Source organism: Triticum aestivum, chromosome 6B (assembly GCF_018294505.1).
Source record: "Triticum aestivum cultivar Chinese Spring chromosome 6B, IWGSC CS RefSeq v2.1, whole genome shotgun sequence".
Classification (NCBI taxonomy): domain Eukaryota; kingdom Viridiplantae; phylum Streptophyta; class Magnoliopsida; order Poales; family Poaceae; genus Triticum; species Triticum aestivum.
The window spans coordinates 513,183,925-513,328,103 of record NC_057810.1 but is presented as its reverse complement, the minus strand read 5'-3'; positions in this window follow the sequence as shown (position 1 = coordinate 513,328,103).

Below are 144,179 nucleotides of genomic sequence, written 5' to 3'. Positions count from 1 at the left end.
CCCAAACGCCGGCCCAAACTAGGTATCCACATATCACTCCCTTGTGCATTGTTCCGACGATGTTTGGATATCCTTCCATTGCTCTCTTAGCTTACACGCCTATACAACTCTAACTTTAACTCTTATTTCTTTTGGAGATAATCTGAAACAAGCAAAACCATTTTTTAGCGAAGCATGACGGCGCTACGGGATCTGGTACACATCCTGCACACCCGTATAACCTTGTAAGTATCTGTCCTCCGATACAACAACAAGGTCGATTCCTCTTATTTGATCAACAATTCGCCGTGTCAAAAATGCAGAGGGGGACTCAAGGAACACAAGGCTTGCACATCCAAGCAAGTCGTAACATGGACTTGTACATGGAACATCCCAAGCGCAAGCAGAGCTGCAGTGAGCCTGTACGAGCTAGTGTAAGTCCCTGCATTTCATTTAATTCGTACTAGACTGCGTATATGATTTGTGTGTAGTGGCGGATCCACGAATTCAAGTTGCCAGGGGCGAACGTTATTTTAAATAATATAAAGGCACTTGCACTCCTGAAATCAACATAACTTGAGAAATGTGAAGCTACATGGACTTTGAAAACCAGCTAATGATCCAAAGTAGTTTAGATTATAAAACACTAAATGATGTAAGCACCAAAAACACAAAATGCAACATGGTGTACAAGGACTACCAACATGGTTTGTACCTACTTGAATTATTCATTCTCTGGCTAAAAACATCGAAGTGTAATTACACCTATAACTAGTGCGCAAACTGCATATCAATATATCTATCCTGCAAAAGTATGCCAATAGTTCCAAACAATAGATTAGAAAAGTATTTATGCTACGTTGTCATGATACGGGGACTTTCTGGTAGATGGCCTCGACGTTTCCTCAAGCCATGAAAATGTACTATAATTAATTTGCTTGTCATCAATGCCGACAAATCTCTATGTCTCTCTCAACATGGCAGATCATCATTAGACACTAAATCCTTCAATGGGAGCTTGCAAAATGCTTGCATTAGATGCCTCATTAGACACTATATGTTCATCACCAGGAGCATGTAAAATGTTTGCATCAAATCCTTCATTAGCAGTCTATTCATTAGACACTTCAGGTTCAAGAACAACATGATCTTGTATGTTTGCACCGAAAACTTGATTAGATACATCAGATTCAGTCAGTTCAGTATTGATTGGGGGAGTTATAAAATAAGCAGAAATTGGCTTCATTTTCTCATAGATTCCCTACATACAAGCAGTTTTACAACACCGTCAAGTTTGACTATTGGCCAGAAATTGAACAATTGAATTAGATATAATCAGGGATGTGATGTACATGCTCGTTGCGCATACTGCTCTTGCAAGCTGCGACTGTCCGTTTGCGCAAGCTCGATGCCATACCCATGATGCCGCTGCTACTTCCCACACAGGCTACACCTAGGGTTGGATATTCATCTTCTTGTCCTTCCATTCGCTTGAAGCCCGGTGACCGCCATACAACGAGGGCGCGAGGAAGTGCTGTGTCGGTCTATCTAGCGGCGGCTAGGTTAGGAGCAAACCAGACTGGAGGCTGAACGAATTGGGATTTTTCCTGCTGTCGATCGATATGGGAGGCGCTCGTTTGGGCCGCGAGCCTGCTATAGGGCCTGCCTTGCACTTACTTATTGGCCCATCCAAATTGAAATGTTTTTCTTCATTTTTTACATTGCCTTCTTGTGCGTTATGACGAAGAAAACTAGCGTGAGCCAATCTGGACGACTCAAACTAGGTGCACACTTTCCAGCCACCCGAGGCGGCCGCCCATACCAGCACCTATGTTGGCGTCGCCCCTTTTTTGCGTGTATGATTGGGGCAGTGAAAAATATTCCAGTGGCGCTTTTGGTTTAGCCACAGAACGGTTGAATTGCTTGTTTCTATCAACTGAGTTCGCCAATAATGTGAAGGATACCAGTCTTTTCATCCTATTGTAGATTGCTTAGATCTCGATATGCCAAATGTAATTGCATGGAATATACAGTAAAAGCCAGTGTGATGTGTGTGGCTACAACTAGTCCGACAACCCATCCTCATATAACATATCAAGGACGCACCATCTTATCAGATTAACCATTCGACTTACCAAGGTAGTGTGGGAAGAAAGAAGTATTAGGACTGCGTATCCAAGCAATTGATGCCATGGACACCTTCGTAGAACCTTGTAAGCGAAAAAGAAGTTGTAGTGTGCCTGTACAAAGAGCTAGGGTAAGTACAGTTACTTGCTTCTCGGAATTTTAGTTAGCCACTTATTGCAAAATTGTTCAATTATGTTGCTTGGCTTAATTTAGTTTTCTACTGATTACATAATGCCATAGCATGTTAATTATATTATAGACTGCGCCTATCTATGTGTTTGATACTTTCTATTAAGAATTACCTGTTTGCCCGAACTTAAATAGCTACTTAAGCACGTAGATAGCTGTTCATATGTACTTCTAGGGTGCAGCAGAATTCACGTGTAATTTACGTTCTGATACCCTGTTTGTTTAAATGGTTTGTTGTTATCACTTGTAGCACTAGTAATGTTTGCATGTTCATAGATAGACAACTATCAGGTTTATATGAGGGACACCGTCTTTTTAACTTATATATGTGTTGGAATAATTTTGCTTACATCAAAGAAATTTACAGATGTCTGTGTTGTTGGTAAACGGTACCGACTTGTTACTTTAATATGTTGCCAAGAACTTGTTAGTTTTACTAGTTCATGTGTAATTAAATACGTTGACAAAACTAGTTAGTTTTACTAGTTTGATGTTAGTTTCTTATGGCTCTTGCAACACTTAATTTATGATTGCTAACATTCAAGTTTGCAAGATCCAATTGAAACTCCGTTGGCACAACATGTATGTTTTCAGAAACTTCCTTGTTTACCTGGTTTGCTGCTATAACTTGTTGTAATCATCTTAACAACTTCAAGTTTTCAGGATCCAATTGGAAGTCCAATTGCACAGCAGGTACATTTTCAAATATATATTTGTGTAACAGGTTTGCTGCTGTAACTTGTTGCTCTAATCAAGTTACTGACTACTCAACTTTTCAAGATCCAAGAGAAACTCCAATGCCACAACAGGTTCCTCTTGCAAAACATGTTTTTTAACTACTTTGCTGTTGCAACTGGTTGCTCTAATCACATTACTGGCTACTCAAGTTTTCAGGATCCAAGAGAAACTCCAATGCCACAATAGGTACCTTTTGCAAAACTTGTTTGTTTAATTGCTTTGCTGATGCAACCAGTGACAATGATGTTAATAAACACTTTTCAGCATCCAATTGGAACTCTTTAATCCTTGTTTGTTTAACTAGTTTGCTATTATAACTCATGATTGAGATGTTTTGCTAACTTCAACTTTTTGGCATCCAATCGGAACTTTAATGGCAAAACAGGTTAGCCCAAGATCAAAGAGCGAGGTCCCCATGGACGTTGTATCATCCCACAACAGTGGCACCAGCCCAATCGTGCATCATGAATTGCCAACTGTTGATGCTCTAGAGGCTAAACTATTGGTAGAAACTGATTCTGCTTCTGCACTTAGAGATGAAGTTGACATGTTGAGGAAGCAAACGACACAATCACAAGCAGTACTCAAGACAACCATTAAATATTTGGTGGATATGGAAACGAAGCAAGCTGAGACTGACCGCATTGTTAAGGTCCTAAAGGAAAAAAGGAAATTAAATTCCCACTTGGTAATTCATAGGTGAAATGTTCTTTCCATCGTTGAATAACCTTTGTGTTGTTTGTTCATGTAATCGATCAAACCATTTGTTTTAGAGATCATGTAAAAATTGTTTTTTGTTTTTGGTTTGTAATTTTTTTAGCAAAAGTCTGTATTAATTGATAAGACTCTGAGACATTTCATTTTGATTGTTGTGCCAGACCTACAAATATGCCAATCGGGCTGAATGTGCATTCGACAATAATAGTAGTATAGATGGACCTTAAGTGGCACGCATCGGAAAGGGATGCTGTACTAGCTTCGCTAAAAAAAGGATGCTCTTCTAGCAAAAAAAAGTACAGCGGCCTGGCTTATGTATGTTAGTTGATATTATTGATCCATATACCCTATAAGTGTTTATATGTCTGTTAGTTTTGTACATTATTGGTTGATTGACTCGGTATTTGAATCTTGATACATCGCTTGTGTACATATCTAAATGGGAGTACACATTATGCTGTGTGTGACACTTGAGTTGGACATAAAGTGGTTTCAAATATTCGAATTCACCTTAAATTGGATTCTAGCTTCTGAATTCGAGTATTGGCATTTGTAAATCATATTCATATATGACGGAGGAATACATCTTTGTCGTGCTTTTGAAGATATATAAAAACAAATAGAATGATTTATAAAGATTCGTTTAGGAATACAAAATGGACTCGAATTTAGTTGCCAGGGTAAATGTGGATGCTTATTGTCCCAAAATTCAAAAGAAGCGGCAAAATTTCCACTCCCACATCGGCTGCCCGAAGCCAAATGTTTGGAGATGGAAATTACTGTCTACCCCTTACACGGACAATCCATTGGCCCGATTTCCACTGCTCACAATAGGGGTAGGTTAGTAACTTCAATTAGACAAGACACAACCGCCTCTGAGGCCATTCCGACATGGTGGGTGAGGGAGTCCTGGATTAGGGGGTATCCGGACAGCCGGACTATATACTTTGGCCGGACTATTAGACCACGAAGATACAAGACTCAAGACTTCGTGCCGTGTCCGGATAATAGGCTAGCTCCTAGGGTTTAGCGATCCGGATAATAGATTTTCTTCTTTGTAACAGACTATGTGTAAACCCTAGCCCCCTCCGGTGTCTATATAAACCGGAGGGTTTAGTCCTTAGAGACACGATCATAATCATCATAGGCTAGCTCCTAGGGTTTAGCCTCTACGATCTCGTGGTAGATCAACTCTTGTAATACTCATATCATCAATATCAATCAAGCAGGAAGTAGGGTTTTACCTCCATCGAGAGGGCCCGAACCTGGGTAAAACATCATGTCCCTTACCTCCTGTTACCATTAGCCTTAGACGCACAGATCGGGACCCCCTACCCGAGATCCGCCGGTTTTGACACCGACATTGGTGCTTTCATTGAGAGTTCCTCTGTGTCGTTGCTGCAAGGCTTGATGGCTCCTTAAATCATCAACAACACGGTCCAGGGTGAGACCTTTCTTCCCGGACAGATTTTCGTGTTCGGCGGCTTCGCACTGCGGGCCAATTCGCTCGGCCATCTAGAGCAGATCGACAGCTACGCCCCTGGCCACCAGGTCAGGTTCGGAAACTTGAACTACACGGCCGATATCCGCGGAGACTTGATCTTCAACGGATTCGGGCCTACGCCAGGAGTGCCGAACAGTCACGACGAGCAGGGCTTAGACCTACTGTCGGACAACACTCGGGATATCGCACCTGCACGAGCCCCGGACCTAAATCCAGGGCATATTGCGTCATCCGAGGATGGGTGGATGGACCCCGCCCCGGAGGCCGCACACTCATCGGTGGTGGAGCCGAACACAGACTTCACCCCCAAGGAAGCCTATGACACCGGACCCCCGGACTTGTGTCCGGCGGTAGGTCCTAGTCCGCGCACCCCTGAGCCCACCGAATCTGGTTGGGCTCCGGTAATGGAGTTCACCACTGCAGATATCTTCCAGCACTCGCCCTTTGGCGACATGCTAAACTCGTTGAAGTCTCTCTCTTTGTCAGGAGACTCTTGGCCGAACTATGTCCGTCTCGAGTGGGAAGCAGGCGACGAGGGAATTCGTTGCCCACCCACCACCCACTTCAAAGCCACGGTCGATGATTTGACCGATGTGCTTGATTTCAACTCTGAAGACATCGACGGTGTGGATGACGATGTAGGGGAAGATCAGGAACCACCGCCCACGAGGCGCTGGACAGCCACCTCCTCATATGATATATATATGGTGGACACTCCGAAAGAAACCAATGGCTATGAGGCAATGGAGGATAACCCCTCAAGGAAGAAAGCAAAGCATGGGCGTCATCAGCGCCACTCCAAGCCCCGCCACAGCAATACCGACACAGGAAATGAAAACAATCTGGATGATTCCGAAGACGAATACAACCCCGATCAGCCTGCCTTCGAGAAGGCCGAATAGGAGGACGGGCAGGTCAGCCCATACGAACAGGCGACGGACAGATACCCGGAGGAGGAAAACTACATTCCCCCCTCCGAAGACGAGATTAGCCTCGGCGACGACGAGTTTGGCGTGCCTGAGGACCCCGTAGAGCAGGAGCGCTTCAAGCGCCGGCTTATGGCCACTGCGAGGAGCCTAAAAAAGAAGCAGCAACAACTCCAAGCTGATCAAGACCTGCTCACAGACAGATGGACTGAAGTCCTGGCAGCTGAGGAATATGGACTCAAGCGCCACACAGCTGACCGGCCACCTCGTGGCTGGGATAAAACGGTGTATCAGCCCGAATACCAGCCTGCACCCCTACGCCAATACACTACGGCCCAGGGCAATAGGCAGGACCTGCAAGATATACTGGAAAACAAGGCAGGACAACCAAGATCGATCTACAGATCGCGGGGGCGTGCCCCAACACGTGACGATGATCGTCATGCTGAATACCCTATCAACAAGTCCGGTCGGCCGAACACAGCACCCCAGACTCATTCAAACTGCGTAGACACATAGCCCGGCATAGAGGCGCCGCACACCCCCTCTACTTCACTGACGAAGTGATGGATCATGAATTCCCAGAAGGGTTTAAACCCATAAACATTGAATCATACGATGGCACAATAGACCCTGCAGTATGGATCGAAGATTTCCTTCTCCACATTCACATGGCCCACGGTGACGATCTACATTCCATCAAGTACCTTCCCCTTAAGCTCAAAGGACCGGCCCGACACTGGCTAAATAGCCTACTGGCAAACTCCATCGGCAATTGGGAAAACCTGTAGGACGCGTTCCTCAACAACTTCCAGGGCATGTACGTGCGACCACCGGACACTGATGACTTGAGTCACATTACCCAACAGCCCAGAGAGTCAGCCAGGAAATTCTGGACTCGGTTCCTAACTAAAAAGAACCAAATTGTCAGCTGTCCGGACGCCGAAGCTATGGCAGCCTTGAAGCATAATATCCGCGATGAGTGGCTTGCCCGACACCTCGGCCAGGAAAAACCAAAGTCCATGACGGCCCTCACGACACTCATGACCCGCTTTTGCATGGGCGAGGACAGTTGGTTGGCTCGCAGTAGCACCACGCCAATAAATTCCGGCACCTCAGATGTCCGTGACAATACCGGCAAGCCACGGCGCAACCGACATAAGAGACGGAACAACGGCGACAGCACTGAAGACACGGCAATCAACGCTGGATTCAGTGGCTCAAAATCCGGTCAGCGGAAAAAGCCGTTCAAAAGAAACAATCAGGGACCATCCAGCCTGGAACGCATACTTGATCGTTCGTGCCAAATTCACGGCACCCCGGATAAGCCAGCAAACCACACTAACAGAAACTGCTGGGTGTTCAAACAGGCTGGTAAAATAAACGCCAAGAACAAGGACAAGGGGCTGCCCATCGACGATGACGAGGAGCCCCGGCGTCCGAACACGTGGGGGACAGAAGAAATTTCCTCCCCGGGTGAAAAAGGTCAATATGATCTACGCCACCCACATCCCCAAATGGGAACGGAAGCAAGCACTACGGGGCGTCTATGCAATGGAGCCAGTCGCCCCAAAATTCAACCCATGGTCAGCCTGTCTGATCACCTTTGATCATAGGGATCACCCTACCAGCATCTGTCACGGCGGTTCAGTGATATGTCTCCAACGTATCTATAATTTTTGATTGCTCCATGCTACTTTATCTACTATTTTAGGCAATATTGGGCTTTATTATCCACTTTTATATTATTTTTGGGACTAACCTATTAACCGGAGGCCCAACCCAGATTTGCTATTTTATGCCTATTTTAGTGTTTCGAGGAAAAGGAATATCAAACGGAGTCAAAACGGAACGAAATCAACTGGAGAAGTTAATTTTGGAAGGAAACCAACCTGATGGGCTTGGAGTGCATGTCAGGGGAGTCCCGGGCTGCCCACGAGGGTGGGGGGCGCGCCCCCTGGGTGCGCCCCCTACCTCGTGAGCAACCCGGAGGTCCACCGATGTACCCCCTGCACCTATATATACCTACGTACCCTAAAAATTCCAAAACATAAGATAGATCGGGAGTTCCGCCGCAGCAAGCCTCTGTAGCCACCAAAAACCAATCGGGACCCTATTCAAGCACCTTGCCGGAGGGGGATCCCATCACCAGAGGCCATCTTCATCATCCCGGCGCTATCCATGACGAGGAGGGAGTAGTTCACCCTCGGGGCTGAGGGTATGTACCAGTAGCTATGTGTTTGATCTCTCTCTCTCTCTCTCTCTCGTGTTCTCTCTCGTGTTCCTCTATGGCACGATCTTGATGTATCCTGAGCTTTGCTATTGTAGTTGGATCTTATGATGTTTCTCCCCCTCTACTCTCTTGTGATCAATTGAGTTTCCCCTTTGAAGTTATTTTATCGGATTGAGTCTTTATGAGAACACTTGATGTATGTCTTGCTGTGATTATCTGTGGTGACAATGGGATATCATGTGCCACTTGATGTATGTTTTGGTGACCATCTTGCGGGTTCCGCCCATGAACCTATGCATAGGGGTTGGCACACGTTCTTGACTCCCCGGTAGTAGCTTTGGGGCACTCTTTGAAGTACTTTTATGTTGGTTGGATGAATCTGAGATTGTGTGATGCATATCGTATAATCATGCCCATGGGTACTTGAGGTGACAATGGAGTATCTAGGTGACATTAGGGTTTTGGTTGCTTTGTGTCTTAAGGTGTTATTCTAGTATGAACTCTATGATGGATTGAGTGGAAAGAATAGCTTTATGTTATTTTACTACGAACTCTTGAATAGATAGAACAGAAAGGATAACTTTGAGGTGGTTTGGTACCCTACCATAATCTCTATGTTTGTTCTTTGCTATTAGTGGCTTTGGAGTGACTCTTTGTTGCATGTTGAGGGCTTGTCATATGTTCTATCTATGTTATTATTGTTGAGAGAACTTACACTAGTGAAAGTATGAACCCTAGACCTTGTTTCCTATCATTGCAATACTGTTTACGCTCACTTTTATCATTAGTTACCTTGCTGTTTTTATTATTTCAGATTACAAAAACCTATATCTACCATCCATTTTGCACTTGTATCTTCATCTCTTCGCCGAACTAGTGCACTTATACAATTTACCATTGTATTGGGTTTGTTGGGGACACAAGAGACTCTTTGTTATTTGGTTGCAGGGTTGTTTGAGAGAGACCATCTTCATCCTACGCCTCCTACGGATTGATAAACCTTAGGTCATCCACTTGAGGGAAATTTGCTACTGTCCTAGAAACCTGTGCACTTGCAGGCCCAACAACGTCTACAAGAAGAAGGTTGTGTAGTAGACATCAAGCTCTTTTCTGGCGCCATTGCCGGGGAGGTGAGTGCTTGTAGGTATATCTTTAGATCTTGCAATCGAATCTTTTTGTTTCTTGTTTTAGCACTAGTTAGTTTATAAAAGAAAACTACAAAAAAATGGAGTTGAGTTTGTCTCATACGCTTCACCTTTTTAATATCTTTCATGAGTATGATGGAAAGGATAATTGTGCTCAAGTGCTAGAAGAAGAAATCTCTAAATTGTTTGGCACTAAATCTTTGAATGATGAGGATGATTGCAATGTTGTTAGTACGAATTCTTTGAATATCCATGATGCTAATGATGATTGCACTAGTTATGATAAAAATATCTCTTATGAGCATGTCAACTTTTGTGGAGTGCATGTTTGTATGAACACACCAAATAGAGAAGATATTTATTGCAAGATGCATAAGTACTTAGAAACCAAATTGTTGCAAGAAGAGCTAGATGAATGTGGCTAAAGATTCAATATTGTTCGTGCTCCTTGTGAACTTTGCAATGAACATGGTCATTTAAAGCTCCAATGCTATTTGTTTCATGATCGTGTCATGTCCAAATATTGTGATAATTCGATTACCCTTGAGCATCATAAAGAGCTTAGCCTTCTTTTGGGTTATGAAGAAATGAAACGTATAACCGAGGGTATTCCAAAATTTAACCTTGATAGAATTCTTCATTTTGATCTAGAGAATATTTATATGTATTGTGCGGTGAATTGTATTGAAAATCCTTATATTTCCAATTACATAAAGAAAAGAAAGCAAATAGAAGATGATGAGAATACTAATGAAAGGGAAGAGACTTCCCAATATCCTACTATTATTTCTTATGATGAATCAGGTAACGAGGAGGAGCTTTCTATTCAACCAATCTCGTCAATAAGGAGCTCAAAGAGGAAGGTTGAACCTACACATAATGTGAAGAAGAAAAAGAAAAGAAGGAGAAACAAAGGTAAAAAGGTATCCCTCCCAAAAGATGTTGCTCCTACTACTACTTGTGATGATGATAATTGCTATACTATTGGTGCTATCCATATTTTTAATGATGACAGTGATTATGCTTATGATATGAAAGGGCCCAAGCTTGGGGAAGCTATGTTTTATGAGGATGAAATATTTGAGAATATATTTGCTGGAATTAATGTTTGTCCCAAGCTTGGGGATGCTACGTTTAGTGAAGATGATATTTTTAGCATATCAAGTTTTGATATGCAAAGTTGTTGTAATTATAGCGTGCCTCCTACGTATGATGATTATATTGATGAAAGTGGATTTGGAAGAGTGTCAACTTTATTTAGTGATTCCACTATCTTGGGAGAGGTTTCAATCGATTATGATGAGAACGAAGTTGCTACTTATGATGATTATTGTGATAAAACTTATGCTATAAAAAGTAGTGATGATTATATTAGAAATCTTGTCATGATTATGATTACCCTTTTTATGAACATTACTCTTTTAATGTGGAAACAATTTTTAGTGTTCAAGTCTCTTTGATACTCCTACTATTCCGAATGAGAAGAATTTTGCTTATGTGGAGAGTATTAAAAATTCTATGCTTGTAGATCATGAAAAGAATGCTTTAGGTGCTGGTTATATTGTTTAATTCATTCATGATGCTACTGAAAATTATTATGAGGGAGGAACATATGCTTGTAGAAATTGCAATGATGTCAAGTTTCCTCTCTATGTGCTTAAAATCTTGAAGTTATGCTTGTTTTACCTTCCTATACAAGTTGATTCTTGTTCCCATAAGTTGTTTGGTCACAAAATCCCTATGCATAGGAAGTGGGTTAGACTTAAATGTGCTAGTCATATGCTTCATGATGCTCCCGTTATGTTTCAATTCTTATCTTTTATGTGAGCATCATTGCCATCATCATGCCTAGCTAAAAGGCATTAAAGAAAAGCGCTTGTTGGGAGACAACCCAATACTTATCCTTACTGTTTTTGTGTGTACACATGATTATTATACTGTAGTAATCATGTTTTATAGCTTTTGTTTCAATAAAGTGCCAAGTAGAACCTTTGGGAAGACTTGGGTGAAGTTTATATGATCTTGCTGTGAAAAACAGAAACTTTTGCACTCACGAGATTAGCTGCCACTTTTTACTGGAGAGTGATTTTAGGTTTATTCTTTTTGCATATGATTAATAGGAACATTTATCAGGTCCAGCAACTTATTTCATAATTTTTGGGGTTCCAGAAGTATACGTTTTATACAGATTACTACAGACTGTTCTGTTTTTGACAGATTCTGTTTTCTATGTGTTGTTTGCTTATTTTGATGCATCTATGGCTAGTATTAAGTAGTATGAACCATAGAGAAGTTAGAATACAGTAGATATTACACCAATACGAATTTATAATGAGTTGATTACAGTACCTAAGTGGTGGTTTTATTTTCTTATACTAACGGAGCTTACGAGTTTTGTTTTGAGTTTTGTGTGGTTGAAGTTTTCAAGTTTTGCGTAAAGATTCGATGGACTATGGAATAAGGAGTGGAAAGAGCCTAAGATTGGGATGCCAAAGGCACCCCAAGGTAATATTCAAGGACAACCAAGCAACTAAGCTTGGGGATGCCCCGGAAGGCATCCCCTCTTTCGTCTTCGTTCATCGGTAACTTTACTTGGAGCTATATTTTTATTCGCCACATGATATGTGTTTTGCTTGGAGCGTCAATTTATTTTGTTAGTTTTTGCTTGCTGTTAGTTAGAATAATGTTTTGCATCTTTAGTTTCAATAAAAAAGTCAAGGATAGCCTTTGCCATGCTTATTTTGCTAGTTTGCATGTTGCTGTTTGAAAACAGAAAGTTTACCGCGGTTGCAAAAATTCCCTAGAAAAGTCAGAGCATGGTCTAACGTTGAATCTTTTTTCATATTGAGCTCTGATAAATTTATTACAGTGGGAATTTTAGTTCATAATTTTTGGGGTCAGGGAAGTTTTGATACTCTTGCATCCTTTACAAACTGTACTGTTTTGTAAGATTGCTGTTATGGTTGCATTGTTTGCATATGTTTGCTTGTTTAATTATTCTATTTGATGATAGGAGTATTAGATATGAAGAGGCATTTAGTATGCAATGTTGAATAATTATTTTAGTGATTTGTTACATTAGAATATGATAAGGATTTGCATTGATTTATACTAACCTATCTCACGAGTTCTTGTTGAGTTTGTTGTGAATGAACCTTTTGATAAAAAGAGAAACCATGATATGAGAGGAATTAAGGAGACACAAAAGTTAAAGCTTGGGGATGCCCAAGGCACCCCAAGATAATATTTCAAGAAGTCTCAAGCATCTAAGCTTGGGGATGCCCCGGTAGGCATCCCACCTTTCTTCTTCAACAACTATCGGTTAGTATCGGTTGAGCCTAAGTTTTTGCTTCTGCACATGAGTTGTGCTATCCTTGCATTGTAGTTTTTTTAGCTTTGATTGATGTTTGAATGAAGTATCAAGATCTGAAATCCTTTAATGAGAGAGAGCCATACGCAAATTAGAATTTGCTAGAATACTCTATGTGCTTCACTTATATCTTTTAGAGCATGGTGGTAGTTTTATTTTGAAGAAATAGATGAACTCTCATGCTTCACTTATATTATTTTGAGAGTCTTAAATAGCATGGTAATTTGCTTAATGTTAATATACTTGGTGTTCAAGATATGTGAACCTTTCTTTTGAGTGAATTGAATACTAAGATAAGTTTGATTCTTGATAATTGTTTTGAGATATGGAGGTGATAATATCAAAGTCGTGCTAGTTGAGTAATTGTGAATTTGAGAAATGCTTGTGTTGAAGTTTGCAAGTCCCGTAGCATGCACGTATGGTTAAAGTTGTGTAACAAATTTGAAACATGAAGTGTACCTGGCTTGTGCATCCTTATGAGTGGCGGTCGGGGACGAGCGATGGTCTTTTCCTACCAATCTATCCCCCTAGGAGCATGCGCGTAGTACTTGATTTTTGATGACTTCTAAATTTTTGGAATAAGTATATGAGTTCTTTTGACTAATGTTGAGTCCATGGATTATATGCACTCTCACCTTTTCGCCTTTGCTAGCCTCTTCAGTACCGTGCATTGCCCTTTCTCACCTTGAGAGTTGGTGCAAACTTCGCCGGTGCATCCAAACCCCGTGATATGATACGCTCTATCACACATAAACCTCCTTATATCTTCCTCAAAACAGCCACCATACCTACCTATTATGGCATTCCATAGCCATTTCGAGATATATTGCCATGCAACTTCCACCATCATCATCATGACATACATTACTTTTGTCATATTGCCATTGCATGATCATGTAGTTGACATCGTATTTGTGGCAAAGCCACCATGCATTATTTTTCATACATGTCACTCTTGATTCATTGCACCATGCCGGTACACTGCCGGAGGCATTCATATAGAGTCATATCTTGTTCTAGTTTCGAGTTGTAATCCTTATGGTTGTAATCAATGGAAGTGTGATGATCATCATTATTAGAGCATTGCCCAATCAAAAAAATAAAAAAAGAGAAAGGCCAAAAAAAAGAAAAAAAAGAAAGGCCCAAAAAAAAGGGCAATGCTACTATCTCTTTTCCACACTTGTGCTTCAAAGTAGCACCTTGTTCTTCATGTAGAGAGTCTCATATATTGTGCTTCAAAGTAGCACCTTGTTCTTCATGTAGTGAGTCTCATAAGTTGTCTTTTTATACTAGTGGGAATTTTTCATTATAGAACTTGGCTTGTATATTCCTACGATGGGCTTCCTCAAATGCCCTAGCCACTACTAGAAAAACCCCTACTAATGGCGCACCTAGTATGGCCATTAATGGCGCATCTGTGGTGCGCCATTAACAGCACGCCATTAGTAATTTTTACTAATGGCGCACCACCTGGTGCGCCATTAGTATCTGGTATACTAATGGCGCACCGCGGGTGCGCCATTAGTATAGGCCAGGGTGCGCCATTAGTATGCCTCCCAGGGGCCATGTATATCCAGGTGCTTTGGCATACTAATGGCGCACCACCACTGGATGCGCCATTAGTAACCATGGCATATTAATGGCGCACTTACCAGTGATGCGCCATTAGTATGCTTTGTCATACTAATGGCGCACTGTCATGTGATGCGCCATTAGTATGAATATTAGGTTTTTTTATTTTTTTATTTTCTGTTTTTTGCACAGGTTACAAAATGTATAATTTGACAAAATATAGACAGCACACATCAACAACAGATTCATCGAATACAATAGAAGAATACAATTCATCATATTAGTCTCCGAATACAATTCATCATATTAGTCTCCGAATTGAAAAGACCGAACAAAGATAGAACATTATATTACAAGTCTCGAGACCGCGAGTAGCGAGTTTGTCTTCACATTACAAGTCGATATCGATCATCTAAACTACCATCACATAGAAGAGAGCTGCGGTCATCACGATGAGCATCACGATGAAACTCGTCTTCATCCGGTTCCTCCAACGCTCCCTCCCCTCTCCCGCTAGATAGCGGGCGTATCTAGATTCGGCCTCGGCCCTAGTGGTGTACCCTTTGTAACTGTTACCGCTGAATCGGTGAACCTGTCTCCGACACTCCTCCCAGTCATCGTAGACTCCGGGAACCTTACCCTTGTACACGACATACGTCGGCATCGCTATGCACTAGCCAAACGAAACGTTAGTACCAATTCACAGACAATACATAAGCAATATATAATTATGCAACAGAACGATCGGAAGAGAAAAGCAAGACATTAATAGCATCGATTACATCTAAGTTGAACGACTCTCGAAACCAAAGAGACATACTACAAGTTCATTAAAGTTTAATTACAACATGAGCCAATCGATGTTTCAGAACTAGACACAGCATCACTGCTTTCGACTCGACTCAAGGGACCGGAGCGTGGATGAAGCCGCCGTCTATCGTGGGAGTCATGAAATAACGGTCGTTGTCAGCCTGCATTTGTAGCATTGTGTCGATGTCACTGTTGGACGGTTGATTTCTGAGGTAGAACTGCCCCGAGGTACGAAGGACATCTTGATGGATGATTTCCGCAAACTCCGACTGGATGCGAAAGAATTCTTGTCGGAGGTCCGCGTCCTGGATTGCCGACACGCTCGCGGCCCAATCTTTGAGTTTACTCGGTAGCAGAAGTTGATGATGGTCCCGTACGATCGCCCGCATGTGATGGATGGCGTAGTAGGCACCCTTCTGACCGCCAGGCGGCTGCTTGACGCAGCAGAACATCGTATTGTGGGAGAACACGTGCTTGCCGTACTTACGAATAGGCCTGGTGAAGGTGCCTCCAGATTTGGCGTAGCCGGGGAGAACATCATCAAGAACCTTCTTGACATTTGTGTAGTCTACGTTCGACTGACGGTCCGGGTCGAAATACGTGGCCATGGAATATTTGGGGCTTAGGAGGATGAGCGTGCAACGTGTGTCACTGCAGAAAACACGGAATGTTAAAAGAAAAACGATCGAAATGTAAGAATTCATATGTTACGGGCCGGTTGAGGGGAGGACTTACTCGGGAAAGTAAGGCACGAGGAAGTTATCCTTATCTTGGTTTGCCAGAATGACGCCTTCGAGGTAAGAACTCGCGACTTGCCGGTCCCCAGCGCTGCCCAAGATCTTGGCACGCATGTAGAAGGGGTCGACTATCACGATGTCCGGGGTCTTGTCGCGAATGATCCGCATCTCCATACTCAGCGAAAATAGCCGAACGAAGGTGTAGTGCAGCGGATGAAGGTTCAACATAGCGTGGATGTCATCAAAACGCAGGACGATCGTACGCCCGATGGAGTTATCCACAAAGCCCTTGCCCTCTGGCACCTTGGCCGCGAAAACTGGGTATGCCACATCCTTCTCCCTGAGACGCCGCTTCTCCAAAGAAAGAACACTGTCATGCAGACTCCGCATAGCACCGGTTGCAGCATTGAGCATATTTGTCGGTAGCATCGCCCTACCCGCCACATGCACCCTCCTCGAGATATCCTGCGGTGAAGGTGGCCCGTCCTGAGCACGGATCGTACTCGGTGCCGGCTGGCTCGCACCCTTCTTAGTCTTTCTTTTGCGTGCCTTCTTCTTCTCCTGTAATGGGACCGAGTTCTGCTCACAGACCGCCTTCTTGAGTGTGTTGGGGCTGATAATATTTCGCACCTCGCCTATCTGAGGCTCGGTGAAGTCGGCAGCTGGAGGCGTCTCCTGAGAGCTGAACGTCAGACGGCGCCTGTTGCAACTTGGCTTCTCCGCGGTACCAGCTAGATCGCACACGTCTTTTGTTGGGTTTGGTTCTTGAGAAGGAGGCCCCATGAAGTCGCCATCGTACCCATGATCGGCAAAGTACTGATCGACGTTGCCAAATGTATCATCGTCGTCGTCGTCGTCGTTCTGATCCTGTGCCATATGCATGTTTGGATCCAGTGGCATAGGGATGTCCGGCACCGTTACGGCGGTCTTGCCATGGGGCCGACTTGGCGCCGGCACGACTGGCGGTGTTGTCTTTGGGGTGGTGTCCCCCGCCCCCAAACGAATCTGGCTCTTCGGCCAAAGCAGGGGCCAGCTCAGGCAGGCGCTGAGGGTCATCACGTCTTCATCGTCGGCCCCGACGGGTCGAATCGGAGGTAACAAGTCGTCGCAGCCTGGCAGCACCCGAACCAGTTGAACCCTAAACAAGTTGGGTGGCATCTGGGTACCGTGGAACAAGGGGTTGCCCGGTTGAACGATTTTGCCCTTGGCGACATCGACCAACTCGTTGTTCACGAAGTGGAGGAGAGTGCACGGAACGTCGGCGGCGCCCTGCGAAAACATGTAGGGCGTCAGGGATGCCCAGTCAAAGGCAAGGAGATGAAGTCCTCGGCCGAGAGAGGCTTAATTAGTTACCGTGATGATGGCGTCGAGCTCGGCTAATGTCGACGCACCGCCAACGGCGGGCGTGCAGTTGACGGAGGTGCCGCTTGCTGCAGAGGTGCCGGCCGGCGTACACCCGGGTGCATTAAGCTCCCGTGCCGGCGTCGGAGACACCAATGTCGCCTCCGCCGGAGGCACCAATGGCCCCGCCATCGCATTATGCGAGTTGCTGGCCGTGAAGCTAGGAATCGGGGGCGGCCCCTGTTGGCCGCCCGCAATCCACGCACTCAACCCCGAGATCAAGGTAGGCACAAGGGCGGTGATCGTCGCTCCGAGTCGTTGTTCCACTTGCTCTTGGACAATCTCCGGAATCCGCGCCACCTGTGCCTTGAGTTCTTGAACCTCTCGCGCCTGGCTTTCCGAGCTGGTCTTTTTCTCCTTCCGCACACCAGCGGTATAGTATGACCCCCATTTTGTCGACAAGCCTTTGCCGGCCACACGACCAGCTGACGTCGGCTTACTGAGCTTATCCTTGTTCTTCATTACATTCAACCCCCTATTTAGAGTGGTGTCCCAAGGGTTGCTCTTAGTCGACCCCGCGCTACTGCTTTCAGTCGCCTGCGGAAGGAATGTGAACCATTTAGAAATTTGGCTTCATTAATTAGAATGCAACCATATGGAGCTAATTACGCGGGGGTGTATTCCTTACCAGAACAAGCTCAAGCTGCCTGGTCTTCGGATCCGTGGTAAGCTCCTTTGTTTTCGGGTCCTTCTTGTACCGGGCCCTGACAAAGTTCCTGGTCTGCTTGTCACCGTATTTATCGAAGAGGGGCGGTAGGCCTTGCTCGGCACGGTCCGCCTCCTCCTTGTCCCATATAGGCTCCGCCACTCTGTAACCGCCGGGACCGAGTGTGTGTTCCCCTATGTTCAGCTCCCGCATTTGTTTCCCCCACTCACTTGATTGGGAGCTTGCGGTGCTCGAGCAATTGATCTTGAAGTCGTTGTAGTCATCTTCGGTGATCGAAGGATTTTTCTCCTTGATCTTCTGATAACTCTCACCTTTCTCGATCATTCTCTTCACATTGCTTTTCCAAGTAGACAGGGCCTTGCTCATCTTCGTGAGGGCAGCATTGTTCACTTTATTCCCTTTGAGGCTTGTGTTTTCAAATTCAGCGGGGAACTTGTATCGTTCGTGCAGCTTCGTGAAGAGGAGGTTGCGCAAATTCCCTCGGTCAGGATGCCTCAGGTTCTCGGTGTTGATCGAGACGGTGCTCCGGACAATGCACCCGAGCTGAAGCGAGTACCCCTTGACTATTCGTTCGGGCGCCGTTGGATTCCCGTTGGAGTCCACTTCAGTAACTTCCTCCTTGAGGGTGCGGAGCACGATCGGGCGCCGGTCCTTCCGTTGCCTCTTCGGTTGGCTGCCATCTGTGCGTGCGCCGCCATCATCAGTGGTGGCATCCTCGGCGGCACCATCAGTGGTGGCATCAGTGTGGTCATCCTCGGCGGCACCATCCGTGGTCTCAGGATCGGTGGGGAAGGCGGCGGCCTCATACAAGTGAGGTTGTTCCTCCATCTCCTGGGACAGCTCCCAGAATGCCTTGCCGCCCGAACCCCCGGCCTCATCGTTGTGGGCCATGTTTCTCTCTAAATAGAAACAAAGTTTGGTCAAAAAGTTGGTTATTGTCAAGGAACAAGATCATGGTCTCATCATTTAGGGTTTGTCGACACCGAGGCATCCTAAAATCTAAGCTTTTATCATTGAGGGTTTTTCGACGCCGAGGCACCCTAAAAGCCTAACCTTTCATCATTTCGGTTTTTATCGACACCGAGGCACCCTAAAAGCCATGCATTAGTCACAAGTACGCCGGGGCACTTGATCCTACTTAATTAACTACTAAGATACCCCGGCCCATGCATTAGTCACAAGTACCCCATATGTCCTATTTTTAGCAAAGTCATGCTAAAATTCACGGAAAATTTCAGCATGACCTTTGCTGAAAATAGGACATATGGAGTACCCGAATTTGCCGGAACGGAAGTTAATCGACATTCCGGCAAACTCAAGGGCCTCTCGGGGTACCTGCAAAATCATTATCCCAGGTGGACATGGATGCAATGTCACATGTCACATGGATCCCACACCCACAGGAGCTGGTGAAGCTTCATGTGTATTTCACGAAAACCAGCCTGACTAAAGAGCTTTATGTAGAAAACAAATCACTCCACCAGCTCACACAGGATCATCCCTCTAAGCAATTACTCAAAATGGGCACTAGCAGCAAAATGAACATTTTACAATCTGAACTTTTTTTGTCATCTATGTGCTCATTTAACTTTGATCCAAATAGTATCAAAGTTCTTAGAAACAAGCAGCTCTGCTAACAAAGAACAGTAAAAATGGGGCTTGCCTTAAGATGGGAAGTAAAGTTGCAAAAACTATCACAAAGAACAGTAAAAATGGAACATAGCTCAGCATTTGTATTGATAGGAACAAACATAAAATCAAACCATGGGCATCTACTAGGTAGACCAACATAAAATTTTGACTGGAGTTACATAAGGGGAAATTGATGTGATGAATGGCAGTTTGGGAGCTGAGCTGATCATGTCCATGTATTCTAATTCTACAGTAAGATGGCATTGCTGTTGGTACCAATTTATTTGTTCACAAAGATACATTTTTGGTAATGCATAGACAACATCACCTTTTATTTATCATGGTTGGTTCTGTTCCATAATTATATCAGCCCAGAGTGTCTTATTAGATATCAGACTGAATTGTAATGCACCCATTCTAAAACTTTAAGTGAAAATAACCCTTGGTGTTTGATATGCATAACAATGAAAGATGTTGGTTCACATCTTTTACTGATAGTTTGGTGGTTTTATTTTTCTAGCCCACCGTCAATCACTTGGTAGCCATGACAGAGAAACCGCGGGGCAAATAGTGTGAGTAGCTAATAAGGGCTCAAAAAAAGACTTTAATATGTCTGATGATCCAATGGATTGGTATCTATCATCTGCTACCAACATGTATTTTTTTTGAGAGAGATGGACTACCAACGTGTATTATGCTATTTAATTAAAGCTCATGCCATGCTTATCTTACATCAGATTTATTTATTCTAAGCTATAATTATTTGCCAGTTGCTTGGCAGTACGTACTAGACATTGTGGCATCATGCATGCTGCGTGAGGTGAGGTGAGAGCTCAACTACCATGGGCATCAAACATAAAATTTTGACTGGAGTAACAGAGGCATAAAAGTAGAAATTACAGGTTTCTGAATCTGAACTTTTTTAGTTAACAGACTAACCCAAGCACCTTTTCTGGCATTATATTCAACATATATGAGATGAAACAAATCGTACGACGCATAACTAGTCTGATGGGATGCTAAAAAACATACATCTGATTCCTAGCAGTCAGATCGATTATTTTGCTTCTAAGGTCAGAGGATCATGCTGATTAAGGTTCTGTTTTTTAAACCAAGTTACACAAAGAAAATGCACCTAAGCACCAAGAGGAACTGTTACAACTCCATAAGGTATATCCAAGTCACTGCTACTCATATTCAAAAAACCTAACTCCAATATAACCAGAAAGATTGTAAAACATTATATCTCCCTGCTGACACGAACTGAAAGCGTAACAAAAATACCATCTTCTTTTGTTGATGCGTTGGTGTTTTAGAGTAGAGGTAAGAAAACCGGAGACCATATATGTAGTTTCTAACATATGCAAGATTACTTAAAAATTGGAGATGCAAGATAGTAGTATATAGAAGAAGAAACAAGAGAGAGATGCAAGATAGTAGTATATATAGGTGAGTCAACCTATTATTCTAGGCAGCTGCCTTGCTAGTGATTCGGTGTCGTCGCAACTGGATCCCTCCCACTCGACCTGCGATCTTCTACAAGGAAAAAGTAGCAGCTCAGTCAACCACCATATAATTATACAAGGAAAAAATGCTACTTGGCACAAGTGTAAACGAGAAGCTTGAGGTAGCAGCAGATTGAAGTGATAAAGTGCAAAGGAGAAGCTTGAGCTAGTAAACAATTTCTGAATGTTATAAAGTGGGGAAAGTAAAATAAAATTCATGACTAGTCATGGCACTAGAAAAGAGATGAGATTTCACAAAACCAGAGCCAAGCATAGTCCAGAATGTCAAATTTTCAGTTAGTTAATTATTACAGTCCTTTGCTAAAAGAGATGATCCGTCCAAGAAATTTAATACTAGATGCATGCAGTCTGTTGAGGATCTTTTAGTGAATGACTAACAACAAGTAGCCGAGCTTGCCCAAGAAAGATTAGATTCAGAAGTGCTGGCTGCTGCTAGTGAATGGAGCTGACAGTTATACAGTGTCAATTGATAGTAAGTAGAGTGAGATGATCAAACGTTTGTGCTGAATAGTAGTGGCAGTGTAATGTTAACTAAATACAGTTGGCAGTGTATATAGTGCATTTTTCTTCTTCTTTCGTTGAGTAGCATAAATTAGACCTATCATTGTGTAAGATGCAGGAGTACTTCTTATACTCTGTGGCATTGCCATACTTAGCCAAGAGTCCCCATTTCTTATATTCTGTGAGATGCAGTCATCTTTTACTCCAGTTCTTATAGTATTTTGGAGTACATTGCCTGTTATGCTGCTTGCAAGGTTAGCATAGGTTCAGAAATGGGGACTAAAAAACAGTGATTTAATTCTCCAATTCAATTTTCATTTTCAAGTTTAAATTTGAATATCAACAGTAGTGATTTTACACCCAGTTCAACAGTGATTTTACCTCGATTTCAACGGTAATTTCAGCAGCAGAGTCGGGGGCGGGGACTAAAAAATCTTAACCCTAACAGCATAGCATGTCTCTCAAAAAGAGAAGCAATGGTTCCGATCCTCTTAATTCTTCAATAATTACATTCTATCAATCATAATGACATAGTTGAACAAATTATATGCAAAATTATGTGTATGAGTTCATCAGTTCATCTACTTGTGCACTACATCTAGTGAGAGAAGGAAGCCCGGTAATGTGTACTGCAAAATTATGAACTCATACGCATCTAGCCGAAATCATAATGTACTGCAAAATTATGCATATGAGTCAAATTCAGATGGATGGAGATGTACTGGAAAATCACATTGATATACTGCAAAATTATGTGTATGTGTAGTGTAAAGTACAGAAGGGGATGAGGTACCTCACTATCTCTCTCTGAAGAAGGCTTGATCAGGGGATGAGGGGTATCAACTGCGGTCGGCCGGCGTCAGGGAGATCCGGCGGTGGGCCGGCGATCGCCTCCAGCCACGGAGATCGCCTCCAGCCACGTCTCCTCCACGAGCAGCTCCGGACTTGGCAAGGCGGAGGTTGCGGCGCGCGCGGGCGAGGGCGAGGTTGGTGTCGGCCCTGCGGCGCTGCTCCGGCGAGAGTGGGGTGGGGTCGGAGGGGAGGAAGGGGAGGATGGGGAGAGGGAGGCGTCGGTGGTGTGGTGTGGACGGGGCGGCGCTGCTCCGGCGAGAGTGGGGTGGGGTCGGAGGGGAGGAAGGGGAGGATGGGGAGAGGGAGGCGTCGGTGGTGTGGTGTGGACGGGGCGGCGCTGCTCCGGCGAGAGTGGGGTGGGGTCGGAGGGGAGGAAGGGGAGGATGGGGAGAGGGAGGCGTCGGTGGTGTGGTGTGGACGGGGCGGCGCTGGTGTCGGGGCGGCGTCGAGGGCGGCGGGGCGGCGGCGTCGGGAGAGGAGAGGGGAAGGGGATCGCGGGCGAGGGCGAGGGAGAGAGGGGATCGATACGAAGTAGGGGCACAATACTAATGGCGCACCACCCCTCGGTGCGCCATAAGTACATACATGCTAATGGCGCACCTCACCCAGGTGCGCCATTAGTATTTTTTTTACTTCTGCCCGAGCCAACAGGTTATCTACCACCAGACCTGATACACATCAAGTCTTCTCTACTAGTTCGACTGGTCAGCAGCTAGTTCTCACACCAGGAGGTCCTGGGTTCGATTCCCAGGCTCCACAAATTTTTTTTATGCATTAAAAATGTTGTTTGATACTTACTTGTGTTTAAATATGTTCAAACTTGTTTAAATCATAACAGTAATATTTTTTATAAGACAGTAATATTTTTTAAAAAATATCATCAAACAGTAATGCCGGTGGAGCGGGGGAGGGTGCGGGGGGTGCGGGGGGTCGGCGGCGGCGGTTGAGTAGGGGAGGGGTGCGGGGGTCGGCGGCGGCGGTTGAGTAGGGGAGGGGGCGGGGTCGGCGGCGGTTGAGTAGGGGAGGGTGCGGGGGTCGGCGGCGGCGGTTGAGTAGGGGAATCGAGAGGGTGCGGGCGGTCGGCGGCGGCGGCCGGTGGACCGGATCTGGCGAGGTGGGATAGCGATCGAGATGGAGGAGGATCGAGATCGAGTGTCCATGAAATTAAAAAATATTCATGATAGTTCAAAAAGTGCCCATGAAATATAATCGAGAAATGAAGTCTACGATTTAAATACAATCGATCTTAGCTAGCTATCTGTTCACAATCTTCTTGCCCTTCTTTTTCGCAAATGGAGTTCTTCTATGGAACGGACGTCCTTTAGGTAGGGTGGTCCTGCTTCTTCTTGTGGTGTATGCTGCTACTTCATCATCGTCGTCATGTTCGATCCTCGGGTCGCCGTACTTGTCGAAGTCTTGCTCATTGGCTACTCCATCCATTCCGATGATCTTCCTTTTGCCTCTCCTCACGACAACACGACTGGGCTTTGGCGGGTCGGTAATGAAGAAGCATTGGTCCACTTGGGAAGCCAGTACCCATGGCTCATTTTTCGCGGTGACGTTTGCGCCCGCGGTCTTGGATTTGGCTTCGGGTATAACCATGGTGGTGAAATACCGGTCTTCTTTTATGACGTTCTTGGCCCATCTGACACGGAACATCGGGACCTTCTCTCCAGCGTAGCTCAGCTCCCAGATCTCCTCGATCCTTCCGTAGTATCTGTCCTTGTCGTTACCGGTGTAGGATTCCATCGTTACCCCGGAGTTCTGATAACCATCGCTCTTCATGTCCTTGGCCTCGGTGTAGAATGTGTAGCCGTTGATATCGTACGCCTCATAGGTCATCAGGTTGTGCTCGGCGCCCTGTGACAAGGCGAATATGAGTTGTTCTTCCGCGGAAGAATCCTCATGTAAAGGGTACGACAGAAGCTTCTGCTTGAACCAACGCGTGAAACATGAGTTGTGCTCTTTGAGTATATCTCCGTCCGTCCTCTGTTGGCCTCGGTCATTGTACGTCTTCTTAATAAAGGTTTTGTGCTCTACCACCCAAGGATCGACCACGTCTATGTGTTGTAGCGCGACTAGGTTTGCTCTTTCAAAGTCGGCGAGTCGACCCTCGAAGTCGACATGCATTTCGCGGCGACCCTCACGGTGACCCCATCCAGCGAGCCTGCCGAGGTGCCTGTTGACGGGCAGACCAACGGGGTTCTCGATGCCTAGATAATTCGTGCAGTAGGAGATGCACTCTTCGGTCAGAAAGCCCCTGGCTATGCTTCCCTCTGGACGTGACATGTTGCGAACGTATCCTTTGATGACACCATTCATCCTTTCGAACGGCATCATGCTGTGCAGGAACGTCGGCCCGAGTTGGATGATATCCTCCACTATATGGACCAGCAGATGCACCATAACGTCGAAGAATGCGGGCGGGAAGTACATCTCAAGCTCGCATAGTATCACCACGATCTCTTCCTGTAGCCTTCTGAGTTGCCTCACGCCAATCGACTTCCGAGAGATGACGTCGAAGAAGTTGCATAGGCCAAATAGCGTTTCACGGACGTGCGCGTCCATGATCCCACGGATTGCAACTGGAAGTATCTGCGTCATCAGCACGTGACAGTCGTGAGACTTCATCCCGCTGAACTTCTGCTTCGCTGGGTCTAGGTATCTGCTTATCTTCCCCGCGTAACCGTAAGGAAGTTTTACTCCTAGGAGGCAGGTGAAAAACTGCTCGATCTCCTCCTGACTTAGAGTGAAGCACGCGGGAGGGTAGTCATTTCCGGTCTTCTTGGCCTTTTTGCCTTTGCGACGACTTTCTGTGTCCTGCTTCGCCTCATCATCATCATCATCATCATCATCATCATCATCATCATCATCATATATAGCGTGAAGCTCCTGCCTGATGCCCATTGATTTCAAGTCTGCCCTTGCTTTCGGCCCATCTTTGGTCCTCTCTGGCATGTTGAGCAGGGTACCAAGCAGACTCTCGCACACGTTCTTCGTGATATGCATGACATCAAGGCTGTGAGGCACACGGTGGATCTTCCAGTACGGCAAGTCCCAGAAAACAGACCTCGTTTTCCATACCTTCAGCAGCGGCTCTGGCGCCTTTTGCTTCTTTCCCGGCAGTGGGCAGTCTTTCCAATTTTTCAACAGCTTGTCTATTTCCTCGCCGCTCCTCGTACACGGGCGTTTTCGGGGTTCGGTTTCACCATCGAACAGATCCTTGCGTTTCCTCCACGGGTCATCGTCGCGAAGCCACCTTCGATGTCCCATGAACACGGTTTTCGAAGACCCGGGATCTCTATCTAGCTGGCGATACGTTGTGTCATCCATGCACCTTACGCATCCAGAAAATCCGTGGACTACCTGCCCCGCAAGATATCCGTAACCGAGATAGTCGTGCACCGTCGTGAGCAGTGCGGCTCTCATAGGGAAATATTCTTTCTCTGCGGCGTCCCACGTATTGGCTGGCGTTTTCCACAGCGTGTCAATCTCCTCTTTCAGCAGCCCCAGATACAGATTGATGTCGTTCCCTGGTTGTTTCGGCCCTTCAATTAGCATACTCATGTGAATGTACTTCCTCTTCATGCACAACCAGGGGGGAAGGTTGTACATCCACACGAACACAGGCCAGGTGCTATGTGTGCTTCTCTGGCTGCCAAACGGATTGACTCCATCGGTGCTCGCGCCCAGCATGATGTTCCTTGGATCGTTCCCAAATTCTGGGTATTCGAAGTTCAACGCTTGCCACTGGCTCGCATCCTTAGGGTGACTCAGCATCTTGTCTTTTTTATCTATCTCCGGATCATTTGCGTCATCTTCTCGCTTCTTCTCCTCCCTATCCGCGTGCCAACGCAGGAGCTTTGCTACCTTAGGGTCCGCGAAATACCGCTGCAGACGAGGAGTGATCGGAAAGTACCACACCACTTTTCGAGGAGCTTTCTTCCTCTTCTTGTATCGAGTGACACCGCACACCGGACATATGGTAGACTCCGCGTGCTCGTCCCGATAAATGATGCAATTGTTCATGCACACATGGTATTTCACGTGCGGTAAATCCAGAGGACACACGATTTTCTTCGCCTCCTCCAAACTGGTCGGGCACTTGTTCCCCTTGGGAAGACGTTCGTGCCAGAATGACATGTTCTCGTCGAAGCATGCGTCGGTCATTTTGTGTTTTACCTTCATCTCCAGAGCCATGAGCGTTACTTTCAGGCGGGTATCCTCGGGCCTGCATCCTTCATACAATGGAGTAACCGCGTCTAACTCAAGTTGATCCATCTTGGCTTTCTCTCGGGCGGCAGCTCTTGCGTTATCCGTCTGCTTGAGAAGCAGCTCTTGAATATGAGGGTCCTGCACCCAGCCCATCGATGGTCCAGCATCGTCTGCTCCGCCGGCATCATCATCATGTCCTGCATCTTCTACATGATGACTGTGTACAGCATCACCGTCGTGATCATCTCCTGGGGATTCTTCGTCTTCTCGCCCCCCCGAGCCGCGGTGGTTGTCTTGCTGCCCTTCCTCATTTCTTGCCCGGCCCCCATGGACGACTTCGTAGTCATCTTCATCACCTTGCCACCGATAGCCATCCATGAAACCACGCAAGAGCAGGTGGTCCCGCACCTGCCCGGAATCCGGGTCCGCAATAAGGCTATTCAGCTTGCATCTTCGACACGGACATCTTATCTCCGTCTCGTTCTTTTGAAGCATCTCGGCCTTCGCGGACCTCAAAAACCTATTCACGATGCCTTCGGTCATCGTGCGGACCATGGTCGCCTGCGGGGTAGAGCAAAACGATATTTTAGAACCAAGAAAAAATTTGGCATGACTTTCCCTAAAAATAGGACCAAAAAGAATGCTTAATGCCAAAATTCTCGCCGAAACGGAAATGAATCAACATTCCGGCAAATATTGGCAACTATCGCATTTCAAATACCGGTACACCTCCAAACACAAACACATATGCAACACCACAAACATATGCAACACCACGAACATACATAGATCTAGCTAGGCCATAAAAAGTGCATGTGCACATTGTTGTAGGGAGAACAACATAAATATAGCTTCCCCCCTTACTTACCTAGCAAAACAAGGTAACTTAACCACTTAATTTGAATGAATCTATGGTGGAAATGAGGTGAAAAAGAGGAGGCACCCGAGACAAGGAGGAGGCGGTGGAGAGAATGAAGTGGGGAGAAAGTGAGTGTGGGAGGAGAGGCTGTCCAAAATATCTTGTTGCTGCCCACTTACTAATGGCGCACCAGCAACAAATGCGCCATTAGTAATCCAGGTTACTAATGGCGCACCCCCTGGTGGTGCGCCATTAGTACTTTTGCAAAAAAAGGAATAAAAACAATAATAAAAAAAATAACATTAGTGGCGCACCTTCTGGCTGGTGCGCCATTACTAGTTACAACTAGTAATGGCGCACCACCAGTGGATGCGCCATTAGTATGTTTGGACAGGCGCACTAGTTCAAAAAAAAATAAATTTGGTACTAATGGCGCACCGTGGGCAGGGTGCGCCATTAGTAGTTTCAACACTAATGGCGCATCAGAAGATGGTGCGCCATTAGTATATACTAATGGCACACCACATGTCTGGTGCGCCATTAGTGTCATTTCCATCTATAGCCCTTTTCCTCGTAGTGAGCTCTTCATGAGCAAGCAAGTTGGATGCACACCCACTAGTTTTCTTTTGTTGAGCATTCATAGCTCTAGTCCATCCGTTGCATGGCAATCCCTACTCCTCATGTTGACATTAATTGATGGGCATCTCCATAGCCCGTTGATTATCCTTGTCAATGTGAGACTTTCTCCTTTTTTGTCTTCTCCACACAATCCCCATCATCATATTCTATTCCACCCATAGTGCTATATCCATGGCTCACGCTCATGTATTGTGTGAAGGTTGAAAAAGTTTGAGATTATTTAAGTATGAAACAATTGCTTGGCTTGTCATCGAGGGTATAGAAGTTGGGAACATCTTTGTGTGACAAAAATGAAGCATAGCCTAACTATATGAATTTGTAGGGATGAACTTTCTTTTGCCATGTTATTTTGAGAAGACATGATTGCTTTGATTAGTATGCTTGAAGTATTATTATTTTTGTGTCAATATGAACTTTTGTCTTGAATCTTTCAGATCTGAATATTCATATCACAATTAAGAAGATTTACATTGAAATTATGCCAAAGTATCACTCCGCATAGAAAATTCTTTTTTATCATTTACCTACTCGAGGACGAGCAAGAATTAAGCTTGGGGATGCTTGATACGTCTCCAACGTATCTATAATTTTTTATTGCTCCATGCTACTTTATCTACTGTTTTAGGCAATATTGGGCTTTATTATCCACTTTTATATTATTTTTGGGACTAACCTATTAACCGGAGGCCCATCCCAGATTTGCTGTTTTATGCCTATTTCAGTGTTTCGAGGAAAAGGAATATCAAATGGACTCAAAACGGAACGAAATCAACTGGATAAGTTAATTTTGGAAGGAAACCAACCTGATGGGCTTGGAGTGCACGTCAGGGGAGTCCCGGGCTACCCACGAGGGTGGGGGAGCCCCCCTGGGTGCGCCCCCTACCTCATGAGCAACCCGGAGGTCCACCGACGTACCCCCTGCACCTATATATACCTACGTACCCTAAAACTTCCAGAACAGAAGATAGATTGGAAGTTCCACTGCCGCAAGCCTCTGTAGCCACCAAAAACCAATCGGGACCCTGTTCCGGCACCCTGCCGGAGGGGGATCCCATCATCGGAGGCCATCTTCATCTTCCCGGCGCTATCCATGACGAGGAGGGAGTATTTCACCCTCGGGGCTGAGGGTATGTACCAGTAGCTATGTGTTTGATCTCTCTCTCTCTCGTGTTCTCTCTCGTGTTCCTCTATGGCACGATCTTGATGTATCCCGAGCTTTGCTATTGTAGTTGGATCTTATGATGTTTCTCCCCCTCTACTCTCTTGTGATGGATTGAGTTTCCCCTTTGAAGTTATTTTATCGGATTGAGTCTTTTTGAGAACACTTGATGTATGTCTTGCCATGATTATCTGTGGTGACAATGGGATATCATGTGCCACTTGATGTATGTTTTGGTGACCAACTTGCGGGTTCCGCCCATGAACCTATGCATAGGGGTTGGCACACGTTCTTGACTCTCCGGTAGTAGCTTTGGGGCACTCTTTGAAGTACTTTTATGTTGGTTGGATGGATCTGAGATTGTGTGATGCCTATCGTATAATCATGCCCACGGATACTTGAGGTGACAATGGAGTATCTAGGTGACATTAGGGTTTTGGTTGATTTGTGTCTTAAGGTGTTATTCTAGTATGAACTCTATGATGGATTAAGCGGAAAGAATAGCGTTATGTTATTTTACTACGAACTCTTGAATAGATAGAACAAAAAGGATAACTTTGAGGTGGTTTCGTACCCTACCATAATCTCTACGTTTGTTCTCCGCTATTAATGGCTTTGGAGTGACTCTTCGTTGCATGTTGAGGGCTTGTCATATGTTCTATCTATGTTATTATTGTTGAGAGAACTTACACTAGTGAAAGTATGAACCCTAGGCCTTGTTTCCTATCATTGCAATACCGTTTACGCTCACTTTTATCAATAGTTACCTTGCTGTTTTTATTATTTCAGATTACAAAAACCTATATCTACTATCCATTTTGCACTTGTATCTTCATCTTTTCGCCGAACTAGTGCACCTATACAATTTACCATTGTATTGGGTGTGTTGGGGACACAAGAGACTCTTTGTTATTTGGTTGCAGGGTTGTTTGAGAGAGACCATCTTCATCCTACGCCTCCTATGGATTGATAAACCTTAGGTCATCCACCTGAGGGATATTTGCTACTGTCCTACAAACCTGTGCACTTGCAGGCCCAACAACGTCTACAAGAAGAAGGTTGTGTAGTAGACATCATTCAGCCGCATTGGTCCTAGACCCAATCATCGACGGATTCCACCTTACGCGAGTCCTTATGGATGGCGGCAGCAGCCTGAACCTGCTTTATTAGGACACAGTGCGCAAAATGGGCATCGACCCTTCGAAGATCAAGCCCACCAAAACCACCTTCAAAGGTGTAATTCCGGGAGTAGAGGCCCATTGCACGGGCTCCATAACACTGGAAGTGGTCTTCGGATCTCCGGATAACTTCCGAAGCGAGGAGTTAATCTTCGATATCGTCCCTTTCCGTAGTGGTTATCATGCACTGCTTGGACGAACTGCATTCGCTCGATTCAACGCGGTACCACACTATGCATACCTGAAGCTCAAGATGCCAGGACGTCGTGGGGTCATAACAGTCAGCGGAAACATGGACCGCTCTCTCCGTACAGAAGAGCATACTGCAGCCCTCGCGGCAGAAGTACAAACCAGCCTTCTCTGGCAAACCACCAATCTGGTGACAACAACGCCGAACACCGTCAAGTGAGTCCGGAGTACCCTGCAACAGGATCGCCAGGCATGCCAAGAGCGCAACTAGCAGTCCGGCCTCCGCTCCAGCCCCATTAAGGCAACATTTGTGCCGCGCGTACACAATTACGCACTCAAAATACCATGGGCATAGGCGAGGCGCAATAGTGACGCAGTCAATAGTGCATTTCAGCCGCAACATACTTTAATAACCCCCCTTTTTTATCTTTCAGGACCCAGCTTTAGGGCAGCCTCTTTAGAAGAACCGAATTACCGGACTTTCACAGGAGAGAAAACCAAGGAGGAAAAAGGCTTCGCCCACAAAGGGAATACCCAGGTGGAATGTGTTCACGATCGTTATACCTGTTTTGTATACCTACATGCGGCCCGCCCTTGGATAGGACATGTCAAATAGTCCTATTTTATTTTGCTTTATGCATTCATTGTAAACATACGCTTAGATGTATTATTCATCAATGGGAGATAATATATAGCATCAGCTTATTATTCCTATCTGCACATTTTCATATAAATGCTTATTTAATATTGCATCCGTACACCTTGGTACGTTCAGTTTACCAGGGGCTTCTTATGGCGCCCCATAATACGGCAAGATAAGTCCGAACACTTTTTGACAGTGCGGCACCCCAAACTTATAGCATTATATGCATAAGCTCCGAATCATGTCTTGGGTCAATAGTTGGGTTTGCCTGGCTCCCTTGTTTTGGTACCTTACGTTCCGTTATATCGGCTAAGGTAGCGCAGGGAGAACTACTGCGATTGTGTCCTGGTTCTTCCGGACGAGCACCTCAGTAGAGAAAGCCGAAAACTGACCAACATGATGCGGTGAGAGCTGGTCGCTGTTCGAGAGGTCTTAAAATCCTTAAAGATTTTTTCCGCTTTAAGCGAGGAATCGGCCTCGTCCGATTTAGGCGTATATAGCGCCCCAATTCAGCTTTCCGAATTCTAGGGGCTTCACCGAAATTTAAAATTGTAGACTTCTATGGCTAAGTGAAAGTTATAAAGCCGCATAGTCCGATTGCCTTGTTCGCTGTGCCAAACACCTCCTTCAGGGACCAAAAATTTGGATAAAGAGTGTCTGGGTTTTTTCCACGAACACCCCAGTACTAGTTATGTGGGGGCGGAAGCCGACGACTGGCCTACTTTCAGAATTTTATAAACAGCCGCACAGAAGGTAATATTTTAAATAAAAAATAGCGCTATATAGCACAAATAACTTCGTCTTTATATTACAAAAACGACAGAAGTACATTCATTCAAAGATCATGTCGTTGGTACATTCATCGGCCACGAGACGAGCGCCTTTCATAACGCCATCATAATATTTTTCGGGACATCGATGCGCCTTGCCCTCTGGTGGTCCATCCTTCACCAGCTTCTCCCCATCCAGCTTGCCCGAATGCACCTTCGCACAGGCAAAGGCTCGGCGGGCACCCTCAATGCAAACGGATCGCTTGATCACTTCAAGCTGCGGACAGGACTTTACCATCCGCTTTATCAGGCCGAAGTAGCTAGCGGGCAGGGGCTCACCAGGCCATATCCGGACTATGAAATCTTTCATAGCCACTTCGGACGCCCTGTGGAGTTCAACCAATTGCTTTAGTTGGTCACTTAGAGGCATCGGGTGTTCGGCTCCAGCATACTGGGACCAGAACAACTTCTCTGTTGAGCTCCCCTCCTCGGCACGGTAGAACTCCGCAGCATCTGATACGCTGCGTGGCAGATCTGCGAATGCCCCTGAAGAGCTCCGAATTCGGGTAAGTAAAAGAAACGTGTCCTCCACATGCTTGCTTTGCATAAAGAATGTCTTACCCGCCGCTATCTTCTTGGCCGCCTGGATTTCCTACTGGGCCTTTTCGGCTTCAGCCTTGGCGTCTTTTATGCCCAACAGGGCCTTTGCAAGTTCAGACTCCTTCGTCTTTAAGTCAGGCTCCAAGGACTCGAACTTCTTGCTGAGCTCCTGGAGCTCTTGCTGTACCTCGCCCACCCTAGCATTTTGCTTTTCATGCTCAACGTGCTCCATGGCTGCCTTGTCTTCGGCCTCGGATAGCGCTTTCTTTAGGGACGCCACTTTGGTCGTGGCCCCTATTACGCAATCATGATGATTTTTCATTAGCATCACCAATTTTGTCTATTCTTTATGAAATAAGAACGGGGTATCGCTCACCTTTGTTCTCTTCGAGCTGCCTCTTTGTAAGGCCGAGCTCCTCCTCGGCCAGCTTAAAGTCATGTTTGAGTCCGGCGACCTCGGCCGTGCGGGCAGCAGAGGCAAGCAGCACTGCCTGCTTATTCACACGAACACCTACTATTAGACTCCTGCGGATTATAATTGACCCTCCGTTTGGCTTTTCTTTCCGAACACCAAACAAAGTATTAGGGGCTACTACCTATCGGGTGATAATTTCACACCTTTTGATTACTTACCTCAAAGCCTGCCAGGAGGCTGGTGTAGGCTTCGATTAATCCTCTCTTGGCGGACCAAACCTTCTGAATCACCGCACTCATAAGAGTACGGTGCTATTCATCCATGGAAGCACCGTGAAGCGCTTCCAGCAGACTATCCGACGCCTCTGGCTTAACGGAAGTCATCGGCACAGACGGCTCACCCTCCTTAGCGAGGGGCCGCCTACCCGAATCCGGAACCTTTGGAGGTTCTGGTACAGTATCCGGCTGGGAGCCCGGCTTGCTGCGGCTCTCGTCGGCACAATCCGCAGGGATCTTACGCCCTGTGTGCCCTGCGTCTGGAATTTCGCCTTGGGGCGTCTCCAGAGTCACCTCCCCCTCCTCCGGGAGCCTTTGGGACAACACCTCCATGTCATCCGCAGGCCGAGGGGAAGGGGCCGTTGGGAGTGATTTCATCGCTGAATCGCTCAAAGACCCATCCGAAGAGGATACCTCGGGATGGACCCTGGCCGGACTGCATATGCGTGTTCGGCGTTATTACAGACTATGAAGCGAAGTCGCACTACAATACAACAGAGTGAGGATACTTACGATCTTACCAGGGGCTTTCCCCTAGGCAGCCACTCCTCCTCGCTGTAGGCGGCCGTGGTGGAGTAATCCAGAAGGGACGCTTTTCCCTTCTTGGGCATCCTAGCCTCCCTCTCCGGGGTGGCTTTCCTCTTCTTATCCTCCCCAGTGCGGGTAGGCGGAGTCTCCTCGTGTTTCCCCCTGCCTCCTCGGGAGGAATCCGCCTCGTCGTCTTCGGACGACAAGTTTATGACAGCCTTGCACCGGGGACCCTTCTTGGTCCCCTAGGTCGCCCTCTTAGGCCCTTCGGCCTCCTCTTAGGCTCTGAGTGTGCCTCGTCGTCTTCGGATGAGGCGTCCGTTCGACCTTACGCTGGAGACCCTTCCTGGTCCCCGGGGCCTTCTTTTCGGCCTTCTTTTCTGGCGCGTTGTAGGGCACCGGGACTAGCATCTCCGTCAGGAGAGCGTCTGCTGGACCTTCTGGCAGTGGAGCCGGACAGTCGATCCGCTCCGCCGTCTCCACATACTCCTGATTAAGTACACACGATGACTTAAGATCCTCCCATGAGTACGCTGGGAAAAGCTACATCTGGTGATGGTCAGGAAACTAACCGGACTAGGGAGCCGCGTGGCGTGAAGTCCGCGGTCCTCGGATGTGGGAGGAGGTATTACGGAGGCCTTGAACAAAACCTTCCACGCGTCCTTGTGTGTCGTGCCATAGAGCTCTCAAAGTGTCTGGTGTTCGGCCGGGACGAACTCCCACAGATTAAATGCCCGTCTTTGGCATGGAAGAATTCGGCGGACGAGCATGACCTAGACCACGTTGACAAGCTTGATTTTCTTGTCCATCATATTATTGATGCAGTTCTGAAGTCCGATCAGCTCCGCAGACTCACCCCAGGCCAGGCCCTTCTTTTCCCAGGAGGAGAGCCGCATAGGAATTCCGGATCGGAATTTGGGGACCGCCGTCCAGTTGGCGTCGCGCGGCTCGGTGATGTAGAACCACCCCGGTTGCCACCCTTTCACGGTCTCCGCGAAGGAGCCGTCAAGCCAGGTGACGTTGGGCATCCTGCCCACCATGGCACCTCCGCACTCCGCTTGCTGGCCGCTCACGATCTTCGGCTTCACGCAGAAGATTCGTAGCCACAAGCCAAAGTGAGGCTTAATGCGGAGGAAGGCCTTGCACACGACGATGAACACCGATATGAGGACGAAGTTTGGGGCTAGATCATGGAAGTCCAGCCCATAGTAAAACATAAGCCCGCAGACAAAGGGACGAAGCGGAAATCCAAGTCCACGGATGAAGTGGGCGAGGAACACGACCCTCTCGTGGGGTCATGGAGTCAGAATGATCTGCCCTGTGTCCGACAGCCGGTGCGCGATATCTGCGGCCAAGTATCCGGCCGCCCGGAGCTTCGTGATATGCTCCTCCTTCACGGTGGAGGCCACCCACTTGCCTCCTACTCCAGACATGTTTGTCTGTGCGGAGAAGGTGAGAACTAGGGCGCTGGAGCTCGAGGGTGCGAGAATGGATAAGCAGAGGAGGAAGAAGGCGTGGGTAAAAATGGGGAATCCTTATCCCTTTATAGAGGCGACGAAAACGGTGCGCCTCCCCACTTGCCCATTGAAAATCGCCTATTTCCTAAGCGCCACGATTGATGGCGCGGTTGGATTACCCATACCCGTATTGATGGGAATCTCGTGATAAGGGGACATGATCTCTGGTTCAACAAGACATGCCGAGGAAACTACCTTGCAATATGCACTGTGGCTGGTTGTGGGAAAACGGTTCGAATAATGACTCGACCGTAGTGTCATGTCGCGTTGTCTAAAGTTGTTAGCAGATTACATTTGTGGAATATCGTTCTGTCCACGGTGGTATGTGTAGATCATCTTGCAGATCCGGACACGATTTAAGTGTTCGGTAATTACTTTGGAGTATTTGGAGATGGAACCCGCCTTGCAATGCCGAAGACGAACTACGCGCCGGACTCATCGTCATTGAAGCCTGGTTCAGGGGCTACTGAGGGAGTCCTGGATTAGGGGGTATCCGGACAGCCGGACTATATACTTTGGCCGGACTATTGGACCACGAAGATACAAGACTCAAGACTTCATCCCATGTCCGGATGGGACTCTCCTTTGCGTGGAAGACAAGCTTGGCGATTCGGATAATGGATTTCCTTCTTTGTAACAGACTATGTGTAAACCCTAGCCCCCTCCGGTGTCTATATAAACCGGAGGGTTTAGTCCTTAGAGACACGATCATAATCATCATAGGCTAGCTCCTAGGGTTTAGCCTCTACGATCTCGTGGTAGATCAACTCTTGTAATACTCATATCATCAATATCAATCAAGAAAGAAGTAGGGTTTTACCTCCATCGAGAGGGCCCGAACCTGGGTAAAACATCGTGTCCCTTGCCTCCTGTTACCATTAGCCTTAGATGCACAGATCAGGACCCCCTACCCGAGATCCGCCGGTTATGACACCGACAGTGGGCGCCAAACATGGGCGGCAAAACACATTTGATTGAAGCTTGTCCGAAAGACCTCTGTCTCTCCCTCCATTTCCCCATTCATACATGATGGACGGCAAAACAAACTCGACTCAGCCAAAATCGATGTAGGCAAATATTTTCAATAGGGGCAGGTTTGTAACTTCACTTAGACGTGAACAACTGCCCTACCTGTCAGCCCCATTCATACACCATGGGCGCCAACCATGGGCGCCAAAACACCCTCTCCTCGCCCGAAATCGCTCTAAGAAAATATGGGCGAGATGCTATATTACCGTCCTATCCCCAACCGACGAGACGTCCAAATTTTAAACGGGGGCTAAGCTCGTAGCTTTCCCATATTTCAGACAGGCGCGTCCCAAAAACATGGTTCCCCGTACCTCTCCCTCCATTTTACCATTCATACACCGTCCGCGCTAGAACACCATCCCCACACCAGCCTCCTCCGCCCGCCACCCCATCCATCACCGCCCTCCTCCACCCCATCCATTGCCACCGTCCTCCACCATGCCGGAGCGCCTACCAAGACCGCGTCATCCACTGCTAGAGATGGACGTTTCTCATCCACGACGACAGACCAAGAGCCTTGCATCGCGTCCTCTCACTTCATCGGCGCTGTCGTCCTCTCTGTCGGGGCCGCTCACACGACCTTCTTGTCCACCGCAACGGGACTTATCCCATGATGCACCCGTCTACTGTCACAGATCTGCTTTAACACCACCGATAGCCATCACACCCCCAATGCCTACATGGCGGCACAAGAGAGGTGGTACTTCATATCTCCTCAACTTTTTGATCTCAACCCGAAAATAGATCATAACTTGGTTGCTATACTTTCTTTTCAGCTCTTAGAATTTACTCCCTTCGTCCGGAAATACTTGTCCGTGGAATGGATGAATCTAGATGTATTTTAGTTCTAGATACATCCATTTGTATCCATTTTTCCGATAAGTATTTATGGACAGAGGGAATAGTTCTTAGTTCGAAGCAAACAATGGATGCTAAATATCATTTCTCTGGTTTGCAGCTTTAAATCTGCCATGGCACAGTCATAATAGGGTTTAATTGATCATGCTTAGGGTTTAATTGATCATGTTGGTTCCATGGTGGTTTGCTTAATAGAAATCGGAGGGGAAACCCTCTTTTGCTAAAAAAATTCTTAGGGTTTCCCCTTTTTATGATCACTATACGATCAACATACGTGCTTCGTGTCATGATAGCACTGCTCCACCCATCAAGCTATACAAGCTTAGTTGTTCAAATATGAATCTGATATTATTAAAATAAAGTCATTTAACTGGTCAGCTAAATGTTCCTAATCTAGTTTCAAAAATTCATGTTTGTCGCTCGGGTGTGTATCTCTACAGGTGCCCACGATGGGCCGCGGCCCACCCTGGGATTTTGGGTCGGCCCAGGCCCCAATTCCCCTCTGTTCTACTGTGCTTCCGATCTCTACTCGCCCCCAGCCACCTGCCTCGCCAACGACTTGCCGTCCCTGGATGGCATGACTCTAGGAGGAGATGCCGGACTAACACGAGGTTAAGAGCTGCCGGACTAACACGAGGTTAGGAGCCGCTCGCCCAGCAGCGTCACCACTGCCCGGGCGCGTAGTCGTGCCTACCTTCCCAGTCCGTTCAGGGCTCAGGCGTGTAGCAGCCACTTAGCCAACCTGATTTATCCTGAGATACGTCCTCAACACTTAGCAGCCACTCTTCATCAGCCATTTTCTAATTGATTCATTACTCATTAGGCAGGACTGTCATTAGGGTTATTTGTGTACTGAGTGCTACCTACACTTAGTGGTTCAGATGTATTTCAGTAAACGTTAGCACCTATAAAGTTCACATGGTTACAAAATTCCGGCCCTAGGAACAGACACTAGTCATTTTGGATTGTTGGTCATAGTGATATTGACCCAGATTACTACTGTAGGCCAGCTTTGTTGACAATTTTACTTGTCTTTCTTACTCATTCGATATGATATCCAATTATTCACGTCGATTAGTTGCAAATAATAAGTGCTAGACCAACTTCTTGATTAAGATTTTGGACGGTCACTTACTGCAGCTAAAATTCTGCATACTTGTCCTAGTAAGCTCACAAGTAAATGATTGATTCACTACATCTATGCTTGCCTTGTCATATTTGTTGTCCATATTCTTTTATTATGGACCACCGTGTTTCAAAATACTGGAACCACAGGCATGAGTGAATAGTATTTCTCTGTGTTATCTCTTCCATCATGTGTGGGCGCCAAACACTACATTGTATAGAAAGAAAGTGTCATTTCCACCTTTTACATAGACTACGATCTTTTACATGGAATACAATCTGCCTACTTTCTTTGTGTCGCACTACCAGCACTCCACCCTTGAAGCTAAACATTATGCCACTCATAATTCCTTAGTTTATTTGTTCAAATACGAATTTGATATGATTCTAATGTTCCTACTACAGTTTTGAAATGTGTGTCTGCCTGTTATAGAGACATAAGAGGTTTGTATTTTTGTGTGTGGTCTAGTCAGCATGGTTGGGGGGTGAACTTTTCATATGCGGGGGTTTATAGGGAGGAACCCTTCGAGTTGAATCCGCAATGCATTCCATAGATAATCTGAATACTTTTTATGTTTTCATGAATCTCAGACACTGAACATCATCATAATGATTATGAGCTTGCACTCATGAAAAGAATAAAGCAGAACAATGCCATGGCTGTCAAACTTGGCATTAAGGGAGTGAAATCAAGTCTGGATGCAATGCAATGCAAATGCTCTCCACCTACAGATTCATACTCAGAATATGATCCTAACAGTGATTCTAAGCTAGAGGGAGCCCTAAGAATGTAGCTCCCTAGTGGAGGAGTCAGAGGCAGATGCCCTATCTTATTCACCCATCAAGGTACTTGCTCTAACTTTCCAAGGTTATATTGGTCGCACATATCGTGCAACTAATGCTTTGCATTGCTTATACATTGTTGCATTGCCACTAGCTTAGTTTACACATCGTGTATGTGAATATGCCCTGCCTATCCATTTTTAGTACATATTCCATCTGTCATCATACCATATTTATCCATTCAAATGTTGTTCTTGTGTATCAGACGTTCAAAAGGAAGAGGGTGATTGCTGATCACGGAGGAGCATGAGCAAAGTGTGATAGCCTGACATATTAGGGATGATAGACTACTCATATCAATAAGGAATTCCTTCTTTCTGGGAGCCCATTCAGAAAGAACTCCAAAATTAAGCGTGCTTAGCTTGGAGTAGTTTCAGGATGGGTGACCGACCGGGAAGTTGCTCCCGGGTGCGCACGAGTGAGGACAAAGTGTGCAGAAAAGACTAGTATTGATCTATGGGGCCAGTCTAGATCCCACCAGGAGTAACGACCAACATTGGGTTTGTCGGGGGCGTTACACAAAGTATTTGGAAAAGGTAGTGACAGCTAATAAATCAAATAGCCCATTAGGTGTACTTGCAATATCACCTGACCCACAAAACACGACCCAACTCTAGCAGACTTTAGCCCTACTACACTGGTCATCTCTGATGCCCGAACTCAGCAGACCCCAATTGCATCAAACAATATGATGATGCTAGTTGACATAGCACCAGCTCTACGATGCAAAACCCCCCATTCCATCAAAGAGTACACCAAATCCAGTTGCCAAATCCCTTTTCGAACCAGAGAGAGCCCCAATTGTAGCAAATAGGACCCCTGTTCCATTTCTTCCTAGTTTAGAAGACGAAGCTTATATTGTTGTCAGGAACTTTGTGCACTTCTTTCCTTCATGGAAAGATTATACCGCAAACGCAGAACTATTGCCAGTCTTCCTCCGCAGCTTACGCGTAAGTAATGTACTAATGTTATTCATTGTAATTACTGCATATGTTTCTGCTGATAGAAGACACAAGATTTCATTCTTTTAAATAGGCGAGGACCAAACTGGATTGTCAAGACGAGCAAGGGTTGGTTGCGTTTTTGAATCACTCATTGATGAAGTATCGTTCATACCTGAGGCAAGCGCACTTCGATGGAAAGCCTCTAAATGAAATTTCTGTAAAGTCTCCGGTGCTACATTTATCAGACAGTGACTAGAATAGTCTTGTTACACATTGGTCTTGTCTGCAGCGTAAGGTACTGTTTATGGTATCACATCACAATTTGAACTACATTTCTGCATTTGCCTTAACGTCTTACTTGTATGAAAACTGTTAGCAGAAGAACATTCATTCTCAAGGGACCACAGAATCTCGCAAGTATACTGCACACTGCATTGCCCTTGTGAGTACCTCTTACCCTGTATGACCATACTTACTTTCATAGCTGGTTGATTATGTAGCATCACTGCACATGTTAGCCTCATTATCGTCCATTTGATGGACATTATAAGATCCATATGGACTCTTACATAAATTTAGAATCAACCCAATGCTTTTGAAGAGGTTTAGCTCTACAGTCCTCTTGTAAGGACTGAACGTCGTCTATCACTGTACTTACATTAACAGCTAGTTCCTCCGCCCCATAATTTAAGAATGTTTTGTACAATACACAAGTGTTCAAAACACACTTATATTATGGGAAGAGGGATTGGTTCATTGTGTAGCATTATGCATCTTATCTCCCTCGCCCACCATTTACTAAAAAATATCATATCTATATTTAATCTTACCAAAAAGTTGAATACACACACAATGACAGTGCAGAAGTGTAGCCCATTGCTCTTGTCAGTACATTTTTTCCTGTAACGCTTGTACTTCCAGGGATTGGCAGTAGATTATGTAGCATCAATCTGCATCTTATCTTCATTATCCTCTATCCCTTCCAATAATTACTCTCTACAAAATGTAGAGTACAAGCAATGCTTATGAAGAAGATTATGTGCTGAAATTCTTGAGTTATCCTTCCCTTGACATGGAGAATGTCATTATAAAGCCAGTGTTAACTGTTAATGTAAGTCAGTCCTTCTAAAGCCTTTATCCTCAACTGCTGTTTAATTTCCTCGTACTCCCTATCGTTAACTGCTATTTAGTTTGTTGTTCCTATCAAAATGCATGTTCGCAACAACCGCAAGTTCCAAGTTTTACTTGTAAAACCAAATTCCTTATTCATACCATGCACATTACTCAATACTCCCTGTATGTATGCTTATTTTTGTGGATCTATAATCCAGTGTGTGGTGAAGCAGCCCACGTTTGCACTTTGTCATCTCCTATTTTATCTTACTGATGTGGCTGATAATATGAACAACATGCCATGCACACTAACCAAAATAGATACAATGATTGTCTTTGCCCTTCATCTATGCTTGTTATGTTGACATGGTAATCCAGTAGTGTGGTGAAGCTCCCCGCATTATGAACAATATATGCCAAATTGTGCTATTGATATTTTGAACTTACTCTTTATTTTTTTAATTTGAAATTGGATGGAATTGACAGCACAGTTATCATCTTTGTTTATACACGTGCAAAACCTGTCATCTCTCTGCTTGTTTTAGGGTGATACGCCCGATGGCATGCACAAGTCTGCTGAAGGCTGTGAGACAAACCCAACATATATTGCAGCAAAGAAGGCAAAACATCTTGAAGATAGCGAGACAACCCCAAAGTCTTGTCTTGATGTAGTGTTCAAGTTACTTGAGACTAGCAGTTAGACAAGCTTATAGAATTTGCTGTCTGAATCAGTTCGACTTCTTCAGTCCCAAGTTCTAGCAGAAATGCATTTTGCAACTCAACTTCGACTTGAACTCCTATCTCTAAGAAAGATTGCGGAGAACACCAATGAGAACCTCATTGCTAAACAGCTACACCTGGAAGCTATGACCGACATGCTAGGCCGGTCTCACAACCTTACTCAGCAGCTTGCGCAACAGTTCCCGTGCAAGGCTAACCTTTCTTGTACTGTCTTGGAAGTGGTCTCGGTTCAGTATTATTTTGTTATGCTGCAATGGTGCCCGGTTTTTGTAATCTGCTTCTTCGTTGCGCTTTATGATCACTGGTGGCGAACTTCAATGCCTAGTGGATGTAATATACCATAAATCCTTTATTGTATAGTGTAGGTTTATTCTAAGTTACTATGTCGTAATTTCTTTATTCTATAGAGTAGGTTTGTTCTTAATTCCTACTAGTTACTGCCATCATTGGCTATCTAAAAAAAATCTGAAGTAGTCGACCAGGACGAAACATTCGCCTCTAATGGGCCTGCTTTTTAGCGGGCCACAATTGGGCCGGCCTGCAACTTTCATGGGCCCGAAAAGCCATTGGGGCCTTCACACTTTGCGCCAGGCCCACAACTTACTCCAGCCTATATTTGGCCCAAATTTTAGTTGGGCCTTTAGTGGACCCAACGCTTAGTTGGGCCCATGTAGCTTTGGGCCATTAACAGGCTGAATATTCTGCTAGCCTGCTATGGCTCAAAACAAACCATGGGCCTTTAGCAGGCCGAAATGCATGTTGGTCCTCAATTTTCACTAGTCGTCGATGGGCCTTCAGCAGGCTGAAATGTAGACCGGGCCTTTTTTCGCCCAGTTATATGACGGGCCATTACCAGGCCGAAACATATCTCGGGCCTTATTGGCCCACTGATATGATGGGCCTTTAAGAGGCCAAAAGCTTAGTAAAGGCATCAACGGGCCGAATTATACGGCATGCCTTTAATAGGCCCAAAGTCACGTTGGGCTAAACTGTTGCCACCTTTATCACGGGTCGTTAGTGGGCCAGATGTCGTGACGGACCATATATGGCCAGTGGGCAGCACGGGCCATTCCCAGGCCGAAAGACACCAGGCTGAAATGGGCACATGTCTATATTGGGCCTCTAACAAGCCGAAAGTCACTGGGCCGTAATTGGGCCCAAATATTCGGTGAACAATTAACGGGCCAGATCTGGCTTCGGGCTATAAATGGGCCATGTTTAAACAGGTCGTTATTGGGCTGGCCCACTAGTACCTGAGTAAGTACTACGAGCCTTTAGTGGGCCGGCCTTTTTAACCTATATGGGCCTCTGTTGGGCCCTGCCATGAGTCGACGTATCATAGGCATGTCTCCTCCATTGGACAGACGACATCTGGCCCACCGAGGAGCAGACACGTGTTTCCTCCAGCCAATGATGATTTTACACGTGGAAAATCCCCATTGGTCAGGGTTGTTAACGGGTTATCGGATCCAAACCGGAACCCAATAGCTTAACAGCGACCCGTTACGGTGGATGCCACGTGTTGGTTACCCTTGACGAAAGCATTTCCATGATGCACCATTTATCGTCATGGGAGTGGACACTTCCGTGATGATAATTTTGGTAATGTCGTGGCACACTTCTACGAAAGCACATGTATGACTATCTTGATTCTGTCATAAAATCGTCATGGATGTACATGCATGACAGAAAACGTGACCTACTGTGACAAACACGTATCATCACAGAAGTGTATTTTTTTTGTAGTGACTCACCGCGGCGGCTAGCCCGCTTTCGGCCCATGGATCTTCTTCAACCCATACACTGGCCAGCCGCTGCAGCCTCAGGGCGCTCCCGCGCCGCGCCCGACCAGTGGAGTCGGCTTGCTCGGACCGCGTCCCCCATTGCTCCCACCCGCCCAGGCGTTCACTTCCTGGGCTCCTCTCCATGGCCAGGCTTTCGGCTCCAACGCTCCTCCGGTTCCCGGCTGCAACCCCACACCTCAGTGGGACTGTGTCGCGCTAATGGTTGCCTTGAACAACGCTGCTTCCGCCTCCAATGTTGGTGAGTGGGCCATGGACTCCAGAGCCATGTCCCACATGGCCTCCGACCTCGGTATGCTTCGTCATCTCCTTCTTGCATCTTCTTCCCCCCTTGTAACCATTGGCAATGGCTCTACATTACATGTTTCTCATACTAGTGATGCTTCTATTCCTACTTCCGCTCGCACACTTTTTCTTCACAACGTTTTACTTGTCCCTCATATCGTTAAAATTCTTCTTTCTATTCGTCACTTCACTATTGATAATTTATGCTCAATATAATTTGACCCCTTTGGTTTCTCTGTGAAGGACCTTCGCACCAAGGCCGTGATCCTTCGTTGCAATGGCCATGGAGATCTCTATGTCTTTCCATCCTCGGTCATCAACCATCACGCCCATGGGATCATCGGCACCACCTCCACCGAGCTTTGGCATCGTCGTTTAGGACATCCGGGTCGTGACGCTATGTTGAATCTTCATCAGTCATCAATTCCATGTAATAAAGCGGCTTCACACGTTTGTCATGCTTGCCAACTCGGCAAACATGTGCGCTCGTCGTTGTCGGATTCGGGGCTTCATACGTCTCCAACGTATCAATAATTTATGAAGCATTCATGCTATTTTATTATCTGTTTTGAATGATTACGGGCTTTATTATACACTTTTATATTACTTTTGGGATTAACCTATTAGCCGGAGGCCCAGCCCATATTGCTGTTTTATTGCCTGTTTCAGTATTTCGAAGAAAAGGAATATCAAACGGAGTCCAAACGGAATGAAACCTTCGGGAGCGTGATTTTTGGAACGAACATGATCCGGGAGACTTGGAGTACAAGCCAGGGAAGTTTTGAGGAGGCCAGGAGATAGGAGGGTGCGCCCACCCCCCTGGGCGCGCCCCCTGTCTCGTGGGCCCCTTGAGGCTCCCCCGACCGACTTCTTTCGCCTATATATTCCCATATACCCTAAAAACATCAAATACGAAGATAGATCGGGAGTTCCGCCGCCGCAAGCCTCTGTAGCCACCAAAAACCTCTCGGGAGCCCGTTCCGGCGCCCTGCCGGAGGGGGAATCCATCACCGGTGGCCATCTTCATCATCCCAGTGCTCTCCATAACGAGGAGGGAGTAGTTCACCTTGGGGCTGAGGGTATGTACCAGTAGCTATGTGTTTGATCTCTCTCTCTCGTGTTCTCTCTATGGCACGATCTTGATGTATAGCGAGCTTTGCTATTATAGTTGGATCTTATGATGTTTCTCCCCCTCTACTCTCTGTGATGAATTGAGTTTTCCTCTTGAAGTTATCTTATCGGATTGAGTCTTTAATGATTTGAGAACACTTGATGTATGTCTTGTCGTGCTTATTTGTGGTGACAATGGGATATTCACGTGATCCACTTGATGTATGTTTTGGTGATCAACTTGCGGGTTCTGCCCATCAACCTATGCATAGGGATTGGCACACATTTTCATCTTGACTCTCCGGTAGAATCTTCGGGGCACTCTTTGAAGTACTTTGTGTTGGTTGAATACATGAATCTGAGATTGTGTGATGCATATAATAGATGAATCTGAGATTGTGTGATGCATATCGTATAATCATTCCCACGGATACTTGAGGTGACAATGGAATATCTAGGTGACATTAGGGTTTTGGTTGATTTGTGTCTTAAGGTGTTATTCTAGTATGAACTCTATGATAGATTGAACAGAAATGATAACTTTGAGGTGGTTTCGTACCCTAACATAATCTCTTCGTTTGTTCTCCGCTATTAGTGGCTTTGGAGTGACTCTTTGTTGCATGTTGAGGGATTGTTATATGATCTATCTATGTTATTATTGTTGAGAGAACTTGTACTAGTGAAAGTATGAACCCTATGCCTTGTTTCTATGATTGCAATACCGTTTGTGCTCACTTTTATTATTAGTTACCTTGTTGTTTTTATGTTGTCAAATTACAAAAACCTATATCTACTATCCATATTGCACTTGTATCACCATCTCTTCGCCGAACTAGTGAACCTATACAATTTACCGTTGTATTGGGTGTGTTGGGGACACAAGAGACTCTTTGTTCTTTGGTTGCAGGGCTGTTTGAGAGAGACCATCTTCATCCTAAGCCGCCCACGGATTGATAAACCTTAGGTCATCCACTTGAGGAAAATTTGCTACTGTCCTACAAACCTCTGCACTTGGAGGCCCAACAACGTCTACAAGAAGAAGGTTGTGTAGTAGACATCAAGCTCTTTTCTGGCGCCGTTTCCGGGGAGGCTAGGTAAGCGGCACTCACACCCCATCAACTAAGCTCTTTTCTGGCGCCATTGCCGGGGAGGTGAGTGCTTGAAGGTATATCTTTAGATCTTGCAGTTGAATCTTTTTGTTTCTTGTTTTATCACTAGTTTAGTTTATAAAAGAAAACTACAAAAAAATGGAGTTAAGTTTGTCTCATACGCTTCATCTTTTTAATATCTTTCATGAGAATGATGGAAAGGAAAATTGCGCTCAAGTGCTAGAAGAAGAAATCTATAAAATGCTTGATACTAAATCTGTGAATGATGAGCATGATTGCAATGTTGTTAGTATGAATTCCTTGTATATCCATTATGCTAATGATATGCAAAGGCACAAGCTTGGGGAAGCTATGTTTGACGAAGATGATATTTTTTGTCCCCCAAGTTTTGATGAGCAAATTTATTATGATGAAAGCATGCCTCCTATTTATGATGATTATATTGATGAAAGTGGGTTTGGAAGAGTGTAAACATTAGGAAGTAGTGATCCCACTATTTTGGAGGATGTTGAATCTTATTGTGATGAACATGAAAGTGGATTTGGAAGAGTATCAACTTTATTTAGTGATGATTCCACTATTTCGGAAGAGGTTCCAATTGATTATGAGAACAAAGTTGCTATCTATGATGATTATTGTGGTGACTTGTATGCTATTAAGAATAATGATAACCATGAAACTTGTCATCTTGATTTTAATTTTCAATTGGGTTATGCCTCACATGATAATTATTTTGTTGAGTTTGCTCCCTCTACTATTTATGAGAAGAAATTTGCTTATGTGGAGAGTAGTAAATTTTCTATGCTTGTAGATCATGAAAAGAATGCTTTAGGTGCTGGTTATATTGTTGAATTCATTCATGATGCTACTGAAAATTATTATGAGGGAGGAATATATGCTTGTATGAATTGCAATAATATCAAGTTTCCTCCCAATGTGTTGAAAATCTTGAAGCTATGCTTGTTTTACCTTCCTATGCTAGTTGATTATTGTTCCCATAAGTTGTTTGCTCACAAAATCCCTATGCATAGGAAGTGGGTTAGGCTTAAATGTGATAGTCATGTGCTTCATGATGCTCCCGTTACGTTTCAATTCTTATCTTTTATGTGAACATCATTGCCATCATCATGCCTAGCTAGAAAGGCATTAAAGAAAAGCGCTTGTTGGGAGACAAACCAATATTTATCCTTACTGTTTTTGTGTGTTCACATGATTATGCTACTGTATTAATCATGTTCTATATCTTTTGTTTCAATAAAGGGCCAAGTAAGACCTTTAGGATAGCTTACGGTGATAGTTGTGTTGATCCTGCTGAGAATCAGAAACTTTTGCACCAAGTAAATTAGTTTTGTTAATTCACAGAAACGTGATCTTGATCAGATTATTCTTTATCTGGATTGGTACACAAATTTCTTAGGACTCCCTAATTTTGTAGGATTTTTGGAGTTTCAGAAGTATATGTTTGATACATATTACTACAGACTGTTCTGTTTTTGACAGATTCTGTTTTCTATGTGTTGTTTGCTTATTTTGATGAATCTATGAATAGTATCAAAGGTATGAGCCATAGATAAGTTGGAGTACAGTATATATTGCACCAATATTAATTTAGAATGAGTTCATTACAGTACCTAAGTAGTGGTTTTATTTTCTTATACTAACAAAGCTTACGAGTTTTCTGTTAAGTTTTGTGTTGTGAAGTTTTCAGGTTTTGGGTAAAGATTTGATGGACTATGGAATAAGGAGTGGAAAAAGCCTAAGCTTGGGGATGCCCATGGCACCTCAAGATATTCAAGAATAGCCAAAAGCCTAAGCTTGGGGATGCCCCGGAAGGCATCCCCTCTTTCGTCCTCGTTCATCGGTAACTTTACTTGGAGCTATATTTTTATTCACCACATGATATGTGTTTTACTTGGAGCGTCATTTTATTTTGTTAGTTTTGCTTGCTGTTATTTATAATAATGTTTTTCATCTTTAGTTTCAATAAAAATGTCAAGGATAGCCTTTACCATGCTTATTTTGCTAGTATACATGTTGCTGTTTGAAAACAGAAAGTTTACCGCTGTTGCAAAAATTCCCTAGAAAATTCAGAGAATGGTATAATGTTGAAACTTTTTGCATATTGAGCTCTGATAAATCTTCTACAGCGTAGAATTTTTCTCATAATTTTTCGAGTTAGGGAAGTATGATGAATCTTGCATTCTTTACAGACTGTACTGTTTTGGCAGATTGCTGTTATGTTTGCATTGTTTGCATATGTTTGCTTGTTTAATGATTCTATTTGAGGATAGGAGTATTAAATATGAAGAGGCATTTAGTATGCAATGTTGAATAATAATTTTAGTGATTTGTTACAGTAGAAAATGATATGGTTTTGCATTGATTTATACTAACCTATCTCACGAGTTCTTGTTGAGTTTGGTGTGGATGAAGCTTTTGATAAAAAGAGAAACTATGATATGAGAGGAATTAAGGAGACACAAAAGCTCAAGCTTGGGGATGCCCAAGGAACCCCAAGATAATATTTCAAGAAGTCTCAAGCATATAAGCTTGGGGATGCCCCGTTAGGCATCCCACCTTTCTTCTTCAACAACTATCGGTTAGTATCGGTTGAATTTAAGTTTTTGCTTCTTCACATGAGTCATGCTATCCTTGCAATGTAATTTTATTTTGCTTTTCTTGCTGTTTGAATACAATACCAAGATCTGAAATTCTTAAATGAGAGAGAGTCTTCACATAGCTACATAATTATTTAGCTACTCATTGATCTTCAGTTATATCTTTTTGGAGTAGTTTGTCAATTACTCGTGTGCTTCACTTATATCCTATGAGTAAATGATTGAATGAGTTGAATGTCATAAATCTGAAATTATATATGTCTCATTTTCTTATCCCATGGGGAGTAATGACTTCACATCTAAGAAGTAGAGATTGTAAATTTATTGAAGGTTAGCAAGCATTGTATTGGTCATTTGAACAATTCATGAAAGAATATTGAAGGAAGAGAGATTTCACATATAAATATACTATCCTAGACATCTTTTATAATTGTGAGCACTCATTAAGTATGACATGCTAAAGAGTTGATGTTGGACAAGGAAGACAACGTAATGGGTTATGTTTTCTCACATCTCAGTTAAAGTATATTGTCATGGATCATTCAAACATGTTGAGCTTGCCTTTCCCCCTCATGCTAGCCAAATTCCTTGCAACAAGTAGAGATACTACTTGTGCTTCCGAATATCCTTAAACCCAGTTTTGCCATGAGAGTCCACTATACCTACCTATGCATTGAGTAAGATCCTTCAAGTAAGTTGTCATCGGTGCAAGCAATAAAAATTGCTCCCTAAATATGTATGATCTATTAGTGTGAAGAAAATAAGCTTTATACGATCTTGTTATGGAAGCAATAAAAGCGACGGACTACATAATAAAGGTCCATATACAAGTGGCAATATAAAGTGACATTCTTTTGCATTAAGATTTTGTGCATCCAACCATAAAAGCGCATGACAACCTCTGCTTCCCTCTGCGAAGGGCCTATCTTTTACTTTATGTCTTTTACTTTATGCAAGAGTCAAGGTGATCTTCACCTTTCCCTTTTTCATTTTATCCTTTGGCAAGCACCCCGTGTTGGAAAGATCCTGATATATATATCCAATTGGATGTAAGTAAGCATGAACTATTATTGTTGACATCACCCAAAGGTGAATACATTGGGAGGCAACACTATAAGCCCCTATCTTTCTCAGTGTCCGATTAAAACTCCATAACCATAAGTATTGCGTGAGTGTTAGCAATTGTAGAAGACTATATGATAGTTGAGTATGTGAAGTTTGCTAAATCAAAGCTCTGACATAGACCCTTCCTGAAAATAGGATGAATTGTAATTGTTTGATGACTGAGAACATAGTTTGCTACTTTTCAAGAAATTTTATGGTCTATGCTTTAACATGTGAATTGCTTGTTACTTGATCATGAGAAGTCTTATGAGATGAACTACTGTTATGACATATAATCATGCTAGAAAAGGTGATTGAAGTTATCATTGATCAAACTTGTGCACCTGCTAGCATTCACACTTCATAAATTCTTTCTTTTATCATTTACCTACTCGAGGACGAGCAGGAATTAAGCTTGGGGATGCTGATACATCTCCAACGTATCTATAATTTATGAAGCATTCATGCTATTTTATTATCTATTTTGAATGATTGCGGGCTTTATTATACACTTTTATATTACTTTTGGGACTAACCTATTAACCGGAGGCCCATCCCATATTGTTGTTTTATTGCATGTTTCAGTATTTCGAAGAAAAGGAATATCAAATGAAGTCCAAACAGAATGAAACCTTCGGGAGCATGATTTTTGGAACGAACATGACCCGGGAGACTTGGAGTACAAGCCAGGGCCAGGAGATAGGAGGGCGCACACCCTATCTCGTGGGCCCCTCGAGGCTCCCCCGACCGACTTCTTTCGCCTATATATTCCCATATACCCTAAAAACATCGAATACGAAGATAGATCGGGTGTTCCACCGCCGCAAGCCTCTGTAGCCACCAAAAACCTCTCGGGAGCCCGTTTCGGCGCCCTACCGGAGGGGGAATCCATCACCGGTGGCCATCTTCATCATCCCGACGCTCTCCATGATGAGGAGGGAGTAGTTCACCCTCGGGGCTGAGGGTATGTACCAGCAGCTATGTGTTTGATCTCTCTCTCTCTCTCTCGTGTTCTCTCTATGGCACGATCTTGATGTATCGCGAGCTTTGCTATTATAGTTGGATCTTATGATGTTTCTCCCCCTCTACTCTCTTGTGATGAATTGAGTTTTCCTCTTGAAGTTATCTTATCGGATTGAGTCTTTAATGATTTGAGAACACTTGATGTATGTCTTGCCGTGCTTATCTGTGGTGACAATGGGAAATTCACATGATCCACTTGATGTATGTTTTGGTGATCAACTTGCGGGTTCCACCCATGAACCTATGCATAGGGGTTGGCACACGTTTTCGTCCTGACTCTCCGGTAGAAACTTCGGGGCACTCTTTGAAGTAATTGGTGTTGGTTGAATAGATGAATCTGAGATTGTGTGATGCATATCGTATAATCATGCCCACGGATACTTGAGGTGACAATGGAGTATCTAGGTGACATTAGGGTTTTGGGTTATTTGTGTCTTAAGGTGTTATTCTAGTATGAACTCTATGATAGATTGAACAGAAAGGATAACTTTGAGGTGGTTTCGTACCCTACCATAATCTCTTCATTTGTTCTCTGCTATTAGTGGCTTTGGAGTGACTCTTTGTTGCATGTTGAGGGATTGTTATATGATCTATCTATGTTATTATTGTTGAGAGAACTTGCACTAGTTAAAGTATGAACCCTATGCCTTGTTTCCTATCATTGCAATATTGTTTGTGCTCACTTTTATCATTAGTTACCTTGCTGTTTTTATATTTTCAGATTACAAAAACCTATATCTACTATCCATATTGCACTTGTATCACCATCTCTTCGCCGAACTAGTGCACCTATACAATTTACCATTGTATTGGGTGTGTTGGGGACACAAGAGACTCTTTGTTATTTGGTTGCAGGGTTGTTTGAGAGAGACCATCTTCATCCTACGCCTCCCACGGATTGATAAACCTTAGGCCATCCACTTTAGGGAAATTTGCTACTGTCCTACAAACCTCTACACTTGGAGGCCCAACAATGTCTACAAGAAGAAGGTTGTGTAGTAAACGTCTACAAGAAGAAGGTTGTGAAGAAAGATTCAAACTCTGGGGTGTGTGCGAAGAACTCAATCTTCCCAGCCTACCAACTCGTCTCTCTCATGTCCTAGCTCGATGAACGGGAAAGGAAAGAGACACAACAGTTTACCCAGGTTCGGGCCACCTTGCGGTGTAAGACCCTACTCCTGCTTTGTGGTGGATTGGCCTTAAGGTGGGCTGAGGATGAACTAGTACAGAGGAAGAACTACCTCAGGAGGTCTGTTCTTGTGTTGGTGTGAGCTGGTGAGGGTGCGGATGGTCCGATCCCCTTCTATGGTGGTGGCTAAGCTATATTTATAGTCGCCTTGGTCCTCTTCCCCCAAAATGGAGGCGGGAAGGGATCCCACAATGGCCAAGTTTGAACGGAGACAAATAGTACATCTTATCCTGACGAAAGGTGGTCTTCGCCTGCAAATCTTCTGGTCATGACGCCATAGTGGGCTCGGCGACGACCTTCATCCTGCCGTCCTGGCAGTCTTGGTCTTCTAGCACGGAAATGGAAACCTTTGGCTGATTCCTCGGGACTCCGCGCTTGCGCTTGCCTCTTTAGCACCGAAGAGGAAACCTATTGTACTACGTCACTGGGGCCCACCTGTCCTTGGTTGTCATGGCTTGCATTAGCTTAACCTCACGAGGTGAGCGCCTGCATAGGAATCTCCGCTCCTTAGGAGCCGGCCTAGGGAGGCCGCTCCCTCTAGAGGTCTTGGCGTTGTCTGCCTCGCGAGGCTTGCCCCCCGCGAGGGTCTTGGTTTGTCAATGCTGAAGATGGGCCTACTAGGCCGTTGATGGAGCCACGCTGTGAGTTGCAGGCAGTCATGTCTGGGTACCCTAGTTCCCAGAACGCCGACAATAGCCCATGGGCCCAAGGCGCGCTTGGACTTGGCTTGAGGCGAAGCCAAAGGGCAAGGGCGAGGCGCCACAGGCCCCAATCTCCTGCGGACCGAGTCGGCGCGTGGCGCTTGATGGGGCGTGGGCGTCTCCACTTCCCCATGATGCCTCGGCAACCGCTCGACTTGACAACAACCTGCTGCATGCAAAAAAGATCATCATTACTAGGGATCATGGAGGCCGGTGATTGGCCTTCCTCTGGCTATAAGTGGTGGGGAGCCCCCTGCTCATCTCCGTCTTCTTGCTGCTTGCTCCTTCTTCCTCCTTCTTGTCTCACCTTCTCTTCAAAGCGTCCATGGCGCCAGTGAGGAGGTTTTCCGCGGCAGAGAAAGGGAAGGCCCCCAAGGAGGGGCCAGGCTCGCCGCCACCCAAGAGAGGCTGATACGTCCATTTTGCATCATGTTTACCTACTGTTATTTATGATGTTTTTATCCATAATAATGCTTTTTGGAGTAATTCTAATGCCTTTTCTCTCATAATATGCAAGGTACACACAAATAGGGAGAATTCCGTCAGCTAGAAATCTGGACCTGGAAAAGCTACGTCATGCCACCTATTTTGCACAACTCCAAATGATCTGAAACTTTATGGGGATTTTTTATGGAATATATGAGAAATATTGGAGCCAATAAGTACCAGAGGGGGCCCATCAGGTGGGCACAACCCAACTGGGCGCGCCAGGGAGCCCAGGCGCGCCCTGGTGGGTAGTGCTCCCCTCGGCCCACCTCTGGTGCCCATCTTTTGGTATATAAGTCATTTTTACCTAGAAAAAATAAGGAGAGGACTTTCAGGACGGAGCGCCGCCGTATCGAGACGGAACTTGGGCAGGAGCACTTTTACCCTCTGGCGGAGTGATTCCGCCGGGGGAACTTCCCTCCCAGAGGGGGAAATCATCATCATCATCATCATCATCACAACAACTCTCCCATCTTGGGGAGGGCAATCTCCATCAACATCTTCAGCAGCACCATCTCCTCTCAAACCCTAGTTCATCTCTTGTGTTCAATATTTGTACCAGAACTATAGATTGGTGCTTGTGGGTGACTAGTAGTGTTGATTACATCTTGTAGTTGATTACTATAAGGTTTATTTGGTAGAAGATTGTATGTTCAGATCCAATATGCTATTTAATACCCCTCTGATCTTGAGCGTGATTATCATTTGTGAGTAGTTACTTTTGTTCTTGAGGTCACGGGAGAAATCATGTTGCAAGTAATCATGTGAACTTGATATGTGTTTGATATTTGGATAGTATGTATGTTGTGATTCCCTTAGTGGTGTCATGTGAACGTCGAATACATGACACTTCACCATATTTGGGCCTAAGGGAATGCATTGTGGAGTAGTTATTAGATGATGGGTTGCGACAATGACAGAAGCTTAAACCCTAGTTTATTCACTATTCCGTAAGGGACCGATTGGATCCAAAAGTTTAATGCTATGGTTAGAATTTATTCTTAATACTTTTCTCGTAGTTGCGGATGCTTGCGAGAGGGTTAATCATAAGTAGGATGTTTGTTCAAGTAATAACAACACCTAAGCACCGGTCTACCCACATATCAAATTATGAAAGTAGCGAACACGAACTGAATCAACATGATGAAAGTGACTAGATGAAATTCCCGTGTTCCCTCAAGAACGCTTTGCTTATTATAAGAGACGTTTTGGCCTGTCATTTGCCTCAAAAGTATTGTGCTATCTTGCTGCACTTTTGTTACCGTTACCGTTACTTGCTCGTTTCAAATTATCTTGCTATCAAACTACTCCATTACTTACAATTTCAGCACTTGCAGACATTACCTTGCTGAAAACCACTTGTCATTTCTTTCTGCTCCTTGTTGGGTTCGACACTCTTACTTATATAAAATGCTACAATTGATCACATACACTTATGGGTCATCAAGGATATATTCTGGCGCCGTCGCTGGGGAGTGAAGCGCTCTTGGTAAGTGGAAATTGGTAAGGAAAACTTATTACTATGTGCTGAAATTTGTTGTCACTTGTTACTATGGAAAAACATCTTTGAGGGGTTTGTTTGGGGTATCTTCACCTCGACCAGAACCACAATTCGTTACCCCTCAACCTACTAGACCTACTAAAAATATTGAATATGAAATTCCTTCGGGTATGATAGAACAACTGCTAGCTAATCCTTATGTAGGAGATGGAACAGAACATCCTAATATGCACTTGATATGTGTGGAAGAAATTTGTGGAGTGTTTAAGCTTGCAGGTTTACTCAGAGATGAAGTTAAGAAGAAGGTTTTCCCTTTATATTTTAAGGGAAAAGCATTGGCATGGTATAGGCTATGCGATGATATTGGATCTTGGAATTGGAATCAATTGAAATTGGAGTTTCACCAAAAAAAATCTTATGCATCTAGTTCATCGTGATTAGAATTACATATATAATTTTTCGCCTCGTGAAGGAGAAAGTATCACTCTAGCTTGGGGGAGGCTTAAGTTAATGTTATATTCATGCCCCAATCACGAGCTCTCTAGAGAAATTATTATCCAGAATTTTTATCCTCGGCTTTCTCATAATGATCGATCCATGCTTGATACTTGTTGTGCCGGTTCTTTTATGAAGAAGACTATTGAATTCCGGTGGGATCTTTTGGAAAGAATTAAACGCAACTCTGAGGATTGGGAACTCGATGAACGTAAAGAGTTAGGTATTAAGCTTAAGTCTGGTTGTGTTAAATCTTTTATGAATACTGATGCTTTTCAAAAGTTTAGCACTAAATATGGACTTGACTCTGAGATAGTAGCTTCCTTTTGTGAATCATTTGCTACTCATGTTGATCTCCCTAAGGAGAAGTGGTTTAAATATCACCCACCTATTAAAGAAGAAATTAAAGAACTTGTACTAGCTAAAGAGGAAACCATAATTTATAATGTTGGCCCAGTTGTTCCTACTGCTTATATTGAGAAACCACCTTTCCCTGTTAGGATAAAGGAACATGCCAAAGTTTCAACTGGTTAACAAAAGTTATATTACAACACCTAAACCTGATGAACAAATCAAAGTAGAACCTAGTGTGGCTATGGTTAAGGATCTCCTGGAAGAAAATATAGATGGGCATGTTATTTACTTCTGTGATGAAGTTGCTAGAATTGCCAAACCCAATAAAACGGATAATCATAGACCTGTTGTTGGCATGCATGTTGTCTCAGTTAAAATAGGAGATCATTGTTATCATGGTTTATGTGACATAGGTGCTAGCGTGAGTGCTATTCCCTTTACCTTATATCAAGAAATTATGAATGATATAGCACCCGCAGAGATAGAAGACATAGATGTTACTATTAAACTTGCTAATAGTGATACGATACCACCAATTGGGATTGTTGGAGATGTTGAAGTCTTGTGTGGGAAAATAAAATACCCTACTGATTTTCTTGTTCTTGGTTCCCGACAAGATGACTTTTGTCCCATTATTTTTGGTAGACCTTTCTTGAACACCGTTAATGCTAAAATAGATTGTGAGAAACAAACTGTCGGTGTTAGCTTTGGTGATGAGTCTCATGAGTTTAATTTTTCCAAGTTTAGTAGAAAACCTCATAAAAAGAATTGCTTAGTAAGGATGAAATATTGGTCTTGCTTCTATTGATGTGCCTCCCACTGATCCTCTAGAACAATATCTGCTGGACCATGAAAATGATTTACATATGCATGAAAGAAATGAAATAGATAGAATCTTGTTCGAACAACAACCTCTGCTTAAACACAATTTGCATATTGAAACTCTAGCAGGTCCTCCTCCACCTAAAGGTGATCTTGTGTTTGAATTAAAACAATTGCCTGACACTTTGAAATACGCTTATTGAAAGGTCTAAGGAAGCACCGAGCTGCTATTGGATATACTCTTGATGATTTAAAGGGCATTAGTCTCAATCTATGTCAGCACAAGGTTAATATGGAACCTGATCCTAAACATGTTGTTGATCACCAATGTCGGTTAAATCCGAAGATGAAGGAAGTTGTAAGAATGGAAATATTAAAACTTCTGGAAGCAGGTGTAATCTATCCTATAGCTGATAGTAGATGGGTAAGTCTAGTTCATTGTGTCCCTAAGAAAGGAGGTATTACTGTTGTTCCTAATGATAAGAATGAACTTATTCCACAAAGAATAGTTACTGTTTATAGAATGGTAATTGATTCTAGAAAATTAAACAAAGCAACTAGAAAAGATCATTACCCTGTGCCTTTTATTGTTCAAATGCTAGAAAGATTATCTAAGCACACACATTTTTGCTTCCTTGATGGGTACTCTGGTTTTTCACAAATACATGTTTCTCAACCTGATCAAGAAAAGAGCACTTTCACTTATCCCTTTGGAACTTATGCTTAAAGACGTATGCCTTTCGGTTTATGCAATGCACCTACTACTTTTGAAAGATGTATGGCTGCTATATTCTCTGATTTTTGTGAAAAGATTGTTGAGGTTTTCATGGATGGCTTCTCTGTTTATGGGAAGTCTTTTGATGATTTTTTAAGCAATCTTGATCGAGTTTTGCATAGATGCGAGCAAACAAATCTTATCTTGAATTGGGAGAAGTGCCACTTTATGGTTAATGAAGGTATTGTTTTGGGCCATAAAATTTCTGAAAGAGGTATTGAAGTGGACAAAGCTAAGGATGATGCAATTGAGAAAATGCCATGTCCTAAAGATATCAAAGGTATTCGTAGTGTCTTAGGTCATGTTGGTTTCTATAGGAGATTTATCAATGACTTCCCTAAAATTTCTAGGCCCCTTACAAAACTTTTGCAAATGGATGTTCCTTTTGTTTTTGATGATGATTGTTTAGAAGCCTTTGAAACACTCAAGAAAGCCTTAATTTCTGCACCTATTGTTCAACCACCTAACTGGAACTTGCCTTTTGAAATTATGTGTGATGCTAGTGATTATGCTGTTGGTGTTGTTCTAGGACAAAGAGTTGATAAGAAACTAAATGTTATTCATTATGCAAGTAAAACTCTAGACAGTGCCCAACGAAATTATGCTACTACTGAAAAAGAATTTCTAGCACTAGTGTTTGCTTTTGATAAATTTAGATCTTGAGCGAAATGGTCCTTGAATTTAGTACAAGTGATTTCTTCGTCCGCAGGCCACATAGCTTTATCATTATCCCACCATATAGCGGCAGCTCCCTCAAGATAGTGTGTAGCAAACGGAACCTTGTCAGCTTCTTCAGTGCGAGCAATCTCAAGATTTTTCTCAATAGTCCACAACCAATCATCGGCTTCCAAAGGATCGATAACTTGACTGAAACTGGGAGGCTTAGTCCTCTGAATGTCTGATAGCTTGGAGTGATGACCATTCTGATTCCCATTCTACCCAACCACGGCTTGCACACTTTTCAATAACTCAATCAGACCGTTGTTTCTTCTTTCTTCGAACGTGCACATGATTTGTTCATTGGATGGTGGATGTGGCGGTAGAGGCGGTGGTGGAGAATACGGCCCAGGGGAATGCCCTGCCTGTCTTGCTGAGCGACGAACAGGGACATCCTCAGAAGCGTTACTGCTGCTCCCTCCCCGTGTCATCCTACTGTTCGTTTTTCCCAATATAAAGCAACCGCGATGAGCAACATCCAAAAATGGGAAGAGAAGAAAGCGACAAACCCGGAAGAAAGTAGCAAAAACCAAAGCGAATAATAAAAAGTTCCAACATAATTATACATAGACTCATACATGAAAGGTAAACATCATGATGGGTCCGACTACTCTTATACATGTAATGAAACATCATGACACGTACGACTACATTCGTACATCAACCTCATGACAATTGCGGATACTCGGACGATCTAGTGCTTTGCTAGTTCGGTTGGGTCCTCTCCTGAGCCGGACTCAGATCCTGAACTGATAGTGTTAACGGAAACCTTCGGGTTAAAGGTGACATGACGATGCTGCCTCGAGGACTCTCCCTCAGGGGCAGGTGCGGGGTGAGTCTGGAGTATAGGGGCTGCAGGGGTAGCGATAAGGGAGGCCCACGCAATAGGGGCCCCACGAGGAGTCACTGCCAAAGTGGTCGTGGTACTTTGAGTGGTCACCGGAGTAGCAGGGGAAACAGAGGCTGGAGGAACGAACGGGGTAAATCCGACAGTAGGTGGAGGGTTCCTATTCCGAGCAGCGGCAAGAGCTATACGGGCTCACGTTAACTCTTAGGCCAACTCATAGATCAAGAGATAACTGGCGGTGATATAGCGAGAAAGGTGGCTAGAAGGACGATCGCACGCCGGATCAATAAAAGGGAAGCGGATATGCTCGTTCTTGTGCAGAGACGGGTAGAAGTAGAAACTTGGATGAGTCTACATGCAAACCTCATTGTAGCACAGGTCTACAAGAGCCTTGAGTGCAGCAAACGGGATGGCCTGAGAGGGCGCGAAAGAGAAACCACCCTTAGAGGAAGGAGTGTAAGCGTCGGAAGGGGAACTGTGGTGTAAAGTGACCTCCGTGTAATACTCATACAATCAACCGACCAGATGCTCCCGGTACACCTGGTATACTGGATCAGCACCATCTGGGTAGAGTCGAGACCACACATTCTGAAGCAGATGAGCTAGGTGTAGGGTGCTGGCTCGGACTGGTACAGGTACGGAACCGGAGCCATTTACACTCACAATCATTAGATAGTTAGCAACAACAATAAATAGAATGCATGCAATGCAGCAACACATTGCTATTACTATCGGCACTCAAAACTAAATTAGCTACCGTTCAACTAATGAGGCGGTGGTCTAGCGTGTCCTACAATTAGCACAACCCTGATACCAAGCGTTGTGGCACCCCCGCTCAGAGCAACCAGTTTACCTTGCAGCCCAGAGATCAAGTCTTCTGGCAACACACAACAACTTGGTATAGAAAACAACTGCTTTATTGATGCTAGCGGAAACATAGGTTCGATATTACATCAAGTAGCAAGGCCAAGCGACACACACGGTCCGTCTAAACAATATGTACATTATTTAATGAAGATGAAGGGGGCCTCGATCACGAGAAGTACGCGGCAGCGGAGCGACGATGAAGCGGAACTCCATAGCACAAGGACACCAATGTGAACACGATGTAGACACGGGGGAAGCACTCTGATCCGTTAAGACTTTCCTGAAATCTGGCATGACACGCTTGGTCGATACATTGAACGTACTTGCAAGCTCACAACAAGCATAAGCATAATGGCAAACAATATCATGACAATTAATCAAGTTAAATGCAATGCTATAACATACTACTTATGCACTGAATCAACCTTGTGCAACGAGTCCCTCGAACTCTCTTACCAAACGGGTTACCTCGTAACCAACATCATCATATGGTGTCTGCTTCCGGATCCCAAACGAGCCAACACTTTGGATCCCACGAAAACGACCATCTTCATGGCCTCACAAATCTCATCACTTAACTAGTGCCAAGCATATAAATTTACTGTGCAAGATTACTTAATCATGTTGATCCATGGTGTGACCTACTCACGAGCTATGTCCGTAACCAAGGACGCGGCTATCGATAGATTTAGTAAACACTCCACAGAGGTTAGCACATTGTACCCACACCACGGAACCCATGGCCTCGCACTCCCATTCGGGTGGACCAACGACATTCTGACAGAACCCTCCCATTGCCATGACACTCTCTCGGCCACTCCGACCAACTCCCCTCTAGATAAGTCATGGGTGGACCCAATGTCTATCAAAGACATCCAACGGCCACCGTCGTGGCAAAACAAATCAACGGTCCCAAACGGGGACAAGGTACCATAACAACAATGGGCACTCAAGGTTATGTCTGCTTACTGGGCCAGGGTACCGCACACCCATAACCTTCCCTCATCGGAGGTACTGACCAGAGGCATGACAACAAGCTGAATAAAGGCCTTGCCATAAAGGCAAATGTGGTTGCACTAGGAAAAACTTGATTCACTGGCACCATGACCCGATCATCATTATGTTCAAGTTGAGTTAACATCAGGTTTAGCTTGAAATAGAAATAACTCGACTCACAATATGCCATGAACATGCAACTATCTGACATGCATCAAATTCACATGACAATTAAAGTAAATGGATCAACATCATAGAATCACTCTGATTGCACTACTCATCACTTTAACACACTGGTTTCAACTTCATTGGTTTTAAATCTCATCATTTTTAGTTAGGTCATTATCATATTAAAATGAATACCTCATATATGAAAAGGATGCCGATCATCACCATATCATAACCACACTTTCAAAACTAATCCTACTGCCTCATATTAGTCCATGCATTCAAACACTACTATAAACTAAGCATTTCAAACATGTCAAAGTAACTAACATAAGCAATATTAATTTAATTATTAAATGCATTAAATAAATCATATTCTAGTTGGAAAATCGTAAATATTGAAATGACACCATGCAAATGTTGGTGTGGCTTGCCTTAGTGCAGAGGAGGTTCACACTCCTCCCGGTTCTCCTCAAGACAAGCTTCTCCCTCTGAAAACAATTAAAAGAAGCAAAAGAAAATATCAAGAATCATTCTAAAATTCACTAGAAATTCTAGGCATCATAGGAAAATCTCCGAATTGGTGTGCTGCTAGAATATTCCAATACAAACATAATGCAAAAAGAATCAATTCATTTGAACTCATGCTTTAAAAGTTATGGCTGGCCAAAGTTGCTGGTCAAAATATTTGAATTAATTTCAAATAAAAGAAAACCAGGGGGTGACGTCGAATACGTATTCCCGCGGGGCGCCACCACTCATACCGCTTCGGCCATGGCTGAGTGCCTGACAGTGAGCCCCGTGGTCAAGTTTGGAGAGGAGGAGAGGGAAACAGAGACGGGAGGCGCTTCGCCGGAGCTCTCTCCGGTGAGGAGGGATCGACGGCCGATCTGAGAAGGTGGAATGTGTAGAGGAGGTCCCGGCGCACCTGCCTGTACCCGTGGCTTGGCGAGGGATGGTCGGAGCAGCTCGGAAACATCGTCTCCAGCGGCGGCTGCGGTCGGATCTCACCGGAGATGAAGAAGACGACGCGAGAGGGCAGTTCCAGGGGATCCAACAGGATCAGCGGGCACCAACGGGCCACCAGGGAGTCATCGGAGAAGAAGATGGAGCTCGAGGAGTAGTGTAGAGGTGGGAGGCAAGCAGAGGGGATCACCGGTGAGCTCGAGCTGAGGACGGCGGCCAGAGGCCTACCCGGCCGGGCTGCGGCTTCTCTACTGCTTGTGGGTGATGGTCGAGTGGATTGAGGAGCTCGAATAGGCCAGGGGGGCCACTATTTATAGGAGGAGGGGATGGCGGTTCTCGACTCCACCAGAGGGATCTAAAAGTCAGCACACAGCAACAAGGAGTGCAAGAGAGAGGTGGAGAGGGGTTCGGCGATCACGCGGCCACTGTGGAGGCTCGAGGACGAGCACAGGGCGCGGGTGCGGACAGAGACAATGGCACATGCGCACTGTGCCTTTGGCTGCGTCGAGCCCGTGCTCACTGTGCCGGCTCCGGCATCGGCGAGCAGCAGGGGGAGGTCAAGGGTGATGCGTCGAGGCTAGTGGCGCGGTGCGGCAGTCGGCGGCGAGCGCTGAGACGGGCACACGCTAAACAAGGGCTCGGGCGCAGCGCAGAGCGCGTCGAACGCGTACCAGCGCCTGTGTCCACACACGGTCACAACACGAACTCAGCCAAACTGATGCCCAGGCGATGCCAAACCTTGTCCAATGTGTTGTCCGTGAAGTGTTTGGTCTAGGAGATGAGATGGCACACTGCCAGGCCGACCGGATTGAACAAGAGCTAAGTAGCAATTTTCCGAACAAAAACTTGTGCACTGTTTTTGGAGGGGTTTGAGAAGGAGTTTAGGTCTAATCTCTTGGGGTTAGGGTTTTCTTAGGAGGGTGAAGCTCAAAAAATTTCAGCTCCATTTGGTTACAAAATAATATACTTCCTGTAGAAACTGCATTTTGTGGCCAGAACAGAAAAGATTTTCTATAGCAAAAATATTCCAAATAACTATGAAATATATTTGCATAGGGAGGTGTGTCAAGGTCCAAAGAATATTCAGGAATTTTCAAAGATTTTTGGGTGCAAGGAAAATGAGGGTTGCTTGGGAGCATATGTGACTCAAATGGTTTTCACAGAAGGAAATGAATATGTTTCATTTATGAAAAATATTTCTAGGGCCACTTTGGGATATATCAGAGAGGAAATGATGGTTTTGATCGAGAGATTGGTCACTTGGGTGAAAATCAAGGACATGCCCAAGTGATTAAGTCCAAGTGAGTTGATTCAAAAACTCCAAATTCAAATCAAATGGCAAGGAAATCCAGAAAAAGAAAGAGGGCAAAAACCAGGCTGTCACAATTACATCTTGTAGTTGATTACTATATGGTTTATTTGGTGGAAGATTACATGTTCAGATCCAATATGCTATGTAATACCCCTATGATCTTGAGCATGATTATCATTTGTGAGTAGTTACTTTTGTTTTTGAGGTCACGGGAGAAATCATGTTGCAAGTAATCATGTGAATTTGGTATGTGTTTGATATTTTGATAGTATGTATGTTGTGATTCCCTTATTGGTGTCATGTGAACATAGACTACATGACACTTCACCATATTTGGGCCTAAGATAATGCATTGTGGAGTAGTTATTAGATGATGGGTTGCGAGAGTGACAGAAGCTTAAACCGTAGTTTATGCGCTATTCCATAAGGGACAGATTGGATCCAAGAGTTTAATGCTATGGTTAGAATTTATTCTTAATACTTTTCTCGTAGTTGCGGATGCTCGCAAGAGGGTTAATCATAAGTAGGAGGTTTGTTCAAGTAATATCACCACCTAAGGACCGGTCCACCCACATATTAAATTATCAAAGTAGCGAACACGAATTGAATCAACATGATGAAAGTGGCAAGATGAAATTCCCGTATACCCTCAAGAACGCTTTGCTTATTATAAGAGACCGTTTTGTCTTGTGATTTTCCTCAAAAGGATTGGGCTATCTTGCTATACTTTCGTTACTGTTATCATTACTTGCTCGTTACAAATTATCTTGCTATCAAACTACTCGGTTACTTACAATTTCTGCACTTGCAGACAGTACCTTGCTGAAAACCACTTGTCATTTCCTTCTGCTCCTCGTTGGGTTTGACACTCTTACTTATTGAAAAGGCTACTATTGATCCCATATACTTGTGGGTCATCAGAGGCCCTGGGCGGCCGCAAAAGCACGTGGCGACTCTGGCGGCGGCGTCTCGGGGGCGCGGGCGTGCCCCTTCAACGGCTAGCATTGCCTCTGGCAGTCGCGGTGGTGCCTCTTCTCGCGGTAGGAGCTGCCGCGGATAGGGCGACCTCAACGATGAGGGGAGGCGTGCGGCGATCGCCCGGCCACCACAGTCGCGCTCCCACTCAGTCGATGCATCCCTGGAGTTTGTCTTGTGGCCAGGGAGGCCAGCTGGCATCTGGTTCAAGCTTCCGCGCTCCTTTGCTAGCGCGCTGCCCGCCGGAGGGCCTGGTGGCCTCTGGGTGCTGCAGCAAGGCCTCATGGGTGGATGTTGAAGTCACCACCGCTGGCAACGTGTTCCTGAACCGCGGGTGGTAGCCGTTAGCCCGTGTGCGCGACCTGCATGAGAGGTGCACCCTCCACTTCACGTATGACGGCGTTGTGACCCTCTATGTCAGGGTCTTTGGGGAAGTCGGCCGGTGCCTGGGGTGTTGTCCGGAGAGCAACATCAACCAAGATGGTGTTGTTGCCGGTGGTGATCTTGCCCTTGGCGACAGCCACACCGCCTCTAGCAGCGGGGGCTCCTCTTCTGGGCAGAGCACGAGTGACGGCGACTACAATGAGCCGCCACACCGCCGGGCTTGAACCGGGGAGGGAACGGGCCCAGGATGTCCAGACCCCAGACTCCGAACAGCCATGAGAGCGGGATGGTCTAGAGGCCCTGACCAGGCTGGTGGATCTGCTTATCATGGAACTGATAGGCCTCACATGATCTTACCAACTAGTGGCATCATTGAGCATCGTGGTCCAGTAGAATCCGTTGCGAAATGCCTTGCCATGAGGGTGCGCGACTAGGAGTGATGCCCGCAGTCCCCGCCTTGTATGTTGGCCAACAGCTTGCATCCCTGCTCCCTGGAGATGCATCATAGAGAAACATCCTTCGGGCGCTTTCGATAGAGCTCACTGTCCTAGATGCAGTACGCAGTGGCCTAGCGGGCCACACACTCCGCGTCCTCCTTCTTCTTTGGCAAGACGCCTCAGAGCAGGTATGCCTTGAACTCCTTGGACCAACACCCCTCCTGAGGCTCAAGCACAAGGAGCAAGCGAGCCCCCGAAGTTGGGCCGCAAGCTGGGGCGCCTGAGAGGGGCACTGGGGGGAGCTCCTCCTGAGGCGATGCAGGTCCCGCAGCGAGTGGAGCTGCCAACGGCTTGAAGAGCCGCTCCTCAAAGACGCCAGACTCCTGAGGTTGCCACCGGTACGCCCTCTTGGCAATGTCGTCTGCCTCCTTGTTTGTGTCGTGCGGCACATGCTACAACTCCAAGCCTAAGAATAGTTTCTCAATTTTGCGTACCTCCTCAAGGTATGCCTCCATGTGCTTGTCCTTTGGCTTGTATGCCTTGTTGGAGAAGTTAACGAGGAGCTGGATGTCGCCCCTGATGGTGAGGCACTTCACCCCCAGAGCCGCCGCAGACTTGAGGCTGGCGATTAGGCCCTCGTATTCTGCGATGTTGTTGGAGACCTTCTCGCCATGCTGGAAATAGAGCTGCATAGCATAGTAGAGCTTGTCCTAGGTGGGCGAGATGAGCACGGCTCCAGCCCCTGCACCTTGACGAGCGAATGCTCTGTCGAAGTACATGACCCAACCATCCGGTGCTTTGCTTCCGGGCGCGAGAGAACGGTCCTCGCCCACCTCGCAGTCAGGGGCATCAGTCCATTCTGCCACAAAGTCAGCGAGGGCCGCACTATTGATGGTCCTGGTGGCGCTGAACTTCAACTGGAACACCTGTAGTTCAATGTTCCATTCGGCAACCCTTCCCGCGGCATTAGGGCTCCGGAGTACCCTCTCTAAGGGGTAAGCTGAGACAACCTTGATGGGGTGGCCTTGGAAGTAAAGACGCAGTTTCCGGGAGGCAACAAGGAGTGCGAGCAAAAGCTTTTGTGGCATGGGGTAGCACGCCCGCGCATCACGTAGCACTGTGCTGAGGAAGTACACTGGGTGTTCGATGAGGCTGGATGCACTGGCGGGGTCCTGTACCTCCTGAGACTGGGGAACCTCAGGAGCTTTGTCATCTGTCGGGGCAGCCATGACCTCAAGAGCGCCATCCTCGAGAGTCCCGCTAACCGGAGGGGTGGCCGAGGCCTCAGGAGCGCTGTCCTGAGGGTGCGGCATCTTGACTGGGCACGAGGTGCTGCTCTGTGAGCCCTTGACTAGACGCTCCTCCCAGACCGGCACGAGTGTCATGCTAGCAGAGTGAGGTGTGGCCGCCAGGTAGAGTACCAAGGGTTCGAGGGGGCGTAGTGCTACCATCACCAGTGGGCTGGTGAGGTACATCTTGAGGTCTTGGAAGCCGCTTGAGCCTCTCGAGTCCACTCGAACGGGCGCTTCTTCTTCATCATCTTGAAGAAACAGAGGGCGCGCTCACCTAGCTTGGAGATGAAACGCCCGAGCGAGGTTACACAGCCTGCCAGCTTCTGCGTCTCCTTGAGGGTTTGCAGCGGACTCATACTTTCTATTGCCTTGACCTTCTCAGGGTTGGCCTTGATCCCTCTGTGCGACACCAGGCATCCCAGCAGCTTGCCGGACAGGACGACAAACACACATTTTTTCAGGTTGAGTAGCAGGTTCACTTTGTGCAGACTGGCGAATGTCTCCAGATTTTCGATAAGGTTCTTGCCTCCCGAGATTTCACCACTGTGTCATCGATGTATGCCTCGGCGTTCCTCCTGAGCTGCTGGCCCAGGGCGCTGTGCATCAGCCGCTAGAAGGTTGCTCCCGCATGGCCCAACCCAAACGGCATGCAGATGTAGCAGAACACCCCGGATGGGGTCAGGAAACCGTCTTCTCAACACCGCCATCTTGATTTGGTGATAGGCTGAGAAAGCGTCCAGGAAGAATAGTAAATCGCACTCGGTGGTGGAGTCGACAATCTGATCGATGTGTGGGAGAGGGAACGGATCTTGAGGACAAGCCTTATTGAGGTTGGTGAAATCGACGCACATGCGCTCCTTCCCGCCCTTCTTGGGGACGATAACTGGGTTCGCCAACCAATCTGGACGCCGTACTTCCCGAATGACACCGGCCTCCTGCAACTTGCGAGTCTCCTAGACGATGAACCAATGCTTCTCCGGGGCTTGCCACCGCGCCTTCAACTTTACTGGGCGTGCATTGGGCACACCATATCTCGTGGTGCTCGATTACCCCACGTGGAACCCCAGCCAGCTCCGCCGCTTCACATGCAAAACATGTCCTTGTTCGCGCGGAGAAAGCCGACCAGCGCCTCTTCCTGGTCTGGAGGGAGGCTGGAGCCTGTGGTGAAGGAAGAGCCCGATTCCCCGTCTTCATCGACCGACACTTGCTTTGTCTCGGCTCGTATTGAGAGAACAATTGCTTCTTCTTTGCTGGCGCAGCCCTCGGGCCCTCCGGGGCCCCCTCCCCGCTTGGCCGCCGTGGCCCTGAAGGCGAGCTTAAGGGCCGAGAGCGCATCCTTGTTATCCCCCACCACGATGAGGACACGCTGCTTCCCGGCATCTTCATGAGGTTGTAGCCAGGATGGGTTCCCACCATGAACTTAGCCAGGGCCGGGTACCCGAGAATGGCGTTGTATGGGAGGTTGATGCGGGCGATGTTGAAGTCAATGATCTCGGTGTGGTAGTTGTCGTGTGTGTCAAAGGTGACGGGGAGGCGGGTTTTCCCTAGAGAGCAGGTGGAGCCATCAACGATCCCAGAGAAAGGCTTGGTGGGGAGGAGCCGGCCATAGGGCACATGAGTAGGCCGAACGCCTCCATGGAAAGGACATTGAGGCCATCGCCGCCATTGATGAGGGTCCTGGTGACTACTACATTGCAGATGGTGGGGGTGCAGAGCATGGGAAGCGCCGGCGCTGACCGTGGTCTCTGGGTGGTCCCTTGAGTCGAAGGTGAGGTCGGCCGTAGGCGCCACCCAACTCGGGGGAGCTCCCCGCTGCATGTGGGCCGCGCCCACTCAATGGAAGAACTGCTTGACATGGCGGTCCGAGGCCGGTGCCTGCGACCCGCCAAGGATGGCCGTGATGGCGTGGGGTGCCGATTCCACGAAGCATGCAATGAAGAGGCCGCACAGCTCTTCCCATGAGGCCACTGAAGACTCCGGCAAGCCCAGGAGCCAGGCGCGCAGCTCACCCATAAGTGTAATGGGGGGCCAATTCGCCATGACCTTGTCACTGCCGCCGGCTGCACAGACAGCCTCTGCATATGCCCTGAGAAACCCTGCCGGATTTGCCATGCCATCGTATCGAGGCAGCAGCTCTGGCCTGAACTTTGGCGGCCATCGCACCTGCCACAAGGCGGGGGAGAAAGCCCGATGGCCGGGCTAGTGGAGTGACGCCCGGCATGGGAACCGAACAACGAGGTGAGGTACATCAGACGAGGAGGTGAACCTTCGACGCACCCCTACCTGGCGCGCCAAATGTCGGATTCGGGGCTCCGCAGACCCAAGAAAGATTCAAACTCTAGGGTGCATGCGAAGAACTCGGTCTCCCCTGCCTACCAACCGTCGGTCTCACGGCCTAGCTCGATGAACGGGAAAGGAAACAGACATGGCAGTTTACCAAGGTTCGGGCCACCTTCCGGTGTAAGACCCTACTCCTGCTTTGTGGTGGATTGGCCTCGCGGTGGGCTGAGGATGAACTAGTACATAGGAAGAACTACCTCAAGAGGTCTGTTCTTGTGTTGGTGTGAGCTGGTGAGGGTGCGCATGGTCTGATCCCCTTCTATGGTGGTGGCTAAGCTATATTTATAGTGGCCTTGGTCCTCTTCCCCCAAAATGGAGGCGGGAAGGGATCCCACAATGGCCAAGTTTGAAGGGAGACAAATAGTACATTTTATCCTGACGAAAGGTGGTCTTCGCCTGCAAAGCTTCTGGTCATGATGTCGTGGTGGGCTCGGCGATGACCTCCGTCCTGCCATCCTGGCGGTCTTGATCTTGTAACACGGAAATGGAAACCTTTGGCTGATTCCTCGGGACTCCACGCCTGTGCTTGCCTCTTTAGCACCAAAGAGGAAACCTGTTGTACTGCGCCTGCTAGCGCCCGCCTGGCCTTGGTCGTCATGGCTTGCGTCACCTTAACCTCACGAGGTGAGCGCCTGCATAGGAATCTCCGCTCCTCAAGAGCCAGCCTAGGGAGGCTGCTCCTTCTGGAGGTCTTGGCATCGTCCGCCTCGTGAGGCTTGGCTCCCGGCGAGGGTCTTGCTTTATCGATGCTGAAGATGGGTCATACCAGGCCATTGACGGAGCCACGCCGCAGGCCGCATGTAGGAAAGTCTGGCTACCCTGATTCCTAAAATGCCGACGGCCATTCACTAGGTCTACCTCGCATTGAGTTGAGCCGTTTCAATTAGTACATTGTGATCTTTGGACATCTCCTATTTTGAGCAACTCTGGCTTTAAGTATTATATTGTTACTGTGGACGACTTCTCGCATTATATATGGACGTTTCCTCTTAGAAAAAATCAGACACCGCCACCACACTTATCAATTTTGTCGCCTATGCCCGCACATAGTTTTCCCGTTCACTAGTAGCTATGCAGGCCGACAATGGCACCGAGTTTCTCAACTCCATGATCACCACCTTCTTTGCCTCCCATGGCATTCATATTCTTCTTTCCATCCCCTACACCTCCGCTCAAAACGGCAAGGCCGAACGTGCCATCCGCACCCTCAATGATGTTACACACACGCTTCTCTTTCAGTCTTTGATGCCACCACCCTATTGGGTGGAAGCTTTGGCCACCGCCACTCATCTCATCAACATATGCCCCTCTCAGTCCATCGTGTTCGCCATACCCTACATCCGCCTACACAATACACTTCCTGACTATAGCACGCTCCGAGTTTTTGGATGTTTATGCAAACCTAACCAATCCTCCATCGCCAAGCATAAGCCAGCGCCCCATTTCGTCGCATGCATATTCCTTGGTTATCCCGCCAACCATAAAGGATATAAGTGTCTTGATCCTCAAACACGTCGCGTCGTCATTTCTTGACAGGTCGTCTTTGACGAAACGATCTTTCCCTTCTCTTCCTCCCAGGATTGTCCGTCTAACCCTCTCGCGTCACTGGATTTCCTACTCCACCTCGCAGCCACAGACACCACACCCACCTTACCTACTGCGGTCCAACCCGCTATGCATGGAAACCCTTCGCCCTCCCTGCCCCCTCTATCCGCTCGCCCGCGAGCATGACCAGTCCCGCTAGACCGCCTAGCCCGCCGCCCAGCCCACCCAATTTCGCTGGTCCACCGAGTGTGCCTGCCTTGCCCGGGCCTTTGCTTGTTTCTGCCTTTGGCTCGAGCGAGCCTTCTCCTCCTGTCATTATGCACCGGCCACCCTCCCATAGCAATACACACACCATGCTTACTCGCGCCAAGCGCGGTCTCTCTCAACCCGTCGATCGTACGACTCTTATAGCTTCCGACTCCTCTATTTTTCCTCTCCCAAAAACATACCGGGGTGCACTCAACGACCAACACTGGCGTCATGCTATCCACGGTGAGTTCGAGGTGCTTGTCACTAACTGGACGTGGTCACTTGTCCCACGAACACCTCATGCTCATGTTGTTTCAGGGAAGTGGATTTTTAAGCATAAGTTTCATTCGGATGGACGCCTTGCTTGCTATAAAGCTTGGTAGGTGGTCCGCGGCTACTCTCAACAGCCGGGCGTCGACTTCGACAAGACTTTCAGCCCGGTTGTCAAACCGGCCACCATCCGCATTGTTCTCAGCATTGCGGTTTCCCGTGCATGGCTGATCCACCAGCTTCATGTTAAGAATGCCTTCCTCAACGACAATCTTGACAAGGAGGTTTATTGCCAGCAGCCGCCTAGATTGGTTGATGCCTACTGCCCCGACTATATGTGTCATCTTCACAAGTCGCTATATGGCCTCAAGCAGGCACCCCATGCATGATACCAACGGTTCGCTCTCTACACACATCGCCTCGGCTTTGTTGCATCAAAATCGGATGTCTCCATGTTCATCTACCAGCACGGACACGAGCTCGCGTACATCCTCTTGTACGTTGATGATATTGTGATCACCGCCTCTACGTCCATGCTTCTTCAGCACTTGACGTAGCAGCTACACTTCGAGTTTGCCATGAGAGACCTTGGAGACCTCTCGTTTTTCCTTGGCATCTCGGTTACCCAGAATGCCAATGGCATGGTTCTCTCCCAGCGACAGTACACCTTGGATCTTCTTCAGCGTGCAGGCATGGCTGACTGTCATCCCTCAGCCACTCCATTGACATCAAGGTCAAACTCTCGGCCACCGATGGTGCTCTGCATCGCTACATCAAGGGTACACTCACTACAAAAAAAGACACATTCGTGACATTTTGGGCCGAACGATTTTTTTTCTGTCATGCTTATGACACTTCCATGACAATAATTGTGAAAAAACCCCGGTATCATCATAGATGTGGTGGGCTCCTATTTCTATGACAAAAAATCATGACAGAAAATGGGCATTTCATCCTAGGCGGGCCGGAGATGCACCTGCATGACATTCTTTGGGCCGTCCATGACGGAAAAAACCATGGTAGAAGCAAGGGCGAGGAAAATATCGGGGTGTTCCCGGTTACGGTGGGTAGTTGGGGCCGAGTGATGCACAAAGGGTTTGCGCGTTCCTCTCGTACACGTACGCGCGTGGGTGCGAGGCGTTGGGCTCTAACTAAACCCGAGCGATTGCGCTGCAGGCTACGCGTTACTGAACCCGAGCGATCAATTGATGGCTGTTAACTGAACCCGATCGAGCGATTCCTTCGCTACTGCTACTAACTGAAGCCGATCGATGCTGCCTCTGGATGAATAGTGAGTGTTGTTGGGGGGTGAATAGTTCCCAGTGGGGGGTTGGATGAACAGGACCCCATGGTAGTAGAGGCCGTTTCCACTAGATGAACAGGACCCCGATCAAGCCGGTTGGGGGTGGACGAATAGGACCCTGTGGAGGGCTGGATAAACTGGATCCCATGGAGGGCTGGTTGAACAATAGCCAGTGGAGGGCTGGATGAATAGTAGCCCGTGGAGGGGTGGTTGAACAGGACCCCATGGAGAGGGCTGGTTGAACAGTAGCCGGTGGAGGACCGCGCAGTGGAAGCTGGATGAACATGAGCCCGTGGATGAACAGTCGCAGGTGGAGGCTGGAGGAGGTCGACAGTGGATGAACAGTAGCCCGTGGACGCTGGAGGAGGTCGACGGTGGAGATGAACAGTATCCCATGGAGTCCCGTTTTGCGGTACGCCACACCCCTTCCGATGAACAGGACCCCCGTTTCGACCGTAGCGCTCCAACAGAAGTCCGTTTCCTCCGTTTTGCGGTACGCGAGACCCCTCCCGATGAACAGGATCCCGTTTCGACCGTGGCCGGTCGAACACAAGGCCATTTCCTTCGTTCTATGGTACGCCAGGCCTTGTTTCCATCGGTTGTTCCATCCAAGGTGGTTGGCTCCCGATGAACACGACGACGCATTCCGTTCTGACCCAATCGGTTGGCTCCCGATGAACACGACGACCGATGCCGTTTCTCCGTTCCGACCCAGCCATGTACACGAGCCCTGGCTATACGTATGCACAAGTAGGCGTTCGAGACCCCGCCAGTAGGTACGTACGTGGCCGTATTTTCTTTCTTGCACACCGGCCGATGTACGTATGTGTACATGCTACGTGCGCGCCTCTACGATGACACGTGCGTGCCTCTACATCGACCAGTATGTATGTACACGTACGCGACCAGAATGACAATGCTACATACGCTTCGACCAGGTGGGTCCCGACTGTTAGGTACTTCCTTGCGTGCGAAGATGTAGCTGGTGGGTCCCAGCAGTTAGGGGGCGAATCAATTTTTTTGCCTGTAATATGGACGCACTTCCTTGCGTGCGAAGATGTAGCTGGTGGGTACCACCAGTCAGGGGGGAAACTTTTTTTCGCGAAATACGGTGGCCCGTCCGGTGGGTCCCTGCTGTCAGGTGGAGGAATCATTATTTTTCGCGTAATAAGGAGGCACTTCCTTGCTGCGGCCGTGGACCCAGCTGTCAGCCTATCCACATATAGTACTCTTCTGATGGAAGTCGTTCCTTGACCACATTGACCACGCCGCGGCGGTGGACGACGGTGAGTCTTGATAACCCACAAGTATAGGGGATTGCAACAGTTTTCGATAAGTAAGAGTGTCAAACCCAACGAGGAGCTAAAGGTAGAATAAATATTTCCTCAAGTTCTATCGACCACCGATACAACTCTACGCACGCTTGACGTTTGCTTTACCAAGAACAAGTATGAAACTAGAAGTACTTTGTAGGTGTTTTTGTGTAAGCTTGCAAGAAAGTAAAGAACACGTAAATATAACCTAGGGGATGTTAAGATAAAGATGCAATAAAGTAAATATAGCGAGTGTGGAAAAGTGGTGGTAGGAGTTGTGGAATTGTCCCTAAGCAATTGACTATGTTACTAGACCGGTAATCGCTATCGCAATTCTATTTGAGGGAGAGGCATAAGCTAACATACTTTCTCTACTTGGATCATATGCACTTATGATTGGATCTCTAGCAAGCATCCACAACTACTAAAGATTCATTAAGGTAAAACCCAACCATAGCATTAAAGCATCAAGTCCCCTTTTATCCCATACGCAAACAACCTACTTACTCGGGTTTGTGTTTCCGTCACTCACGCAACCCACCATAAGCAAATCATAAACATATTGCAAACCCTACAGCGGGAATCCCTCACGCTTGCGCGACACGGAGGGCACAATAGGACAGCACCAATAATAAAACATGCAACTCAAACCAATCATAGCAATTCATCAATCACCGATAGGACAATAGAAATCTACTCAGACATCATAGGATGGCAACACATCATTGGATAATAATATGAAGCATAAAGCACCATGTTCAAGTAGAGAGTACAGCGGGTTGCAGGAGAGTGGACCGCTGTAGATAGAAGGGGGAAGGGGATGGAGATGTTGGTGAAGATGGCGGAGGTGATGGTGAAGATCGCGGTGATGATGATGGCCCCCGGCGGCGTTTCGGCGCCACCGGAAGCAAGGGGGAGAGAGCCCACCTTCTTCTTCTTCTTCTTCCTTGACCTTCTCCCTAGATGGGAGAAGGGTTTGCCCTCTGGTCCTGGGCTCCCATGGCGTGGGAGGGGCGAGAGCCCCTTCGAGATTGGATCTATCTCTCTGTTTCTGCGTTCCCTGATTCTACCCCTTCACTGTTTCCTTTATATCTGGAGATCCGTAACTCCGATTGGGGTGAATCTTTCGCCCAGATCTTTCTCATAAAATTATCTTTCTTGCACCAGAAGAAGAGCATCAACCGCCTTACGGGTGGACCACGAGGGCCAGGGGCGTACCTGGGGGGGTAGGGCGCACCCCCTACCTTGTGACCACCTCGGATACCGTTTCGCGTTGATTTTACTTCCCAAAAATCATAAATATTCCAAAAAAAAATCTCCGTCCGTTTTTATCCCGTTTGGACTCTGTTTGATATTGGGTTTCTGCAAAACAAAAAACATGCAACAGACAGGAACTGGCACTGGGCACTGGATCAATATGTTAGTCCCAAAAATAATATAAAAAGTTGCCAAAAAGTATATGAAAGTGAATAATATTGGCATGGAACAATCAAGAATTATAGATACGACGGAGACGTATCAGCATCCCCAAGCTTAATTCCTACTCATCCTCGAGTAGGTAAATGATAAAAAAGAACAATTTTGATGTGGAATGCTACCTAGCATAATCTTGATCATATGTCTAATCATGGCATGAATATTAAGACACGAGTGATTCAAAGCAATAGTCTATCATTTGACACAAAAACAATAATACTTCGAGTGTACCAATAAAGCAATAATGTCTTTTCAAAACAACAAGGCCAAAGCAAGCTTATCCCTACAAAATCATATAGTTTGTCCATGCTTCATTTTCTTCACGCAAAATTCCCTCATCATGCACAACCCCGATGACAAGCCGAGCAATTGGTTCATACTTTTTAACGCGCTTCAGCTTTTTCAACCCTCACGCAATACATGAGTGCAAGCCATGGATATAGCACTATAGGTGCAATAGAATATAGTGATGGAGGTTATGTGGAGAAGACAAAAAGGAGAAAGTCTCACATCGACGCGGCTAATCAACGGGCTATGGAGATGCCCATCAATTGATGTCAATGCGAGGAGTAGGGATTGCCATGCAACGGATGCACTAAGAGCTATAAGTGTATGAAAGCTCAACAAAAGAAACTAAGTGGGTGTGCATCCAACTTGCTTGCTCATGAAGACCTAGGGCATTTGAGGAAGCCCACCGTTGGAATATACAAGCCAAGTTCTATAATGAAAATTCCCACTAGTATATGGAAGTGACAACATAGGAGACAATCTATATGAAGAACATGGTGCTACTTTGAAGCACAAGATATGAGACTCACTACATGAAGAACATGGTGCTACTTTGAAGCACAAGTGTGGAAAAAGAGATAGTAACATTGCCCCTTTTCTTTCTCTTTTTTTGGTGGGCTTCTTTGGCCCCCTTTTTTATTTAGGCTTCTTTGGCCTTTCCCCTTTTTTGTGGGGCAATGTTCTAATGATGATCATCACACTTTTATTTACTTACAACTCGATAATACAACTCGATACTGGAACAAAGATATGACTCTATATGAATGCTTCCGGCGGTGTACCGGGATGTGCAATGATCTAGCGTAGCAATGACATCAAAAAATGGACAAGCCATGAAAACATCATGCTAGCTATCTTACGGTCATGCAAAGCAATATGACAATGAATGCTCAAGTCATGAATATGATGATGATGGAAGTTGCATGGCAATATATCTCGGAATGGCTATGGAAATGCCATGATAGGTAGGTATGATGGCTGTTTTGAGGAAGATATAATGAGGCTTATGTGTGATAGAGCGTATCGTATCACGGGGTTTGGATGCACCAGCGAAGTTTGCACCAACTCTCGAGGTGAGAAAGGGCAATGCATAGTACCGAAGAGGCTAGCAATGATGGAAGGGTGAGAGTGCATAAAATCCATGGACTCAACATTAGTCATAAAGAACTCATATACTTATTGCAAAAGTTTATTAGCCCTCAAAGCAAAGTACTACTATGCATGCCCCTAGGGGGATAGATTGGTAGGAAAAGACCATCGCTCGTCCCCGACCGCCACTCATAAGGAAGACAATCAAAGAAACACCCCATGCTTCAAATTTGTCACACAACGGTTACCATACGTGCATGCTACGGGACTTGTAAACCTCAACACAAGTGTCTCTACAATCCACAACCACCCACTAGCATAACTCTAATATCACCATCTTTATATCGCAAAACTATTGCAAGGAATCAAACATATCATATTCAGCGATCTACAAGTTTATGTAGGATTTTATGACTAACCATCTGAATGACCAATTCCTGTCATCTCTCCAAATAGATATAAGTGAAGCAATAGAGTTTAATTATTTCTACAAAAGGTATTCCCACGCTCTAACAAATATAAGTGAAGCAAAAGAGCATTCTACAAATGGCGGTTTTATATGTGAAGAGAAACAGGCAATCCAAACTTCAAAAGATATAAGTGAAGCACATGAAGCATTCTATAAAGCCATACTCAAAAGGTTTAAGTGAAGTGCAATGAGAATTATATAAATCAACCAAGGACTATCTCATACCAGCATGGTGCATAAAATAAAAAGGAAAACTAAATGCAAAAGACGCTCCAAGACTTGCACATAATGCATGAGCGAAACGAATTCGAAAACATACCGATACTTGTTGAAGAAAGAGGGGATGCCTCCCCAGCATCCCCAAGCTTAGACACTTGAGTCTCCTTGAATATTTACTTGGGGTGCCTCGGGCATCTCCAAGCTTGAGCTCTTGCCTCTCTTCCTTCTTCCCACATCAAAACATCCTCGATTAGACACTACATCCACACAAAACTTCAACAGAAAACTCGGTAAGATCCGTTAGTATAATAAAGCAAATCACCACTCTAAGTACTGTTGCAAACCAATTCATATTTTGTTTTTGCATTATGTATACTATAATATAACTTTTCCATGGCTTAATCCACTGATATAAATTGATAGATTCATCAAAACAAGCAAACTATGCATCGAAAACAGAATATGTCAAAAACAGAACAGTCTGTAGTAATCTGAACATCCACCATACTTCTGGTACCCCAAAAATTCTACCAAAATTAGCGAAAATAAACAAGTTGTATAGAAAGACCTTGCAAAAGGAATCAGAAACAATTGACGTTCCAGTTAAAATGTAAAATCGCGTACTACGGCCAAAGTTTCTGTCCTGCACCGTACAAACCAACAAGCATTGTAAACATCCTAAAGGCAAACCTTGGCACATTATTATTATAATACAATGGAATTGTACAAGGGGATAATTATTTTTGATGAAAAGTTTCTGTAATTAAGACTCACAAAGTTTCGTGAGCATGAACAAAGTTCAAGGAGCTCTCCCACTTCAACAATGCTTATCTTTCTTACTTTCACTTTCCTTTTTGAAAGGTTTTTAGGTTCCCCTCTTTTTTTTTGTTTTTTTAAACTATATGAAAGCACTCAACAGAAATAAATGACTCTTTAAAACTTCCGGGTTGTCTCCCTGGCAGCGCTTTCTTTAAAGTCATTAAGCTAGGCATTTAGTGCTCAAGTAATGAATCCACCCGGATCCCAAGGTATATCAAAGCCAATTTTAATTAACAATGATTTTTAATTTAGTATCGAGCATAAAGTAACATATATCATGCAACAACGAAGTCTAACTCTCTTCCTATGCATCGGCATGTCATGAAAGAACAATTCATGCACACATAGTAAAGGCCAATGCATAGTATAAGCAGTTTCTTGCAATTTCATAGTATGGGAAACATAGAGAGGTGGAGAAATAGTTCCTCTCTCATAATAATTGCAAGTAGGAGCAGCAAGCACATGCATATTACATTCATCAAAATCATCATGTGCAATGGTAAAAGGCAACCCATCAATATAATCCTTAATAAGCATAAACTTCTCCGATATAGTGTAGTTGGGAGAATTCAAAAAGATAATAGGACTATCATGCGTGGGTGCAATAGCAACAATTTCATGTTTAACATAAGGAACTATAGCAAGTTCATCTCCATAAGCATAATTCATATTGGCATCTTGGCCACAAGCATAGCAAGCATCATCAAAAAGGGATATTTCAAGAGAATCAACGGGATCATAACAATCATCATAGCAATCATCATGGCAATCATCATAGCAACCATCCTTTGGTAAGCACGAAGGAGAATTAACTAATATATGAGTTGGAGGGTTACTCTCATTAGAAGGTGGGCATGGGTAGCTAATCCGCTCCTCCTCCTTTTGTTCTTCGCTCTCCTCATCATCTTTTTCATCCAATGAGCTCACAGTTTCATCAATTTCTTCTTCCATAGCTTCCTGCAAAATATTAGTCTCTTCTTGGACAGTGGAGACTTTCTCAATAAATGCATTAATATAGTAATTGTATTCATAGTTTGCATAGCAATATCTAAGTATAGCAAGATTTTTAGGCCTATAAACATCATCATCTAAAGCTTCATACTTTTCAAACAAAGATTCAATTTCATAAGCAGCCTTAAAAGCAACAAATTCTTCTATTTGTTCCACATCATAGTAATCATATATACCATTAGCATAAGAAGCTAAGGTTTCATTAACATTAAATTTGCATGAAAAGGGAAGGTGTGGAGTCTCCATCCTAGAGCAACAAGTAATATCATATCTGAAGCATAGAGCCCAGGCATACCAACGCAACATAATAAATTGATCCCATAATAGTTTCCCTTTTTGTGTCGAGCGATAATCCCTAAAGTATTCACGTTGATCCAACGTGTCTCCCATTATAAAGTTGAATGGGGTTTTCTCCGGATTATCAAAGTAGTACACAATATCTTTCGCATAATGAGAATCGAGGGTTTTAGGAGTTACCCCATCCTCATGAGTAGCAAGTACAACTAATTTTTTTTGTATTTTGCATTCCATATCCATAACTAAGGATAGAGAACAACTTAGAACAGCAAATAAAAATTACTTAGTGATAAAGCAAACAAGCACACAAGAGAATATTCACCCCACGCAATGACTCCCCGGCAACGGCGCCAGAAAAAGGTCTTGATAACCCACAAGTATAGGGGATCGCAACAATTTTTGATAAGTAAGAGTGTCGAACCCAACGAGGAGCTAAAGGTAGAATAAATATTCCCTCAAGTTCTATCGACCACCGATACAACTCTACGCACGATTGACGTTTGCTTTACCTAGAACAAGTATGAAACTAGAAGTACTTTGTAGGTGCTTTTGGGTAAGCTTGCAAGAAAGTAAAGAACACGTAAATATAAACTAGGGGCTGTTAAGATAAAGATGCAATAAAGTAAATATAGCGAGTGTGGAAAAGTGGTGGTAGGAGTTGTGGAATTGTCCCTAAGCAATTGACTATGTTACTAGACCGGTAATCACTATTGCAATTCTATTTGAGGGAGAGGCATAAGCTAACATACTTTCTCTACTTGGATCATATGCACATATGATTGGAACTCTAGCAAGCATCCGCAACTACTAAAGATTCATTAAGGTAAAACCCAACCATAGCATTAAAGCATCAAGTCCCCTTTTATCCCATATGCAAACAACCTACTTACTCGGGTTTGTGTTTTCGTCACTCACGCAACCCACCATAAGCAAATCATAAACATATTGCAAACCCTACAGCGGGAATCCCTCACGCTTGCACAACATGGAGGGCACAATAGGACAGCACCAATAATAAAACATGCAACTCAAACCAATCATAGCAATTCATCAATCACCGATAGGACAATAGAAATCTACTCAGACATCATAGGATGGCAACACATCATTGGATAATAATATGAAGCATAAAGCACCATGTTCGAGTAGAGAGTATAGCGGGTTGCGGGAGAGTGGACCGCTGTAGATAAAAGGGGGAAGGAGATGGAGATGTTGGTGAAGATGGCGGAGGTGTTGGTGAAGATCGCGGTGATGATGATGGCCCCCGGCGGTGTTCCGGCGCCACCGAAGCAAGGGGAGAGAGCCCCCCTTCTTCTTCTTCTTCCTTGACCTTCTCCCTAGATGGGAGAAGGGTTTCCCCTCTGGTCCTGGGCTCCCATGGCGTGGGAGGGGCGAGAGCCCCTTCGAGATTGGATCTATCTCTCTGTTTCTGCGTTCCCTGATTCTACCCCTTCACCGTTTCCTTTATATCTGGAGATCCGTAACTCCGATTGGGGTGAATCTTTCGCCCAGATCTTTCTAATAAAATTATCTTTCTTGCACCAGAAGAAGAGCATCAACCGCCTTACGGGTGGACCACGAGGGCCAGGGGCGTACCTGGGGGGGGTAGGGCGCACCCCCTACCTTGTGACCACCTCGGATACCGTTTCGCGTTGATTTCACTTCCCAAAAATCATAAATATTCCAAAAAAAATCTCCGTCCGTTTTTATCCCGTTTGGACTCTGTTTGATATTGGGTTTCTGCGAAACAAAAAACATGCAACAGACAGGAACTGGCACTGGGCACTGGATCAATATGTTAGTCCCAAAAATAATATAAAAAGTTGCCAAAAAGTATATGAAAGTGAATAATATTGGCATGGAACAATCAAAAATTATAGATACGACGGAGACGTATCAGTGAGGCTTAGGAAGGGGACAACACGGAGCCGGGGAAGACGCGGCAGTGGATGCCCACGTGGAGAGGAGTACGAGGGTTCGCTGGTTCGGCTGCGGTGTGAGGCTACCGTAGCCACAGAATAACAGGGGGTGTTGGTGAGTAGAGGGATGGCCTAGCAAGCGGTGGGAGTAGTAGGGGGCGGTGAGGCCTCCGCGGCATCATAGCCGGCCACGGGAGGCAGGAGCACGCAGCCCGACCAACGTTGGTTTGGGCGGCTGGAGCAAGAAGACCAGAGGTTGAAGAAGCACTACGGCAATTGGATGGACATCGTACGGTCACTGGAGCTAGAATCGTTCATATTGACTAAGTTGACAAAGCCCTCCATCCCTGTCAACTTAGTAGGCCCACAAGTCAGCCTCCCACTATGGTGAGTCCCAGCTAGCAGGTGGGTATTCATTTTTTTGTGCGTAATAAGGAGGCACTTCCTTGCATGCGAAGATATAGCTGGTGGGTCCGACCTGTGAGCGGGGGGGTGGACATTTTTTTGTGAAATAAGAGGACCTTCCGGTGGGCCCTAGCTGTCGGGTGGAGGAATCATTATTTTGCGCATAATAAGGAGGCATTTCCTTGCGTGTGGCCGTGGACCCAGTTGTCTACCTCTCCACATACACTCCACTTTCGATGGATGTTGTTCGTTGACCATGTTGACCACGCCGCACCGAGAGCACTAGGGCGGTGGACGACGGCGAGGCCTATGACGGGAACGACATGGAGCCAGGGAAGACTCGGCAGTTGTTTCCCACGCGGAGGGGAGCACGAGGGTTTATTGGTTCGTCTGCCGTCGCCGGAGAATAATAACAGGTGTGGGTGAGTAGAAGGATGGCTAGGCCAGCGATGGGAGTACGGTGAGGCGGTGAGGCCTGCGCGGCAACATAGCCGGCCACAGGAGGAGGGAGCAGGCAGTCCCGTCGGTGCATGTTTGAGTGGCTGGAGCAGGAAGAGCAGAGATTGAAGAAGCACGACCGCCGTTGGATGGACATGCAACAGTCACTGCTCTCGTGTGTTGTCTAAGTTGACATGGCGTTGCGTGTGCGTCAACCTTTATTTTAATAAAGCATACGTGTCAACCTATAGTAGGTGCACAAGTCAGCCTCAAATCTGTGGAAAATAGCATACAACCCATCTGCCATTATTTCTAATAATTTACAACCCATTTGCTAATTCTTAAGAATTTTTTTGGAGCCCATCTTCTTTTTGTTAGCATTACACCCCATATTGTGGCCACGGTTAAAAATTATACGAAATTTTGCAAATTTCGGTGTGGTCAACTATTTTTAATCCCGAAATATCGAATCACATTCAAACTATTTTGAAAAAATAATTTATATAAATATAAAATCCAAATAATTGTCCACGCATAAAAATCAATGGAATTTAAAATATTGTAATAAAAGATTGAAACTAATTCCCGGTTTGATTTGTTTTAAAAATGTATAGCACATTTCTGGGCAAACCGAATGAAACTCTCCTCGTCTTGAAAGATTTGCAACCCAGCAGGGCTGATAAAGCAAGTAGGCCTCGTTTGGGTATTTTCAGTGTTGCATTCATGTGTGCGTACGTGCGTGTGTTCGTGAGTGCATGTGTACGTGTCAGTGTTGCACACCTGCATGCGTGCGTGTGTTCGTCATGTGTACGTGTCAGTGTTGCATGCCTGCATGCATGCGTGTGTTCGTGCGAGTGTTTTGTGCGTGCATGTGTATGTGCGGGGTGAGGCTACACGTTAGTCGACTGACTTTTTCATCTCTGGTCAGTAGATTTTCCATCCGTTGGATACGAGATCAAGGGCCTGCAGTTTATCTTCAACCTCCACCCCCCTGAGCCGCCAGCCACCATCGGCAGAACGCCAGTCCCGCCGCCCGCGGTCGGCCCGCGCCGTCACACCTCCCCGCCCGCCCCGAAACTACTCCCCACCGCCGGTCCGCCGCCGCCCCGACCATCCCTCTAGCCCCCCCCCCTCGCGAGTCGAGTTTTTTCTTCGACGATCCCCAAGCCACATCACCGCGCCCCCCCCCACCGCCGGCGACTGCCAACCAGAGGTCTCACGACTTTGAATCCCCACCGACCACTAATTTATTACCATTTCTATCCTTCATATACGCGCTGACGGCTGGGCCCTATGGTAATGTGCGCTGCTGAATGTGGACCTTTTGACTGGTCAACTGATTGTGTAATCAACAAATTACGAAGCTGTATGGCGAGCCAGTGACCGTATGATCACCCTAAAATGTATTTATTAACATAGTACAGAGTCAAACTACCATTTGTTTCTTTCATATACGCGCTGACAGGTGGGCCCCATGGTTATGTGCCCCGATGGTGCAACACTAGTTGCGCTACATGGAACGTTTGACTGGTCAATTGATTGTGTCATCAACAAAATACGGAGTTGTAAGGGTCAGCCAGTGACCGTATAATCACGACATGTATTTTTTTAACACGGTACAGACGCAAGGGCTCATATATACGCGCAAGCACTCACCGCTATAAGTGCACACACGCAGACCCTACCCCTATGAGCACCTTCCAGAGAGTGAGGCAGCATATGATCTTGAGATTTTATGAAGTCACCATAGGTGCCTTGTAGTCGAGTGGAACGTCTCCTCCCACTGAATGCACATCGCTGGGAAATACTGAAATTAACCCAGGATAAATGCGAGCACTAGGACTTTAACCCTGGTGGGCTCGAGAAACCATTGTCCTCCTAACCATCTAAACATAGGTTGGTTAGCACCACAAAATGTATGTGGTGACCGTGATGAGCTTATTCTGAAGTCCAGTGACCATTTCATGCTTTCACTTCAAATACAATGACCGTAAGTGTCGTCAACAAAATACGGAGCACACATCAAATACAATGTCCATCAGTGTCATCAACAAAATACCACGAGAATGAATATGGTGACCATAATGAGCATATTCTGAAGTCCAGTGACTGTATAGTGCTTTCGCTTGAAATACAGTGACCATCATGCTTGAATGTGTCATAGGCATGCATCCTTTTAGAGGGCCAAGAGATAGTTTGTGTGTGTACGTGAAAGTGGTGTAGAAAGAGGGGGTGTCCGGTGGAGACAAGGAGAGATATGCCCTTTGTTTCTCTTTCCCGTGACTAATATTTTAGGAGAAAATATAAACATTCACAATGCAGAACAAATATTTTTGGATGCACCATGCAATTAACTTTAATGTATAACATTGTACTATTGTATATGCTTATTTTCTTAGTGGCCGATTGCGTGTATGGTGTGGTGGGCACATCATTTCAAGTTGGGGTGGGCACATCATTTCTAGTTGTGGTGGGTCAACATGAGGACTCATGGGTTGGTTCCATCCTGCGCCACATAGGTTGGACTGAGACACATTATACAAAGACCCATGTGGAGGACTCGGCGTACAACATGAAGCTACCAGAGTCATGGAGGACTCTATCCCCACTGGTGATAAGCCGACTATATATGATTTGTAACCATAGGCCCCGAGTATGTTATAGAAGCCTGGGGGCTAGTTCGTCGATAGTATACACACACGCACAATGCCTGGTATTCACGTGTACTTTGTACACACCCCTATCACTAATATACATTACCAAGAGTAGGCTTTTTCCTCAACTGCAACGGTCCGAACTAGGGTAAAACTTTGCCTCGTATTCCCATCCAGCGTAACAGTTAGGGATATCCTACCGAATGATCTGATGGAATCATATCTGCCAACTACTAAGAGAGAGGTGTGTCTATGGGGGGGGGGGGGTTGGGGTGGGGGCAATGTGTGCGAGAGAGGACTAAAGATAATGTGCGTGCGGGAGACACGTAGGTACATATATGTGCGTATAGAGGGCTAGTAGAGACCGTGCGTGTGTATATGCATGTGAGATAAATAGTGTTTTCCAACTGAGATTAGTGAAAAGAGTGGTACATAGTAGTCATAAAGAGAGAGAGAGAGAGAGAGAGAGAGCGTGTGCGTGAGATACCCCGACACCCCGGGAGAGATTGTGAGCATGTGTGACAGAGAAATGTCGATGCATATAAAGGGTGTGCACTTATGCGTTAGATAGAGAGATATATAGCGCGTTTGTGAGAACGGGTCGAGGCATAGTGCATCTATGCGTAAAAGGCGGTTCTACGCATTAAATTAAAATATAAATGGCATTATTATTTTTGGATGAGATCATGAATTTTGCAATTTGTGTATGAACGAAAACGGTCTATCAGACACCCATACTCTATTGAATTCTAGCATGTGCATGTGTTTATTTCATATTATCGATCCATAGAGTGAGAGCGGTTTGAAATACATGCAATGCATTGCTTTTACAATTCATATATAAACATTAATTAGTGCACTCCATGTTGTTAGTGTGAAGCACTTTATACATTTGTCACTTACATGGATACATTCCAAATTGCTAGCTATGAAATAGAATACATTTGAATTCAACATAAGGGGGATTTCAAAGATTCGAATACATAGGAAGTGCATTCATCTATTTGAACCCGAGATAATGGCATTTGTAAATCAGATCTAAAAGGGGGAATCAATCTTTGTTGTGCGTTTGAACATGCTATATATTCATACGCATGTCTAACTATTTTTTTTGCAACCAAGGAGATTATATCTGGAATCATGCATGAACTGAGGTAAGTTGCATATTCTTTTAATATATACTCGTGTACAATGTATATTCAAATGTACCCCCTCCATTCCAAAATAATCGTAGCTTTAGGATTTTCAAGAGTAAAGATTTGTTAAGTTTCACAAATCCTGAAAGTTCAATTCAAGAGAACCAAAAACGTTAATGCTTCTGCTCCCAAATATTGAATGAAGCGCCAAATAAGCCTCTGGTCACCCGATACCACGCGAGACTAATGTTTGGTGGTAGGAAATTACTGTCCTCACTCTGGCCCGTGTAGCATATCGGCCTGGTGTCCAAAGGTCTAAGCCGAGGTAGGTTTGTAACTTCACCAAGACGCCAGTCTCAACTGCCTCCGAGAAGCATTCATACACCATGGGCGCCTAAACACCCATGCGCTCGGCTGAAATCTATCCCGCCCACCATTTGGGACACCTGAGATTACTGTCCTACCCCCAACCCGCAATATGTCTGAAATTTTAGATGGCGGCAAAGTTTGTAACTTTCCCCAAATTTCAAACAAGTGTGTCCCAAACCGATACATGGTTCCCCCTTAGTTCCCCCCTCCCTTCGTTTCCACATTCATACTCCATGTGCACCAGAACGCCCTCTCCACCAGCCACGAAACCTCAACCTCCTCCGTCCTCCACCCCATAGTGCCCAATCCACAGCCGCCCTCCTCCATCACGCTGGAGCCGGTACCCCGACGTTGTCATCCAACACAACGGCAACTGCAACACCCTCAAGGACTTAGCAGTTGAAGCCGAGGCAGAGCTGCCTCCATGATGCCGACGCCGACATGCGCTGTACCAGAACCACTTCGACCACGCCGTCCTGCGCCGCACCGCTGCCGCTCTACTTTCGCAACCATCCACTGCACTGGAGCTATTCCTGCTATGCCATCGTTCGCCGCCTAGGATCTGGTTCCCCGCTGCTGACAGACGGCCACTGCACCACACTCAACAACTTGGCCATGGGTTCGTCCAAGGCTCCACCGTCCTCCACAACTTCTTGTTTCTAGCGAACAATAAGAAGATCATTGGAAAACCAGAAGGAGGACATAGCACTGCCAGTAGAAAGAGGTACTCCTCTTCCCTTATTCGTGCAAATCTTACGTCTCTACTCACAATGTATTCATCCCACGAAAGAAACTAGTTGAGCGATTCTTACTGCATCTTCTTCGTGATACTAAATGCACAAGGTTTCCTCCCATTTACTATTTCACCTTTTCTGGAGGTCAGTAGCCCTCCTGGATTTCAATTCAGGGTGAGTCGAATCGTAATTAAAAGAAGCAGCACCCGCTTAGGCGCGCGGAGCACCTAGTTCGCCTGTTTGCTGGGGAAGCGGCGCATCGGTGTCTATCATAGGGGTGTGGGGCGCAGGAGCTGCTTGCACCCGATCTGGAGGTTGGCGGGGCTTGAAGGGATGGCCAGGGGGCGGTGCCAAGCACGGCGGTGCGGTGAGGTCGAGGGGAGGGCGGAGGCAGGGGACTGGGCCGGTGGTCACTGGCGTTTCGAGGAAGATCATAACATTGACTGGCTGGAGGTAGATGAAGGCGATCTGCCCATTCTTATTACATCGAACGGAGCAAAAAAATGGACTGACCTATTTGTTTTCAGTCGACTATTATTTTCATAGAATCCTGTAGTAATTTCGTGTGCCATGCATGTTGCAGAGCTATCATATGTCTCCCACCATTTATTTCTCACCGACCTGCTATCTGCTACCTTTACACTGTACTAACTGTGCACACACTTCACCCATACTCACAATATTGTTTTTTATGCATGGGTATTTCAGACTCTGACGCGGTGTTGATGAATACAAAAAAGAAAAGATAGAAGTCGCTCCAGTGTAATTCAAAGTTAAGCACTAAGCGTTTCTATCGGCGTTCTGGGAATGGGGGTCCCCAGACTTGCCTGCCTGCGGCCTGCGGCGTGGCTCAAGCAGTGGCCCAGTACGGCCCGTCTTCATCAACCCAAGTTCAATACCCTCGCGAGGGGCCAAGCCTCGCGGGGCGGACGACGCAAGGCTTCCTCAGGGGCGGCCTCATCAGGCAGGCTCGCGAGGAGGCGGGGAGATCAACGCAAGGAGTACCTCGCGAGGTGCTCATGACGCAAGCCATGACGATCAAGACGAGGCAGGCGCCAGGCGGGCGCCAGCCTGCGCAGTGTCCTTGTTTCCTCTTTGGTGCAAAGGGGGCAAGCGCAGGCGCGGAGTACCGGGGGATCAGGCAAAGGTTTCCATATCAGTGCAACAAGACCAAGGCCAGTAGGATGGCAGGATGGAGATCACCGTGGAGCACAAGACGGCGTCATCGCCAGTGCCTTTGGCAGTCAAAGACCACATTTAGTCAGGATAGCTTGTACTAGCTGCTCCCCTTCAAAATGGCCGTTGTTGGCTCCCTTCCCGCTCAATATTTGGGAAGAGGACCAGGGCCTCTATATATAGAGATAGCCACCACAGTAGAAGGCATCTGGATCTGACCTAGAGCCAACAGAGACGGAGCAATTCCTCTCCAAGCACACCACCACAAGAACGCGAGGTTGTTCTTCCTCTATACTGTTCATCATCAGCCCCAGAGACAATCCACCACACCACACACTGGATTAGGGTATTACACCACAACGGTGGCCCGAACCAGTATAAACCTCGTGTCCCTTGTGTTGTTCATCGTGTAGCTTAGATTCACGGCGAAGCTTTGGGGCGTGGATCGGTAGGGAGTAGATCTTCGTGCGCACCCTAGAGTTTGAACCTTAAGGGTTTTGCCGGAACCTGATATCCGACATTTGGCGCGCCAGGTAGGGGTGCGCCGGAATCTTCTTTTCGCTGTTCTGCGTTCCATCATTTCGTCGCATCCATGGCAGACGCTCGCCGAGCTTGCGCCGAGCGTCGGGCTGCTCTCGCCGCCCGCATCACCCAGACGGCTCCCGTCGGTGGGCCTCCTCGTCATTCTCCATCGCCTGCCGCCAACGCCGCCACCAGCCTGATGGGGAATGAGCAGCAAGCATTGTCGCTGCATCCCTCGGTGCGGCGAGAAGGCCGCACCGCCACTCCGTCGCTAACTCCAGCCGGTTTGTCGTCTGACGCTCGTCGCGCTCCCACGGACGTGCAGGCCGTGTTGCTCCTGGCACGTGAGCTCCTGTACTACCGCCCCGTCGATGACCTCTACGAGGAGTGGCTCGCTTGCATCACTGAGCTCGTCAGCGCCGCAAGGGGCTCTCCTGCGCCATCCCTCTCGCTGCCTCGCCCTCCATCCTGCATGGGCGATGCAGCTCAGGAGGTGCCTCTGCCACCTCCTCCCCAAGAAGGCACCCAGGATCCAAGGCGCGCGGCCCCCGGACGACACCCACCGCGTCCAGCGCCCGCGTGACAAGAAAGGAGCTGCCAAGAAATCCCTCGGCCCCAAGAAGGCGCTTGCGTACTCCCGGCTCCAGCACGTCAAGACCGCATCCCTGCACCAGCATGCCAAGACCCCGTGCTGCCCCTGGCAGCGGTGCGCGGGAATCTCCAAGAGCAGGCCCCGCGTCTGCAAAAAGCTCTGGTGGCAATAGTAGGTTACCGTGCCTTCACCACCAACCTACGTAGCGTCGCCTGGCCAGGCAAGTTCAAGCCAGATCTGCCCCCTCGCTACGACGGCACGGCCGACCCCATGGAGTTCCTGCAGCTCTATGAGTTGGGCATCGAGGCGGCCAATGGAGACGAAAAGGTCATGGCGAACTGGTTTCCCATGGCGCTCAAGGATGGTGCCCGCACCTGGCTCCTGAACCTGCCTCCCAGCTCGATCTCCTCTTGGGACGAGATGCACAGCCGCTTCATCGCCAACTTCCAGGGCACTCGCAACCATCCTCCGGTCGTGGGTGACCTGCGCTGCATCAAGCAACAGTCGGGAGAGACCCTGCAGAAGTACATCCATCACTTCAACAACGCTTGCCTCAAGATTCCCAAGGTAACCGAGGAGGCCATCATCTCAGCGTTCTCTGACGGTGTCCGCGACGTCAAGATGAAGGAGGAGCTTGCCCTCCACGAGGATCTATGCACATGCACATCTCTAGAGCTGTTCAACCTGGCGACCAAGTGCGCAAGAGCTGAGGAGGGGCGCCTCTCCCTCCTCAAGCTTCCAGCTACTGACCCAGAAGAGAAGAAAGCCAAGGCCAAGGACGTGAAGCGCAAGGGAGCAGCTATGCCCGCAGCAGAACCAGACACGAAGCACGGCAGGGACTAGCCAGAGTCGTCCAAGAGTAGCCGATTCTGTGCCTACCACAACCTCTACACCCACAACACCAACGAATGCCAGGAGCTCAGAGCCATTCAAGAAGGACGCATCGGTCGACGCCCCGAGCGCAACGACCGGGGCTACGGCCGAGGCAGAGGAAGAGGTGGAGGACGATGGGACGACCGAGGCCCTCGCCAGGAGTGGCGTGATCACCCTCGCGAGGATCGCTGGCAGGACCAGCCTTGCGAGGGGGGCTTGGAGGGATTAGCCTCGCGAGGATCGCTCGCAGGAAAACGCATGCCTTCCTCCTCTGCCACCACCGCCAAGCAGGAATGATGACCACCACCAGGACTAGGGGGCTGGGGGCTTCCAGGAGCCGCGCGCTATTGCTTGCATCCTGGGCGGTGCCCAGGCCCCAGCCTCTCAGCGCATCTGCAAGCAGTTTGCTCGCGAGGTGAATGCAGCCCTCCCCAAGCTCGAGTCCACGCGCCCTCTCAGGTGGTCCATGTGCGCCATCACTTTCAGCTCCGCAGATCAGCTCAAGTGTGCGGCTACGGCTGGCATCCTCCCAATGCTTTGCTCCCCAGTCATCAGCAACATGCAAGTTACCAGGACCCTCATCAATGGCGGCGTGGGGCTCAACGTCCTGTCCGTCGAGACGTTCAACAACATTCAAGTGCCTTATGATCAACTTTAGCCAACCACGCCTTTCTCAGGGGTTACTGATGGATCCACTACTCCAATAGGGCAGGTTCGCCTTCCTGTCACCTTCGGACAGCGCAAGAACTACCGCACCGAGCTCATCGACTTCGACATTTCCCACATTCGCCGCCATACAACGCCATCCTTGGGTATCTAGCCCTGGCCAAGTTCATGGCGGTAACTCACCACGGTTACAATATCCTCAAGATGCCGGGAAGCGGCGGAATCATCACAGTCCCCTGCAAAGAGAAGGATGAGGTGTGCTCTCTCGAGCGTGCCTTCCAAGCTGCATCAATCAAGGACCCAGACAGCAGGAGCGAGAACCCTCCCAAGGCAGTTCCCAAGAAGAAGAAGACATCGCCTAGCTCAAGGCCTCAGGAGGTTGGCATCTCCGGAGGTGTCGCATCAGGATCTGCACCCGTGCAAGGGGCGCCTCCCTCCATTGCATAGGAAGGCTTGCCCGACACCCTCCTCGGGCAGGGCTCGGGGACTCTCTTCTGGAGGTCCTCTGACTTTGCCAAGATCACGAGGGAGGCGCTCGGGCACCACTTGGAGGCGTGCTTCGCGGCACGTTTTCCTCAGGAAGGCATGGGGCAAGGAGGCCCAACCCTCAGGAGTTCATCACCAAGGCCACTCAAGAGCTTCAAGAATCAAGACTCATACGCGGCGATCATCGCCTACCTGGCGTAGCTCCCCATCCAGGTGAGGATGGCAAGCTGCACGTCTGCATCGACTACCCAGGGCTCAGCTGAGTCGCGTCTTAGGAGTGCCTCTGGCCTTCGCGCCTGGGACGCTACGAGGGTCTGCCGCACAGCTATGTTCGCATGCCTTTCGGTCTGCCAAACGTGGCTGCCACTCACCAGCAGCATATGCAGAGCATCCTGACAGCTCAGGAAGCCAGGCACCACGCGGTCCTAGCGGAGATGGAGATGGTCCCGACGAACTGCCGAACCCCCAGAGCCTCCCAAGGCTCAGGGCTCCGGTGGCTCGTGAGGATCGGCCTCTTCACCGCGCATCGTCAGCTACTCCAACACCCCCTCTACAATGGTACCAAGTGACATCTTTCGAGTTCATTTCAGCTGGGAGCGCCCTCAGGGCTGCATTGTTCCCAGGTCGCGTGGGTTTGCCCCTGTGGCATGTATCCCTTTTGCTTATGTCTTTAGTTTGCCTTGCTGGGGGCGCCCCTCGGGCTACATCATCCCCAAGCCGCTCGGGCCTGACCCAGTGGCATGTATCCTTCCTGCATTTATCTAAGCCAATTTGCATTTCAGGCTTAACCTGCCTATCATAATCGCCTGCTCGATTGACACCTACCTTTGGAGCTGCTCGCGCTGGCATGGCGCTTGCGCACAGGTCCGTCCTTGCAATGTCGACAAATCTGAGTGGTCGAGCTCTGGCCCGCGGCTGCTCCGCAAGCGTCACCTCACCAGGCCCTCAGTGCCCTCATCACTCTCTCGGAGCAACCAATGGCCGACCGGCAATCATAATGGCACCCCGTGCTTTTCTCGTGTTGGTTTACAGGGACTTCCTGAGGCCTAAAATGGGGGCATCGCGAGCTCTCTTTCTCTATTGCCCGTGTGATCCGCTCGTGCGTTAAAAGGGGGGCTCTTGAGCATCGCGACTAAGGAGGTCTTACTGGCTCTCCAGCCCTCACACCCTGGCCTTGTCCATGGCATCGCGACCTGGCATACCAGCGGCGGCTAAGCTCGCTCGGGGGCCGGGACCTAAGGACGTAGAGCACGAAGGAGAGTGCGGGGAAGAGAGGGGAAGCTCGTGAAGGCCTCACCCAGCTACATCCCAGCTGCAGATGTGCAAGTCCGGCGCCTCGCGAATGAACAACTCCATGCTCTCGAGATAAGTCTCCCCCTGGAATAGCTAATTGATGCGGCACAAAACCTCCACTTAATGCGGCTCTGTGGCGGCGGCGTTGCCTTCCTTTCTCGCTTTTCGGCGACTGCTTGAGCACTAAAGGGGACCTCCTGAGCATCGCGCCTTAGGGGCTCTTACTGGACCTCAGTCCGCTCACCTCCTGGCCTTGACCACGGCATCGCGACCTGGCATACCAGCGATGGCTGAAGACGGCCTAGGGACCGGGACCTGTCAGCGTAGAGCACCAAGTCGTCGCGAGGTTAGAAAGGGGGAGCCAAGCCGAAACAGGACATGCATTCGCACCGCTTCATAATAAGGATAATATCAACAAAAGACACTATGGACCCTTTACATGCCCCCGCGGGGTGTTTTCTCGATTCCTCGTAGGGAACAAAAGACGCGAATCCTAAGGAGCCGTAACTACACGCGCCCCCATGGCTGACGCCATCATCAACAATGGGCCACGGGAGGCCGACGCCAACCCCATCCAGATCAGTCGCGCCGGTGGCCTGATGCAGTCGCCTTACTCCAGGCACGACGCGAGCTCGGGGGCACGTAGCCGTCGTCACTCGTCTCCGGAGTCACGAAGAGCTCGGGAGAGTCACTGGACTCCCAAGCATCGCCACTGCTGCCGGAGGAGCCATTGGGGAAGCGGGTGGCAGGCCTAGCCCTGGCCACGTGGTTGTCCTGGCTGCCTCCTCTAGGGCAGCACTCCAGCCGGCGGCCTTCTGCATCGAAGACCCTGAAGAGCATCAAGGAGGCTCCATCGTATTCGAAATGAATCATGAGGGCACCCCCTATTCGGCAGACCCGGGCGATCTCGCCCCAGCCTCGGGTCATGTAGACCTTGCCCAGAGCGACGACTTCAACCTCCCCTCCGGTCGTCGGGGTACCGTAGTCGGCATGCTGCAACCAAAGCTTGAGAGGCCCCCTCGGCGGCATCTTGAAGGCAAAGAAGGGAGGAAAGCGGATCCAGGAGCTCGGAGGCATCACAGCATGGAGCACAAGCTCGCGAGAGGAGTCTGCGGCGTGGACTCCAGGAGCAACGGCATGCACCGCCATGGCTCGCCGGCCTCGCCGGCGGTGCGGGCGGCGTCGCTCGGCGTCTCCTTCTCCAGGGCCCTCGGCCTGTGCGTACAGAGGGAGCGGGAACCCAGGAGGCGGCCGCTCGTACCAAGGCCTCAACATCTCCGGCCTCGCAACTTTGATGCGGCGGCCAGGGACCGGCCGTTTCTTCGGTGGGAGCGGGTCAGGCCCATCCTGGGGGGCCTTTCCTTTCTCCTCGGCTGAGAACCGGCGGATCGGTGCCATCAGTGGCAAGATGGAGGAGGAGCAAGGAAGAAGAAGCAAGCGGAGCAAGAAGAGATGGGCAACGGGGGCTCACGCCTCTCCGTACTTATAGTCTAGAGGAGGCCAACCGTCGGCCTCCACGATCGCAGGTAATCATGAGTCTTTTTGCATGCAGCAGGGACTAGTCAAATCAGGCAGTTGCCGAGGCAGCATGGGGAAGCAGAGACGCCCACGTCCAATCAACCGCCACGCGGTGACCAAAGCCGCAGGCTCTTGGGGCTCGCGGTGCTCCGCACTTGCTCTTTGGCTTCGCTGCCAAGCCAAGTCTGAGTGCGCCTTGTGTCCGGGGGCTACTGTCGGCTGATGTCTACTACACAACCTTCTTCTTGTAGACGTTGTTGGGCCTGTAAGTGCACAGGTTTGTAGGATAGTAGCAAATTTCCCTCTAGTGGATGACCTAAGGTTTATCAATCCATAGGAAGCGTAGGATGAAGATGGTCTCTCTCAAGCAACCCTACAACCAAATAACAAAGAGTCTCTTGTGTCCCCAACACAACCAATACAATGGTAAATTGTATAGGTGCACTAGTTCGGCTAAGAGATGGTGATACAAGTGCAATATAGATGGTAGATATAGGTATTTGTAATCCATAAATATAAAAACAGCAAGATAACTAATGATAAAAGTGAGTGTAAACGGTATTGCAATGATAGGAAACAAGGCCTAGGGTTCATACTTTCACTAGTGCAAGTTCTCTCAACGATAATAACATAGATAGATCATATAACAAGCCCTCAACATGCAACAAAGAGTCACTCCGAAGCCACTAATAGCGGAGAACAAATGTAGAGATTATGGTAGGGTACGAAACCACCTCAAAGTTATTCTTTCGGATCAATCTATAAAAGAGTTCGTACTAGAATAACACCTTAAGAAACAAATCTACCAAAACCCTAATGTCACCTAGATACTCCATTGTCACCTCAAGTATCCGTGGGCATGATTATACGATATGCATCACACAATCTCAGATTCATCCAACCAACACAAAGTACTTCAAAGAGTGCCCCAAAGTTTCTATCGAAGAGTCAAGAACGTGTGCCAACCCCTATGCATAGGTTCCCAATATCACGAAACCCGCAAGTTGATCACCAAAACATACATCAAGTTGCACATGATATCCCATTGTCACCACAGATAATCACGGCAAGACATACATCAAGTGTTCTCATCAAAGACTCAATCCGATAAGATAACTTCAAAGGGGAAACTCAATTCATCACAAGAGAGTAGAGGGGAGAAACATCATAAGATCCAACTACAATAGCAAAGCTCGGGATACATCAAGATCGTGCCATAGAGGGAACACGAGAGAGAACACGAGAGAGAGAGAGAGATCAAACACATAGCTACTGGTACATACCCTCAGCCCCGAGGGTGAACTACTCCCTCCTCGTCATGGATAGCGTCGGGATGATGAAGATGGCCACCGATGATGGGTTCCCCCTCTGGCAGGGCACCGGAACGGGCTGCCGAGAGGGTTTTGGTGGCTACAGAGGCTTGCGGCGGCGGAACTCCCGATCTAATCTCTGTTCTAGAAGTTTTACGATACGTAGGTATATATGGGTGTAGGGGGTACGTCGGTGGAGCTACGGGGGCCCCACGAGGTAGGGGGGCGCGCCCTAGGGGGGTGGGCGCGCCCCCCACCCTCGTGAGCACCTCCCGTATCTTTTGACGTGGAGTCCAAGTCCATCAGCTGGGTTTCCTTCCAAAAATAACTTCTCCAGTTGATTTCGTTCCGTTTTGACTCCGTCTGATATTCCTTTTCCTCGAAACACTGAAATAGGCATAAAACAGTAAATCTGGGCTGGGCCTCCGGTTAACAGGTTAGTCCCAAAAATAATATAAAAGTGGAAAATAAAGCCCAATATTGCCCAAAACAGTAGATAAAGAAGCATGGAGCAATCAAAAATTATAGATATGTTGGAGACGTATCAGGCATCCCCAAACTTAATTCCTGCTCGTCCTCGAGTAGGTAAATGATAAAAAGAGAATTTTTGATGTGGAGTGATACTTTGGCATAATTTCAATGTAAATCTTCTTAATTGTGGTATGAATATTCAGATCCGAAATATTCAAGACAAAATTTCATATTGAGATAAAAATAATAATACTGCAAGCATACTAATCAAAGCAATCATGTCTTCTCAAAATAGCATGGAAAAAGAAAGTTCATCCATACAAAATCATATAATTAGGCTATGCTTCATTTTTGTCACAAAAAGATGTTCCCAACTTCTATACCCCCGATGACAAGCCAAGCAATTGTTTCATACTTCAATAATCTCAAACTTTTTCAACCTTCACGCAATACATGAGCGTGAGCCATGGATATAGCACTATGGGTGGAATAGAATATGATGATGGGGATTGTGTGGAGAAGACAAAAAAAGGAGTAAGTCTCACATCAACGAGGATAATCAACGGGCTATGGAGATGCCCATTAATAGATGTCAACATGAGGAGTAGTGATTGCCATGCAACGGATGCACTAGAGCTATGAATGCTCAACAAAAGAAAATAGTGGGTGTGCATCCAACTCGCTTGCTCATGAAGACCTAGGTCATTTGAGGAAGCCCATCGTAGGAATATAAAAGCCAAGTTCTATAATGAAAAATTCCCACTAGTATGAAAAAGACAACTTATGAGACTCACTATATGAAAAACATGGTGCTACTTTGAAGCACAATATATGAGACTCACTACACGAAGAACAAGGTGCTACTTTGAAGCACAAGTGTGGAAAAAGAGATAGTAACATTGCCCTTTTTATTTATTTTCTTGTTTTTCCCTCTCTTTTTTTCTTTTTTTCTTTTTTTTCTTTGGCCCCCCCTTTTTTTATTTTGGACTTTTTTTTTTTCTTTTTGGGCAATGCTCTAATAATGATGATCATCACACTTCATTGATTACAATATATGAATTACAACTCGAAACTAGAACAAGATATGACTCTATATGAATGCCTCCGGCGGTGTACCGGGATGGTGCAATGAATCAAGAGTGACATGTATGAAAAATAATGCATGGTGGCTTTGCCACAAATACGATGTCAACTTCATGATCATGCAATGGCAATATGAAAAAAGTAAAGTATGTCATGATGATGATCGGAACGGTGGAAAGTTGCATGGCAATATATCTCGGAATGGCTATGGAAATGCCATAATAGGTAGGTATGGTGGCTGTTTTGAGGAAGATATAAGGAGGTTTATGTGTGATAGAGCGTATCGTATCACGGGGTTTGGATGCACTGGCGAAGTTTGCACCAACTCTCAAGGTGAGAAAGGGCAATGCACGGTACCGAAGAGGCTAGCAATGGCGGAAAGGTAAAAGTGTGTATAATCCATGGACTCAACATTAGTCAAAAGAACTCATATACTTATTGCAAAAATTTAGAAGTTATCAAAAACCAAGTACTACGTGCATGCTCCTAGGGGGATAGATTGGTAGGAAAAGACCATCGCTCGTCCCCGACCGCCACTCATAAGGATGCACAAGCCAGGTACACTTCATGTTTCAAATTTGTTACACAACTTTAACCATAAGTGCATGCTACGGGACTTGCTAATTTCAACACAAGCATTCTTTGAATTAATAATCACCCAACTAGCATGACTTTAATATCACTACCTCCATATCTCAAAGCAATTATCAAGTATCAAACTTTTCTTAGTATTCAACACACTCATAAGAAATTTCACATATCTTGAATACCAAGTATATTAATATTAAGCAAATTACCATGCTATTAACGACTCTCAAAATAATCTAAGTGAAGTATGAGAGTTCATCTATTTCTTCAAAATAAAACTACCACCATGCTCTAAAAGGTATAAGTGATGCACTAGAGCAAATGACAAACTACTCCGAAAGATATAAGTGAAGGTCAATGAGTAGCTAAATAATTATGCAACTATACGAAGACTCTCTCTCATTTAATAATTTCAGATCTTGATACTTTATTCAAACATCAAGCAAAGCTAAAGAAAACTACATTCCAAGGATAGCACAACTCATGTGAAGAAGCAAAAACTTAGGCTCAACCGATACTAACCGATAGTTGTTGAAGAAGAAAGGTGGGATGCCTACCGGGGCATCCCCAAGCTTAGATGCTTGAGACTTCTTGAAATATTATCTTGGTGTGCCTTGGGCATCCCCAAGCTTGAGCTTTTGTGTATCCATAATTCTTCTCATATCATGGTTTCTCTTTTTATCAAAAGCTTCATTCATAACAAACTCAACAAGAACTCGTGAGATAGGTTAGTATAAACCAATGCAAAACCTTATCATTTTCTACTGTAACAAATCTCTTAAATAATTATTCAACATTGCATACTAAATTCCTCTGCATATTTAATACTCCTATCCTCAAATAGAATCATTAATCAAGCAAACATATGCAAACAATGCAACCATAACAGCAATCTGCCCAAACAGTACAGTCTATAAAGAATGCAAGAGCATCAATACTTCCCTTACTCCAAAAATTATGAACTAAAATTACCACTGTAATAAATTTATCAGAGCTCAATATTCAAAAAGATTCAACATTATAACACTCTCTTACATTTCTAGGGAATTTTTGCAACAGTGGTAAACTTTCTGTTTTTCAAACAGCAACATGTATACTAGCAAAATAAGCATGGCAAAGGCTATCCTTGACTTCTTTATTGAAACTAAAGATTCAAAATATTATTATAAATAACAGCAAGCTAATACTAACAAAATAAAATGACGCTCCAAGCAAAACACATATCATGTGGTGAATTAAAATATAGCTCCAAGTAAAGTTACCAATGAACAAAGACGAAAGAGGGGATGCCTTCCGGGGCATACCCAAGCTTAGGCTCTTGGTTGTCCTTGAATATTACCTTGGGGTGCCTTGGAAATCCCCAAGCTTAGGCTCTTGCCACTCCTTATTCCATAGTCCATCGAATCTTTACCCAAAACTTGAAAACTTCACAACACAAAACTCAACAGGAAATCGTATAAGCTCCGTTAGTGAAAGAAAACAAAACCACCACATTGTTACTGTAATTAACTCATTCTAAATTCATATTGGTGTAATATCTACTGTACTTCAACTTATCTATGGTTCATACCCTCTGATACTATTTATAGATTCATCAAAATAAGCAAACAACACATAGAAAACAGAATCTGTCAAAAACAGAACAATCTGTAGTAATCTGTATGAAACATATACTTCTGGAACTTCAAAAATCCTACCAAATTAGGAAGGCCTATGAAATTCGTGTACCAATCCAGAGCAAAAATAATCAGATCAGAAGAAATTTTCTTTGAATTAACAAAACTTATTTACTGGGTGCAAAAGTTTCTGATTTTCAGCAGGATCAACACAACTATCACTGTAAGCCATCCTAAAGGTCTTACTTGGCACTTTATTGAAACAAAAGCTATAAAAACTGATTAATACAGTAGCATAATCATGTGAACACACAAAAACAGTAAGGATAAGTATTGGGTTGTCTCCCAACAAGCGCTTTTCTTTAATGCCTTTCTAGCTAGGCATGATGATGACAATGATGCTCACATAAAAGATAAGAATTGAAACATAACGGGAGCATCATGAAGCATATGACTAGCACTTTTAAGTCTAACCCACTTCCTATGCATAGGGATTTTGTGAGCAAACAACTTATCAGAACGATAATCAACTAGCATAGGAAGGTAAAACAAGCATAGCTTCAAAACTTGAAGCACATAGAGAGGAAACTTGATATTATTGCAATTCCTACAAGCATATGTTCCTCCCTCATAATAATTTTCAGTAGCATCGTGAATGAATTCAACTATGTAACCATCACCTAAAGCATTCTTTTCATGATCTACTAGCATATAAAATTTACTACTCTCCTCATAAGCAAAATTCTTCTCATGAATAGTAGTGGGAGAAAACTCAACAAAATAACTATCATATGATTTAAAATTAGGATCAAGATGACAAGTTTCATGGTTATCATTATTGTTTAAAGCATACGTGTCATCACAATAATCATCATAGATAGGAGGCATGCTTTCATCATAGTAAATTTGCTCATCAAAGCTTGGGGGACAAAAAATATCATCTTCATCAAACATGGCTTCCCCAAGCTTGTGGCTTTGCATATCATTAGCATCATGGATATTCAAGGAATTCATACTAACAACATTGAAATCATGCTCATCATTCACATATTTTATGCCAAGCATTCTATGTAATTCTTCTTCTAGTACTTGAGCACAATTTTCCTTCCCATCATTTTCACGAAAGACATTAAAAAGATGAAGCATATGAGGCATCCTTAATTCCATTTTTTGTAGTTTTCTTTTATAAATTAAACTAGTGATAAAACAAGAAACAAAAATATTTGATTGCAAGATCTAAAGATATACCCTCAAGCGCTAACCTCCCCGGCAACGGCGCCAGAAAAGAGCTTGATGTCTCCTACACAACCTTCTTATTGTAGACGTTGTTGGGCCTGCAAGTGCACAGGTTTGTAGGACAGTAGCAAATTTCCCTCAAGTGGATGACCGAAGGTTTATCAATCCGTAGGAGGCGTAGGATGAAGACGGTCTCTCTCAAGCAACCCTGCAACCAAATAACAAAGAGTCTCTTGTGTGCCCAACACACCCAATACAATGGTAAATTGTATAGGTGCACTAGTTCGGCGAAGAGATGGTGATACAAGTGTAATATAGATAGTATATATAGGTCTTTGTAATCTGAAAATATAAAAACAGCAAGGTAACTAATGATAAAAATGAGCGTAAACGGCATTGCAATGATAGGAAACAAGGCCTAGGGTTCATACTTTCACTAGTGCAAGTTCTCTCAACAATAATAACATAGATAGATCATATAACAAGCCCTCAACATGCAACAAAGAGTCTATCCGAAGCCACTAATAGCGGAGAACAAATGTAGAGATTATGGTAGGGTACGAAACCACCTCAAAGTTATTCTTTCGGATCAATCTATAAAAGAGTTCGTACTAGAATAACTCCTTAAGACACAAATCAACCAAAACCCTAATGTCACCTAGATACTCCATTGTCACCTCAAGTATCCGTGGGCATGATTATACGATATGCATCACACAATCTCAGATTCATCCAACCAACACAAAGTACTTCAAACAGTGCCCCAAAGTTTCTATCGGAGAGTCAAGAACGTGTGCCAACCCCTATGCATAGGTTCCCAATGTCACGAAACCCGCAAGTTGATCACCAAAACATACATCAAGTGGCACATGATATCCCATTGTCACCACAGATAGTCACGGCAAGACATACATCAAGTGTTCTCATAAAAGACTCAATCCGATAAGATAACTTCAAAGGGGAAACTCAATTCATCAAAAGAGAGTAGAGGGGGAGAAACATCATAAGATCCAACTACAATAGCAAAGCTCGGGATACATCAAGATCGTGCCATAGAGGGAACACGAGAGAGAACATGAGAGAGAGAGATCAAACACATAGCTACTGGCACATACCCTCAGCCCCGAGGGTGAACTACTCCCTCCTCATCATGGATAGCACCGAGATGATGAAGATGGCCACCGGTGATGGGTTCCCCCTCCGGCAGGGCGCCGGAACGGGCTCCCGAGAGGTTTTTGGTGGCTACAGAGGCTTGCGGCGGCGGAACTCCCGGTCTAATCTCTGTTCTGGAAGTTTTACGATACGTAGGTATATATGGGTGTAGGGGGTACGTCGGTGGAGCTACGGGGGCCCCACGAGGTAGGGGCGCGCCCTAGGGGGGTGGGCGCGCCCCCCACCCTCGTGAGCATCTCCCGTATCTTCTGACGTGGAGTCCAAGTCCATCAGGTGGGTTTCCTTCCAAAAATAACTTCTCCAGTTGATTTCGTTCCGTTTCGACTCCGTCTTATATTCCTTTTCCTTGAAACACTAAAATAGGCATAAAACAGCAAATCTGGGCTGGGCCTCCGGTTAATAGGTTAATCCCAAAGTAATATAAAAGTGGAAAATAAAGCCCAATGTTTCCCAAAATAGTAGATAAAGTAGCATGGAGCAATCAAAAATTATAGATATGTTGGAGACGTATCATCGGCGTTCTGGGAATGGGGGTCCCCAGACTTGCCTGCCTACGGCCTGCGGCATGGCTCAAGTAGTGGCCCAGTATGGCCCGTCTTCATCAACCCAAGTTCAAGACCCTCGCGAGGGGCCAAGCCTCGCGGGGTGGACGACGCAAGTCTTCCTCAGGGGCGGCCTCATCAGGCAGGCTCGCGAGGAGGCGGAGAGATCAAGGCAAGGAGTGCCTTGCGAGGTGCTCGTGATGCAAGCCATGACGATCAAGACCAGGCGGGCGCCAGCCTGCGCAGTGTCCTTGTTTCCTCTTTGGTGCAAAGGGGGAAAGCGCAGGCGCGGAGTACTGAGGCATCAGGCAAAGGTTTCCATATCAGTGCAACAAGACCAAGGCCAGTAGGACGGCAGGATGGAGATCACCGTGGAGCACAAGACGGCGTCATCGCCAGTGCCTTTGGCAGTCGAAGACCACATTTAGTCAGGATAGCTTGTACTAGCTGCCCCCCTTCAAAATGGCCGTTGTTGGCTCCCTTCCCGCTCAATATTTGGGAAGAGGACCAGGGCCTCTATATATAGAGATAGCCACCACAGTAGAAGGCATCTGGATCTCACCTAGAGCCAACAGAGACGGAGCAATTCCTCTCCAAGCACACCACCACAAGAACATTCCTCGCGAGGCTGTTCTTCCTTTGTACTATTCATCATCAGCCCCAGAGGAAATCCACCACACCACACACTGGATTAGGGTATTACAGCACAACAGTGGCCCGAACCAGTATAAACCTCGTGTCCCTTGTGTTGTTCATCGTGTAGCTTAGATTCACGGCGAAGCTTCGGGGCGTGGATCGGTAGGGAGTAGATCTTCGTGCGCACCCCAGAGTTCGAACCTTAAGGGTTTTGCCGGAACCCGATATCCGACAGTTTCAGCGCTCTAAAGGGTGCAACGTTAGCAGATGGAGACAGTAAACGCAGCTCTGTAGTTGATGATCTCAATTGCCACACACAACCATCCTAGGTGCTTGCTTTAACTTCGTGCTGTCAAATGTGGTTGCATGTTGCATATGGTGTCTAGCTTGTATTGCTTCCAATTTGGTTAAATTGCATCTGCTTACTTTACACATTATACCTTTGATAATGACATACCTTCCTGTTTTTGATACATACTACATATGTCTATTAACCATGTTCGTACATCAAACTAATACTCTTTTGTATCCCTCATCAATCACTTATGATGAGACAGTCACCCCAGTGGGTTACTGTGAGACGCGCTACTCGTTTAAAGAGTGCAGTGTCATCCTCCCCACATGATTCTCAAGAAACAGCAAGGCTAAATGAAGATAATCAACGTAGCTCTCTAGTTGATGACTGAGGGAGTCCTGAACTAGGGGGTGTCCGGATAGTCGAACTATCATCATTGGCCGGACTCCAAGACTATGAAGATACAAGATTGAAGACTTCGTCCCGTGTCCGGATGGGACTTTCCTTGGCGTGGAAGGCAAGCTTGGCAATATGGATATGTAGATCTCCTACCATTATAACCGACTCTGTGTAACCCTAGCCCTCTCCGGTGTCTATATAAACCGGAGGGTTTTAGTCTGTAGGACGAACAACAATCATACCATAGGCTAGCTTCTAGGGTTTAGCCACCTTGATCTCGTGGTAGATCCACTCTTGTACTACCCATATCATCAATATCAATCAAGCAGGAGTAGGGTTTTACCTCCATCGAGAGGGCCTGAACCTGGGTAAAAACATCGTGTCCCTTGTCTCCTCTTACCATCTGCCTAGACGCACAGTTCGGGACCCCCTACCCGAGATCCGCCGGTTTTGACACCGACATTGGTGCTTTCATTGAGAGTTCCTCTGTGTCGTCGCTCATAGGCCCGATGGCTCCTTCGATCATCAACAATGACGCGGTCCGGGGCGAAACTTTTCTCCCCGGACAGATCTTCGTATTCGGTGGCTTTGCACTGCGGGCCAATTCGCTTGGCCATCTGGAGCAGATCGAAAGCGACGCCCCTGGCCATCAGGTCAGACTTGGAAATTTGAACTATACGTCCGACATCCGCGGAGACTTGATCTTTGACGGATTCGAGCCACAGCCAAGCGCGCCGCACTGTCACGATGGGCATGATTTAGCTCTGCTTCCAGACAGTGCCCTGGAGGCCACACGAGAGTCCGCTCCGACCCTTAACTCGGAGCCGACTGCGCCGATCGTGGATGGGTGGCTAGACACCTCCTCGGGGGCTGCCACCTCTACGGCGATAGAGCCGAATACCGACCCTGTCCCTTGCGAAGCTTGTGACTCCGAGGTGCCGGACTCCTCGCCGGACTCCGAACCGCCCGCGCCCCTACCAATCGAATCCAATTTGGCGCCGATCATGGAGTTCACCGCTGCGGACATCTTTCAGCACTCTACTTTTGGCAACATCCTGAATTCGCTAAGGTACCTCTCTTTATTAGGAGAGCCCTGGCCGGATTACGGTCAGGATGGTTGGGATGCGGACGATGGAGAAATTCAAAGCCCACCCACCACCCACTTTGTAGCCACTGTTGATGACTTAACCGACATGCTAGATTTCGACTCCGAAGACATCGGCGGTATGGACGACGATGCCGGAGACGACCAAGAACCAGCGCCTACAGGACACTGGAAAGCCACCTCGTCATACGACATATACATGGTGGACATCCCAAAGGATGGGAACGGCGATGGAACAATGGAGGATGACCCCTCCAAGAAACAGCCTAAGCGCCGGCGTCAGCGGCGCCGATCTAAATCCCGCCAAAGCAAGAATGGAGATTCCGGCACCAAAGACAATAACACCTCGGACAGTGCCGAAGACAACCCCCTCCAGCAAGATTCAGCACAGGAGGATGGAGAAGCCAGCCCTCATGAGAGAGCGGCAGAGAAAGAGGTAGAGGACGATAATTACATGCCTCCCTCCGAAGACGAGGCAAGCCTCGACGACGACGAATTCATTGTGCCTGAGGATCCCGTCGAACAAGAGCGTTTTAAACGCAGGTTCATGGCCACGGCAAGTAGCCTAAAGAAAAAGCAGCAACAGCTTAGAGCTGATCAAGATTTGCTAGCCGACAGATGGACTGAAGTCCTTACGGCCGAAGAGTACGAACTCGAACGCCCCTCCAAAAGCTACCCCAAACGCAAGCTGCTGCCTCGATTAGAGGAGGAAGCATATAAACCTACATCACCAGCGCACAATACGGCCGACCGGCCACCTCGTGGCCCCGGCATCGCTCGAAAAGTACAAAGCCACAGGGGAATGTGCCGGACTTGCGAGACATATTGGAGGATAAGGCAAGACAATCAAGATCGATCTATGGATCGCGTGGGCGCCCCATGATACGCGACAACAACCGTCGCGTCGGATACAGCAATTCCGGCTGGGCTGAACACAGTAGACAAAGCTCGCTTGAGCTACGTCGTGATATAGCCCAATACAGAGGCGCCGCACACCCACTATGCTTCACAGATGAAGTAATGGATCATCAAATCCCCGAAGGGTTCAAACCCGTGAACATTGAATCCTAAGATGGCACAACAGACCCCGCGGTTTGGATCAAAGACTATCTCCTTCATATCCACATGGCCCGCGGTGATGATCTGCACGCCATCAAATACCTCCCACTCAAGCTTAAAGGACCAGCTCGACATTGGCTCAACAGCTTGCCAGCAGAATCAGTTGGGTGTTGGGAGAACCTGGAAGCCGCATTCCTTGATAACTTCCAGGGCACATATGTGCGACCAACAGACGTTGATGACCTAAGCCACATAATTCAGCAGCCAGACGAATCGGCCAGACAATTCTGGACACGGTTCTTAACCAAGAAAAATCAAATCGTCGACTGTCCGGATGCAGAGGCCCTTGCAGCCTTCAAACACAACATCTGCGACGAGTGGCTTGCCCGGCACCTAGGACAGGAAAAGCCAAAATCAATGGAAGCCCTCACATCACTCATGATCCGCTTCTGTGCGGGAGAGGACAGCTGGCTAGCCCGCAGTAACAACCTCACAAAAAAGTCTGGTAGTCCAGATATCAGGGACAGCAATGGCAGGTCGCATCGCAATAAGCACAAGCGCCGCGTTAACGGCGATAATACTGAAGATACGGCAGTCAACGCCGGATTCAGAGGCTCCAAACCCGGTCAGCAGAAAAGCCATTCAAAAGAACTACCCCGGGTCCGTCCAATTTGGACCAAATACTCGACCGCTCCTGCCAGATACACGGCACCCCCGAAAAGCCAGCTAATCACGCCAACAGGGATTGTTGGGTATTCAAGCAGGCAGGAAAGTTAATTGCCAAAAACAATGACAAGGGGCTGCATAGCGATGACGAGGAAGAGACCCGGCCGCCGAACAATAGAGGACAGAAGGGTTTCCCCCCACAAGTGCGGACGGTGAACATGATATACGCAACCCACATACCCAAAAGGGAGCGGAAGCGTGCGCTCAGGGACGTATACGCGATGGAGCCAGTCGCCCCAAAGTTCAATCCATGGTCCTCCTGCCCGATCACTTTTGATCGAAGGAACCACCCCACCAGCATCCGCCACGGCGGATTTGCCACATTGGTTCTAGACCCAATCGTCGATGGATTTCACCTCACTAGAGTCCTGATGGACGGCGGCAGCAGCCTAAACCTGCTTTATCAGGATACAGTGCACAAGATGGGTATAGACCCCTCAAGAATTAAACCCACAAAGATGACCTTCAAAGGCGCTATACCAGGTGTAGAGGCCAACTGTACAGGCTCAGTTACACTTGAAGTGGTCTTCGGATCCCCGGATAACTTCCGAAGCGAGGAGTTAATCATTGACATAGTCCCGTTCCGCAGCGGCTATCATGCACTGCTCGGACGAACCGCATTTGCAAAGTTCAATGCGGTGCCGCACTACGCATACCTCAAGCTCAAGATGCCAGGCCCTCGAGGAGTCATCATGGTCAACGGAAACACTGAACGCTCTCTCCGAACGGAGGAGCATACGGCGGCTCTCGCGGCGGAAGTGCAGAGCAGCCTCTTAATGCAATTCTCGAGTCCGGCCGTTAAGCGATCGGACACCGTCAAGCGCGCCGGGAGTAACCTACAACAAGACCACCTGGCACGTTCTGAGCACACGTAGCAATGCGGCCCCAACCCCAGCCCTCGCAAAATTGCAAGACCAGTACTACGCGTACATCACTACGCTCTGGAGATACCATGGGCATAGGGGGAGGGGCACGACCACGGCAGGCCCAGAGTGCGGCTCAACCACACCAGGGGCTCCCAAATGTGTCATCCTTTTTTCTTCTTTTTTTTCTTATCCTCATGACTCCGTTTACTAGAAGCCCTGTCCGGCAGTAGACCCGCCGAACTCACGATACAACAGCTAGGGAAGCAGAAAAGCTACGACGAGTATCCAGGTGGTCTCCATTATGAGCATTATACCTGTTTTATACACCATTCCGCAGCCTACCCCTGGAGGGGGACATGTTAAATAGTCCCACCCCTCGCTTATCACACTATTTGTATCGTTCTGCATTCATGGCAGTATTTTTTGAATAAACAATGCATCGCTTTTTGCCTACCATTGCATTCCTTTTTTATACATATGTTCACTTATGACATGTTGCATCTGTACACTTTGGTACGGCTAAATACACCAGGGGCTTCAGTTCCACATATCATGGTGTGATAAGTCCGAACACTTTCACAAGTGCGGCACCCCGAACTTATAGCATTATATGCATCGGCTCCGAATCATGTCTTGGGTCAATAGTTGGGTTTGCCCAGCTCCCATGTTTTGGTACCTTACGTTCCGTTATATCAGCTAAGGTAGCGCTGGGAGAACCACTGCGATTGTGCCCCAGTTGAGCTGGGCGAGCACCTCATTGGAGAAAGCTAAAACTGACCATCATGATGGGGCGAGAGCTGGCCGCTGTTCAAGAGGTTTTTTCGAGTCCCTAAAGACTTATGCCGCTTAGAGCGAGGAACCAGCTTTGTCCGGCCCAGGCGTGGATAGCACCCCGAATTCGGTCTTCCGAACACTAGGGGCTTCGCCGAAATTTAAAATTATAGAATTCTATGGATAAGTGAGAGTGTTCAAGCATTATAAGTCCGGTTGCCTCATTCGTTGTGTTGAGCGCCTCCCTAGATGGACCCAAAAATAGGAACAAGAGCGCTCAAGTTTATCCCGAACACCCCAGCACTCGTGGCATGGGGGCCGAAGCCAATGACTTGCCATCTCTCAGATTTGATAAACGGCCGCACAGAAGGTAATATTTTAAATTAACAAGCGTTGCTTAGCACATATGAACAAAGTTTTCAGCGCATAGGATAACAAAATGCGAGTCTACTCAAAAATTACATCTTTGGAGCATTCACCCGCAATAATGCGGGCGCCCTTCAGGACGCCCTTATAATACATCTCGGGCATGCGATACTCCTTGCCCGGCGGTGGCGCGTCCGTCACAAGCTTCTCGGCGTCCATCCTGCCCCAGTGCACCTTAGCGCGGGCAAGGGCCCGACGGGCACCTTCAATGCAGACGGATGCTTGATGACGTCGACCCATGGACAGGCATCCACCAGCCGCCGCACCAGACCAAAGTAGCTCCCAGGCATGGCTTCTTTGGGCCACAACCGAACTATGAGGCCCTTCATGGCCTGTTCGGCCACCTTGTGGAGCTCGACCAGCTGCTTCAGCTGGTCGCTTAGGGGCACCGGATGTCCGGCCTCAGCATACTGAGACCAGAACACCTTCTCCGTCGAGCTCCCCTCCTCGGGTCTATAGAACGCGGCAGCATCGGACACGCTACGGGGCAGATCTACAAACGCTCCTGGAGAGCTCCGAATTCGGGTAAGTAACAGGTAATTCACTTTTACATGCTTGCTTTGCATGAAGAATGCCTTACCCGCCGCTATCTTCTTTGCTGCCTCGATTTCTTGGAGGGCCTTTTGGCTTCGGCCTTAGCGGCTTTGGCACTCTCAAGAGCCGACGCAAGCTCGGACTCTCGAGTCTTCAAGTCACGCTCCAAACTCTCGTGTTTTTCCACGAGAGCCTGGAGCTCTTGCCATACCTCCGCCACCCGCACCTCCTGCTTCTCTCACTCGGCGCGTTCCGCGGCCGCATTGCGTTCGGCCGCGGACACCGCCTCCTTCAGGGTCGCCACCTCGTTCGTAGCCCCTGGAGTACCCACGTTATCCTTGTCATTTTTTCTTGCAACCAAATCCTTTTCTATAAGGTACAACTTTAATTAGGTGTTACTCACCTTCCTTGTCCTTGATCTGCTTCTTGGCACGGCCGAGCTCGATCTCGGACCGCTCGAGGCTCTGCTTCAAGGAATTGACCTCCGCAGTCAGTGCGGCACAGGTCAGCAGCTCAGCCTGCATTCCCACATTGACATATTTTTGTTAGACTCCTGCGAATATCTTTTTAGATCCTCAGTTCAGCTTTTCTTTCTGAACACCGAACCGAGCATCAGGGGCTACTGTCTATGCGGTACTATTTTACATATCTTAAAAATTCTTACCTCAAAGCTTGTTAGAAGGCTGGTGCAGGCTTCGGTCTGCCCGCTCTTGGCGAGCTGAACCTTCTGAATCACCGCACTCATGACAGTGTGGTGTTCCTCGTCGATGGAAGCGCCGTTGAGCGCCTCCACCAAGTTATCCGGCACCTCCAGTTGGACAGAGGCCGCCGGCGTTGTAGTCTTGCACTTCTTACGAAGGGGCCGCCCGCCGGACTCCGGAACCACTAAAGGTTCCGGTGCGGATTCCGGTCCATGGTCCGGGAGGTTGCCCTGCGGCACCTCCGGGGCCTCCTCCTCCTGGCGGATCCTCTTCTGGGACCCTACCTCGGCGTCGTCTGCATCAAAGGGGGAGGAGGCGGTCGGAAGTGGAGCGCTATTCACATCCGACGAACCCAAGGACCCGCTCGACGAAGCGGGGAGATCATCCTTGGGTGGACTACAGAGTTGTATGCGGCGTTAGAAGGACACCATGTGACAAAAAGAAACATTATGAGTTATCCAAGAGTCCGGACACTTACGATCTCGCCAGGGGTTTGGCCCTTGAGGGCCACTCCTCATCGCCGTCGTCGGCGTTGGTGGAGCAGTCCGGGGGAAGGGTCCTTCCCTTCTTGGACCCTTCGGCCTCCCCCGTTGGGGAAGCCTTCCTCTTCTTCTCTCCCCCCGCTGGGGGAGAGGCCTCTTTCTTCTCCTCCTCGTCTTCGTGGGAGGAGTCCGCCTCGGAGTCATCGGATGATGAATCCGATAACACCTGGCGCCGGGAACTCCTCCGGGTTCCCGTGGCCTTCTTCTTGGCCTTCTTCTCCGGCACCACGTAAGGCACCGGGACCAGCAGCCCTGTCAAACGGGCATCCGCTGGGTCTTCTGGAAGGGGAGCTGGACAGTTAACCTGTCCGGACGTCTTCTGCCAGGCCTGTTAAAGGTATTGGGAGCTTAGATCCCACATAGAGTCAAACTATGAAAAGCAAATGTCCCATAAAGGATAATATAGCTTACCTCGCCAACCGGACGCTGCGAGCTGAATCCGCGATCTTCGGTAGCGGATGCGGGAGCCTCGGCACCCTTGAACAGCACCGTCCAGGCCTCTTCGTACGTAGTGTCGAAGAGCCCGCTCAAAGTCTGGTGCTGTGCCGGATCAAACTCGCACAAATTGAAGTCCCGCTGTTGGCAGGGGAGAATCCGGCGTATGAGCATGACCTGGATTACGTTGACAAGCTTGAGCTTCTTGTTCACCAGGGTTTGGAGATAGTATTGGAGTCCGGTCAGCTCTTCCGAATCACCCCATAGCAGGCCCTTCTCTTTCCAGGAGGTGAGCCGCATGGGGATGCCAGATCTAAATTCGGGGGCCGCTACCCATTCGGGGTCACGCGGCTCGGTGATATAGAACCACCCCGATTGCCACCCTTTGATGGTTTCCACGAAGGAGCCCTCGAGCCAGGTGACGTTGGGCATCTTGCCCACCATGGCGCCTCCGCACTCCGCTTGGCTGCCCCCCACTACCTTCGGCTTGACATTGAAGGTCTTCAGCCATAAGCTAAAGTGGGGCTGGATGCAGAGGAAGGCCTCGCACACGACGATAAACGTCGAGATGTTGAGGATGAAATTCGGGGCCAGATCATGGAAATCCAGGCCATAGTAGAACATGAGCCCCCGGACAAAAGGGTGGAGTGGGAAGCCCAGTCCGCAGAGGAAATGGGGAAGGAAAACCACCCTCTCATGGGGCCCGGGGGTGGGGATGAGCTGCCCTTCGTCGGGGAGCCGATGCGCGATATCGCTGGACAAATATCCGGCCTTGCGCAGCTTCTTGATGTGCCCCTCTGTGACAAAGGAGGCCATCCACTTGCCTCCCGCTCCGGACATGGTTGGAGAAGGTTGAGGTGAGATGTGCGGACTTGGGCGCTGGAGCTCGAGTGCGCGGAGATGGATAAGCAAAGGAGGAAGAAGGCATGGGTAAAAAGGTGGATCCTTATCCCCTTATATATGGCCGGACGAAACTATGCGTCCCCACCAGCCTGGTAAAACTCGCTTATCTCCCCAGCGCCGCAATCAATGGCGCGGTTGGGTTACCCACGTCCGTATTGATGAGAATCCCGGAATAAGGGGACACGATCTCTGCTTCGACAAGATGTGCCGAGGAAACCGCTTCGCTAAACGCGCTGAGGTGGAACAATAAAAACGATTCGAGTAAAGGCTTGGCCATGGTGTGACGTCATATCACGAAATACGTCAGCAAATTGAACTTGTGTAAATATTATTCTCTCTACGGTGGTATGTGGAATTTATATTACAGAGCCGGACACGATCCTAGTGTTCACAATCTTCTATGAATTATTCGGAGGAGGAACCCTCCTTGCAATGCCGAAGATAATATGCGCGCCAGACTCGTCGTCATTGAAGCCTGGTTCAGGGGCTACTGAGGGAGTCCTAGACTAGGGGGTGTCCGGATAGCCGAACTATCATCATTGGCCGGACTCCAAGACTATGAAGATACAAGATTGAAGACTTCGTCCCGTGTCCGGATGGGACTTTCCTTGGCGTGGAAGGCAAGCTTGGCAATATGGATATGTAGATCTCCTACCATTATAACCGACTCTGTGTAACCCTAGCCCTCTCCGGTGTCTATATAAACCGGAGGGTTTTAGTCTGTAGGACGAACAACAATCATACCATAGGCTAGCTTCTAGGGTTTAGCCTCCTTGATCTCGTGGTAGATCCACTCTTGTACTACCCATATCATCAATATCAATCAAGCAGGAGTAGGGTTTTACCTCCATCGAGAGGGCCCGAACCTAGGTAAAAACATCGTGTCCCTTGTCTCCTGTTACCATCTGCCTAGACGCACAGTTCAGGACCCCCTACCCGAGATCCGCCGGTTTTGACACCGACAATGACCGCAATTCCCCCACACCACCATCGCAGGTGCTTGCTCTTACTTGGTAGTGTGATATGTGGTTGCATGTTGCATATGGTGTCTACCTTGTAATGCTTCTAATTAGGGTAAATTGCATCTTCTTAGTGAACACATTATACCTATGAATATGACATGTCTTCCTGTTTTTGGTACATACTATGTCTTTCTATTAACCATGTTCTTACATCAAACAACTTTTCTTGTGTATCCCTCGTCAATCACTTCTGACGATACACCTTCAAGTTGACAGTGTAATATTGGTTGCATCTTGCATATCACTTCAAACATGTATTGCCTCTAATTTGTTGAAGTGCCACTTATAATGAGACACATCTAACTTGGTAGAGTGATTTTGGTTGGATCTTTCATATGGTGTCTAGATTGCATTGCTTCCAATTTGTTGAAATGCCTTCTGCTTAGCGTTTTCCATACATATTCCATCCTCCTACAATGTGGTTGCCATACATAAAAGTTGTGTTCGTCAGTATCATGCATCAACGAATTTGGAAGTGCGAATTTCATTCCTTTTTCTTGTGTGTTCACTTGACAAGGCAAAACCTAAAAGGACGAAGGCATGGAATGATGGTGGTCCTCTGGAGCAACCGAAACAGATGATCTTTGCATATTCTCCTGCTACTCCTACTGCAGTGCAAGTTCCAAATCTCATCTCCCCTACTCCACAACCCCAGGTGCTTGCTCTAACATGGCAGTGTGATATCTGGTTGCATGTTGCATATGGTGACTAGCTTGTATTGCTCCTAATTTATTAAATTGCATCTCTTTAGCTTACACATTATACATATGAATATGACACGCCTTCCTGTTTTTTGTACATACTACATCTGCCTATCACACCATGTTCTTACATCAAACTACTGTTCTTGTGTATCCTGCATCTATCGCTTATGATGAGACAGTCACGCCCGCGGGTTAGTATGAGACGCGCTACTCTTATAAAGAGTGCAGTTTCATCCTCTCCACATGATTCTCAAGAAACAGCAAGCCTAAATGAAGATATTGAACGTAGCTCTATACTTGAAGACCGCACTTCCCTTACACCACCATCGCAGGTGCTTGCTCTAACTTCACAGTGTGATATGTGGTTGCATGTTGCATAAAGTGTCTAGCTTGTAATGCTTCTAATTAGGGTAAATTGCATCTTCTTAGTTTACACATTATACCTGTGAATATGACATGCCTTCCTATTTTTGGTACAGACTATGTCTATGTGTTAACCATGTTCTTACATGAAACTACCTGTCTTCTGTATCCTGCATCAATCACTTACAATGAGACACGTTTATTCGTTGCATATTGCATATTATTTCTAGCCTATTGCCATGTATTGCTTCTAATTTGGTCAAATACATTTGTTAGGCCACCCTTCTAATTTGGCAGAGTGATATTGGTTTCATCTTTCATATGGTTTCTAGCTTGCATTGCTTCTAACAAGTTCAAACACCTTGTGCTTAGTTTACACTTTATACATCATACATGTCAATATGTCATGCCGTCCTGTTTTTCATACATATTCCATCCTCCTATCATGCGGCTGCCTTACATGAAAGTAGTGTTCGTCAGTATCATGCATCAATGAGTTTTGAAGAGAAAATTTTATTCCTTTTTCTTGTGGGTTTGACTTGACAAGGCAAAATCAAAAAAGAGGAAGGAAAAGAGTATGGAAGGCGATGATGGTGGTCCTCTGCAGCAACGTAAATGGAGCATCTGTATGGATTCTCCTTGTACTTCTAGTGCATTACAAGGTCCAAGTCTCCGCTCCCCTACTCCACCATCCAAGGTGCTTGCTCTAACTTGGGAGTGTGATATCTGGTTGCATGTTGCATATGGTGTCTAGCTTGTATTGCTCCTAATTAGTGTAAATTGCATCTGCTTAGCTTACACATGATACGTGTGAATATGACATGATTTCCTGTTTTTGGTACATACTATATCTGTCTATCACACCATGTTCTGACATGAAACTACTCTTCTTGTGTATCCTGCATCAGTTACTTTTGATGGGACACCTTTAAGTTGGCAGTGTGATATTGGTTTGCATCTTGAATATGATTTCTAGCATGTAGTGCTTCTAGTTTGATGAACGCCACCTATGACAAGACAGTTTTAACTTGGCAGAGTGATATTGATTGCACCTTCCATATGGTGTCTAGCTTGAAGTGCTTCTAATTTGTTGAAGTGCCTTCTGCTTAGTTACCACATCATAGGTGTGAGTATGTCAAGCTGTCCAGTTTTTCATACATATTCCATCCTCATATCATGACTTTGCCTTTCATCAGAGTAGTGTTCGTTAGTATGATGCATGAATGAGTTCTGAAGAGCGAATTATATTCCTTTTTCTTGTCGGTTTGACCTCACAATGCAAAATCAATAAAGAGGAAGGAAATTGGTAAGGCATTGTATGATGGTGGTCCTTCCGAGCAACTGAAACGGAGGGTCTCTACAGATTCTACTCCGCCATCCTCCCAACAAGATTCGCAAAACAACACAAGGCTAAACAGTCACCATAGCTATGTAAATGATGAGCACATCTCCCCTACTCCACCATCACAGGTGCTTGCTCTAACTTGGCACTATTATATGTGGTTGCATGTTGCGTATGATGTCTAGCTTGTATTGCTTCTAACTTTATTGAATTGCATCTGCTTACTTTACACATAATGCATGTGAATATGACACGTGTTCCTGTTTCTAGAACATACGTGTATATGATGACCACATCTCCCCTACTCCACCATCACAGGTGCTTGCTCTAACTTGGAACTGTTACATGTGGTTGCATGTTCCATATGATGTCTACTTTGTATTGCTTCTCATTATGTTGAATTGCATCTGCGTAGCTTACAACTTATACCTTCAACAATCACTTACTCATAAGACACATTTAACTTGAGACTGTGATGTAGGTTGCATCTTGCATTGTCTTCTAGCTTGTACTGCTTCTAATTTCTTGAAATGGCACTTACGATGAGACACTTTTTACCTGATAGAGTGATATTGGTTGCATGTTCATATGGTGCCTAACTTCCATTTCTTCTAATTTTGTTGAAATGCCTTCTGCTTACTGTTTTTACATACATATTCCATCCTCCTATCGTACGTGTGAATATGCAATGCTATCTTTTTTTGTATATATTCCATCCTCCTATCCTCCGCTTGCCTTACATCAAAGTAGTGTTCGTCTGTATCATGCATCAACCAGTTATGCAGAGCTAATTTTATTCATCTTCTTGTGGTTTTGACTTCATAAGGAAATATCAGAAAATAGGAAGGAAAAGAGTAAGTTAGCGGATGTTGGTGGTCCTCCACACCGACGCAAACAGAGACCTCTAGATTTTCCACTGCTACTGCTAATGAAGTTGAAGTCCCAAGCCTACATGATGAGTTCATCTCCCGTACTCCACCATCGCAGGTGCTTGCTCTAAGTTGACGGTGTGATAATTGGTTTCATGTTGCATATGTTGTCTAGCCTATAGTTCTTCTATTTTGATTAAATTGCACCTGCTGAGTTTATACGTTATACATGTGCATATGACATGGCTTTCTGTGTCTAGAATACACTGCATCTATCTAGCATACCATGTTCTTACATCAAAGTATTGTTGTTGTGTATCCCGCATCGGTCACTCATGATTGGACGCTTTTAACATGGCAGTTTGATAGTGGTTGCATCTTGCATTGATTTCTATGTTGTAATGCTTCTAATTTTTCGAATATCCGCTTATGACAAGACACTTTTAACTTGGCAGAGTAATATTGGTTACATCTTTCATATGGTGTCTAGCTCGCATTACTTCTATTTTCTTGAAAATCCTTCTGCTTAGTTTACACATCATAGCTGCGAATATGTCATGTCGTCCTATTTTTCTTACATATTCCATCCTCATACAGTTGTCTTACATCAAAGTATTGTTGTTTGCATCATGCATCAATGAGTTCTGAAGAGCAATTTTATTCTTTTGTGTTGTGGGTACGGCTTGACATGGCAAAGTCAAAAAAGAGCAAGGAAAATAATATAGTAGGGAATGGTGTTACTCGTCGGGTGAAATGGAAAAGGATCTTCCCTCGAGATTCTGCTGGTACTTATAGTGCAGTAGAAGGTCCAAGTCCATCGGCTAAATCTACAAACACAGTATCACCTGCTCCACCAGCTGCAGCATCCGCTTAAACTATACCAGCATCTTAACGAGTTACTCGTTCGTTTGCTCCGGAACTGGCCAGTTCCCAGGCTGCCTTCACACGTAACACTACTTTCGAAGCACTGCTGACCCAACAGGACTTGGCAAGATCATATGAACCTCATGAGCATCAACACCAAGAAGGTACCTGACCGAGTCAAGTTGCAGTTGCATGCTCCTTTATATGTACTCTCACAGTTTGATGTACACTAACACTTTCCATATTCTTTGTTGAACTAGCACCACGGCGCAAGCGGAAACAGACATTAGGGATAATGCTTGACAGATTAACAAAATCCAAAGGAGGAAGAATGGAGATCCAGTTTGAGGAAGGTTTAAAAAGGCTGCGTGATGCTACAGAGTTAGCCAAGTTAGTATCAGAGGCAGCTGTTGCCGTTAGGTGTCATGCACATATCCTCCCAACGTGGATCCAGTACAGGAATGAGAAAGACAATACCTAGTTTAACACCTTCCTTGACCATTTATCGGTAAGTAATGTTATTCATCGCAATTAGTAATATTGTCTTGCTCTGTCCCATACTTTCTAGCTTCCTCCTAATAAGACTCACATTCTTTTTTCAACAGATGAGGTTCAAGTTGGATCCGAAAGATGATGCAACTAAACAAGCATGCACTCATGTTTTTCAGTCTGCTTTGCGACAGTATCGGTACCACCTTAGAAAATCTCACTTTGAAGGCAAGGCTAACAATGAAATCGCCCAAACATCTCAAGTGGAATATATTACAGATGAAGACTGGACAACCCTTGTTAAACACTGGTCTGATCCAAAGTATCAGGTAGGCTATATGTATTTGATCAGACCACATATTGAACTTGTATTTATGTATGTGCCTTACAAGTGTATCTTCTTCTAGGCTAACTATTTGAAGAACAAGACCAACCGTTCTAAAGTGAAATTCCAATAGACAACAGGATCTTGTAGCTATATTGCACACTGCGAGGCTCTTGTAAATAGCTGCTACTTCCTTCTTTTTTCTGTGCCATATTATTGTATATATATTCACTTGTTCCAAATACAGAGGAAAGCCCGTGCTGACCCAAAAGAACCTGAACCGAATGCAGTGCAAATCTTCAAGGATTGCCACACCAGCAAGATGAATGGCATGAGCACAACAGTTCAAGCCGCTGTTGTAAGTCCTTACTCCTCTTGCCTTTGAACTGCTTGGTTTGCAGCCAATGTCAGTTACTCTGTTCACTTTTATACACAGTTTTCTTAACGTATCATTTCACCTTACATGGTTTAAAAGAGATGAAGGATGTTCTTTTGGTCTTGATCTGTAATCTATTTGTGATGTTCACGTGCGCACACAATGATAAAATAACTTGTTTGTTTTATATCTGTTTGCCATGATATGAATGATGTCATACTATGTTCATCCTACTTTAAACCATGTCTCTTTAGCCTTAGATGTCAACGAATGCGAGGAAATAGACAATACAGTAGGCATGCTACCTTGACATATGTTCCCAAAGTTATTTTATTATGTAGTTGGCACTACAATACATGCTAATGTATTATAGTAGTTCACGAAAATAAGTTATGTATAAATGTGAAACCTACTTTGTGTTTTTTCTCATTAGTAATTTATATGGTACACTAATCTACAAGTTTAAACTTTCAGCAAGCTATGGAACAAATGATTGAACAGCCACAACCACCTGAAGGTGACGAGCCTACCATAGGCACAATGTCACCTCTTGCTGCAGTGCGTCAGTATCTCTCCACTAACAGTGCAAAAAGCACCTTCCTGCGTAATTCTGGGTTGGTTGTCAAGGTAACCTCATCCAAATCGCCTACTGAACAAAATCTTCCAGCTAGACGGAGTGATATATCTATGCTCCAGACACAAGTCCAATCCCTAATGGACGTCGTTTCAGAAACAAGAATAGTGGTTGACAAATGTCGTCAAGATATGAATGGTTTTGAAACCAGACTATCAGACATTCGCTTCGTTGTTCAAGAGCAATGGCGGAAAAAGGTGAAGATCGGCTGCTCCATTAGATTCTACAGCCTGAAACATTAGCACTCAGGTCAAATGATCTGCGCTTCTATACATCTGATGGTGCTTTTATCTGCAAGGACTGTAAACTTTATGCCAACAGGCCTTTTGTTGTATGGTTGGAATTTATTTTGTTGTGATACAACGTTTATGATGCTGCCAAAGGCTACAGTAATTATGACGCTATTTTTGTATAGTGTAGGTTTATCTTAGTAATGTATTCAGTTGAAAGCTTCGTAGGAGCCCAACATGCCAACATTCGTTGGGCCCATTCCAATTGGGCTAAAAATGATTATGGGCTGAAATTTGCATGTAGCCTACTAAAAATATCTAGGCCTAAATCAGCATAAGCTTTCATATTTTTCTGGTAGGCTTGTGCCCATGGTGGGCCTTTAACAGGCCTAAGCATAATTCGGGCCCTCAGTAACAATAGGCCGTTTACATGTGTAAATATCTCAAGCCCATAAAAAACATGGGCCATTAATAGGTCGAAAGTGAGCTTGGGCCCCGATTGTGCCAAATAACCCATAGGTCTTAGCAGGCCAAAATGGTGGCCCCCTTACAATGCGGACCGTTCACAGGCCGAAATTCGGACGGGTCGCAAATGCACCGACCTAGTACACGGGCCTTTAACAGGCCGAAAGTTTGGTCGGGCTTGATTAGTGTCATTTTTATATGGGTCGTTAATAGGCCCGATGTGAAGTTGGGCCACATATGGCCCATGGATTTCATCCGACGTTAACAGGCCGAAAATCACAAAAGGATGAAAGTGGCCCAAATCTATAGTGGGCCTCTAACTGGCCGAATGTCAGGCATGGCCGAATATGACCCAAATCCTTCACGGTCGTTTATGGGCTGAAAGTTTCAATGGCCTATAAATGGGCCCAAATGAAGGAGGACCTTTAACAAGCCAAAAATACACTAGGCCGTAATTCAGCCCAAATACTTAGCAAACTATTAACGGGCCAGAAGTGACCATGGGCCGCGATGATGACAAGTTTAGGACGGGCCGTTGACGGGCCAATTTGACACTAGCCGTACGGCCTTTAACTGAGATTGTTGGGCCTTTAGCTGGGCCGGCCCATTATGGTCTGCAAAATCTTGTGGGCCTTTAGCTAGGCTGGCCCATTATGGTCTGCAAAATCTTGTGGGCCTTTAGCTGGGCCGGCCTATTATGGTCCGCTAAATCTTGTAAGCCTTTAATTGGGCCAGCCCATTTAAACTTTATGGGCCACTTTTGGGCCCGTCCACGTGTCAACATATCATAGGCGCATCTCGACCATTGGATGAGTGACACCTGTGCCAACACGGAGCTGACACATGGTTCCGTCGGCCAATGGGAATTTTACATGTGGAAAATGGGCATTGGTCGTGGCTGTTAGCGGGTTATCGGATCCAAAACCGGACCCGATAGCTTAATAGTGAGCTGTTATGGTGGATGCCATGTGTCGGTCACCCTTGATGAAAGCACTTCCATGATGCGGCATTTATCATCATGGAAGTGGACACTTCTGTGATGGTAATTTTGGTAATGTCATGGAACACTTCTACGATAGCGCAAGTATAACTATCTTGATTTTTTCATAAAATCGTCATGGATGTACATGCATGACAGAAAACGTGACCTACTATGACAAACATGTATCATCACGGAAGTGTATTTTTTTTTTTGTAGTGACTTGACCTCAGCCTACACATTCCTCGGTCGTCATCCATGACTCTCACGACCTACTTCGACACCGACTGGGCTGGTTGTCCTGAGACTCAGTAGTTTACCTCAGGATACCATATTTATCTCGGTGACACCTTGGTTTCTTGGTCCTCCAAGCGCCAGACCATGATTTTCCCGTTTGAGGGCTGCGGCGGAGTATCATGATGTGGCTCACACTGTTGCAGAGTGCTGCTGGATTCGTCAGCTTCTTACAGAGCTTCATCACCCCTTGACTTCCGCCACGATCGTTTTTTGTGATAATGTTAGCACGGTGTACATGGCGTCCAACCCTGTGCAACACCGCCGTACCAAACACATCGAGATCGACACTCATTTTGTTCGCGAGAAGCTGTCGCTTGGTCAGGTTCATGTGCTTCATGTGCCATCATCTCGACAGTATGCTAACATTATGACGAAAGGCTTATCATCGCAGCTCTTCTCAGAGTTCCGTACTAGTTTATGCCTCTGCCAGCTGACGCACAAACTGAGGGGGGTGTTAGAGTATATCTTCGTGTACATCTTATGTATAGAAATATCCCAACCTACCTGATTTTGTATGATTTGGTTGTGATCTCCCTTGGCCTCCAAGGCATGTAACTATCATGTATTCCTATATATATCTAACACGAGGGCCGCCCCAGGTGTGGCGTATTTGCCTAATCAATCTCGTTTGCTCCCAGGGTGCACCCTACCCCCTAGGGCGCGCCCCCTGCCTTGTGCCCCCATCGGGCATCGTCTCGCGTTGATTCTTTTTCCTAAAAAAGTCACATATATATTCCAAAAAAATCTCTGTAAGTTTTTATCGCGTTTGGACTCCGTTTGATATGGATTTTCTGTGACACAAAAAACATGCAACAAACAGGAACTGACATTGGCCACTAGATCAATATGTTAGTCCCAAAAATAGTATAAAAAGTTGCCAAAAGTGTATCAAAGTTGTATAATATTGGCATGGAACAATAAAAAATTATAGATATGACGGAGACGTATCAGCATCCCCAAGCTTAATTCATGCTCGTCCTCGAGTAGGTAAATGATAAAAAAGATAATTTTGATGCGGACTGCTACCTAACATAATCTTGATCATATAATCTAATCATGGCATGAATATTAAGACACGATGATTCAAGGCAATAGTCTATCGTTTGACATTAAGACAATAATACTTCAAGCATACTAATAAAGCAATCATGTCTTCTCAAACTAACATGGCCAAAGAAAGTTATCCCTACAAAATCATATAGTCTGGCTATGCTCAATCTTCACCACACAAAGTATTTCATCATGCACAACCCCGATGACAAGCCAAGCAATTGTTTCATACTTTTAATGTTCTCAAGCCTTTTCAACTTTCACGCAATACATGAATGTGAGCCATGGATATAGCACTATAGGTGGAATAGAATATGATGGTGGAGGTTGTGTGGAGAAGACAAAAAAGGAGAAAGTCTCACATCGACGCAGCTAATCAATGGGTTATGGAGATGCCCATCAATTGATGTCAATGCAGGGAGTAGGGATTGCCATGCAACGGATGAACTAAGAGCTATAAGTGAATGAAAGATCAAACTAAAAACCAAGTGGGTGTGCATCCAACTTGCTTGCTCGTGAAGACCTCGGGCATTTGAGGAACGTCATCATCGGAATATACAACCCAAGTTCTATAATGAAAATTCCCACTAGTATATGAAAGTGATAACTCAAGAGACTTTCTATATGGAGAACATGGTGCTACTCGGAAGCACAAGTGTGGTAAAAGGATAGTAGCATTGTCCCTTCTCTCTTTTTCTCTCATTTTTTGTTTTTTTTCTCTTTTTTCTTTTGGGCTCTCCTTTTTTGGCCTATTTGTTTATTTATTTTTTTGTCTGGAGTCTCATCCCGACTTGTGGGGGAATCATAGTCTCCATCATCCTTTCCTCACTGGGGCAATGCTCTAATAATGATGATCATCACACTTTTATTTACTTACAACTCGATACTGGAACAAGATATGACTCTATATGAATGCCTTTGGCAGTGTACCAGGATGTGCAATGATCTTGCATAGCAAAGATATCAAAAAACGGACAAGCCATGGAAATATCATGCTAGCTATCTTACGATCATGCAAAGCAATATAACAATGAACACTCAAGTCATATATATGATTATGATGGAAGTTGCGTGGCAATATATCTCGGAATGACCATGGAAATGACATGATAGGTAGGTATGGTGGCTGTTTTGAGGAAAATATAAAGAGGCTTATGTGTGACAAAGTGTATCATATCACGGGGTTTGGATGCACCAGCGAAGTTTTCACCAACTCTCGAGGTGATAAAGGGCAATGCACAGTACCGAAGAGGCTAGCAATGGTGGAAGGGTGAGAGTGCGTATACTCCATGGACTCAGCATTAGTCATAAAGAACTCACATACTTATTGCAAAAGTCTATTAGCTATCGAAATAAATACTATGCGCATGCTCCTATGGGGATAGATTGGTAGGAAAAAACCATCGTTCATCCCCGACCGCCACTCATAAGGAAGACAATAAAAAATAAATCATGCTCCGACTTCGTTACATAACGGTTCACCATACGTGCATGCTACAGGAATCACAAACTTTAACACAAGTATTCTTACCAATCCACAATTACTCACTAGCATGACTCTAATGTCACCATCTTTATATCGCAAAACTATTGCAAGGAATCAAACATATCATATTCAGTGATCTACAAATTTTATGTAGGATTTTATGACTAACCATGTGAATGACCAATTTCTGTCAACTCTCTAAATAGATATAAGTGAAGCATGAAAGTTTAATTCTTTCTACAAAACATATGTGCACGCTCTAAAAAATATAAGTGAAGCAAAAGAGCATTCTACAAATGGCGGTTTTCTATGTGTGGAGAAACAGGCAATCCAAACTTCAAATGATATAAGTGAAGCACATGAAGCATTCTCTAAAGCCATACTCAAAAGATATAAGTGAAGTGCAAAGAGTATTCTATGAATCAACCAAGGACTATCTCATACCAGCATGGTGCATTTATTAAAATAAAAATAAAAAAAGCACACAACGCCCCAAGATTTACGCATATCATGTGATGAATAAAATAATAGCTCCAAGTAAAATTACCGATGATCGTTAGAAGAAAGAGGGGATGCCTTCTGGAACATCCGCAAGCTTAGTTGCTTGGGAGTCCTTGAATATTACCTTGGGGTGCCTCGGGCATCCCCAAGCTTAGGGTCTTGCCACTCCTTATTCCTTCATCCATCGTGATCTCACCCAAAACTTGAAAATTTCAATCACACAAAACTTCACAAAACCCTCGTGAGATCCGTTAGTATAATAAAGCAAATCACCATGATGACCCGCAAGTATATGGGATAGTTGTAGCCTCTTTCGATAACTAAGAGTGTCAAACCCAACAAGGAGCTAAAGGTAGAACAAATACTCTCTCAAGTCCTATCAGCCACTGATACGACTCTACGCACGCTTGACGTTCGCTTTACCTAGAACAAGTATGAAACTAGAAGTACTTTGTAGGTGTGATAGGATAGGTGTCGGTGTCAAAACCGGCGGATCTCGGGTAGGGGGTCCCGAACTGTGCGTCTAGGCGGATGGTAACAGGAGACAAGGGACACGATGTTTTTACCCAGGTTCGGGCCCTCTCGACGGAGGTAAAACCCTACTCCTGCTTGATTGATATTGATGATATGTGTATTGCAAGAGTAGATCTACCACGAGATCAAGGAGGCTAAACCCTAGAAGCTAGCCTATGGTCTGATTGTTGTAATGGTTGTTCGTCCTACGGACTAAAACCCTCCGGTTTATATAAACACCGGAGAGGGCTAGGGTTACACAGAGTCGGTTACAATGGTAGGAGATCTACATATCCGTATTGCCAAGATTGCCTTCCACGCCAAGGAAAGTCCCATCCGGACACGGGACGAAGTCTTCAATCTTGTATCTTCATAGTCTTGGAGTCCGGCCGATGATGATAGTCCGGCTATCCGGACACCCCCTAGTCCAGGACTCCCTCAGTAGCCCCTGAACCAGGCTTCAATGACGACGAGTCTGGCGCGCATATTGTCTTCGGCATTGCAAGGCGGGTTCCTCCTCCGAATAATTCATAGAAGATTGTGAACACCAGGATAGTGTCCGGCTCTGCAAAATAAATTCCACATACCACCGTAGAGAGAATAATACGTACACAAGTTCAATCTGCTGACACATTTTGTGTTGTGACGTCACACCACTACCAAGCCTTTACTTGAATCGTTTTTATTATACCACCTCAGCGCGTTTAGCGAAGCGGTTTCCTTGGCACGTCTTGTCGAAGTAGAGATCGTGTTCCCCTTATTCCGGGATTCCCATCAATACGGACGTGGGTAACCCAACCGTTCCCGTTGCCACGCCTCCTCCATCGAAGGTGAGTTCCAAACGGTTACGGGGACGGCTCTTGGTATTCTCCCTCTTTATAATGAGACCAAGGCTCGTTTCTTTTCTTCAATCCCCAATCGCATCCGCCGCTCGTCCCGAGCTCCAAACACTCAGGGCTCCAGATTCGAGCGCTTCAGAACTTCGACAATGTCCAGCTCCGACTTGTAGGGCCGGTGGATGCCCTCCTCCGTCACGGAGGAGGACGTGCTAAAGCTGAGAGAAGCAAGGTACTTAACCTACGAGATTTCGCATAGGCTTCCTGCCCGAGGGCAGGTCATTCCTACTCCCGAGCCCGGCGAGAGCGTCGTGTTCGTGTCCCACCTCCGTCGGGGTTTAGGCTTCCCGATGGATCCTTTTGTGAGAGGGCTCATGTTTTACTATGGGCTGGAATTCCATGACTTGGCTCCGGAGTCCATCCTCCACATCTCATCATTCATCGTCGTCTGCGAAGCCTTTCTCCGCACTACCCCTCACTTCGGTTTGTGGCTCAAAACCTTCAACGTGGAGCCGAAGATGATCAAGGGGCGTCAAGCAGAGTGTGGCGGGGCGGTTGTAAGCAAGAGGGCCGATGCTCCATGGCCCGAGGGCTCCTTCCAGGAGGAGCTCGGTTTGTGGCAACAGGAGTGGTTCTATATTACCGCTCCCAGGGGCAGCAGGCAGAAGCCGCCGCCCGTCTTTCGCTCAGGCCCTCCACAACGGCTGATGTCATGGGTCAACAAAGGGCTTAACTGGGGGCTGTCAAAGGACTTACCTCTATTGCAGGGCTGGATTCGAGACCTCCAAGAGAGGGAGATCAATCTGGTCGTAGTGATGCAGGTTATGCTGATTCGGCGTCTTCTGCCCTGCAAACGTTGCCCCCTCCGCCTGTGGGAATTCAATCCAGAGGGGCCACGAGCTCTCCAACACTTCATGGGTACGACACCCGTGGAGATGTATAAATTGTTCTTCGGATCACAAGAAGTGTGTCCGGAATTGACCGAGGATGCCGGCCTAAGCTGCAATCGCTCGGATGTTCAGGTAAGTAGCCCTGTGTCCGGACACACTGTTTGTTTGCGTATCCTTGAATTGGCCTTTTAACCAATCGTCCTTTGAATAGGAGTGGATAGCGCAAGCGAAACTGATACGGTGTCCGGCCCCCCTCCCGGAGACCGCGCCGGATCCCGTGTTGGTCAAGATGCTGGAGGTTGCGCCTTCAGAGGAAGTCGAAGGGAAAACAGAGAAACTACCGCCTCTACCAAGGAGGCTTTCGAAAAAGGGGGGATCGAGAATCCCTCCTTCCAAGGGGAGAAGAGGGCCACTTCCGAAAACCCGGAGGCCAAGGCCTCGAAGCGGGGGAAGAGATCTTCACCAGAGGGTCCTGCGCCCGGGGAAGCCCCGGCCGCACTATCTCCCCTAAGGAATCAGCCCTCTAGCGAGCCGTAAGTAGGAAAAGGGAAGCTTTGTAATAAGGGACATCCCTATTTTTGCTTCTGAGGATAATCGAAGTTTTTACCTTGTAGTTCGGATCTCCGTCCTTCTCAGCTGAGCTCATCTTCGGGGGACCTTCGTCCGGAGATGATGGAGAGCGAGACGCCTCCATCTGCCGCACCGTCAGGCGGGGCGGACGACCCTGAGGTGTCGTCACGGAGGGTATCCCCGAGTCCGACAGGGCCGGGGAGTTCGGCACCAACTGGTGTACGGCCGGGGGAGCTGAAGGATCTGCTTGAGAGGGCGTCTATCTCAGAAGATCACCGTACATTGATGAGTACAGTGATTGAAAGAATTACATCCGCCGAGGGCGGGTTGCATGATGCCGTCAGAAGCTTGCTGGCGGGGTTTGAGGTACGTAAAAATGACATACCTTTTGACAGTTTTACACATAAAGTGCGCCCTGTATAGATAGTAGCCCCTGAGACTCGGTATGTTGTCGAAAGCGACAGCGTGCCGAGGATCATAATCTCAGGTATTAATTCTCGCCTATCCTATGCAGGTGGCGGATAGTCCGGTGGCCAGCCGGACTGATGGAGTTTCCGAACTAAAGCGGCAACTCGACGTTGCGGATGCGGACATTGCGTTGGCCAATAAACGACTTGACGAGTCACAAGGTAGGTTGTTTCTCCGTGGTTACCTAGTAAGGGAGCTGATGCTCACTCCTTACAACATGTATGCTTAATGCAGATGGTGCCGCTGCTGTGGAGGACCTTCGAGCAGAGCTTGCTCGAGCAAGGGAGCAGGCCAGAAGGAGTGATGCGGTTGCCTCTAGGGCAGCCGAAGAGCTAGAAGCTGAAAGGGCTGCTCACTGCTGAAGCAGGGAGGGGATGGCCGAAATGGCCGTGAAGCTGAAAGATGTTACCGACCGCTATGAAGTTCTTGAAAATATTGAAATATCTCCTGTGCGGTCGTTAATGTATACTTGTGTATAACCTGAAAGATGGCAGTCTTCGGCTTCAGCCCCCACGCACATGGTGCGGGGGTGTTCGCAAAATAGTGCATTTTCACACTTAATCCAACGTCTTGGTCCTGTGAAGGAGGTGGTAGCGTAGCAAACGAGGCAACCGGACTATGATGCTTTATCACTTTCACTTAGCCATAGGAGTTCGAAGGTGGGGCTACGATATAGCCCCTAGGGGCACCGCGCTGTCCGAATTCGGGGCGCGTATGTGCCTGACCGGGAAACGGTCCTTCGTCAAAGCGGAGGAATTCTAAACATTCCGGTAGTCGATCGAGTGGTTGACCAGTCTCTCGCTGTATCATGACAGTCAATTTTCGGCTTTCTCTACTGAGGTGCTCGCCCGGCCGAACCAGGGCACAATCGCAGTAGTTCTCCTGGTGCCGCGTTAGCCGATGATACGGAATGTAAGGCAGCAAAACACAGGAGACGGGCAAACCCAACATTTGACCAAAGACATGATTCGGAGCTGATGCATATAAGGCCTAACTTGAGACGCCGAACACTCCCTAAGGTATTCGGTCTTTACGATAACGGGCAGAACAATGCCCTAAGCCCCTAGTGTCCAGGTACAGGCGAAAATTTCTGACGCGGCCGATGCCAAAACGCCAGCCTCCTCGTCGGTTATGGTGAAAAACCGGGGGATGTGAATCAACAAGAGACAGTAAGAAAGGTTTACGCAGGGTCTTAATCTGAAAAGAATCCTTGCCACGGGTCCCTGCTGCACGTCTGCGCCTGTGTCTCCGTTGTGCCGTATCCTGGACGGGTGTACACGTTGTTCATCTGTAAAAGAGAGGAACTTAGCTTTAAAAGAAATCATGCAAAAAATGTATTTAAAATGGAGTATGAATAAATGAATAAAGTTGAGCTTTTATTGGCTCTTATCGTTCATACGCACAACCCCTTGTGAAGGGGTGTGCGGCTAGGAAGCCCCTGGTTTATTTTTGCCAGACTCGCCTAGCCATGTCCGGGGTCTTGAGCGACCTTGTAAGGAGATGATGCCGCGTGGACCGGGCATTTTAAGTGTAAGAGACGCGTAGTGCGGTATTGCGTTAAAACGGGCAAAAGCTTCACGTCCCAATAGTGCTTGATGGCTACTTTTAAATGGGGCGACGTGGAAGATTAGCTTTTCGCGACGGAAGTTGTCGGGTGAACCGAACACAACTTCTAGTAGTAAGGAGCCCGTGGGCTTGGCATAAGGGCCTGGCGTCACTCCTTTGAAGGAAGTGCAGCTATGGCGAATTTTAGTAGGGTCTATCCCCAACTTGCGGATTGTGTCCGGATATAGCAGGTTTAAATCGTTGCCGCCATCCATGAGGACTTGTGTAAATTGTAGTCCGTCGATTATAGGATCCAATATCAGAGCAGTCCATCCTGCATTTCGAATACTTCTGGAATAATCCAGGTGGTCAAAAGTAATTGGTTTTGACATCCAATCTCGGAATTCCGCTGGGGTGGACCGTGCGGCGCGTACTTTAGCGGGTGCCGCACTATTGTTCCGCATTGTCACGTGAAGTGAGTTTACTATTTTGACTTCTTGCGGGAAAGTCTTTTGCTTTCCGGTGCTCTGCTGGTGGGGTTCGTCATCGTCCTCGCTTGGCGTGTCGAGCCCCTTATGTTCGGCGTTGAGTCGGCCGGACTGCTTGAAGACCCAACAATCTTGGTGGGTGTGGTTTGCAGGCTTCCCGGGGGTACTGTGGATTTGACATATCCGATCCAAAATTTTGTTTAGGTTGGATAGCTCATCATTGTTGTCCATAAGAGGCAGTGTTTTGTCGTTCGGCCGCGAGCTTTTGAATCCGGCGTTGACCGCCGTGTTCTTTGGGCCATTTTCTTTATTTCGGCACTGATCCTTTCTGCACCGTGATTTTCCATTTCCATCTCTAATCTCGGATGTACTCGGGTCGCTGGTGCTGCATCTTGCCAGCCAGCTGTCTTCCCCCGCGCAAAAGCGGGTCATGAGGCTTGTTAGCGCGGCCATTGTTCTTGGTTTTTCTTGGCCGAGGTGTCTGGCGAGCCATTCGTCTCGGACGTTATGTTTAAAAGCTGCTAAGGATTTGGCGTCCGGACAGTCGACTATTTGGTTCTTTTTGGTGAGGAACCTGTTCCAGAATTTGCACGCGGACTCTCCGGGCTGTTGAGTTATGTGACTTAAATCGTCTGCATACGGAGGGCGGACATAAGTCCCCTAAAAATTTGCTCTAAACGCATCCTTGAGCTCTTCCCAACTTCCAATGGTATTTTCTGGGAGGCTTTTGAGCCAATGCCGAGCTGGCCCTTTGAGCTTGAGGGGTAGATATTTTATGGCGTGGAGATCGTCTCCTCTAGCCATATGTATGTGTAGGATGTAATCCTCAATCCAGACTCCGGGCTCTGTTGTTCCGTCGTATGCCTCTATGTTTACGGGTTTGAATCCCGTTGGAAATTCATGATCCAGTACCTCATCGGTGAAACATAGTGGGTGTGCGGCGCCCCTGTATTTAGGTGTGCCGTTATCTTCGGACGCTCGACGTGTTGTGTTGCTTCCTGGGGCCCTCTTCTTTGGCCCATAAATGGACCTGACCGGGCCATCCTTTTTGTGAGGATCTTTACGTGTGTCATGTGTCGGCTTGTGTGCGGCGCCGCTTGCCGCTCTTGGCCTGTCATCTGGTTGTCTATCCGGCCAGGCGGCCTCTTTGCCTTTTGATTGTGGTGGCTCTACGGCCTCCTCGTCGAATTCGGGCAGCAGCTTGCGCTTCGGGTAGCTCTTTGCTTGGTGACTATTGCCGTATTTGTCTGCGATTTTGAGTACTTTGCTCCACCTCATTCTGAGTACGTCTTCCGCTGTTTTGAGCTTCCGTTTCTGCTTCTTCAAACTTCTTGCAGTGGCGATGAGCCTTTTGTGAAGGTTCTTATGCTCCGCCGATGTGTCCGGTGTGAGATCGCCTGGACTGTTGTTTTCGCTGGGAATGGGTTGATTGTCCGATTCATCTTGTTTGGATGGTTGCTTTGTTGCATGTTCATCGTCCACTGGTTTGCCCTGCTCTACGGCTGGGTCATTATTGGTGTTGCTGTTATCGAAGCGGGACTTCGGGTGGCGCTTACGTCGCCACTTTGGTTGTTTTTCAGGGGAATTATCTTTCGCCGCGTCCCGTTGTTCCTCGTTATCGCTTCCTTTTGGTGTGTCCACCATGTATACGTCATGAGTTGAGGTAGCTTTACAATGCCCAGTAGGCGCTGGTTCTTGGTCGTCTCCGGCATCGTCGTTCATACCGTCGATGTCTTCGGAGTCGTAATCTAGCATGTCGGTTAGATCGTCGACAGTGGCTACAAAGTGGGTGGTGGGTGGGCTTTGAATTTCTTTGTCGTTCGCATCCCAACCATCCTGACCGCAGTCCGGCCAGGGCTCTCCTGATAATGAGAGATACTTTAGCAAACTCAGGATGTCGCCAAAGGGTGAGTGCTGAAAGATGTCCGCGGCGGTGAACTCCATGATCGGCGCCCAATCAGATTCGATTGGTAGGGGCGCAGGAGGCTCGGAGTCCGGCGAGGAGTCCGGCACCTTGGAGTCACGAGCTTTACAAGGGACAAGGTCAGTATTCGGCTCCATCGCCGTAGAGGTTGCAGCCCCCGAGGCGGTGTCTAGCCACCCGTCCTCGATCTGTGCGGTTGGCTCCGAACTAAAGGTCGGAGTGGACTCATGTGCGGCCTCCAGGGCACTGTCCGGCAGCAGAGCTAAATCATGCCCATCGTGACAGTGCGGCGCGCTCGGCTGTGGCTCGAATCTGTCAAAGATCAAGTCTCCGCGGATGTCAGCCGCGAAGTTTAGGCTTCCAAATCTGACCTGATGGCCAGGGGCGTAGCTTTCGATCTGCTCCATATGGCCAAGCGAATTGGCCCGCAGTGCAAAGTCGCCGAACACGAAGATCTATCCGGGGAGAAAAGTCTCACCCTAGACTGCGTCGTTGTTGATGATTGAAGGAGCCATCAAGCCTATCGGTGACGGCACAGAGGAACTCTCAATGAAAGCACCAATGTCAGTGTCAAAACCAGCGGATCTCGGGTAGGGGGTCCCGAACTGTGCGTCTAGGCGGATGGTAACAGGAGACAAGGGACACGGTGTTTTTACCCAGGTTCGGGCCCTCTCGACGGAGGTACAACCCTACTCCTGCTTGATTGATATTGATGATATGGGTAGTACAAGAGTAGATCTACCACGAGATCAAGGAGGCTAAACCCTAGAAGCTAGCCTATGGTATGATTGTTGTAATGGTTGTTCGTCCTACGGACTAAAACCCTCCGGTTTATATAGACACCGGAGAGGGCTAGGGTTACACAGAGTCGGTTACAATGGTAGGAGATCTACATATCCGTATTGCCAAGCTTGCCTTCCACGCCAAGGAAAGTCCCATCCGGACACGGGACGAAGTCTTCAATCTTGTATCTTCATAGTCTTGGAGTCCGGCCGATGATGATAGTCCGGCTATCCGGACACCCCCTAGTCCAGGACTCCCTCAATAGGTTTGCAAGATAATAAAGAACGCGTAGATAAAAAGTAGGGGCTGTTTAGATAAAGAAGCAATAAAGCAAATATAGCGAGTGCAGAAAAGTGGTGGTAGGAGTTGTGAAATTGTCCCTAAGCAATTGACTATGTTACTAGACGGGTAATCACTATTGCAATTCTATTTGTGGGAGCGGCATAAGCTAACATACTTTCTCTACTTGGATCATATGCACTTATGATTGGAACTCTAGCAAGCATCCGCAACTACTAAAGATTCATTAAGGTAAAACCCAACCATAGCATTAAAGTATCAAGTCCCCTTTATCCCATACGCAACAATCCCCTTACTCGGGTTTGTGTTTCAGTCACTCACGCCACCACTATAAGCGAATCATGAACGCATTGCAACACCCTACAGCGGGAATCCCTCACGCTTGCGCGACCCGGAGGGCACCATAGGACAGCACCAATAATAAAACATGCAACTCAAACCAATCATAGCAATTCATCAACCACCAATAGGACAACGAAAATCTACTCAGACATCATAGGATGGCAACATATCATTGGATAATAATATGAAGCATAAAGCACCATGTTCAAGTAGAGGGTACAGCAGGTTGCGGGAGAGTGGACTGCTGAATATAGATGGGGGAAGGTGATGGAGATGTTGGTGAAGATGGCGGAGGTGTTGGTGAAGATCGCGGTGATGATGATGGCCCCCGGCGGTGTTCCGGCGCCACTGGAAGCAAGGGGGAGAGAGCCCCCTTCTTCTTCTTCTTCCTTGACCTTCTCCCTAGATGGGAGAAGGGTTTCCCCTCCGGTCCTTGGCTCCCATGGTGTGGGAGGGGCGAGAGCCCCTCCGAGATTGGATCTATCTCTCTGTTTCTGCGTTCTCTGATTCTGCCTCTTCACCTTTTCTTTTATATCCGGAGATCTGTAACTCCGATTGGGGTGAATCTTTTGCCCAGATTTTTCTCATAAAATTAGCTTTCTTGCGGCAAAAGAAGAGCGTCAACGGCCTTACGGGTGGCCCAGGAGAGTGCCAGGCGGGCCCCTATCTCCTGGCCACCTTGGACACCGTTTTGCGTTGATTCTTCCTTCGGAAAATCCCAAATATTCCAAAATAATTCTCCATCTGTTTTTATCCCGTTTGGATTCCGTTTGATATTGGGTTCCTTCGAAACATAAAACATGCAACAAACAGGAACTGGCACTAGGCACTAGATCAATATGTTAGTCCCAAAAATAGTATAAAAAGTTGCCAAAAGTATATGAAAGTTGAAGAATATTGGCATGGAACAATCAAAATTTATAGATACGACGGAGACGTATCAGCATCCCCAAGCTTAATTCCTGCTCGTCCTCGAGTAAATAAATGATAAAAAAGATAATTTTTGATGTGGAATGCTACCTAACATAATCTTGATCATATGTCTAATCATGGCATGAATATTAAGACACGAGTGATTCAAAGCAATAGTCTATCATTTTACATAAATAACAATAATACTTCAAGCATACTAATAAAGCAATCATGTCTTTTCAGAACAACAAGGCCAAAGCAAGCTTATCCCTACAAAATCATATAGTTTGGCCATGCTTCATTTCCGTCACACAAAATGCTCCCATCATGCACAACCCCGATGACAAGCCGAGCAATTGGTTCATACTTTTTAACACGCTTTAGCTTTTTCAACCCTCATGCAATACATGAGCGCAAGCCATGGATATAGCACTATAGGTGGAATAGAATATAATGCTGGAGCTTATGTGGAGGAGACAAAAAAGGGAGAAAGTCTCGCATCGACGCGGCTAATCAACGGGCTATGGAGATGCCCATCAATTGATGTCAATGCAAGGAGTAGGGATTGCCATGCAACGGATGCACTAAGAGCTATAAGTGTATGAAAGCTCAAACTGAAAACTAAGTGGGTGTGCATCCAACTTGCTTGCTCATGAGACCTAGGGCATTTGAGGAAGCCCATCGTTGGAATATACAAGCCAAGTTCTATAATGAAAAATTCCCACTAGTATATGAAAGTGACAACATAGGAGACTCTCTATAAGAAGAACATGGTGCTACTCTGAAGCACAAGTGTGGTAAAAGGATAGTAACATTGCCCCTTTTCTTTTATTTTTTTATTTTTTTTCTTTTTTTCTTTTTCTTTTTTGGTGAGCTTCTTTGGCCCCCTTTTTTATTTAGGCTTCTTTGGTCTTTCCTTTTTTTCTTTTTTTTCTGGGGCAATGCTCTATAATGATGATCATCACACTTTTATTTACTTACAACCCAATATTACAACTCGATACTAGAACAAAGATATGACTCTATATGAATGCCTCCGGTGGTGTACCGGGATGTGCAATGATCTAGCATAGCAATGACATCAAAAAACGGACAAGCCATGAAAACATCATGCTAGCTATCTTACGATCATGCAACGCAATATGACAATGAATGCTCAAGTCATGTATATGATGATGATGGAAGTTGCATGGCAATATATCTCGGAATAGCTATGGAAATGCCATGATAGGTAGGTATGGTGGCTGTTTTGAGGAAGATATAAGGAGGCTTATGAGTGATAGAGTGTGTCGTATCACGGGGTTTGGATGCACCGGCGAAGTTTGCACCAACTCTCGAGGTGAGAAAGGGCAATGCACGGTACCGAAGAGGCTAGCAATGATGGAAAGATAAAAGTGCGTATAATCCATGGACTCACATTAGTCATAAAGAACTCATATACTTATTGCAAAAGTTTATTAGCCCTCGAAGCAAAGTACTACTACGCATGCCCCTAGGGGGGTAGATTGGTAGGAAAAGACCATCGCTCGTTCCCGACCACCACTCATAAGGAAGACACTCAAAGAAACACCCCATGCTTCAAATTTGTCACACAACGGTTACCATACATGCATGCTACGGGACTTGCAAACCTCAACACAAGTGTCTATACAATCCACAACCACCCACTAGCATGACTCTAATATCACCATCTTTATATCGCAAAACTATTGCAAGGAATCAAACATATCATATTCAGCGATCTACAAGTTTATGTAGGATTTTATGACTAACCATGTGAATGACCAATTCCTGTCATCTCTCTAAATAGATATAAGTGAAGCAATAGAGTTTAATTCTTTCTACAAAAGATATTCCCACGCTCTAACAAATATAAGTGAAGCAAAAGAGCATTCTACAAATGGCGGTTTTTCTAAGTAAAGAGAAACAGGCAATCCAAACTTCAAATGATATAAGTGAAGCACATGAAGCATTCTATGAAGCCCCACTCAAAAGATTTAAGTGAAGTGCAATGAGCATTCTATAAATCAACCAAGGACTATCTCATACCATCATGGTGCATAAAAGAAAAATGAAAACTAAATGCAAAAGATGCTCAAAGACTTGCACATATCGCATGAACGAAATGAATACGAAAACATACCGGTACTTGTTGAACAAAGAGGGGATGCCTTCCAGGGCATCCCCAAGCTTAGACACTTGAGTATCCTTGAATATTTACTTGGGGTGCCTTGGGCATCCCCAAGCTTGAGCTCTTGCCTCTCTTCCTTTTCCTCATATCAAGACTTCCTCGATTAGACACTTCATCCACACAAAACTTCAACAGAAAACTCGGTAAGATCCGTTAGTATAATAAAGCAAATCACCACTCTAAGTACTGTTGCAGACCAATTCATATTTTGTTTTTGCATTGTTTCTACTGTAACATAACTTTTTCATGGCTTAATCCACTGATATAAATTGATAGATTCATCAAAACAATCAAACTATGCATCAAAAACAGAATCTGTCAAAAATAGAACAGTCTGTAGCAATCTGAACATCAACCATACTTATGCTACCCCAAATATTCTACCAAAATTAGAAAATTAAACAAGTTTTATAGCAATACAGTGCAAAAAGAATCAGAACCAATTGACGTTCCAGTTAAAAATGTAAAATCGCGCACTACAGCCAAAGTTTCTGTCCTGCACCGTACAAACCAACAAGCATTGTAAACATCCTAAAGGCAAACCTTGGCACAATATTTTTATAATACAATGGAATTGTACAAGGGGATAATTATTTTTGTTGAAAAGTTTCTGTAATTAAGATTCGCAAACTTTTCGTGAGCATGAACAAAGTTCAAGGCTAGCTCCCACTTCAACGATGCTTGTCTTTCTCACTTTCACTTTCCTTTTTGAAAAGTTTTAGGTTCCCCTCTTTATTTTTTTTGTTTTTAAACTATATAAAAGCACTCAACAGAAATAAATGACTCTCTAAAACTTCCGGGTTGTCTCCCTCACAGCGCTTTCTTTAAAGCCATTAAGTTAGACATATAGTGCTCAAGTAATGAATCCACCCGTATCCCAAGGTATATCAAAGCCAATTTTAATTAACAATGATTTGTAATTTAGTAGTGAGCACAAAGTAACATATATCATGAAATGACGAAGTCTAACTCTCTTCCTATGCATCGGCATGTCATAAAAGAACAATTCATGCACACCAAGTAAAGGCCAATGCATAGTATATGCAGTTTCTTGCAATTCTATCGTATTGGAAACATAGAGAGGTGGAGATATAGTTCCTATCTCATAATAATTGCAAGTAGGAGAAGCAAGCACATGCATATTATATCTATCAAAATTATCATGTGCAACGGTAAAAGGCAACCCATCAATGTAATCCTTAATAAGCACAAACTTCTCCGATATAGTGTGGTAGGGAGAATTCAAAAGGATAATAGGACTATCATGCGTGGGTGCAATAGCAACAATTTCATGTTTAACATAAGGAACTATAGCAAGTTCATCTCCATAAGCATAATTCATATTGGCATCTTGGCCACAAGCATAGCAAGCATCATCAAAAAGGGATATTTCAAACGAATTAAAGGATCATAACAATCATCATAATCATCCTTCGGTAAGCACGAAGGGGAATTAAACAATGTATGAGTTGAAGAGTTACTCTCATTAGAAGGTGGGCACGGGTGATCAATCCGCTCTTCCTCCTTTTGTTCTCCGCTCTCATCATCATCTTTTTCATCCAATGAGCTCACAGTTTCATCAATTTCTTCTTCCATAGCTTCCTGCAAAATATTATTCTCTTCTTGGACAGCGGAGACTTTCTCAATAAATGCATTAATATTGTAATTGTATTCATAATTTTCATAGCAATATCTAAGTATAGCTAAATTTTCTGGTCTATAAACTGAATCATCAAAATCGTCAAACGCTTTAAACATAGATTCAATCTCATAAGCACCCATAAAAGCAACAAATTCTTCTATTTGTTCCACATCATAGTAATCATATCTACCATTAGCATAAGAAGCTAAGGTTTCATTATCATTGAATTTGCATGAAAAGGGAAGGTGTGGAGCCTTCATCCTAGAGCAACAAGTATAATCATGTATCAAGCATAGTTGGCGAGCATACCAATGCAACATAGAAATTTGATCCCATAATAGTTTCCCTTTTTGTGTCAAGTGATAATCCCTAAAGTATTCATGTTGATCCACCGTGTCTCCCATAACAAAGTTGAATGGGGTTTTCTCAGGATTATTAAAGTAGTACATAATTTCTTTCACATAACGAGCATCGAGAGTTTTAGGAGGTTCCCCATCTCCATGAGTAGCATCTACACCTAATTTTTTTGGTATTTCGTGTTCCATATCCATAACTAAAGATAAAGAACAACTTAGAACAACAAATAAAAATTACTTAGTGATAAAGCAAACAAGCACACACGAGAATATTCACCCCACGGTATGACTCCCCGCACTACAAAAAAAATACACTTCTGTGATGATACGTGTTTGTCATAGTAGGTCGCGTTTTCTGTCATGCATGTACATCCATGACGATTTTATGACAGAATCAAGATAGTCATACCTGTGCTGTCGTAGAAGTGTTCCATGACATTACCAAAATTATCATCACAGAAGTGTCCACTTCCATGACGATAAATCGCGCATCACAGAAGTGCTTTCGTCAAGGGTGACCGACATGTGGCATCCACCGAAACAGAACGCGGTTAAGCTATCGGGTCGGGTTTTGGATCCGATAACCCGTTAACAGCCCCGACTAATGGGAAATTTCCACGTGTAAAATTCTTATTGGCCGGACGAAACACGTGTCAGCTCGTCAGTGGGCAGATAGGCGCCTATAATATGTCGACACGTGCCACGGCCCACCACTGGCCCATTTAGCTTACAAAGTCGGCCTGTTTGACTTGGTCAAAAGTTAACGGGCTGGCCCATGAAAAGCCTGTTAACGGTCTCTTCGCAAATAGCCCATTTTACGGCCCATTAAATCACGGCCCGTTAGGCACTAAAGGAAATCGTCCCAACAACTTCATGTGGGCCGTCGAATCTAACACCAGCCCATTTCACTTTTGGCCCATGTATGGCCCACGACGTCTTTTGGCCCATATGAGGCCTTCGTATCTTTTGGCCCTTTACAGGCCCACGGTGACTCTAGCCCATAATGAACAATAGTTTTCTTTGTACCCATTAACGGCCCGTGATTTACATGGGCCGTTTCTAGCCCGTGTTAGCTTTCGGCCTATTGACGGCCCATACGTTCTTTGGCTCCTTTTCGGCCCTCGATTACTTTTGGCCCGTTATTGGCCTGTTCCCCTAATGGGCCAAATTCGGCCCATGGCAAGAGTCGGCCCGTTACTGGAATGTTCCCCAAATGGGCCAAATTCGGCCCATGGCAAGAATCGGCCCGTTACTGGCCTGTTACCCTAATGGGCCAAATTCGGCCCATGGCAAGAGTCGGCCCGTTTCTAGCCAGCCCGTCCTATATTATGGCCCATTAAAGACCCGTTATGCGTGTGACAGAATTAAGCTTTTGCAGTCCTACGGCTTGTTAACGGCCCATTACCGTGCAGGGCCGGAATTACACCCGATTACGGCCCATGTAGACCCATTTATCCAACGGCCCGAGGCCCACCGATTTACAGGCCCATTTATCGACGGCCCGAGGCCCACTGATGTCTACTACACAACCTTCTTCTTGTAGACATTGTTGGGCCTGCAAGTGCACAGGTTTGTAGGACAGTAGCAAATTTCCCTCAAGTGGATGACCTAAGGTTTATCAATCCATAGGAGGCGCAGGATGAAGATGGTCTCTCTCAAGCAACCCTGCAACCAAATAACAGAGAGTCTCTTGTGTCCCCGACACACCCAATACAATGGCAAATTGTATAGGTGCACTAGTTCGGCGGAGAGATGGTGATACAAGTGCAATATGGATGGTAGACAAAGGTATTTGTAATCTGAAATAATAAAAACAGCAAGGTAACTAATGATAAAAGTGAGCGTAAAGGGTATTGCAATGATAGGAAACAAGGCCTAGAGTTCATACTTTCACTAGTGCAAGTTCTCTCAACAATAATAACATAGATAGATCATATAACAAGCCCTCAACATGCAACAAAGAGTCACTCCGAGGCCACTAATAGCAGAGAATAAACGTAGAGATTATTGTAGGGTACGAAACCACCTCAAAGTTATTCTTTCGGATCAATCTATAAAAGAGTTCGTACTAGAATAACACCTTAAGACACAAATCAACCAAAACCCTAATGTCACCTAGATACTCCATTGTCACCTCAAGTATCCGTGGGCATGATTATATGATACGCATCGCACAATCTCAGATTCATCTAACCAACACAAAGTACTTCAAAGAGTGCCCCAAAGTTTCTATCGGAGAGTCAAGAACGTGTGCCAACCCCTATGCATAGGTTCCCAATGTCACGAAACCCGCAAGTTGATCACCAAAACATACATCAAGTGGCACATGATATCCATTGTCACTACAGATAATCACGGCAAGACATACATCAAGTGTTCTCATAAAAGACTCAATCCAATAAGATAACTTCAAAGGGGAAACTCAATTCATCACAAGAGAGTAGAGGGGGACAAACATCATAAGATCCAACTACAATAGAAAAGCTCAGGATACATCAAGATCGTGCCATAGAGGGAACACGAGATAGAACACGAGAGAGAGAGAGAGAGAGATCAAACACATAGCTACTGGTACATACCCTCAGCCCCGAGGGTGAACTACTCCCTCCTCGTCATGGATAGCGCCGGGATGATGAAGATGGCCACCGGTGATGGGTTCCCCCTCCGGCAGGGCACCGGAACAGGCTCCCGAGAGGTTTTTGGTGGCTACAGAGGCTTGTGGCGGCGGAACTCCCGATCTAATCTCTGTTCTAGAAGTTTTACGATACGTAGGTATATATGGGTGCAGGGGGTACGTCGGTGGAGCTATGGGGGCCCCACGAGGCAAGGGGCGTGCCCTGGGGGGGTGGGCGCGCCCCCCACCCTCGTGAGCACCTCCCGTATCTTCTGACGTGGAGTCCAAGTCCATCAGGTGGGTTTCCTTCCAAAAATAACTTCTCCAGTTGATTTCGTTCCGTTTTGACTCCGTCTGATATTCCTTTTCCTCAAAACACTGAAATAAGCATAAAATAGCAAATCTGGGTTGGGCCTCCGGTTAATAGGTTAGTCCCAAAAATAATATAAAAGTGGAAAATAAAGCCCAACATTGCCCAAAACAGTAGATAATATAGCATGGAGCAATCAAAAATGATAGATATGTTGGAGACGTATCAAGCATCCCCAAGCTTAATTCCTGCTCGTCCTCGAGTAGGTAAATGATAAAAAGAGAATTTTTGATGCAGAGTGATACTTTGGCATAATTTCAATGTAAATCTTCTTAATTGTGATATGAATATTCAGATCCGAAAGATTCAAGACAAAAGTTCATATTGACATAAAAATAATAGTACTTCAAGCATATAATCAAAGCAATCATGTCTTCTCAAAATAGCATGGCAAAAGAAAGTTCATCCCTACAAAATCATATAGTTAGGCTATGCTTCATTTTCGTCACACAAAGATGTTCCCAACTTCTATACCCCCGATGACAAGCCAAGCAATTGTTTCATACTTAAATAATCTCAAACTTTTTCAACCTTCACGCAATACATGAGCGTGAGCCATGGATATAGCACTACGGGTGGAATAGAATATGATGATGGGGATTGTGTGGAGAAGACAAAAAAGGAGAAAGTATCACATTGAGGAGGATAATCAACGGGCTATGGAGATGCCCATTAATTGATGTCAACATGAGGAGTAGGGATTTCCATGCAACGGATGCACTAGAGCTATGAATGCTCAACAAAAGAAAACTAGTGGGTGTGCATCCAACTCGCTTGCTCATGAAGACCTAGGGCATTTGAGGAAGCCCATCGTAGGAATATACAAGCCAAGTTCTATAATGAAAAATTCCCACTAGTATGAAAAAGACAACTTATGAGACTCACTATATGAAGAACAAGGTGCTACTTTGAAGCACAAGTGTGGAAAAAGAGATAGTAACATTGCCCCTTTTTATTTATTTTCTTTTTTTTCTTTCCTATTTTTCTTTTCTTTTTTTCTTTTTTTGGGCCTTTATTTTTTTCTTTTTGGCCTTTCTTTTCTTTTCTTTTCTTTTTCTTTTTGGGCAATGCTCTAATAATGATGATCATCACACTTTCATTGATTACAACATATGAATTACAACTCGAAACTAGAACAAGATATGACTCTATATGAATGCCTCCGGCGGTGTACCGGGATGGTGCAATGAATCAAGAGTGACATGTATGAAAAATAATGCATGGTGGCTTTGTCACAAATACGATGTCAACTTCATGATCATGCAATGGCAATATGACAAAAGTAAAGTATGTCATGATGATGATCGGAACGGTGGAAAGTTGCATGGCAATATATCTCGGAATGGCTATGGTAATGCCATAATAGGTAGGTATGGTGGCTGTTTTGAGGAAGATATAAGGAGGTTTATGTGTGATAGAGCGTATCGTATCATGGGGTTTGGATGCACCGGCGAAGTTTGCACCAACTCTCAAGGTGAGAAAGGGCAATGCACAGTACCGAAGAGGCTAGCAATGGCGGAAAGGTAAAAGTGCATATAATCCATGGACTTTAGTCAAAAGAACTCATATACTTATTGCAAAAATTTAGAAGTCATCAAAAACCAAGTACTACGCGCATGCTCCTAGGGGGATAGATTGGTAGGAAAAGACCATCGCTCGTCCCCGACCGCCACTCATAAGGATGCACAAGCCAGGTACACTTCATGTTTCAAATTTGTTACACAACTTTAACCATGCGTGCATGCTACGGGACTTGCTAACTTCAACACAAGCATTCTTTGAATTCATAATCACCCAACTAGCATGACTTTAATATCACTACCTCCATATCTCAAAGCAATTATCAAGTATCAAACTTTTCTTAGTATTCAACACACTCATAAGAAAGTTTCACATATCTTGAATACCAAGTATATTAATATTAAGCAAATTACCATGCTATTAACGACTCTCAAAATAATCTAAGTGAAGTATGAGATTTCATCTATTTCTTCAAAATAAAACTACCACCATGCTCTAAAAGGTATAAGTGATGCACTAGAGCAAATGAAAAACTACTCCGAAAGATATAAGTGAATGTCAATGAGTAGCTAAATAATTATGCAACTATGCGAAGACTCTCTCTCATTTAATAATTTCAGATCTTGATACTTTATTCAAACAGCAAGCAAATCTAAATAAAACTACATTGCAAGGATAGCACAACTCATGTGAAGAAGCAAAAACTTAGGCTCAACCGATACTAACCGATAGTTGTTGAAGAAGAAAGGTGGGATGCCTACCGGGGCATCCCCAAGCTTAGATGCTTGAGACTTCTTGAAATATTATCTTGGGGTGCCTTGGGCATCCCAAGCTTGAGCTTTTGTGTCTCCTTAATTCCTCTCATGTCATGGTTTCTCTTTTTATCAAAAGCTTCATTCACAACAAACTCAACAAGAACTCGTGAGATAGGTTAGTATAAACCAATGCAAAACCTTATCATTTTCTACTGTAACAAATCACTTAAATAATTACTAAACATTTCATACTAAATGCCTCTGCATATTTAATACTCCTATCCTCAAATAGAATCATTAATCAAGCAAACCTATGCAAACAAGGCAACCATAACAGCAATCTGCCAAAACAGTACAGTCTGTAAAGAATGCAAGAGTTTCAATACTTCCCTGACTCCAAAAATTATGAAATAATTCCCACAGTAATATATTTATCAGATCTCAATATGCAAAAAGATTCAACATTATACCGCTCTCTGACTTTTCTAGGGAATTTTTGCAACAGCGGTAAACTTTCTGTTTTTCAAACAACAACATGTATACTAGCAAAATAAGCATGGCAAAGGCTATCCTTGACTTCTTTATTGAAACTAAAGATGCAAAACATTATTATAAATAACAGTAATCTAATACTAACAAAATAAAATGACGCTCCAAGCAAAACACATATCATGTGGTGAATAAAAATATAGCTCCAAGTAAAGTTACCAATGAACGAAGACGAAAGAGGGGATGCTTTCCGGGGCATCCCCAAGCTTAGGCTCTTGGTTGTCCTTGAATATTAACTTGGGGTGCCTTGGGCATCCCCAAGCTTAGGCTCTTGCCACTCCTTATTCCATAGTCCATCGAATCTTTACCCAAAACTTGAAAACTTCACAACAGAAAACTCAACAGGAAATCTTATAAGCTCCGTTAGTGAAAGAAAACAAAACCACCACAATGGTACTGTAATTAACTCATTCTAAATTCATATTGGTGTAATATCTACTGTACTCCAACTTATCTATGGTTCATACCCTCCGATACTACTCATAGATTCATCAAAATAAGCAAACAACACATAGAAAACAGAATCTGTCAAAAACAGAACAGTCTATAGTAATCTGTATCAAACTTACACTTATGGAACTCCAAAAATCCTGCCAAATTAGGAAGTCCTAAGAACTTCGTGTACCAATCCATAGAAAAGAAATCAGATCAGAAACACGTTTATGTGAATTAACAAAACTAATTTACTGGGTGCAAAAGTTTCTGATTTTCAGCACGATCAACACAACTATCACCGTAAGCCATCCTAAAGGTCTTACTTGGCACTTTATTGAAGCAAAATCTATAAAACATGATTACTACAGTAGCATAATCATGCGAACACACAAAAATAGTAAGGATAAGTATTGGGTTGTCTCCCAACAAGCGCTTTTCTTTAATGCCTTTCTAGCTAGGCATGATGATGACAATGATGCTCACATAAAAGATAATAATTAAAACATAACGAGAGCATCATGAAGCATATGACTAGCACTTTTAAGTCTAACCCACTTCCTATGCACAGGGATTTTGTGAGCAAACAACTTATGGGAACGATAATCAACTAGCATAGGAAGGTAAAACAAGCATAGCTTCAAAAATTGAAGCACATAGAGAGGAAACTTGATATTATCGCAATTCCTACAAGC